Source organism: Hyperoodon ampullatus (assembly GCF_949752795.1).
Source record: "Hyperoodon ampullatus genome assembly, chromosome: 3".
Classification (NCBI taxonomy): Eukaryota; Metazoa; Chordata; class Mammalia; order Artiodactyla; family Ziphiidae; genus Hyperoodon; species Hyperoodon ampullatus.
Window position 1 is genome coordinate 6,535,362 of NC_136916.1, and position 144,179 is coordinate 6,679,540.

At 38.7% G+C, this 144,179-nt stretch overlaps 1 protein-coding gene across 2 annotated transcripts; it reads left to right on the top strand.

Annotated features, from left to right (window-relative positions):
* Positions 1–10,995: 10,995 nt before the first annotated feature.
* On the top strand, positions 10,996–107,080 carry MINDY3 (MINDY lysine 48 deubiquitinase 3; the record flags this gene model as incomplete). Of its 2 annotated transcripts, XM_079698901.1 has the most annotated exons (15): positions 10,996–11,089; positions 22,563–22,642; positions 26,445–26,505; positions 28,172–28,345; positions 31,595–31,646; positions 32,521–32,635; positions 35,225–35,298; positions 36,196–36,275; positions 48,503–48,573; positions 53,657–53,737; positions 82,550–82,622; positions 97,711–97,783; positions 100,411–100,498; positions 103,286–103,357; positions 106,931–107,080. In XM_079698901.1, 15 exons carry the CDS (start codon positions 10,996–10,998, stop codon positions 107,078–107,080), a joined length of 1,338 nt encoding a protein of 445 aa, XP_079555027.1. The 2 variants fall into 2 exon arrangements, with proteins under 2 accessions (XP_079555027.1, XP_079555028.1); XM_079698902.1 differs by lacking the exons at positions 22,563–22,642; positions 26,445–26,505; positions 28,172–28,345; ... (3 more) ...; positions 36,196–36,275; positions 103,286–103,357.
* Between the last annotated feature and the right edge of the window lie 37,099 nt (positions 107,081–144,179).

Sequence of the window (144,179 nt, forward strand, 5' to 3'; positions counted from 1 at the left end):
TATTTTTTAAACTTTGTGGGTCTCCTATGAATCTTATCAGAGTTTAATCTATTGGAAAATAGCCACACTATGACTCTCTTTGAGATAAGCCTTTTTCTAATTGGACTTCCCAGTGAGGCTACTGAAGCATAACATACTTTAGATTCTTTGAAGCCCTTCTGTTTAAAGTAGAAGATCCATGAGACACGCACCCTTAAAATCTTTAGAGGGTCTTTTGCTTGCTTGATTTTTCTAAGGTTTTTACAGTCACATTCTTCTTTTCATCTTTAGAACATGGTTTTTTACATTTCCCTGTATTTAATCTTCACCTGGAAACCATTTCTTAACTTTTGCATCATTTGTCATATGGAAAGTCTAGGGATTCTCCAAATCAGCAAGGCCTAGCTCTTTTATGCTTAACCGTTATTTCCGGAGCATATTGCTCCCCTCTTGTATTTTACTACAGGTGACAAGAAGAAGCCAGCTGGCACATTCAACACTGTGCCTGGAAATCTTCTAAGCTAGATCACCTGGTTCACTAAGGAAATTTTCTACTTTCCGCGTTACTGCACGAGATAGCATGTTACACAGGGATCCCTTTCTCTGTAGTTTCCAATATTTTTCTCACTTTCCTCACTGTTGGTCTCCTTGGAACCACCAGGCTTCCACTAACAGTCTCTTTGCTACCATTTAGGCTTTCACTAACATTCCTTTTAAAGGCCTTCTATGTGGCACATATATACAATGGAATATTACTCAGCCATAAAAAGAAATGAAATTGAGTTATTTGTAGTGAGGTGGATGGACCTAGAGTCTGTCATACAGAGTGAAGTAAGTCAGAAAGAGAAAAACAAATACTGTATGCTAACACATATATATGGAATTTTAAAAAGCGGTACTGATGAACCTGGTGGCAAGGCAGGAAATAAGACGCAGACGTAGAGAACGGAATTGAGGGCATGGGGGGTGGGGAGGGGAAGCTGGGATGAAGTGAGAGTAGCATTGACATACATACACTACCAAATGTAAAATGGATAGCTAGCGGGAAGCAGCAGCATAGCACTGGGAGATCAGCTTGGTGCTTTGTGACCACCTAGAGGGGTGGGATAGGGAGGGTGGGAGGGAGATGCAAGCGGGAGGAGATATGGGGTTATATGGGAATATGTATATGTATACATAGAGCTGATACACACTGTTGTACAGCAGAAACTAACACGACGTTGCAAAGCATTTTTACTCCAATAAAGATGTGAAAAAAAAATTTAAAAGGCCTTCTGGGGCTTCCCTGGTGGCGCAGTGGTTGAGAGTCCGCCTGCTGATGCAGGGAACACGGGTTCGTGCCCCCAGTCCGGGAAGATCCCACATGCCGCGGAGTGGCTGGGCCCGTGAGCCATGGCCGCTGAGCCTGCGCATCCAGAGCCTGTGCTCCGCAACGGGAGAGGCCACAACAGTGAGAGGCCCGAGTACCGCAAAAAAAAAAAAAAAAAAAAAAAAGGCCTTCTGCTTTTCCCCACTGCCTAGACTCAAAGCAATTCCTATATTTTTTAGATTTTTAGAGTAGCACCCTACTCCCAGTATCAAAACCTGTACTAATTATCTATTGCCACATAACCAATTACCTTCAAATTTCATGATTTAGAATAAAAATAAACATGTATCACGTCCTAGCTTCTTTAGGCAGGAATTTGGGTGCAGCTTGGCTGGGCAGTTCTGGCTGAGCGGTTCTCATGAGGTTCAGTCAGATGTCAGCTGGGGCTGCAGTGATCTCAGGACACGAGTGGGACTGGGGCATCCACGTCAAGGTGACTCACTCACATGGCTGCCAAGGTGTTTGGCTGCTGGGGGAACGTTTTAGTTCTTCTCTATGTGAGCCTTTCCACTGGACTATCCACACGCTAATGACACAGCAGCTGGCTTCTCCCTGGGGGGGGGATCCTAAAGAACAAACGTGGAAACTGCAGTCCCCTTTATGACTTAGCTGCAGAAATCACACAGTGTCACAGTGTCACTTGTGCAATATCTTTTTTTAATTAGTTAATTTATTTGTTTATTTATTTATTTATTTATGGCTGTGTTGAGTCTTCATTTCTGTGCGAGGGCTTTCTCTAGTTGCGGCTAGCGGGGGCCACTCCTCATCGTGGTGCGCGGGCCTCTCACTATCGCGGCCTCTCCTGTTGCGGAGCACAGGCTCCAGACGCGCAGGCTCAGTAATTGTGGCTCACGGCGCTAGTTGCTCCGCGGCATGTGGGATCTTCCCAGACCAGGGCTCGAACCCGTGTCCCCTGCATTGGCAGGCAGACTCTCAACCACTGTGCCACCAGGGAAGCCCACTTGTGCAATATCTTATTGGTCAGTTCTTGGAAGGGACTACACAGGACATGAACAGCAAGAGATAAGGGTCACTGGAGGCCTCTTGGAGGCTGGCCACCCCAGACATACGTGACATTCATCAGACTTTTCATATCTGGGTTTCTATTCACAGAATAAGAGTAGGAAGTAGGAAAGGTCAAGTGGAAGCCCCTGAGACTTCTCCTCCAGCTGAGACAAAGTATCACGTACAATATGGCATCCTGAGGGGAATGTCAAAGATTAGTGCCACACTAGAAGACCTAAAGGATGCTGGGGTGATGGTGGCCAGCATGTTCTCCATCTAATTCACCAGTCTGGCCCCTCCTGAAACTGGATGGATAAAGGTGGATGTCAGCAGATTACTACAAACTTAGCTAAAGAGTGGCCCTGATTGCAGCTGCTGCACAGGCTGTGGTATCTTTACCACAGTTGAGTAAAACGACTTTGGGTACATGGAATATGGCTATTGACGTGATGAATGTGCCTTGTCATTACCTATCTGGAAGGAGGATCGGAGAGAGTTCACATTCACACAGGACGGACAACGGTACATATGCACTGTCTGGCCCCAAATTTGTATTTATTTTGCTGCTCTCTGTTACTGTATATACCCCAAGAGATTGGGACTATCTAGAAATTGCACAGAACAGCACATGGTTACAGTATATCGATGGTGCATTATCTATTGCTGCATAACAAAGGGCCCCAAAGCTTAGTGACTTAAAATGACAATAAATATTTATTATCTCACGTGGTTTCTGCTGGTCAGGAATTTGGGAGCACCTTAGCTCAGAGGTTGTGGCTCAGGGTCTCTGATGAGTTTACATTCAAGGTGTTGGTCAGGACGGCAGTCATCTGATGTCTTGCCTGGTGGTAGAGGTCCCACTTTCACCTGGGCTCACACACATGACTGGTGAGTGGGTGCTAGCTATAGACAGAAAACCTCAGTTCCTCATCACATGGATCTCTCCTAAGGGCTACTTGAGCGTCTTTGTAACACAGCAGCTTGCATCCCCTAAGAAAGTAAGGAAGAAACTTTCATGACCTTGACTTGGGAATGATAGCTCTATTCACTGTGAAGAGGGAATACACAAATGTAGGAGTAGCGGAAAGAGAGAACCACTGGGGACATCCTTGGAGGCTGGCTACTGCACAGGACATCCTGTTAACTGGACCTGTTAACTAAGAAGTGGGATGCCTGAAGAGGTTAAGAGAGAAACTCTACAAAGATTCGAGGGCCTACAAGTCGGTGAAATCTTAATGGGTTCCACTGTCTGGGCATTTCAAGACATCCCTCCAAAATAAAGGACACGTTATTGTACCTTGCACCTCCTGCCACTGAGAAAGAACAATGCTGAGTAGCTTGCTTTATGCTTCAGAAGCAATACATTCCATACTTGAGTATAATGTTCTGTCTCATTCATCACGTGAAACACAAGTTTTGAGTGGAGCCGAGAGCAAGAAGATACCTTGCTGCAAGGTCAGGCTACAGGTAAAGCAGCTCCGCCCCTTCCTGCATATAATCTTACAGCCCTTGTGGTTCCCAAGGTAACATACCTGTGGGGAAGAAAAAAGCTGGGTGGACCCGCAATGCACCCCAGTAGGAAATTTGCAGCACGGAACAAAGGCCAGTTCCTCGCCTGTCCTCAACTTCAGGATTCTCCTTGCAGCTTTGCCAACTGTCCTGCAAACTCTCGATTTCTCTTTGCACTTGCTATTTCCTCTGCCTGAAATACTCCTTCATCACACACCTTAGCTCCTGCTTACACGTCTCTGCTTACACACCACTTTACTGTGAGTCAGGAACGGGCTCTATTTAATGTTGCAGTCCCCTACTCCTCACCCACCACTCTATTCTTCTTTCTCTGCTTTATTTTTTTCCCAGAGAATGTAATGTAACACACTATATACTTCATTTATCTGTTTTTCTCTATGTCATTCACATTAGAGTGTAAATTCAATGAGGGCAAGGATATTTGTCCATTTTTTTAAACTGCTTGATCCCATATATATATATATATATATATATATATATATATATATATATATATATATATATATATATATATGGTTATTGGGTGAATGACCCCAGATTTTAATTGCCTAATGAATATCTTCATCTCATTGCTTCCAAGACACTGATCAGTCATTACCTCCCATGCCCTGCAACAAGCAGAGGGGTGCACCCCTCCAAAGTTGCTCATGTCCTAATCCCTGCAATTTGGGGATATAACCTATGTAACTGGGGAATCAGGCTTCAGATAAAAATTAAGATTGCTGATTAGCTGACCTTAAAATAAGGAGATGATCCCAGAGTAGCTGGATGGGCTCAACGTAATCATGAGTCCTTAAAGGTGGAAGACGAACAAGAGGAGGAACTCCGAGTCACATGATGGGATATCAGAAGGACTCAACCACTGGGTTCCGGCAGCTTTCAAGATGGAGGAAGGAGTGACAAGGCATGGAATGCAGGCAGCCCCCACAAGCTGGAAGAGGCCAGGAGATGAGCCCTTCCCCAGACCTACAGAAAGGAGAACAACCCTGCTAATGCTTTGACTTTAGGCTGGTGAGACCCATTTCAGACTTCTGACCTGCAGAGCTAAGGGAATACATTTGTGTTGTTTAAGCTACTAAATTTTGAGGTAGATTGTTAGACTGCACAGAACACGGACACACTTCCTCCCCATTCTCCTCAGATCTGCCTGTTCTCCTCTACCCTCTTTATTACCAGGGACACACTTTCAGTCAGAGGTCATAGCTTCCTTTAATGGGCAAGGTGTCCCCTCCCTCGACTCCAGTTTTCATGTACTGGCTTCAGTCAACTTCAGCCTTCAGAAGTCAACCTCCTGCTCATCTAGTCCTATTCCCACACCTGGAACCTACAGCTTTAATCCCCATTCATGTTTCTGGTCAACAGAAATGCTAATTTTATATTGATGACACATAGTTGTGTTTTATTAACTTTTTAATAGCACCGTCTTTTCTTAGTCAATCACCATGTTTTATCTGTTGTGCTTCTAAAATGTCCACGGAATTTGCCCCTCATTGAAATCTCCATGGACTGCTCTAGTTCAAGTGCTAAGCATCTCTTCATGATTGCATTTATTCCAATAACTTCCTTCCTAACTGGTTTAGATGTTTCCAGGCTTTCTCATCTCACTGCATTCTTCCAGGTCTCATTATAAAATTGAAAGATGATGTTATCACTCCCCTATTAAAAAATCTTAACTAGCTCCTGCTATATTTAGAATAAAGTTTGTTTATTAAGAACCAAGGCCATAGACCCTGGAATCAAATCGCCTGTGTTCTGAACCTTGTTTCAGCACAGATTCTAGGTCAGAAAAACCTAGGTTTGCATCCTGGTTTTTCCATTTACTGCATGATTCAGGGCAAAGTCCTTATCCTTCTAGGAGATCATTGTAGTACTTCACTGAGTTTTGAGGGTTTTGTACTGTAATACATGTAAGGAGCTTACTACAGTAACTGGCAATTTGTGCTCCATCAATATTTGCTTCTATAATTGTGTAAGATAGTATTCAATATTCTTAAGATTCTGGCTCTCGATATTATTCTATTCCGACTGCCCTAACAAAATGCCAGAAACTGAGTGGTCTAAACAATAGAAATTAATGTTCTCACAGTTCTGGAAGCTGCAGGTACAAGACCAAGGTGCTGTCAGCAGTGATTAATGGTAAAGCTTCTCTTCCTGGCTTAGAGAATGCTGCCTTTTTACTGTGCCCTCACATGGCCTTTTGTCTGTGTACATATGGAGCCGGGGTGGGGGGGTGAGAGAGAGAGAGAGAGAGAGAGAGAAGTAGAGAGAGGGAGAGACCTGGTGTCTCTTCCTCCTCTTATTAGGACACCAGTTCTATTGGATCAGGGCCCCATTTTTATGACCTCATTTAACCTTAATTAACTCTTTAAAGGCACTATCTCCAAATTCAGTCACATTGAGGTGAGGACTTGAACATATGAATTCAGAAGAGACACAGTTCAGTCTATGGCACCCTCCCTCCTTAACCTGATATTCTTCACTCATCTCTCTCTAGTGACACAAATACCAGGCTCCTGCCACAATGGGTTATTTAATGCCTAAATGTACATCCTCCCTTTCTTCTCTAGTCAAAATTCTATCCAGTTCAAACTTCTCTGATACCTTCTTCAGCTCAAATGCAGGAATAATTCATCTTCCACCTTTCCTCCTATGCTTCCTTGTTCAAACCATTAATATAGCTAATATAAGAATAGGATTTTTCCTTGTGCATATATCTTTTACATACAACATACTCTGTTAAATCCCATAATCACTGTATGATGTAATTCTTATTAATAAGCTTATTTTATATATGTGGCAACTGAGGCTCAAAGAAGTTATTTATTGGTGCCATTAAAAAATGTGCTTTTGCTGCATCGCACGGGGAGATCAGCTCGGTGCTTTGTGACCACTTAGAGGGGTGGGATAGGGAGGGTGGGAAAGAGGGAGGGGATATGGGGATATATGTATATGTATAGCTGATTCACTTTGTTATCAAGCAGAAACTAACACAACATGGCAAAACAACTATACTCCAATAAAGATGTTTTTTAAAATGTGCTTTTTTATGGATAATGGCACCATTCACTGATTATGAAACGTTGAAAGGGGAGCAGGTTTTATGGGGAAAGATGTTTGATTTGGCACGTACTGAGTTTGAAGCACCTATGACACATCCAAGTGTGCATATATTATGTACTCATCTAATATAGCTAGTTCTGGATTAATATGCAAGTTTGGATTGGATCTTAGTTAAAATGTTAGCACAAGTAAGTGATCAGTGGCAAATGACTAACTTCTTTTATTCTGTTAGTGAAGAATAATGTTAAATTATTTGTTTACTCTTTATGCTTGTTCAACATTCTTTTCCTTCTTACTCCTTCCATATATTTAAACTTCTAAGCAGCCAATTTTTTACATCATAGAAGTTGAGCAGGATCTAAAGTAAATGGGATATTGAGATGATCAAAGTTAGTCCTCTCTATAGATGAAGAAAGCACAGTATGGCGAGTTAAGTGACTCATCCAAGGTCACAGTAGCCAAATAAAAACTAACATTCAGTTTTCTAATTCCTATCAAAAGTCTATTCCATTATATCAGTGATTCCCAAACAGTATCCGGCGGAACATAAACTGTGAGAAGCTCAGTGAACAAAATGATTCAAATGTGTCTTTTAACCCTGAATATAATCCTATCTCTTGTTTAACTTTATTTAACCCCTCATTTAATGATAGAACCCCTTTTCCACCAGGTATTAATGTTCGTAGGAAATGCTTTGGAAAATGATACACTGTGTTATACTTGAGTGTGACAATGGTGGGTTTAAAAGGAACTTGGTATGCTTGATAGGAAAATTATCCTGCTGAGATGAGGTTAGGGTCATGCAAAGGAAAGCGTTTCATTTGCTTGATAGATTTACACTGTTATTGGAAGACATAGGGCATATAAATTAAATAGTTTTATTAATAAATGAGTAGGGGATTGTCTTAGCAACCTGCCTAGAACTTATTAATCTTATTGAAGGGCAGGGTTTTTTTTTGGGGGGGGGGGTTGTTTTTTTTTTTTTTTTTGCGGTACGCGGGCCTCTCACTGTTGTGGCCTCTCCCGTTGCGGAGCACAGGCTCCGGACACACAGGCTCAGCGGCCATGGCTCACGGGCCCAGCCGCTCCGCGGCATGTGGGATCCTCCCGGACCGGGGCACGAACCCGTGTCCCCTGCATCGGCAGGGGGCCTCTCAACCACTGCGCCACCAGGGAAGCCCATAGGGCAGGTTTTTTGAAAGATTGATTTCTCCTAAATAAGTGGTAGTGCAAATACACTAAATTAGGAGTCGAGGGCTTCTAGTTAGAGAATTGTTCTTTTCATGATACTTGCTAAGAACCTGGTAATGAAGCTGTTTTGCTTTTAGTTGACAGGGAAATTTGGGGAAAGACAAAAAGATAATTAAGCACGGAGTTAGTGTTTGATAATGAGTAATTAATACTGCTTCTGTGAAGTAGTGAAGATGGCTAAAGAGAATTAGTTATTATGGAAATCTAAGCCCAGTTTTATGGAAGTGCCCTGACTTGAATTTGAAAGAAAGAGAAATACCACAAATAAAACTTAATGTGTGAGCAGGAAGCTTCTGATATTTTTAAACTCTCTTTTAGGATTAAAGATCTTTTATGCAACCTATGTGCATCTTAATGAGACACATCAATTTAATCAAAACCATAGATGGTCCTAAGGAAAAAAAATAATAGTATGCTAAAATATGGAGTAAGATAAATACTCCGAAGGAAATTTACATAATTTTCAAGTCATTATAAAAAAGAAAAAGGCTTTATTGTCCTGTACCAGAAATATATGCAACAAACTTGTCTGTTTGCAATTTTTATTTTTCTAGGTAATTACTGAATAAGAACATTTTAAATGACGATTAATTTGCATTTTTACTCTAAGCAAGTTCACGATTTAAATGCAGTAAGTAATGAATAATTAAGGGACATAAATAATTTAACATTAATCAAAGATTCCTACTTAAAAATATGTCCTAATTAAAAAATGTAGAATACTGCAAATAAAGACTATAATCTAAAGGTGGAAAGAACATACATATCAATGTCTACCCAAGATTTTGCCAGCTTCCCCATAGCCCGAAACTAAGAAAAATCACAGATCAAGAAATAATTCATTTTCAAGAATACATTTTTGAAAGTATAGCTTTTTCTTTCTATCTATCTGTGGACAGTTAATCAAATCTATAACTACTATATGTATACTAATGGAAGGAAACCAAATGTGGCAAACACCTCTGAACTTAAGAGTTCTGCCACTTACAGGATCTATGAACATTGACCCTTCTCTGTCTCTCAGGAAGTGAAATAATTATGCAAATTGTAAATCACCCATGCAAATATTAGATATTTAATTGGACCAGTCAATGGTACTTCCCCTGGTTCCCTCACTTACTGAAAGATAGTGAATTCTTAAGTTCCAATAAAGACAAGTTTCATTCTGTCATCTAACAGGTACTGAGACCCAGGTAATATTCAAGGCTGTGTATTAGGTACTATGAATAAGACAGGTCCTTGGCTTCCATAAACATATACCGCATGAGAAGAGTAAATAATTCTTTGCAAATATAAGCAAGTTATAGATAAGGTAGTATGAAATTTCAGAAGCTGCAATTTTTCCTTTACGTTGTAATAACTGGAGAAAGCTTTACTACAAAGTGCCACTTACACTACGTCCTGAAGAATGGGTAAGATTTGGTTTGAAAAAATAGTAAGATAAAGAATATTCCGGGGCCTCCCTGGTGGCGCAGTGGTTGAGAGTCCGCCTGCCGATGCAGGGGACACGGGTTCGTGCCCCGGTCTGGGAGGATCCCACATGCCGCGGAGTGGCTGGGCCCGTGAGCCATGGCCGCTGAGCCTGCGCGTCCGGAGCCTGTGCTCCACAATGGGAGAGGCCACAACAGTGAGAGGCCCGCGTACCGCAAAAAAAAAAAAAAAAAAAAAAAAAAAAAAGAATATTCCGAAGGGAATAACAATTAGGAGGAAGGCTATGGATATGGTTCAGGCACTTTGAATAGTTCCTTTTAACTACAGCAAAGGTTGCCTAAGTCGGAAATAAAGTGTAAGTTAGCAAACCCTCTTACTTGCTACCTGAAAGAAACCCATCAGAGTTTGCCTTTTCGTTGTAAATTCAAAGCTCAACCAGAATAAATTTCCTTCTTTTGAAGCAGTACAGATAGAAGTTTTCACCCAAACTAAATTTAACTGAATGCTTGTCAATGATTTATAACCTGGTCTTTAGCCCACACACCCTACAGTCTAGAAAACTGTAGATGAAATTGCTCTACCATTTACAAACAGGCCGCTTTGAATCTGTTTTCCTCTAAGTAGCTTTGTAACTCTGCGTTAGACACCTGGGAGAGACATTTCCAGTGCCCATTACGCGACATTTTTCGGTCCTGTTAATAGTTGGTTTGACTTTATATGACTGATCAAGAGGCTGACAGCCTTCAATTTATCGGCGGCCCCTCGACACAGACACGGATGTTTCCTCATGGAGATTCAACCATCGTCTCAAAGCTCTGGTTTGGCAAAATTAATATTACACATTTTAAGGTATAGGCCATGTTTCTGGGCCCTAGGGCTTGGGCCTCAGACACCCCAGCTAAGGCCAAAGCAGTGCGGACAGGAAGGGGGTATGCCAGGGGTAGAAATGTGCCAACGCCCACGGGACGCGATGCTCCTCCCAGCACAAAAGACGCCACCGCACCACCGGGCCCTGGGACTGAGCTCCGAAACCGCCAGGTGCTCGCCAAGCCGCCCTCGGCTCTTCCCAACCCCCCCACTTCCGCTTCCGGGGAGGCGCCGCCTGGCCCTCCGGCCTTGGGGGCGGTAGTGAAAGAGAAGCCGGAAGTGGCCGCAGTACTTCCGGTGCGGGAAACTCCTCGCTGCGGCTCCGAGCGGGCTTGACAGGCGCGGTCCCTGCAAGTAGGTCTCTCTCCAGTTGCCTTCCTCCCGTCTAACCTTCCAGCTCGTTTGCCGCTGCCGTCCCGCCACGCCGGTCTCCGAAGCCGCCCCTTCCCCATGTGCCGGGGCAAGAGTCCGGAAAGCCAAGACCCGCTCGCCGGTACCCCATCATGTCCGAACTGACTAAAGAGCTGATGGAGCTGGTGTGGGGCGCCAACAGCAGCCCCGGTCTCTCTGACACCATCTTCTGCCGCTGGACGCAAGGTACCCTGGCTGGACTCTGGCTTCCTGCCGCCGCTCCCTTTAGCCCCGCGAGAGTCGAGCCGTGACGCCTCTCGCGCCACCCCGCACTCCGTCCCGGTTCCCCTGCTCAGCTCAGAAACGGGACTTTCTAGAAAAGCCCTCCCTGCCTTGAGGGTTAGAGGCTGAGTAGGGGAACGGTGCCAGTGGGCCGCCAAAGACCCGAGGCGCCCCTGCCACTCCCTGGGCTGCCTTTGGGTTGGAGAGGAGGAGGGGGCGGCTGCCGGGCTGCAGCGGGTGACACTGAAGGTGTGCCCTGTGCCCCGGCGTCCGTTCCTCCAGCAGGGCTCCGGCCGCCTGGATCTTTACCCCCTAACCAGTCTGGTCGTCTGGTCTCATTTTGGAGAGAGGGAAGTCCACGTGAAAGTCGCAGTGGTTAATTCCAGAAAGCGATTGTGTTGCTCGTATTTCAGTTAGGCGGGGTTAGGCGTGGTACTCGGTGCAGAAATGTAATGTTGCGGCTGCAGAGTGTTTGTTCCCTTGACCCGAAGCGTCCCTGGTTTTGAGGTGGTGTGGGATCTGTTCCAGTTCAAAGGAATATGGCCCATAGGACTTCCTGGGCCGATCTAATTACGCAGACAGGCTTTTGAGTTATATAAGAAGTTTTGTTAATACTACGAGTAATTGTGAAGTGAAAAAACACCATCTGTTTGTATTTATTAGTCATCATCCCTAACTCGTAAGTTTCAGTATTAAAACACAACGGGCACATTACTTCAGGTGACTTAAAAGGGACAATGGTGAGGTTGAGGTTAAGAGCATAGTGTTTGGAGTTAGGAGAATGAGTAATGGACGTATGTAAAACATCCCAAGCACGCAAATAATAGCTAGTTAGTACTATTACTAAAACATTTTATTAAAATATTTATTTAGAAAATACCGATTCTCAGCGGGTTTGGGGGAAGTTTAGCATAGTAAATCTAAGTCCTTGCTTCGTAATGTGTATTTAGTAACAAAAATTCAGGGTTTAAGTAATCCCTTCCTTCCTCCCAGATACTGGTAAAGAGCTGGTAAAATTAGAATCGTAATATATTACAGCCAGGTAGGTTATTTAGTCCTTTACCCTTGTTCTGAAGATGAGAAAAATGAGTTGTGAAGGGTTAAATGACCAGGCCAAAGTTGCACAAATTGATAGAACTGGGAACGAATTCCACCTCTCCCATCTCCTAATTCAGCTGTGTCTTTGTTGTTTTCCTTTGTGTGGCTCAACCAGGCATGTAATTAGTTTGGCTTCTTTTTTTTTTTTTTTTACAGATTTAATTATGTCGCTTAACGAATATTTTCTGAAATGTTGGACATCCACATTTGCAGATTTTAAAATTTATTTTCCAGTTTGTCTTATTTATCCTATTACTGAACAGCCCTAAAGTATGCAAGACTGTGAAGGACTGAGAAAAGTTTTCCTTCCTGTTAATTAATTAGTCATACAACACAGAATAAGGTGATATTCAGCCTCATTTATTGTAGTACTGTGATGCAGAGGCAAGGAGATTTCAGAGGCAGTTCTAATAATGGTTAAGAACGGGCTTTGGAACAGGCGTACTTGGGTTCTAGGTTCAAGGTTTTTAGCTTATTTAAGCCTCAGTTTCCTTCTCTGTAGAGTGCAGATAATAGTAGTGCCAATCTTACAGGGTTGTTGTGAGGATTAAAGGCAGGTGAATTCGTTTAGGCACTTAGCACAATATCTGACATGGCGTAAACGCTCAGAAAACGGTAGCTTGATTTAAAACGTGTTTAATTGTAAACCAAGCCGAAGATCGCTCTCTGGCCATGCCCTGACAGTTGCAAGAAGTTATTGTTAATTTGATGGATAATCACTAAAAGAGAACTTGGTAATGACATATGAGAATGCTCTGCCACCTTGTAGTCATACAGAAGTTCCTTTACAAGATTTGTTCAATCAATACCATTTCAAAATAAAGGCTTATTTATTTATTGCTCTACAGGGAGTGCAGTTATATTGTGGCTATGTAATTCTTCAGAGTCTTAAACTGATCATGATTTTTAAGGCAACCAAATATGTACTTTTAACTTGTCACCTCTGACTCAGAGGGATGTTGTCATCGGTCTTGCTGTGTTAACTTTGTATTCATTTATCCATTCTTAGAGGAGGCAGAGACCATTGCTGACGATTGCTGTGGCAGTGCCTTGGGATTGTGGGAACGGGCACAGGACACTGCTTTGCTGCGCTTGCCTTACTGCATTCATACTGTGACATCAGCTTTGGCTTTATTTCATCATCTACATCTGTGCTTTGAATTGGCAGCTGTAATCTCATTAGTCTTTTGGAAACAAGTTACAGGTGTGAGGTGTTTGGGGTAAAGAAACATAGAACTATGTCCAGGGATGTTCCGTTTATGAAACTGTATTGATTGGTCATGTTAAATTCCTTTGATATGTTAAACAGCTGCAGCAGTTGGGGGTTTTTTTGTTTGTTTTTCTCTCTCTTAATTGATAGGGCAGTTTTAGATAATATGTTAAAGCAGTACGTGCAGGAGTGGCACATAATATTTTTTTGTTCGTTTAAAATTCATTTGGCAGTTGTAGATAATTCTCTTCTGCAAAGACTTTTTCTTAAGAGAAGAAAACAAAATAGGGTTTTGGTTTGGTTTGTTTTTTTTTTTAACAGTTTTTATTTTAAAGGCAATAAGTCACATTATTTAAAGCTTTGAAATTGTTTTGTTTTTTAACTTGGGAATTTACTCCCTACTCCTGCCTGCTTCCCTCCTGCTCAGTTGCCTATAATACTTTTTAAAGAAAAGCGTATATTTTCTACCTCCTTATTGGTAAGCACATTTATCCTTCTTTGCCTTCTCCCTCAAACTGACCAGTGTTCCAGACCTAGACTTGATAGGGTGGGAGGGAAGACAAATGATAAACATAATATAGCATAAGTTAAGCATATATACTAGAAGGTAGAGAAATAAGGAATTACAGGGTGAAGTAGCCTGGACAGGCCTCATTTTAAGGTGAGATTTGAGCAGACTATTGAAGTAACTGAGTTAGTCATGCAGGTATCTGAAGAGTGTTGCAGGCAGTGAGGATGGCCATCGTAAAAGACTTAATGACGTATGCAGAATACGTCTGTTTTTTTGTTCAAGGAACAGGAAGCAGGTTAGTTTGGCTGGAGAGGGAATGAGGGAACGGGACAGTGAGAGAGATGGTGTAAGAAATAATATGGCCCAAATCACTAAGATTTTATAGGCCATTGTAAGGACTTTGGTTTTTATTCTAAATGAGATGAGAGGTCATTGGAAGGTTTGGAGCAGCGGAGAGACAGGAGAGGACAGGTTTTTAAAGGGCTGATCTGACTGCTAAGTTTGAGGATAGACAGTAGTGTATTGAGTGCGACAGCAAGACCAAATGAGAGACAGTTGCAGTAATCCGAGGGTAGGAGACCATGGCTTAGACCAGGATAGTGGGAAGTGGTCACATTGACCTCATCCCAGCAGAAGCAAAATAAGAGTCATCTAGATCTAACAAAAGTAAGTGTTAATCCTATTATAAAGGCAAACATTTTGACTTATTGAGAATTTGTTTTCTTTTCAGTACTGATTGTCTAGCCAGTGTTTGGCAAATGTTTTCTTTAAAGGGCCAGTGCCTCTATTGTCTCTGTCTCATCTCTGCCATTGCAGCAAAAGCAGCCCTGGATAATAAGGGCATGGCTGTGTTCCAAAACTGCATTTAAAAAACAGGCCAACCCTGGTCTAAATTATAAACTCTGAGAACCCATTTTTTCCTTTTCTTGGCCCCCTTGCTTCAAGTTTTAAGTTACTTCGTTGTTTCACCTAAAGATTAGCTAGAAGAGAAACCCAATTTGTCAGTTTATAGCAGTTCAGTGGTGTTTTGGGGTGGAGATGGGGAGGGAGCTGTAGTGGATTGAAATTAGAGTTTTGGACTTTCCGGTATAGGACAATTTTTGTTATGTAATATGAAATAAAAAGATTCTAAGTAACTTTGGAAAACTGAGGGATCAGTTAAAATGTAAGCATAAATTGTATGCAGGAGTTAAAGCGTTTGGATTAAAGTCCAAAAGAATGATGTCTATTATAATGTGATTTAACATTTTACCAAAGTACTAAAATGATACACCAGTATCGTTAATTTGTCTTCCAAAGTGAAGGTAAATTAATATTGTGGATCATATCATTTCAGAGATTTTTGTTGTTGATGGAAGCCTTTTATTTCAAATATAGGTTTTACTTTCTCCCACCTACCTACATCATACGTCACCTAAAAACCAATTTTTTTAAACTCACAATTTGGAAGCTTATGTGACAAAGTTAATTTCTTGGTACTTTTGGGTACATAATGTGTTTTTCAGCTCAACGTATCTATTATAATACCTTACATCTGTATTAGGCTTTACAGGTTTTGAAAATCTTACTTAATCCTTACAGCAACCCCAAGAGATAGCAAAGGATAAATGTATCAATAGTTATCCTCCTTTTTGTAGATGAGGAAACTAAGGCTCAGTTCAGATTCCACTCAACCCGTATTATCTGACTTATAATGACAAATGAAGTCTTTCTGTGGCCTTTTGTTAACATGGAAGGCTAGAACTATAGAGGCAGTAGTCGTCAAACTGGTTTGAATAACGTAAGTCAGTCATATGAAAATAAAAGACTGGGAAATTGCAAAGAGGTTCGTGGCTCAGGTTTAAATTAGTTATGAGCTGTAGAACTGAGAAAGACTTCTATGTCTGTAGTGCTGTGGAATGTGATACAAACTCGTATATTTAGGATCAGATGCTTTAGATGGCCTATTTCAAATCTAATTAGGAAAACAGCCATTTTGTGATAAGTTAATTCCTCTTAAAACTAGGAAATAAGATGAATATGAGAACACTTGACAAGAAAAATAACTCTATATCCTAAACAATTCAAACTCAAGTGAAACCTTATTATAAAAGGGGGTGCCTACTTAGCATAATCCTGTTTTAGGATAGAATAATTTCCATTTGTCTAACTTTATTTCACTTTTAAGCTCTAAGAGGCTTTGTTCATTATCAAATAACACACTCACACATATATACTGTAATTAACGGAATTGGGCATAAAGCAGATCTGCCTAGAACTCTCTCCCTGGGGCTTTTATCTCTGAAGTACAAAAGCAATTTACCAGAATGCATTTCCATCTAAAAGCCCCACCCATGGATCTTGAAAATTGAGTTACGTTATTAGTCATTTTAAGGAAGGCAAGAATCCATTACTGAGACCTGTTTATCATATACGCTGGAAGTTTGACAGAGCCTAGTTCACCTCCGCACTTCGGCCCAACACCAGTGACCCTCCCTTCCCAGTAGGAGAAGTGGTAGACGAAGCGCAGAGGCCCCTTGGCTTCACCTCCTGTTTCTAGACTGGCTCTCAGCTTTGGTGGTCCTGATGTGATAACCAGCACCCTCAGTTCTCATTTGTCTCTATTAAATTTGCCCCATCCACCATACCTGTTTCTTATCCTGCATTTTTCTTATCCTCTATTCTGTTTCTCCCAAGGCGGTGGTGTGTGTTGCTGGGGAAAATTGTGGTCAGCATCAGTACACATGTAGGAATTAAACCTTAGCTGAGCCCTCAGTATTTCTCTTAGTTCTTTATCCTGTCTGCTTTTCTTATGTGTTTTGGAATTAACATTCTCCTCAATTTTCTGTGCCCTCATGCCCCCCACTCGCAATCAACAGCATCTCTTCCCTTCCTCTTTGCCTGCATGTCTAACTTGGAAGCCTGCTAAGATTTCCTTTTTCTCAAGTTTGTTAAACTCAGGGCCCTGTTACACTCTTAAAAACTATTACAGGCTTCAATATGAAAAATTAAAAAAAATAATGAGGCCTGTGGCACTATTTTACATTAAAAAAAATCTCTTCAGTGTCTAGCTCATAGGAAGACAGGTGGATTCTCCCACTTGCTTCTCCATTCTGTCTTACAATATGTTACAATATGTTGTTTCAATATGTTACAATATGTTGTTTCAGTTGAAGTATCTGCGGAAAATCCAGCATCACACAGATATGCAGTCGGTAATATAGGAGTCTTGTAATAGCCTTTTCAGATAATTGTGGATATTCTTCTTTGATACTACACCAAAACTCAACAAGTGGTAGTTTCTTAGCGGTTACTTGAAATACAGACTCTGAAGCCACATCAATGAACTTTTCGTCCTCTGTTAAATTGAAATCCATTGGTTTGTCTTGTACTTTGACTGGATCTTTTACCCATGCATTAATTTGTAACAGCATGCATTGGTCATTTGGAAGTTATCGGTCTGCTGGTTTATGCAGATCTTCTAAATGTTAACTACATATTGTTATACAGTATCAAAAGTCACATTTATTATTTCTGATCTAGTCAGAAAAATCTCTGAGTATTGAGAAGCTGTCAAGCTACAGTGCTGGACTTGAGTTTTCCAGAAGTTTAGTTGTTACTTGAAAGCTTGAGATTTTATCACTGGCAGAAATACTGTCAAGTTATTTTCCTTGAAGTATCAGGCTCACTTCATTCACTTCTGAGAAAAAGTCTAAATAATCATAATTTGTTAGTAGCTCTTCAAAGTAAAAACAGCATTCCACAGAAAAGCTGTTAGTTCAGCTCACAGTTCAAAAAATTACACACGTGCTTTGAGAATCTGTCAATCATCGCTCAAGGTATGTAGCTTTATGGGTAGTTCCCATTTTGTCACACAGACTATTTTTTTAAAGTACATTGTTTTCAAAGTCAAGATTTAATACGATTAGCATTAGTAAGGGCTTTTTTAAGTTAAATTGGCTTTTTTTTGTGTTTGAGAGCATATTGTGGTGTTTCCTAGTACAGTGACTGCTGGTATAGCTTAATGTCACTTAATGTGTGCTAAGGCACCAGTAATGTAACCTGCTATTCATTTTGTACCATCGCTGTGAATATCAACACAGTGAAAAGGGAAAATATGTTAGTATTATAATAAAAATGATTTTCACCTCTAGCAGGTCCCCTAAAGGGTCTGTGGAACTTCCCGGGGTCTGTAGGCCACACCTTGAGAACCTATCTGTATTCAGTCCACCACCACCACCACCACACCGCACTGTCTCAGTTCTTTCAGGACTTGGAGTCCTTAAACTCTCTCTTTCCCATTTAATTACTCTTTTCCTTCTTTTAAACTCATGCCCTTCCCTCTGTAAAATAATAATTCTTTATCCAACTACCCTTCAAGCCATCACCCTTTTCCCCTTCACTTGTTTAACAAATAGTTTGCATTTTCTCCTTCTCCTTGTATTCTGAATCATGCCTCAACCCTTCAAAATTTGGCTGCTCTTCCCAGCATTCTACATTTCTTTTTTTAGTATTCCCAGTGACATGCTTAATCCAGTATTTTCATTTATGTTTTTATTCCACTCAGCATTTGTAACAGGTGACTGCTGCTTTTTCCTTTCTAGGACCTCAGTGTGTTTCTTCTCTTACCTTTCAAGTCTTTGTCAATCTCCTTTGATGACTCAGCGTCTGCTCACTTTTTTTTTTTTTTTTTTTTTTAATGTTAACCGGCTTCATTATCTTTGTTCTACACGTTCTCATTCACTTTAACTGCCATGTTTAGGGTGATTCAACTTGCTATCTCTAATCCTAAACCCTGCCCTGGGCTCCAGACCCATGTTTCCCCAACCAAATTGTTGTTTCACATTTTAGAGACTGAATTTAGAAACAAACATCCCCATTATCTTCACTCCCAAAACTTCAGCAAGCATTTATTGAGTATTAACTGTATAACCTACTAGGAAAACAGTAGTTAATAGAGCAGGCAAGATACCTGTAAGGCAAGACAAACAATAAACAAGTGAACAATCATATAATTACAGATGATGATAAGTACTGGTTGTGCTGAAGGATGGTAGGAAAGATCTACTTAGATAGGCCTATCAGGGAATATCTCTCAGAGGAATTAATACCTAAACTGGGTCTTTAAGGATGAGAAGGATTCAGCTATATGACAAGAGAAGGAAAAAGAGCTTTTCTTGCAGAGGGAACAGCAAGCATCAGGGCCCCAGGTAAAGACCTTGGGATGTTCTGAGGGCCTAAGATCACTGTAGATGATGAAGGTAAGAGTGAACTGAGGGAAGGTGGGGTTGATAGATCGTACAGTGTCTCTTAGGCCATGAAAAGGAGTTTTCTTGTAATTGCAATGAGAAGCCATTGCAGGCTGTGACAAAACCTGACGTCCATTTCTAAAATATTTCTCTGGTAACTGTGGTGAATAGATAAGGGGTGGGGTGGGAGTGGGAATGTGGGCAGAATGGGGGGACCTGGTTGGAAACTCTTAACAGTGTTCTAAGTGAAAGATGATGGTGGTTTGAACCTGAAGGTGGACTAGAAATGGGGTAGAGATATGTTTTGGGTCCTTGAACCAAGAGGACCTTACCTTAAGGTGAAGCCTTAAAGATAAGTCCGATTTTTTCAGAGAAAGTGTTAGCAGGTGTTTCATGCGGAGGGAACGTGTTCAAAGTTTAAGAAACCAGATAGAAAATGGATGTTTGGGGGCCTGAAAGGAGTTCAGCCTGCCTAGAGCCTAAAGGAGGAGAGTGGCGAAGAGCGAGGGAGGAGATACAGGCAGAAGCCAGACCATGCAAGACCATGTGGAGGAATTTGGATTCTGTCTGTGTCTGGAGTTCTCATCTGAGCTCTGTTAGGGATTTACCTGATTATCACCCATAATGGAAACCTTGGGCGTAGGTGAGTTACACAGAGAGAACGTGGAGAATGCAAAGAAAAAAGATTCTAAAGCCAAGACCTGAGGAACATTAGCATTTAGAAGGAGTCGGTCACCGCTCATACTGAGAAGAAACAGAAAAGGAAAATTTGGAACAAGATGTACCACTAGAGCCAAGGGCCAAAAGATTTTCAGAAGTCAGTGGTCAGCGTTTCAGATGGTTCTCTGGGAGATTCATCTGAAATAAGAAAGACTTGAGAAATAGCCTGTCTGGTCATTGATGAATTTGGTGAGAATGAGTTTGGTGCAGTCACAGGTTGAAAACCAAATTATTGTGGGTTGGGTAACTTAAGACAGTGCATGTAGACAATAAGGTGGGCTTTGAGAGAGTGGTGTTTGGAGTTTTGGGTGGAAGGTTGTTGTTGTTGTTTTTATGGTCAAATGATTTTTTAAATTAAGACTTTACTTTTTAGAACCATCTTAGGTTCACAGCAAAACTGTGGGCAAGATACAGAGATTTCCCACATACCTCCTGCTCCCTCAACATGCACAGCCCCCCACCCCACTGTCAGTGTCCCCCACCAGAGTAGTACGTTGGTTACAGTTTTGAACCTGCGTGGACTCATCGTTATCACCCAAAGTCCACAGTTTTCATTCTTGGTGTGGCACATCCTATGGGTCGAGACAAATGTGTAATGGAATGTGTCCATCATTACAAGATCATAGAGTATTTTCACTGCCATAAAAATCCTCTGTGCCTTGTCTGTTCAACCCTTCACCCACTCCCCTCCTCTTGGCAGCCACCGATCTTTTTACTGTCTGCATAGTTTTGCCTTCTTCAGACTGTCATATGGTTGGAATCATATGGTATGTAGCCTTTTCAGATTGGTTTCTTTCACTTAGTAATATGTAATTAAGTTTCCTCCATGTCTTTTCACAACTTGCAAGCTAATATTTTTTAAATGCTGAATAATATGTACTATTTATCCATTCACCTACTGAAGGACATCTTGGCTGCTTGCAAGTTTTGGCAATTAGGAATAAAGGTGCAGTGAACAATGTGTGCAGGTTTTTGTGTGTGGACCTAAGTTTTCAACTCCTTTGGGTAAATACCAAGGACCTTTTGGTAGAATCTTGAAGAGAATTTTTGTTTGTTTTTAAATATGTGAGATACGTTTAAATACTGTTTGAAAGAGAGATTGAAGGGTAAAGAGAGAGGAGGTGGGATGGAATGGGAAGCTCCATACTGTTTCTTCTCTGTCCTGCTATCTAGTGTCTCAAGCTAGAAACTTCAGTCAGTTCTAATTTCTTATGTCCCAAGCCTTTCCCCACTTGCACATATTCATCAAATATTAATTTTTACCTTAGAAATACTGTTTGGACATAGTGTCTTCCCTCCACACTTAAGTTTCTTTTATTAGTTTGGCACTGTATAGGTCTGTTGAAATGGCCTCTTCCCCATTCTGGTCCTTTAAAAAAGAAAAAAATACCAGTATGATTGTATTACTGCTTTAATTAGTACTTGTCATGGTGTGGCCCTTCCCAGTATTAACATGCTGTCAGCTCTCCGTCCTCCCCTTTCCCGTCTCTCCCGTCTGCCTCCAGACTGCCCTTTGGCTGCATTAACGTTCCCTCTGATCCATAAACTTGTCCTGCTCTTACGAAACCTCTTTCCTTTAATAAAGGTATTTTCTTTACCTGAAAGTCATTCTGCCACCCTTGCCTCTCTGATAAATTTCTGTTCAAGGTCAGCCTTAAAGTTAGCTGGTATGACTTGACTCAGACCAAGTCACTACTTTCTGTATCCTCAACACTTCACACTTCTGTTATAACATTCGTTTATCCCTTCATCTTAGTAATTATTTGTTCATATGTCTGTCTTCACCTGGACTGTTGGCTTCTCCAGACTAGGGACTTTGTCGTTCACGTCATTTATATATCGTAGATGTTTGGTATAGTATCTCAGGGTCATCAACTGTTTGTTAAATAAATGACAGAATTATGACCATTAGTGAAATTTCACACATTCCTAGCATGTTGGAATTGGAAGTGATCATTTTAAAGCTAAGTACACTGAGGCCCAGGGAGGTGAAATGATTTCCTGAAGCTTATACAGATGGTAACGCACTTCTCCTGACTTCCGGCCCCAAGCTCTGTGCAGTATGCCAGTGCTCTCTGCGGGAACTTGTACTAGGTACTCTCAGTCAGTGCTAGTTGGGTAGTGTTTAAATTAAGATAGAACCAATATGGCCACATTCACTGTGTATGATGTTCTTTAATTTTTAGCTTAGAGAATGTGACTCAAAGATTGAAACTAAAAAAGATACTCTCTGAAAAGGGTCCTAAAATATCTGTTTAAATTCAGTATGTAGACTGTCTAGTCTTCCTTTCAGTAAATTATTTAAAAATCAGATTTAGTGTCCTTTTACTGAAGGCCACACTTTATCTCTCTGGTCCACTTAGTGGGGTCCCTGGACGCAAAATTGTGTGTGTGTGTGTGTGTGTGTGTGTGTGTGTGTGTGTGTGTGTGTGTGTGTGTGTGTGTGTGTGTGTGTGTGTTTATGCGCATTTGGCAGGGAGCCTAGGTTCCATATCTTTTTTCAAAGAGCTCCTTTATCCTCCAAAAAGTTAAGAACCACTGCACTTGACTGACTTGAGGATATTTTGCTGTTGTGATAAGTGATCTTTCTCAAAGCAAAGTACATTAAAAATTCTTTTAGCTACTACTTGAATTACATTTTTAATCTTTGCTACTTGCTTTCATTTTTAGGGTTTGTGTTTAGTGAATCAGAGGGATCTGCATTAGAACAGTTTGAAGGTGGCCCCTGTGCTGTTATTGCACCTGTTCAGGTAACATAGACTGCTACTTTACCAACTCCTTAGAGGGACGCGTTCAAACGTTTCATGCTTTACTTTCTGTTTTCTAATACCTGTACTCTGTAATCATGAGGCATGATCAGTTACCTCTTAGCTTTTGTTCTTGTAAATTGCTTTAAATATCCAAAATAAAAAGGATTTCAGAACATGAGTAGGTTACACAGCAGTAGCCATTTGGCTGTCTTTATTTTCAAGAAAACATAGTAGGTGTTCTCTGACTTTCAGAAAATTTGGAGTTAATGATCATGACATCTTTCTTATACAGTGATCTGTTGAGTAATAACATTTTATGCCAAAGATAGTGACACCATAGCAGTGGTACTATTTACATTTGTTCTATCTTTAAAAACGTTTTTTCTAAAAAGTTGAAGATGCATTAATATTTTCATGGCCTAAAACTTTATCAAATTTTAAAATAAGTTGACAGTATATACTGTTTTAGGCTCTAGCTTTGGTCTTTAAAATAAAATTAGTAGCAACCAATTTCAAACAGAATCCCCAAAATAAAAGATTTTTTCTTTGGGCAAAAGGTAGAGTGACTCTCAATGTATGTATTTGATTTTGAATCTTTATGTGTTGCATTGTTTGAAATTCAGAGGCTGATTTGGTATAAACCATTACATTATTAAAACGGAGAATTGAATTTTCAGTTTGCTATAATATTTACAATGTCTAAACAGAAGTATAACTTCAGAACCATCAGAAAAGAAGCTTGAATTTATTGTTTGTTTTAATCAGCACATTTTGAAAATACATATTTAATGTGGTATTTATTATTCATTGGGCATAAAGAATGCATTCCTGAACTGTTAGCTGCAAAGTAAATGTCTCTCAAACCTTATACTCCATACACTTACAGTATTAAATTTAAAATGTATTTTCTGAAGGAGAAAAAATTTTTCCTTTATGGTTCATTCTAAAACATAGCCTTTGTAGGTCATTATTTTATTTTTTTGAAGAGTAAAGTTGATACATTTTTTTTCATTAGTAGATTTACCAAAATTAAGAAAAACTTGAATGTTTGAGCTTTGCCTGGGGATTACAGAGTATAAAGAATAAAATTTAACTATAAATTAGTTATGAGACTTATGTTGAGTAATTGAGACAGATTTTGGTTGCTAGTAGGAATCTTACCTGAATTTGAAGATGACTTGTCCTGTTCATATGCATGTTAGATTATATTAACATAGACCCTCTTGGACCATAATAATAATACCCCTAGGGTCTTTATTGCAAGTCTTTGAATATAGTTAAATCAAAGTAAACCACAGCAGTTTCATGTTTATAAAATTTAGTATATTTCAAAAATGGTAGTTATTTTTACAAGTGGGGTTGCTATGTAACAAGGGTTAATTGTAATGTTCAAAACTGTGAGGTATCTTTGAGGTAGTAATTTAGCTTCATAGTCATATAAATGTTTTCAATCATAGAAGAATTTTGTTTATATTAATATTTCAATGTAAAAGTCAAAACTAAATTACTAAGAGTAATGAAGGTAAATGTGCGAGTCCAGATATTAAAACTTTTTTAAACTATATAAACTAGAACATGACACTTTTGCTAGAAGAATAGGCATATTATGGAACCCGATAGATAATACAGTAGTAGACCACATTACATACAATAATTTACCAAGAATTAATCACATACCATGATAAGAAGGAATATAAATCAGTGGTGAAATAAAATGTTTACTAAGTGTCACTGATAGGACTATTTGATAATTTGAGGGGGAAAAACTGAATTTAGGTCATCTCATAGCATATACCAAGTTTATTCTTGATATAATACTTAAGCACAGAAAGCTGAAAATAATGCATTACCAACTAAGATGAAAGATGAGTTCCAAGCTCAGAAAAAAATGTGAGGTAATATTAGCAATAAATCAGTGTCTTTCTTATACAGAGAACTCCTACAAATTGGTTAGAAAAACACTAAAACCTCAGAGGTGAAACGGGCAAGTGTATCCAATCATGACAGGTGGTGTGATTCTGGACAACCAAAGAATCGAGGTGTCCAACTTCACTAGGAATCCAAGAAAGTACAAATAAAACTTTAACTAGATTCTATTGCGTACTCTTTCTAATCTTTAGATATAAAATAACTGCCAGTGCATATAAGGGTAGGGTGATGCTGGCATACTCAGATATCTCTATGTAGTACAAATTGGTACTTTGACCTAGGGAAGGAATTTTACGTTATAATTGGAACCATGATAATGCAGATTCTTTGATGAGAATAATTGTACTTCTGTGGATCTTTCCTAAAGAAATAATCCTAAATATGGAAAAGGTTGTATTCAAGAAGAAGCTTTTTTTAGAGCAAGTCCAGATATATTTTATATATATTTATATATATATAAAACATATATTTATATATATATATTATATATTTTATAGTATAAAAAATTGCAAACAATGTAATGCACAGTAATGTAGTTTAAACATGGACTAATGTTTAAATAAATTTTAATAGCTTGAATAGCCATTTAGAGATTGAGTTAAAGTTACGAATTGTGTGGGAAAACAGAAAAGTGGAAAACAATCACATACCCATTATGCTTTTCACTTAAAATAAAATTTAAAACAGGTATGAAAGGAAGACTGGAAGGAAGTATAATCAAAATGCTAATGGTGGTTCTATTAGTGTTGAAATAATGGTTGTCCCACTTCACCATTCCAAAGTTTTGAGGTGTAGTTATATTAGTTTTATGGTTTTTGTTATTGGGAGGGGGATCAGAAGCACTTGGTTGTAGTATTTGTAGATTTTATTTCAATGTGAATATACAGAACGTTACTTATTTTTTTGTTAAAATACTTTGAATTGATTGCTTATTAGGTACCAGGTACTGTGCTAAGTGTATTAATAGTTTATCTCATATAATCCTCACTACAACCTCTTAAAGTTTGTGCTATTATTATTTTTAATTAGTAAAGTAATGAAACCAGGATTCAAATCTAGGTCTGTCTGACTATAAGCAGTCCTCTTATCTGAATACTACTGTTTTCAAACACCTGTGAGTAAGAATCACCATAGTAACCTCTTTTTTTCTTGAATCTGCCCCCTAGAGATAAAATAGGTGGAGTGTCAGAATCTGCCTTTTAAATAAACAAGTCAGGTGACTAGGGTGCAAATAGCTGTTGAGCTACACTTTGAGAAGGAAACACTGTTTATACACTGAACTGTTATCTATCAAATCACCAATGTAACATAGTTGGCTCACTTAAGGCAAGGTTAGAAATGAGTTTGTTTTTTCTTTGGAATCTTAAAGCTGTATGAGTTAAACCAGGAAGTTAGGAGCTCCTTATGATAAAGTGATGACCCACACCTTGGTCATCTTGTGTCATAAATCAGAGTTAGTAGAGCAGAACCACTTTTGTATTTAGATTTCTTTTCCCCAAAGGAATCAAAGAGAAATACAGATTTTTCCTGGTCTAAAAGGACTTCACTCTGTGAATGGAGCCGTAAATTTCTCTAATTTTCCAGTTATGTGGTTATTATTTTGAGTCAGTTTTTCTCTTTGACAGAAAATATGTATTATAAAGGAGGAAGAATTGTATGGATCTAGAATCAAGCTTATAGTAGTATATTCTGAGGAAGTAATTATGCTCAGTTACTGTTGAAGGTGAAGGGAAGTCATTTGAAATTTTTATAGCACTATTCAAAGGATCAGAAAGGAGGTGCAAATTAGTTTTTTTTTCCATTTTAAAATATAAGAATTATATAAGATATGTTTATAATGCATTCTAATAATTATTGCTTTAATTGTATAAAGGCATTTCTTTTGAAGAAGCTCCTGTTTTCTTCTGAGAAGTCTTCTTGGAGGGACTGCCAAGGTATGATAGCTGTCTTTTATCAACTTTTACTCCATCTTCTATTTTATAGATGATCCATGCAGTATTCATTGGCAGTAATTTCGTTGAAATTATCTGTCTTAAAAAGTAAATTATCAATGGGTTACTTTTTCCTGAGATGTACTTTTTAAATGTTTCAGAAAGTTTCATGGATGACTCCAAATTTTAAAATGTATATTTCCAAATTTGTCTTTCCAAGAGGTATAAGACAGGATATTACACTAAGGGAAAAATCCTCTGGGGCATTTCCCTGAACTGTTAAATGATAGCATACTATAAGGATAGCCATTTATGTTTGTTTTGTCTTATTTAGCTTTAAGCAAAAAGTCAGAATTATCTTTGTATTCCTGCATCTTTTAGTATAACGCCTTACACAATTCAGATAATACCTCAAGTAATTCTGAATTAAATCGCAAATGAAGCTTTCATGGCTTCTGCAATATGATTAAGTCAGAGAACTGTATGTGCTACCTGATAATAACAGACATTTGCATCCTGCTTGACAGTTTACAAAGATATTTCCTTCACTTGCACAGTTTTATGTGAACTCACAGTAACTGCTGAAAGAAGGTAGGATATATTATAATTGCAGTTTTGTATATAAGGGCAAAACAGCTTCCATTCCAAACCATGCATGTGGACTCTACCAGTGGTTGTGAACTTGAGTTAAAAGTGTCACTGTCATGTATTTTTAATTAATTAATAGCCGAAATGCAAAATAAATTTGAGGAGAGAAGAAACTATTCAAAAAATACTATTATTAACATGAACATTTTTTTAATAAAATTTATAATATTCCTTGCACAGAAATATATTCATATGGCTAAAAAAATTTATGTAGCATTGTCATAAATGTTGTAAACGCTGTGGTGGCTAGAGGGTGAATGGCACAGTTCCTGTCTTTAAAGAACTTTTAATTAGGAGAGAGAGAAAGCTTGTTCCGGCATAAAATTTTACATAGGATGTGTATACATCTTATCCCCTTTGTTTGAAAGTTTCAGAAAATGGTACTGCTTGAAACGGGGAGGGTGACTAAGGTTCAGGAAGAAATTGCGCATTTGTGCTATTTTCTGTAAATGTCTAATGCTCAAATCACTGCAATTCAGTATCGGTGGTTTCTGTATTATGCAGCATAACCGCTGTGGCCTCTGCTAATGTAATGGATGGTGGTATTGTATGTGCTGACGGTGTGTTATCTTATTATCCTTTTACCCCTGTGGGACTGGGAGATTAAAGACGTTAGACTAATTCAGAAATGGGGAAAAACAGAGGTCTCAGCAGGCCCATATGCTGGCCTGGTTCTACAATAAAGGAATCCTCATGGCTGGAAGGCTCCGTTTGCAGCCTAAGAAAGGGGCGATCGGTATCAGGTTATTCCACGTAGCATATTCTTTCTTCTGATGTTTAATTCTGCATTTTCCAGTATTCTTTTTTTCATTAATGGAAATATTTAACAGAGGTGACATTTTAACCCTCAAGCACATTGTTTTTCTGAACTGTAGTTTAAGATCAGTGGTTTATGGATTTTTCCCCCACTAAAAATGCTTGATTTTCATCATTAAATTAATGCATTCTTAATATTGTTATTTATGACAGGATTTTTTTCCCTACAGACAACCATTATAACGTACCCTTTGGTTATTTTTAGAGGGAGAGCAGAAGGAACTCCTTTGTCACACCTTATGTGCTATTTTAGAAAGTGCTTGTTGTAGCGACTCTGGACCATACTGCTTGGCTTCATGGTTAAGAGGAAAGACGGCTGAGGAGACTGCTGGTCTTCCTGGGAGTCCTGCACAGTCTAGCTGCCAAGTGGACCATTCTTGTAAGATACACTTTGATTTCCTGAAGTAATTTCTTGTATGTTTGTTTAAATAAAACTGTTGAAAATTTTAAAGGAAAAAAGCTTTAAACATTTTATAAGGTCTCTTTTTTAGCCTAAGCTTAATTCATGAGCTTTGTTAGTATTTTTCATTTCCCTTTTGATTATTTTAATTAACTAGAGGATGTTACATTGTTTATTTTTCTTTCATTTTTGAAAAAACAGGAAATGCATCTAAAAATAAACTTAGGTAAAAGTTCTAGTTAACTTCTGCTTGATGACAATCTCTTTTGAGCTTTGGAACTCTCATTTAGAAAGCTTAAATAACATGTTTCCATATTCTTTCATTTCAAATACCTTAATGTTTTCTCTGGTATTGGGGAAAAAGGAGATTTTTTTTTTTTAACATTAGAAAATGTCTTAAATATCTTTAGTTATTTCCTAAAGTGAAGAAGGGGACGTTTTTCTTCACTACGTGTTGTTTCTTCTCCTCCTGAACTTTTTGGACATGGTTACTATGGATGAATTATTTTAAGATAGTTTTAATTTTGCATTCATTTAAGTTTTTCATACTTTGAAGATTTCTCTTTAAGATAAATTAAATAACAGCTGTTCTCATTCACAAGAATTCTATGGTCTTTAGTATTTGAAACTTCTTACATAGTTGACCTAAAAACTGCCAAAATGAGCTAGTAAAATGGAGACTTCTGATGGTACAGAAACTAGATAAAAACAGTTGCTTTTCTGGTTTTCTTTGCAGGAATTAACTTGCCAGTAGGTTGCTTTTGATAATTGGTAGTTCCAGGTGCTTATATTGAATAAGTGACTTAATCTACCTGTGGTGCAATCCATTAACTATCATCTCTGTGGAACTTGTTTTTAGAGAAACTAGACACCCAGTTTCTAGAAAGTAGATTTCAGTTGCTTGAGATGCACACCTGGCTTTCCTGGTGGGATTGTCTGTGAGGCACATTGCCTCCTTGAGCTGAACCATCTCTGTGATGTCAGCGCCTTCTCTCTCTCACCTTTGCAGTTACAGTGGCAGATTCTACTAATAGTGCATTTGCAAGGAATAATTTTTAAAATTTAAACAGTTGAATGGCATTTCCTTTTCAGGCCTTTCAAACATAGCCTTTCAAAGAGAATTTAACATATTTTTAGAGTTGATAATGACAGTTGAAGAAAACAAGTGGAAAGTATTCACAAGGTTGATAGTCAAAAAATGTGTCATCGACACTGGTTTTAAAACACTTTCCACGTTTCACTGGCTTGCCTGTAAGCATGGTTAAAAGTGTTGTTTAAGATACTAAAATTTTAATAGGAATAATTGAACTAGTTAGAAGTGGTTTTAAAGAATATGCGCTTAAAACTGGTCTACGTATTAATATATAAGAAAATAGTGAGATCTTTTCTTGTAACATTTTTCATTAGTATCTTAGTATACTGTGTGCTCCCTGGGATGTGCTGTACATTTCTGTGTTGATAGGCTAAATCGCTTTAGGTTAAATGGCCTCATGACTCATTAATTTTGGCACTTCAGTAATTAATTTAGGTGGGCATATTATATTGAATTCCCCTCCAAAAGACATAGTTTAGTAATTTTCCAATTTACTTTGTCTCATTTTAAAAATGGACATGAAATGAAACTATATTTTATATTCGTTTTTAATGTGGTATAAATTTGAAAAGTTTTGGTAACTGAAAATTTGAAAATTCACCTTATATGTTGACAATGAAATGAACTTATATTAAAATTTTTATTCCATATAACAATCTGTTTTACCTGTTCCTTCCTTTATTCCCAGCTATGTTCTTTTTCTTGTGTTATATTTTTCCACCATCCTGCCTGCTAAGCTTTTTATTTTGCTTGCCTCTTTTCTCTAAATTACTATCTTGATGTCAGCTTTCATAGTATATACCCAGTAAAATGATTTAGATAATCAGGCACTGCAGAACAATTACAGTTTGGAAAAGATTAGGTAGAATTTTTATTTTATCCTGAAACTTTAAACATGAACTGTTTTCCTCCTTGTCAGTATTACATTCTGTACAAACGTTAGTTTCATTGGCTTGTGTGGTGTGTAGTTTTGGCTTTTGGTAATGCACACTTGTTTGCAGTAGTGAATATTCAGGTTCAGTTTCAGTTTGTTTCCCACACACAAATCAAAAGATTATTTAAATTAATCCTTTTGGCCTTCTAAAGATTTAAAAAAGTAATTTGAAACATTTGAAAATTAAAACTGGATTTTGGAAGGCTAGAATAATGTGACATTTTACATTGTAAATCAAAATTTTAATTTTGATTTCATAAGAAATCAATTAAGTTCTCTAGTGAGAATTAATATTTGAAAGTACTAAGATTTACTGTATAAAATATATATGAAATTGTCCACTGTGATAAATGAGAGTAGGCATTTTGATCCGTGTAGGATATCTTTAAAGACTTCATCTTTGGGCAGCCGAGACTATCTGGGTTCGGATCTCAGCTCAGCTGTTTATTGCTTTGTGCTCTTGGGAGGATTCTTCTCTGGGCTTCAGGTTCCTCCTCTGTAAAATGGGGTAATAGGGTTGTTTGAGGATTAAATGAGGTTGAGGCCCGTAGAGCATTTAGAAAGGGGCCTGGCCCTTAGAAAAGTGTTAAGTAAGCTTTACCTTTGATTTCTTAAAAATTTATAATTGTCCTGTATTAATAAACGTAATCTATATAAGTTACTGAAAACTTCCCAACAGTTATACCAATAAACGCGGAAACAAACTTAAAGTTGTCGTTGAACCTGTGTACTTTCAAAGCGCTCTGCCTTTGTATATATATCTGTTTAATAATTAAGCATCAAACCTAAAGATTTTATGTTATGTAGGAGGAAGGTTAGCTATGAGGATTTTACTTGGCGCTATGAACTGAAAGATTATTTGAAGTGCAGGACACATTACAACTATGTGTGAAGCACTATGATTGTCAATAATTTCTCATATTTTAACGATTTCAGCACAACTGAATTAAAAAAGAAATGTTTATTATTTAATCACCCTTCTCCATTCTCAGGATTAAATCCATTTTAGTTAATAATCATGGTAACTAAGATGTTGAAATACAAATTTATGTTACAGTAAAGTTGAAAATAAGCTGAGAATTTTAAGGGAGTAAGGAAAGAGGGAAACTTTTAATTGCTTGAAAGTATTTACAGCCTGCTGTGTGTATCTTGTGTCATTTATTTGCCATGTGTAGTGCTGAAAAGTGTCTTTTATGTATAGCTGCCTTGGCTGTCGAAGAGCTTGGCTTTGAGCGATTTCATGCATTAATTCAGTAAGTAACGTTGGAACATTTAAAATACTTACCTTGTGGACACGTTGCCATTTTAAGTCTGTTCATACTGTGGAAAGGTAGTTAGATTTGTATGCTTGAGGATTAATTTGTTTTCAGATTTCAGAAAAAAAACTAATTCGTAAATGTGTACTTAAAATATTCTGATTCCCAAATTAACTATGGAAATATACCCTTTCATAACATTAAAAGCTTTTTCATCATTATAATGAAAAAATCATTTTAGCTTCTGTCTGAGTGAATATAAAGATTTCTAGTGTGATAAATATTTGCATTATTATTTATTGTTTGCCAAAATATGCTTTCTATAATTTTCATTAAAAGTGCCATATTTTCATCAGAGTATTTAAAATTTTTGTTATAAAATAAAAGGTAAGGATAGCTATGTTGATAGAATTACGGGTGGCATTTGATTTGAAATATAACGTGTTAAAAGAAGCCACAAATGTACACCTTATCTTTGGTGTTCAGATATTTGTTAAATAATTTTCAGGCTTTAAAAAGTCAAGTTTTCTTTGTTCTTAACCATATCCTAGAAGAGGGCCACCTCATTCCTTAAATAACCGTATGATCATTGAAGAAGTTGTTATTGCCAGACAGTTTACCTAAGAGATGAAGAGGTCCCTACTACGTAGGCATTCTATTTTAATGGTATCTATTATAGATAGTGACAGTTGTCAGCAGTAGCTTTTGCCTTTAATGGCTAAATTTGTATTTGAAAATTTGATACACTTACAAAAATCTCCTGTTTGTATGTATGCATTTTAATGTAGAAGACAGTTAAAATTTTTTCCTATTTATGAATGTAGTCAGTCTCATCATGGTGTTAATACTTAATTCTTTTCCCCCTCCCCAGAAAAAGATCATTCAGAAGTTTATCAGAATTAAAAGATGCTGTCTTGGACCAGTATTCAGTGTGGGGAAACAAATTTGGAGTATTGCTTTTTCTGTATTCTGTGTTACTGACAAAGGTTTGTTGAAGAAGATACTTCTTCTCTTTTTTATTAGTTTGAGTTTAGTATTTTTCCTGAGGTGAAGAGAAATTTTATTCTTCATGTTGTTTCTAAATCTCAGAATTAAAATCTCTTATGCTGATAATGAAGAATTGACTTCTCTTTCTTCACTCATCTGTTACTTAACCACTTTCCAGCTTTCACCCATGATCTTCTTCTGGACTGCAGAGATTATCAGTAATGTTCTAATGATGAAGAACAGTCAGTTCTTTGGAATTTAATTTTCTTTGATATTAGCAGTTTCTGGCACTTGACCCCTTTACCCCTTCTGGAAGCTCTTTCTAAACCCCACTCCCTTCTTAACTTACCTGATACATCACCAGTTCTCTTTCTGTTAATGCCTCATAATTACATTTTTGCTTATAGCTTCATTTCCATCTTTTCCTGTTGTTTACCTTTTATTCTCTCAGCTTACCTTTATGTGGTTAATTCCAACATGTACACTTCCAGTCCTACCCTTTTCCCCAAATGCCAACCTCACATCTCTAGCAGGCTGTTAAGTCTCAGTTATCCTGCTAGATTTGCTGTATCTGAAATCAGACGTCATTCATTTGACGAATGTTTATTGGGCATTGACTCTGTGCTAGGAACTAAACTTATAATATGGGATACAGTTTTTTAAAATCATTCCTCTTCAGTGTTGTAAACAAACAGAAAAAGTGGACACATTAATAGTTACTTCCATCATGGCAGTGTGTTTTGGTGTTTATTTGTTTGTTGCATACACAAAGCATGGTGGGAAATAGGTGAAGGGATGCCAAAGTTCATTTGGTGAAGTCCAGGACAGACCTTGTATTGTAGGGATCATTTGATGGATGAGGAGAAGTTTTCTGGACGGAACAGCTGTGGGAAGATATTCCAAGCTGTGGGAACTGCAAGTATAAAGGCTTACGATTATGCCTTTGTAATTGGGGATATAACACACATTTGGGAAACTCTAAGTAGTTCAGTATTAGTGTAGCATAATATACCAGAAAGGCAATTGTGGAAGATGAGACTGGGCATTTACATAGAAAAGACTCAGAATATGAAGATCCTTGTACACTATGCAGAAATACTTAGGATTTCCTTTCATGTGGCCAAACTTAGAACAAAACAAAAGTTGTGAACAATGGGGTAATGAGATCTTTTTGTTGATAAAAGATTCTTAAAATTGGTATGAGAGTTGTACTGGAGGGGGTTGGTGTGTGGAGTACAAGACTAGAGTCAGGAAAAAGTGGAAAAGTAGTTACTGCAATAGGTGAACCTAAGCCAGAGCCGTGACCATGGAAAAGAAAAGGAACCTGTTTAGAAGCATGTTTTAAACTTAGAAACTTTAACACATTTAGGAGAATATTTAAGAGAAAGAACTTAAAGTACTTGGTAGTTCGTTAGCAGTGGGGAATGGCAGTCGTGGAGGTATCTAAGATGACTGGTTTCTTACGAGTTCGCCGTGACCGTTCAGTATTCTACTAGTTTTTTATGCTCAAAAATGTTGATGCCTCCTCTGTCTCTTGTCCTTTACAGCCAATAAAACCATCATGTCTGGTTGTTCTTCCTTGAGCTGGTCTTTAAAACGATGAGCCCTCTCTCCCCAGTAATTATGTCATTTGCTCATATTATTCATCATGGCTGTATCATAGTCTGTTTTGTATAGTTGTTTACGAAGAAGGCCAGTGCAAGATCTCACACTTGTTTGTATCCTTCTATAATATTTACACAATCATTACTATTTTGATTATTGATTATCATCTCTTTAATTCTTAGAAATGGCCTGTTGTCAGAACCAATGGTTACAGTTAGGTGAATAGCACAATGAATGGCAGTTTATGTTTGTCATTTTGGAATTGATGGAGTTAAAACGCCTAGCTCTTCTTGTACTTATCCAGTATCTAGACTTCAGGGATTTGGATGCTCTTTTGGGGGATTAAAAATATCTGAAAATTGGCTTTCAGGAAAATAGGAAGCTTCCTGCCCCCCTAGTATACATTTTATTTTGTCAGTGCATGTTTGAATTACCAATATGTAAGAACACACAATCAGAAGCAAACCTTCCATTTTCTTATGTACCAGATATACCTGTTGTGTATTTAAATTCATATCTTTATCAGCATTCATGTGTGTATGTATTTAGTGCCAATAAGTTTTTTTAATGATCTAAGAAAATACATCAGACGCCTTAGCAGGTATATTAGGTTTGAATACAGTTTCACCTGAAGTTAAGTGAGTATTAACTTTCGGACACAATAATTTTCTCCTCCCTCCTCTTGAAGCTTAAACATTCTTTTTCTCTCTCTACCCCTTTAACCCACATACCAACATTGGATCTGTTACCTGTGTTCTTATGTAGAGCCCATGGAAGAAAAGAAAAGATTCTTAGACTGACTACTACTCACCATTATCATCTCAAATGCACCTCCCATTTCAAATCTGGGTAATTCTTTGGGAGAAAAGTTAATTAAATAATTGTGTTTTATTAATTTATAGTATAAATTGATCAGTTTTTAAACTACCATAATTTTCATTTTTAGTTTTTAAAATAAGCCAATGAATTCTTGGTTTCTTTAGGGCATTGAAAACATAAAAAATGAAATTGAAGATTCAAGTGAACCTTTGATAGATCCTGTGTATGGACATGGCAGGTAATTAACTAAAATCTATTATTTCCTCATAGGGACTTTTGTTTTTAGGGACTTGACCTAAGATAAAACACTACTGGGTCAGATAATTTTGTCTTTCAGTGCTAGCAGCATAGCGTCTATGAATTTGAGCAGTCTTATGCTTTATGCAGTGTTTGCTTTAGGTATGAAGTGTTAATTTCCACTTTAGGTTTATGTGTGCATTGGATTTATTACAGGAAATATTTTGTTTTAAGATGACACTGGGGATATTTTAACAAATTCTGCTTGATATTCTGTTCATGAAATTTTCTAATAGATGAAATTTACTCATTTCGACTTAGAAATAAGTATACCCTTATTTGTAAATGCTTTCCTGCTTGGGTGAAAAAATTTTTTTATTTATTTTTCTCTGAGAATACCCTCCCTCGCAAGCTGTTTATAGCTATTTGTACTAAAATTAATAGCACAGTGATCGATTGTTAACTCACTCTAAAACATAAGTCCTTTTCTTTAGATCTTTCTGCCTCAGAGGTTAAAATTTACGTATCTTCCATCAAACACAAATTTTACAATTACATATATATTTTTTAAGATGATTATAAATATTAAGTAAAGTGTTAGTCTAAGTATCGTTTTTTTTCATCCATTTAAATACGATGTCTTGGAAAAAGTTGTTAAGTTTATATGCACATGTAGAACAATAGATACCATTGCGGTGATACAGCAAGTGACACATTTAGCAAGGTGGTTGTTCAGCAAAGTACATAAAATGAGAACTATAAAGTTTCTCTCTAACTTGGTTTTCTAAACAATATAATTTAATGCAAAAAGTCATTATTTTATGCCTTACCTTAGGAATCATTTGTTTTGAAAATTAGTGTATTCGTATTTTAATTACTTTTTAATTTTTGTTAATAGCCAAAGTTTAATTAACCTCCTTCTAACGGGACACGCAGTTTCTAACGTATGGGACGGTGATAGAGAATGCTCAGGAATGAGTAAGTATGTTCTTCATTGTGTTTATCTCGTTTATGATTAATATTTCACTAGAATACAGTTGATGGTTAATTAATCTGTTTAGTGGCTCTGCGTTACTTAGAGGTTAAGATAAATGCTTTATTATAGGAGAATCCCTTACAGTTTTCAAGGTGCTGTAACGTGAAGAGCGTAGACTTTGGAGGCAGACAAACTTGGGTTCAAATCCCAAGCGTATGACTTGAGTCAAGTTACTTCTCAAGCCTTTAGTTTTCTCTAGTATAAAACTAGGATTGTAGGACTAACTTCTTTAGAAAAAGTAATAAATAGTCCTCTTAATATACGTAAAGTTAGTACATATTTATCCAGTGGTATCTTTGAGTCTGGAACGCTATTGCATTTTTTTTGAAATTGAGAATTACAAGTATTGTGATTTGAAATATTTGCTTTAAGAGGCTAGTGGGTTTTTTCCTGTATTACATTTAATGTTCGTAATTTCCTTTAAAATGTGGGGCACATTTAAGTTTATCTGAGCATTTTAAACCACCATCGCCTGCATTTCTGGCCTTCATCATTTCTTGCCTATAGCTTCATGTTGTTGCCAGGGATGTTGGCATGAAACCCCTTTGGCCAGGCCATCCAGTAGGCAGGGCTGACACACAGCCCTGAAGAGATTCCCTTTGGTTTGTTCTTACTCAGTCAGCCTGCTTTCATTTCTACTGAATAACTGCCGTGTACCTCCTCTTGAAGTATGTGGTACAGAACAGAAAGCATCATGGCTCCTATGGCTCACAGGGAAGTTTATTTTTTCTTCTATAATTAGATAAAACTGTCACCAAATGACAGAAGCAAAGATTATGATTGAGAAAATAATAGTTACTGCTTTTTGCTCCCATTTAAATGAGTGAATCTTGATCTTAAATTTGAAGTTCTCTCAAATTTTAGAAAGACACATAGTTAACAGAAACATGAAAGAATACAATATTAAGGGAAAAAATCAGTAAAAATTAATGAATTTCAAAATTAAAAAGCACCTTAACACAATCCAACCCTTCATTTTACTGTTTAAGAGATTTAAGAGCTACCCTTCCTTCTTACGTTAGATAATATATGCAAAATTATCTGAGTGATGAGGTTAGAATGAGAACCTAATTTAGGTGACTTCTGGTAAAGGTCAAAACTTAAACAGTAAAATTCACTGACAAAAAAGTAGCCAGGTTACCTTCTCTCTTTTTTTGGGTTTTTTTTTTTTTTTTTTTGGTAATTGAGCCCATCGCCCATCCTATTCTTTTTTTTTTTTTTTTTGCGGTACGCGGGCCTCTCACTGTTGTGGCCTCTCCCGTTGCGGAGCACAGGCTCTGGACGTGCAGGCCCAGCGGCCATGGCTCATGGGCCCAGCCGCTCCACGGCATGTGGGATCCTCCCGGACTGGGGCATGAACCCATGTCCCCTGCATCGGCAGGCAGACTCTCAACCACTGAGCCACCAGGGAAGCCCCCCATCCTATTCTTGAGCCCTCATTCTGATTGATAGCTGAAAGTATTTAATCCTGCTGGTTAAAGGCATGTCAGTCTCTCAAGTCTCCCATAGGCTCTTCTTCATGCTGTGTACTTCCTTTATAGGATATTGGTCAATTATTCCAGTTTAGGTTCTTGATGTATACTAATTCATCCTTTTCTGTTTCTTGAAATATTAGCTTTCAAAGCTGTTGTCTTGCTGTGGATTTTTTTTAAAGTATAGTTTAAATGTCAAAACTAAGCAATGACTTTGAAATAATTATCTTGGAAAAGAAAATAGGCAGGGTATATTTCTTGCATTTTCCCTTAATCGTTAGGAATGTTGACTTAAGGTTGAATCTGTTTTCAGTCATCAAACTTACAATAAAAATCCATACATTCATTCAGCATTTATTGGATATTTTTCTGTCTGACAACATGGGAGGAGGTTGTGATATATGTAATATACAAAGAAAAATTATAATTAAAGAGTTACTAGTTTTATAAATCTTTAGGCAAGCTGCTTTACTTCTGTTGGCTAATAGGGAGGTAATATCATCCTCAAAGGGTTGTTAGATTGTAAAGACTAAGGTTAAATTTCTAAAATGCCTCAACTGGCCCATGGGAAGAACTTGGCTTTCCCTCAAAAGAGGAAAACAAGAACATGCACACAAATAACTATAATGCGAGGTAAAATGAAGCATGTTGAAATAAAGTGTTATAGAATTCAGGGGAAGGAGAAAACCTTTGTGATAGGTAGAGAGCTGTAAAGTAAGAGTTACCCTTTTAATGGGACCATGTGGAATGAGAGAGAGGGAAAAATATAGGTTGTGTCTCTAGGGACAGGGAGACAGATGAGTCTGATTAGAGCAGTGTATCTTAATCCCGACTATGTGTTATCACTTAGGGTGCCTAAGAGTAAGTCAGGCCCCAGCTGAGAATAAATAAACAAATTAGAATTTCTAGGTAGTGGGGTCTGGACATGGATCATTTTTAAATTACCCCTAGATGAGTTTAATGTGCAGCCAGGTTTGAGGAGACAAGAGCATTGACTTCTGTGAAGGAGACAGTGGGAGGGAAGATCATAAACGTAGGGCTGGGTAAGAACCCAGAGGATCTTGATTCGAAGAAGTTCAAACATTAGCTGGCAAACGTTAGGAAGAGAGTCATTGAAGGCATTTAAACAGAGCAATAACGTAAGACACAAGATAAGAACACTAATCTGTCAGCTTGTAGAATGCATTGGAAGGGAATGGGATGACAAGTCGAAAGCTATAACACATAGTCAAGACAGCTGGGAGGTAACAAGATGAAATAGGCATGGCAGAGGAAGAGAAACAGAGGCACTAGGGTTTAGGTACTTTGTGCTAAGCAGTATGTTTTGGATATGTATCTTCTCAATCTCAATATATACAGGTAAGAAAACTGAGGCTCAGATAATTTAGTGATTTTCCCAGTGTCCAACGGCAGGCATACACAGCTTTTGACCATAGCCAAGGCCTGCGCTCAGTCCCCCGTAGCACATTTTCCTCCTGGACCACTCTTCCTCTGTGAAAGAGCCTACAGGAAAGTAGAATTTGTAGAATTCAGCTATGAATTAGACAGATGAGGGTAAGGTACAAATAACCAATAGGTTTTCAAATAAAGTTTATGAATAAATGAACATGTGAAAGAAGCATCATGGGAAGCCAGCTTTAAGTCACTGTTTATGTTTTGGTGACAGAAAACAATCCTTTTCCTCAAGTATTTCATTTTCTTTAAAGAGCAGTTACAACTGTTGACGATTGTTAAGAATGCCCATTATGCAGCAGTGACAAACATTATCTTAACAATGCCAAGCTCTGTTCTTAGTATTTAATGACTGTCTTTTTTTTTTTTTTTCCATTTTCTCACTTCGTTCTTATAACTACTCTATGAAGGTCATAGAATAAAGGAAAGTTAAGGCACTGAATTAAGTATCTTGCTTCATCCATACAGTTTAATAAACAGCAGAGCTGGGATTTCAACCACAGTAGTCTGGTTTCCTGCAACCAGCATACTTAATCATCATGATATACAGCCACTTAAACTATACTTAACAGAGTCTTCAGTGTGAAAATAAATATGTAGGATGATGTGGAAGAAATTTATTTTATTAAGTTTCACAGTAGCCCTGAGAGGTAGTTATTTGCCTCATTTATAGAGGGAAGCTGAGATTGAGAAATCCAAAGATTTTTGTCCCTGATACAGAGTTAGTGAATGAGCTGTGCTGTATCCCTCAATCAAGGCGAATGAGGACTAGAAGTAGGCTATGAATTTAGCAATTAAAAGAGCAATTTAGCTCTTTCCTTTAAAAGAGCAATTGAGATAGAAGCCATATCCTAGGGAGTAAATATTTTAGCAGTGTAAGCAAGGAAATTTTGCTGGTGAAAGGATGGAAACAGGAGTTCATTGCCTGGTCAAAATAAGGCCAAGAGATGGTATACACAGGTATTGTTTTAAGGGATGGAAGTCACCTAAATTGTTCGTAAGAAAGGGAACTGCTTTTAATAGAAGAGAGAGTAAATGGAGTCAAGAGTAACAGTGACCTTGGAAGGACGCACAGTTCTTCTGAAACAGGAAGAAAGAGTGTGCTGAGAAAAGAAAAAGGCATTTTGAAATATGCAAGATTTGAAGTGGGAGAACTCTAGAGAGTTTGAAGTTGCTGAGAATGAGTGGACAGAGAAAGTTAGAGGCATATAAAGGAGAGAAAGAGTTTGAATCAATTGCTGTAAGAAGGAATATAAAGATGGATTATGAAAAGTTTTTCAATGTGCAATCAGAATTAAGAGTTGAGATGAGGTTACGTAGAATTATTCAGAGTGGATCTAACCAGTAAAGCTTATCATTAGGCTTTTTCCTAGCAATAATCATCAATCTGGCAGTGGGAAAGAAAATGGACATTACGTGTTTATCCAGGAAAGGCCAAGAAGTTTCAATGCAAGATAAATGGACAGTTTTCTCACCTTTATTTATAAAGGATATCAATGCTTGATCTGTCATATATATAGTAAACATTTTTTCCCCAGTTTATCTTTTGCCCCTAGTTTATTTTTTATGAACGTTTAGATGGGTCTACCATTTTTGGCTGTTACAAACAATTCTGCAGTGAACATTTGTGTATATATCTCTCTGTTCATATTCAAGTATTCCTGTAGGATAGATTCCTAAAAGCAGAACACATGTTAAAAAAATTTAGGCTTCTGGGTTTTTTCTTTTTTTTTTTTTTTAACTAAATGGATTTATTGAGATGTAATTCACATACCTTACACATCTCCCGTTTAAAATGTACAAGCCACTGGTTTTAGTATGTTAAGAGTTGCGCAGCCATCACCACATCAATTTTAGAACGTTTGTATCATCTCCGCAATAACCCTTGAACCCATTAGCAGTCACTTCCCCAAAACCCTTAGCAGCCATTAATCTACTTCCTGTCTCTGTAGGTTTGCCTGTTCTGGACATTTCTGGTAATAGAATCATGTCCTTAATATCTGGTCTTCTGTACCAGCTTCTTTCACTTAGCATAATGTTTTCAAGGTTCATCCATGTTTTAGCATGTACCAGCACTTCACTCCATTTTACTGAACAATATTTCATTGTATGCTTTATACCACATTTTCTTTTTTCGTTCATCAGTTGATGGACATTGGGCTTCTTTCCACTTGGTTGTGATGAGTAATGTGGTTAGGAACATTTATGTACAAATGTTTGTGAGAACATGTTTTTATTTTTCTTTAGCATCTTCCCAGGAGTGAAAATCCTGGGTCATATGATAATTCTGTGTTTATTTAACCATTTAAGGAACACCTGTTAAACTTTGATAGATAATGCCAAATTACCTTCTAAGATTTGCTTTACCAACTAAAGAAGTATAAACTGATGCTTCCAGCACGTAGGAGAGTTCCTGTTTTTCTGCATACTGGCCGACACTCAGAGCTCTCCGTCTTTAATGTTTTGTCCATCAGTTTATTGACACCTGGTAGCCTGTTTTTTTTTTTTTTTTTTTTTTTTTTTTTTTTTTTTTGTGGTACGCGGGCCTCTCACTGTTGTGGCCTCTCCCGTTGCGGAGCACAGGCTCCGGATGCGCAGGCTCAGCAGCCATGGCTCACGGGCCCAGCCGCTCCGCGGCATATGGGATCCTCCCAGACCGGGGCACGAACCCGTATCCCCTGCATCGGCAGGCGGACTCTCAACCACTGCGCCACCAGGGAGGCCCTGGTAGCCTGTTTTGATTCATGTTTCTCTGATTCCTAGTGAGGCTGCACTTGATCATCTTTTCATATGTTTCTCAACTTTCAGTGTTTCTTCTTCTGGGAATTGTCTTTTTCTATTTTTTGGCATTTTCGGGGGAGAGGTTATTTATTTTCTTTTATTTACAATTTCTAGGGATGCTTTATAAATTCTTTGTTCTTTGTGTGTTAAATCTGTGTTGCAAATATTTTCTCTCAGCCTTTTCTGTCTCCTTTAACTTTGCCACTGGTATCTTTTATACCAAAGCTTTTCATTTTTATGAGATTAAATCATTTGATCTCTTCTGTTATGGCTTTTGTCTTTAAATTTTTTCCTTGTATCTGTTTTATGTTTCTCCTACCCAAGATTAAAACTAATACTCTCTAGTATTTTCTTCAATTGCTTTTGTAGATGTTATTTTTTTAATGTTTAGCTCGTGAATCCATCTGATTATTTATTTATGAGTGGTATGAAGTAGGGATCTATCTTTTTACTTTTTCCCAAAGAATTTCCTAATATCCTAATTCCAGTCAATTCTCCACAGATATGAAGCACCTGCTTTATCAAATAACAGATTTTCTCATAGGTATGAGTCATTTTTTGGAGTCTTCTATTCCACTAATCTATTTGTGAGTTCTTATGACAAAAGTACACTGGTGCATAGTTATATAACACACTTTGATATTTATTAGCACGTTCCCTAATACTGTACTTTTTCAAATTTATCATAGTCCTTTCCATACTATCTATTCCAATTAAATGCTTTTCCAGCTTTTTAATTTCTAGTTTTAAGAAATCTCTAAACATTTTGCTTGAGGTTACAGTAAATTTGTGTATTATTTTAGAGAAGTGACATCTTTACAATATTAGGTCTTCCCATCTAGATAGTTTTTTATATCTTTAAATGAAAGTATATATTGTTGATCATATAGTTCTTGAATTCATGTACATTATTCTACCTCAGTTGTTAAAACTAGCTTTTGCTTCTGCCATAGAGTACAGATAAAACTGCAATAGAACTAATCACTGAATTCATTCTTGCCCACGCCTCAGTCCTTCACAGTAACTAGCCTGGTATTTTAAACACTAAATCAGATCATGATATTCTCTCACTTAAAATCATTCAATAGCTGGCTTCCCCATGCCCTTAAAATAAAGTCCAAACTTCTTAGCAAGGTCTTAAAATCCTTTTGTGGTCTGGCCCCTATTAACCTGCCAGATATCTTCATTTTTACTGTTGCCTGTATTTTGAGCTGAGGTTTTCTTTGATTTTATTTTCCCGTAGATCAGTCTTCCCATGGCCTCCTTTCTTTCGTAAACGAATCCCTCAGCATTTGCGTACCCTCTCTTTTTGTATGTATTGTACATTTATTGCTTTCGTATGTTTATTTGATGATTATTTTTATTTTAATGTTTTCTTCATTTTATGGGATTGAAATAGAGTCAGGTCTTATAAATCAGAAACCCACATTCTTCGTTTCTTTTTTCTTTTGATAGAAATCACTATGGCAGTCCTTCCAGGCATAGTTAATTGAAAGCTGATTTAGACTCATGATACATAGACAGTATGAGAATCTAAACTCTGAAGATTAAGATCATTTTGAAATTTTCATATTTTTAAGTAATTAATGTGAATTGCAGTTAGTGGCCAGGTGCTATACAAATTTGAAACGTATTTGGTTTATCAGAATTTATGTGAGGAAAGTCAGAAGTGCTCCTTTTCTCCAAATTCTATTAGTTGTAAAAATATATTAAGTTAGCTGGAACTAAGTTGCCAGACAAAATGCAGGACTCCCATTTAAATTTGAATTTCAAATAAACAATCATTTTTAGTGTAAGTATGTCCCATTCAGTATTTGGAATATACTTATACTGAAAAATTATATTTTGTATCTGAAATTTATATTTAACTGGGCATCTTTTTATTTGCTAGATCTGGCAGCCCTGGCTAGATGCCAACTCTCTAGCAACCTGACTTCTCAGGGGTATGACAGACAGCTAATAAGGGGGTTTTAAAAAGCTCCTCACTTCAAAAATAGATTTCACAAAGTTTATGGCTCAGATGGCATGTACCTTTACCTATAAGTGAGACAACCAAGCCTTTTTCTGTATTGTATTGTTTTTTATTTTAGGTATTTTAACATCCTTAAAGTCCTTTTTTTCTTTTTTCTCCATATTTTTAACTATAGATTCTTCACCTTACTTACTCAGGGACCCTACATAATCTCACCCCAGCCTAAGTTTTCGGCCATCGTTGAACCTGTGCTTGAACATAATCATGCTACTTGCTTTCACTTCTTTGTTCATGCCGCTCCCTGTGCCTGAAGACCTGTATCCCTCGCATCTGTGCTTGTCCAGTCCTTCAGCTCGCACTTCATGTGCCCTCCCTTCCCTGGGGCACTTCCTGATTCCCACAGCTGCAGGTCATCCATCCTGCCTCTGAGCACTTTGCCTTCATGGCACTTACCACATTCTACTTTGTTTTTTTTGGAGGGGGCGAAGGGGTTGAACTTTTTTAACTGTAGTAAGAACACTTAACATGAGATCTATCCTGTAACGAATTTTTAAGTATAGTATTAGCTATAGGTACAAGATTGTGTAGCAGATCTTTACGACGTACTCATCTTACATAACGGAAAGTCTCTGTCTGTGGAACAGCAGCTCCCCATCTCCTCCCCCTCCCAGCTCCTGGCAAAACCACCGTTGTACTCTCGGCTTCTATGAGTTTGACTATTTTAGAAACCTCATCTAAGTGGAATCATGCAGTATTTCTCCTTCTGTGACTGGCATATGTCACTTAGCATAAGGTCCTCGAGGTTCATACATGTGCACATATAATAAGATTTCCTTCTTTTGTAAGCCTGAGTAATATTCCATTGTATGGATATTGCACAGTTTCTTTATCCATTCATTTGTTGCTGGAGTTTTAGGTTGTTTCAGTTTCTCAGCTATTGTGAACAGCGCTGCAGTGAGCATGGGAATGCAGGTATCTCTTTGAGATCCTGATTTCATTCTTTTGGACTAAGTACACCGAAGTGGAGCTGTTGGATCATATGGTGGTTCTATTTTTAATTTTTTGAGGAACCTCCATCCTGTTTTCCATTTTAGATCCCCACCAGCAGTGTACAAGGATTCAGATTCCACACACCCTCCCCAGCATTTATCTTTCGTGTTCTTGAGAATGGTTAGCCTAACATTGTGGTTTCAGTTTGCACCTCTCTGATGATCAGTGATGTTTAGCATCTTTCCATATACCGTTGGCCATTTTATGTATTCTTTAGAGAAACGTCTAAGTCCTTTGCCCAGACTTTTTTGTTTTGGCGTCTTGTTTTGTTTTCTGGGTTATTTGGTCTTTTGCAGCTGAGTTGTAGGAGTTCCTTATCTATTGTGGATATTAACCCCTCATCAGATACATGGTTTGCAGAGAGGCTCTTTGCTTCTTCGTCTTCACATTCCCAGTGGTACCTTTGTATTCCTATACTGTGCTTAGCATTGTTCTTTTTCATACCTGGCAGCCAGAGCATGTTTGTTAAATAAATGTAGTGCAGTTATCTGCTTTCCAAGTCAGCGTCAAGTTTGAAAGGCCCAAGAAGGACTTCTGTAGACACCCTGACAGTAGTGAGAAGCGATAGTTGGGAGTGGAGGAGAAGGGTATAAAAAAGCAAACTCAGGAATATAAAGCTCTGCATTTAGGTGCAGTGTCACTGACTGAACAGAAGCGTTGATAGTCACCATGATTAGTCTTAAATGCTAGGCTAAGAAAACGAAGTTAGACAGAAAATTCTGAAATGTAATGACTTAATTATTAGAATTTTCTGCAAATGTAAGCAGACTTCTTTGAGACTTATTAAGTCTCTTATAACTAAATTCTGTAAGTTTTAATATGAGGGTAGTATATCCTCACTATAATTACAACTTTGTACAATAATAAATATTCTTAATGATGCACTTTAGCTATCAAAAGAAGATAAAAATTATAAGTACATGTCCTGTTTAAGGAAATAGGAGTTGACACATTTTTAAAATGCTACCATTCAAACAACATACCTAAACATGTGATTACTGACCTAATCTGAACAATTCATTATTCAAGAATTATGAACAGCTAATTTGCTATATTTAGTAGCATGATATAAATATACTATTCTAGACATTTGTTTAAAATTCTAAGGAAATAGATGATGTAGTATCAAGTTGTAACACTAGGTGGTGGTAACTGATTTTAGAAATTAAAGTGTGAAAATGTTTCTTAACATGTATTCTTTGAACTTGAAAACATTTAGTGCTGCTTACATTTTGGAAGGAAGAGGAGGAAAAACTTTGAAAGACTGTGGAGTACCATCTCTGCCTATGTGGGCTGCTCACCCTCACTTCCTCTTTTTCCTTTGACGGCTATAATTCAACGATTCTCAGTTGTTGGTCTCATGACCTTTACACTATTAAATATAGTGAGGATCCCAAAAAGCTTTTGCTTATTTGGTTTATAAGAAAATAATAATCACTGGTTTTTTTGTTAAAAATTAAGACTGAGAAATTTTAAAAGATGTATTCATTTTAAAATTACTTTAAATATAAATATTTTTAATTAAACTGTCTTCCCAAATAAGAAAAAAATTTCGTAAGAAGAGTGACATTGTTTTAAAATTTTGCAAATCCCTTTAATGTCTAGTTTATTAGCAGACAGCTGGATTCTCATATCTGTTTATAGATTCAATCTGTTGGGAAGTAACGTATCAGTTAGCCTCTGGAAAACCCCACTCTACACTCATGAGAGAGTAAGAGTGAAAAAGACACTTAACGTCTTTTCATGTAAATCATTTCAGTTTCATGTAGTCTCTAAAAGGGCCTTAGGCATCCCTAAGGATCGTAACCAAAATTTGGGAACTATCGCTATGTCTTCTCTGCCTGTAAGAAGTTTGTGAAAAAATACAAACTATATGTATACGTGCCTTCTATTAATTTTGAATTTACAAATCTTGAAGCTTAAACAAGTTCTTGGTTTACACCATCCAGATGTTGTACTTCAGGATACACAATAAAATATTTACAACAAAAGCAAATAAGTTGATATTATTACATTAATTGATAAGAAAAACATAATATCCTAATAGGAAAATGGATGATATATAACCAGATGGTAAAAAGGATGTAGAGTTATATATACATTGTGTTTACAGTGGACATAATTTTTAACTGGAAAAAAACATGCTTTTTAGAAATATGTGTGGACCCAAATTACTATTATAGTGGTACTTGATGTACTTTAGCTGAAAGCTGTAGTCTGAAAAGACTTTATTACCATCACAGTTACATCTCTGATGTGGAATAATCTGTCTTTTCATTTTCTTTGCTTTTTCTGTTCTTTCTTACCCATTTCCATGATGTCAGCTCTCATCTCTATGCGGGTGATTCCCCAAACTTTACACCTAACCCTGATTTCTCTTCCGTGTTCCTGAGCCTTACTTCTAGTTGTGTATCCATCTCTAGCTAGAAGTCCTAATGGCGCCTCAATCCTAGCTTGTCTAAAACCAAACCCATATTCTCTCTTCACGCCACTTTAGAACCTACTTTCTCTTAATTTTTTCTCTTAGTTAATCACCATTTATCAGGTTCCCCGGGCTAGAAACCTTTAAGGAAGCTTTGACAACTTCTTCACGCCTTAGATACATTGATTTATCATACTTCTTTGCCATTTCCTCTGCTTTGAATTTTCTTCTTATCCTCTTCTTGGCCTGGAAAATTCCTACATATGCTACAAGATTCAACTCAGATGTTACCACTTGTGTACACCTTCCCTAACACAGTAAGCAGGTGCTTTAATACTACTATAAGATGTGTGTGTTCATGTAAACAGAGCACAGGTTTTTTCATCTGCCTCCTTTGATAAGCTCTTAGCCTTTGTAAAGCAGTTACTGTGTTCTGTTCATCCTTACTTCCCCACTTTTAAGCATGCTGCTTGTGTTTGTTCATAGGAGAGGGGAATGGTATCAAATGTCCATCAAAAGTTAACATTGAATATAAAGTTTTTTTTTTTTTTTTTTTTTTTTTTGTGGTACGCGGGCCTCTCACTGTTGTGGCCTCTCCCGTTGCGGAGCACAGGCTCCGGATGCGCAGGCTCAGCAGCCATGGCTCACGGGCCCAGCCGCTCCGCGGCATATGGGATCCTCCCAGACCGGGGCACGAACCCGTATCCCCTGCATCGGCAGGCGGACTCTCAACCACTGCGCCACCAGGGAGGCCCAAATATAAAGTTTTATAAATACATTTAATGTACATCTGAAGGACCACATTACCCACTACCTAATTTAATGGTATTTTATAATGAGTAGTACTGTCATGATGACTTGATGTGAACTCCTAACAATAAATATATGCTGGGCTTTAAAGTATAGTTTTGGGTAAAAGTAAAAGTTTTGGTGTAGAACATATATATGTGTACATATATATTTACATTGAAGTGCCTTTCAGATTTATACGCTAATGCAGTGCTAACTTTTTTGTTGCAGAACTTCTTGGTATCCATGAACAAGCAGCTGTAGGATTCTTAACACTCATGGAAGCGTTAAGATACTGTAAGGTAAGTTGATTTTTAAGGTACTTTGAATGGTTTGTATTCACACGTCCACTGTTGCAGAGAGCATTTTGCTCGTAGGACACCGTATTTTAGCTTACTACCGACAGTGTGTCCTCTCAGTTCTCTTCTGACCTCCCTTCCTGACCTGACAGGCTTCTCAAGGATGGAGCTAAGCTGGCTGATCATGCTGAGTCTCCTTATTTTTTGAGGCTTGTTCCTTTTTGAGGGTCGGGGTCAGAACCCAGCATGAAATAATTTGTAAAAACAAATATCCATTATCGAATATAAATACAGTTTTGGGTAAACTGAGGGGAAAGAACGCCTAACAGCATGCTTCGCTGAAACAACTGATAATACTTTATCAGGCAAAGAAAAAGAATCTGCTAAATGCCTGAAATTCTAACTTGTGTTTTTCATCTGAAAACTGATTTCACACTAAAAAGCAAAATCTAAGCACTTCACAGCATTAAACTCTTTAACATGTGCTAGAATTAGGAACTGCCCTGAAACTCTCGTTTTTTGATATATATTTCATAGCTTTCCTGCACAATCTGAAATAACTGTTGGATATTCCAAATAGTTTTAAATGGAGTTTAAATCGTTAATGATTTGTGCTTAATAAGATGTTCTGATTTGGGGGAAAGAAAGAAGTAGATCTCATATTCTTTTCCATTTTAGAATGGTGGTTCCATAGCAGTGGTTCTGGTGGTGATTATTTTTAGTAACAATAACGGTGCCTTTCTTTCTTTTTTCCTTTCTTCCTTCCTTCCCTTCCTCCCCTCCCTTTCTTTTTTACCAGACAGCATTCCTCTTTCATGACAACACTTGGACAGGGGTGACACGGATATGATAATCAAATAGGTGTCATCCTGCCCTTATTCATTAGTAGTAATTGTACTGTCAAACAGTAGCAACTCTTATATTTTCAGTGACTTTGACTACACAAGGTAAAGCTATTCTGAGGCAGCTTAGCGACCGGAGAATCAAACTGCGTCTCCTCCTCCCCAGCACACCCACAGACGTTCATATTCCTAAAAGTCTGTGTGCACATAAAAAATGGTAACCACATAGAGCCGATGGATATGTTACTTCGCTTGATTGTGGTGACCTTTTTACGGTGTATACATATATCCAAGTATCAAGTTGTACACCTTAAATACATACAAAGATACGTCAGTGAAGCTCTTTTCTGAAAAGTGTGTGGTGTGTGTTTTGCAGGCAGATAGGATGTGAAGATGATATATTTTGAAATCTTCACCCTGTGGCCTTAAGGCCCTGATGGTCTGGATTCTGTCTGTCCTTCCAGAGTTGCGTTGCACTCTCTCCATTGCTGTGCTCCAGCCACGCTGGTCTCCTGTCAGTTTTTCATACATGCCAGGCCCTTTCCTGCCTGATGAGCCTTCATACTTCCTTCATTTCTGCCTGGAATACTCCAGCTCTTAAATGGATGGCTCACTCTCTCCTTCAGACTCTACTTCAGACTGTGCCTCAAAGACCCTTTCCTGGACCATTCCCTCGGTGACTCTTTTTTCACATTATTTCATAAGAATAATCACCTTGCAGTGATCTTTTTTATTGATTTAGTTATCTTTTTTTTTAATCTTGAATTTGTTTTTCTGTTGTTCCTAATGGAATATAAACTCTTTGAAGGCAGGCACATTGTCTTTCTGGGTACATATTAGATGCTCAGTCAATATTTGTTGAATGAATGAGCAGACAATTTCACCAGAATTGTAATTTTCTAAATATGTGCATTTGCTTTTCTTTAACTGTTAGATAGAACAGAGGAATGTCTGTTTTATCCCCAAAATCTTAGTGGGACATCATTAGCTGCTGTATGTTCTCCTGTTACTCCAGTATTATTGCTCTGGTGCCAACCTAGTGTTACTGCTCTAGTGTTCTAGCAGTAAGTATGGTGTTTTCTAGGTTTAAAGATATTTTTAATGCTGGGATAAGCACACTGATACTCAGATAGATGAAAGGCAGAACTCTGTGACCTACAGCTCCAAACAAGAGAATGCTACCAGGCAGGGCCAAGAAGAGAGTTATAGCTGGGGACAAGGCAACAGCAGGCTGCAGCCCTAGGGAGCAGCTTACGTGTGGAAATTGGGATGGAGTTAGCTGGGTTGCCTGGGCTCCCTGTGACCTGGCTGATTTGAATAGTTTGGGTGAGCTCTGGGCTTGGGAGTTGTCCCTTGTTGTCTGGGGCCTGGCTCCAGAGCGATTAGGGCCATGCAGAGTGGCCTGGGGTGGGGAGACATGTCAGGTGGCTGGGGTTTGGACTTATGAGCTGTCTTTTTTAAGGAAATTGACCAGCCCCCAGTCAGGGCCTCAAAGCTGAGTTAAGACAGCATTAAAGAAACAAAAAAAACACTCACTCTTACACTCTGGTACTCATCTGTATATAACTGTAGATATCCTTCTGAAAAAATATATACATTCACTTATCAAACATTTAGAGAAATGGCGTTAAGGGAATAATTGTGTTTGTATTAGTTTTGTGAATCTGAACATCTCCCTGTTCTTTGATAGTGCAGCAAATTGCCCTTTAGAATTGAAATTAACATTTTCATATCATTTTGCTCATATGTGTTCATTAAGACAAATGAAACAGTCTCTCTCACGGGCTCTCTAGGTCTCTCTCTCTCTCTTTCCCTCTCTTTCCCTCTCCTGCCCCTGTATGCGTGCACACGCGAGATAAAAGGTGACTCTGAGTGCTTTTGGCTGTGCCCCTTTTAAAAAACTCATATATAACTCATGCATAAAATTCGCCATTTTAAAGTGTGTTATTGAGTGGTTTTTCGTATATTCACAGGGCTGTGCCATCATGACCACTGTCTAATTTCAGTATGTTTTCCTCGCTCCAAAAAGATCCTCTAAACCAGGGGTCCCCAAACCCCAGGCCGCACAGCAGGAAGTAAGCGGCGGGCGAGCGAGCCAGCGAAGCTTCATCGGCCGCTCCCCACTGCTCCCCATCGCTCGCGTTACCGCCTGAGCCATCCCCGCCCCTGCAACCCCGGTCCATGGAAAAATTGTCTTCCACGTCACCGGCCAAAAAGGTCGGGGACTGCTGCTCTAAACCCTTCAGCTGTCACCTCCTCATTCCTCCTCAGCCCCTGGCAACTTTCTGTCTCTGCAGTTCTGCCTGTTTTGGATACTTCATTTAACTGGAATCCTACAGTATATGGCCTTTAGTGTCTGGCTTCTTTCACTTAGCATAATGTTCTCAGTGTTCATTCATGTTTTCACATGTATTAGTACTTCATTCCTTTGTATGACCAAATAATATTCTATTGTATGATATATCTGTTTATATCAGTTTCATTTTTCTGTTTATCAGTTGATGGACACTTAGCTTGTTTCTGATTTTTGGCTATTGTGCATAATACTGCTATGAACATTAATATATAAGTCTTTTGTGAGCATGTTTTTATTTGTCTTGAGTGTACACCCAGGAATGAAATTACTTGGTCATACGGTAATTATATACGTAGCTTTTGGAGGAACTGTCAAACTGTTTTCCAAAGTGCTTGCTCCATGTATGCCTTCTTTTATTTATTTTTCTTATTACAGACACTTCGTGAGCTCAGCACTCATTTACCCTTTGATCCCAGTGTTTGTCATTTTATCCTCATGTTTTACTTCTACCTTAAACGCACACGCATATATATACACACACACTTTTTCTAAAAGAGAAGTTAAACAGCACCTAAACTTTTCACCACAAGAGGCAGCATGATGTAATAGAAAGCTGCCACATGAGGAATTATAAAACCTGAGCTTTAACCCCAGCTCTGTACTAGTTAGCTGTCTGAATTCAGGCCAAGCACAGGTCCTGTGGAGTTTGCAGCTTCCTTATGTAAAGTGGAAGGCCTTGCACTGAACACCTCTAAAATCCCTTCACTCTGAACTGTGACCAGAGCTTTTCCTGTTTCTTTGTCCTTTTGCTGTTAACACTTTTCTGTTGTCCTCAAACCATCCTTCCTCCTCTGCTGGTTCACCACTGCCGTTAGCACATCCCTCTCATCCCTCCCATCATAGGTCAGAGATACTAGCTTTACGATCCCCGAATACAAAGGAGCACCTGCCTCTTTCCCACTTCCCTCCTAACGATAGCAATCAGTTCCAAAGGGTGGTTGAAAGCCGGGCACCAGAGCAGGGCTTCTGGCTGCTTAGGGGCAAATAGTTGGCCCTGGCTGCTGCGAGCAACCACTTGGAATTTTCCAGTTCTAGGGAGTCTGTGTGAGAAAAGAAAATTCAGCAAATGTGATTGGTAAGGTTAGTTGTTTTTCAGTCAGAGTCTTTGTCCATCTAAGAGTGTAGGTGATTAATGTGAACATGATCAGATTTCACAAGTCTGTTGAATTTTAAGCTTTTTTTTCCCTCTGTCACGCACAAAAAAATGCTACTCTCAAATTTTGGGTAATGTCATTCTTATATTAAATATATAACCTCAAAGGCAGGCTATAAAGTATAACTTCTTACATATTTTAAAGAGACTTAATACTGTAAAACTTTGAATTTACTTCCTACCATGAAGAATCAAATGACAGGATTCTTTTATATTCTTAAATGTTTGGGAGTGTGTGTTTTGCTTTAGAGAGATTACTGTGTTGCCCCAGGTTCTTTGAAGACAGAATGTTCTTAAGGTTTTTCCCCTTGTTTATTCATATATCCACTCACTTGTTAATTTATAATTATTTTCCTGATAAAGTAATTGTTGTCAAGTTCATAGTTTTAGGGTTTGAGGTACCAAGCTGAAATTCTAGAAGTGGTCATTTTATCTAGGATCTTTAGTGAAACCTGAGAATGATTCTTAGAGCTAAACTAATTCTTTTTAGCTTTGTTAAATCTGTATTATTCTTCTAGTGGAAAGGTGTAGTAAAACTTAGCCCTGACAGTCTTTATAACATTCATTTTTATACTTAGCATTTGACCATTACGGGTAAGGCATTCTGGCACAATCCATTATTCCCTTGAAATATGAATTAGACACTTCAGTTATGCTTCAAATATTCGTTGGCAGATATTTAACAGGCAGTATGAAATTTTCATTTGTTTATTTATTTTGCTACATTTGTTCTAGGTTGGTTCTTACTTGAAATCTCCAAAATTCCCTATTTGGATTGTTGGCAGTGAAACTCACCTCACCGTATTTTTTGCCAAGGTATGCTTATAGCAGGATTTTTTTTTTTTCTAAGTATGACATCAGGCAAACAAGTAATATAAGTCCATGTTTAGTTTGGATCTTTGTACAGACTTCAGTGTATTCCCACTGTGAAGTGGATTGTTTCAAAATCTAAAAAATTAATACTAAAGGACATACAGTTGTACTGCTTTGGTTTTGGAATCATTTCAGTAAAATCAGTCATGATTTACTTATAATTTCTTTATCTTTTCCAACTTTAGAACTTTGGCTCTTGATTTTTTTCAGAAATCATTTGTGTTATGATGAAAATAATTGAAATTAAATGTTTTGGGTTACTCTTATAGAGAGGATAAAAATCTAACGTTATATAAAATAGTTTTAGTTATAACATCTAGGAAAAAGCATTTTAAAATCTATTAATAGTTCAGTGGTATAGAAGTCAGTTGCTCTTTCAGGATGGAATATTTCCTACAGTTTTAGTAGATACAGTATTACAATATTGAAATAGATTAAATACATTTGAATATGTTTGCTATAAAATTCTTGCAACAAAACTATTGCTAAATCCCAGCCTTTATAATATTTCTTTTTCCACAGTCGAGTGGTTAAGAGCCTTGAAGTCAGACAGCCTTTGTTAGAATCCCAACCATGCCACTTCCTAACATGGCTCAGCCTCTTCTCCCATGTCTTCAGAATAGGGTTTAATAATAGTGCCTTGCTCTTAGGATTGTTGTCAGGCTTAAATATTAAACAATTAGCAGTACCTAGTACAAGTTAAATGCCCAGTAACTCTTAGCTGTTGTCATCATCATCATTGCCGTTTTCATTATTCTACATTTTTTAAACATTTCTGGTATGCCTACAAAGAGTTGCTAGATGTTGGACTAAAGGAAGAAAATATATAATTATGTTTTTGACGTTTCTTAATTCTGTTGCACTTTCCTGATTACTCAGCATGCCTTTTCAGCTTGTACTTGTTAAAGTACTTTATTTGTGTCTGTAAGAAGTATGAATTGTATAAATTGTACCAAAGACTGAACCGACAGTGCTAAGTTTTGTGGATCTATTTCCTTATTTATTACTGTATTCACTTTTATTGTGCTGGCAGACGTCCAGCTAGTGGATTTAGTGAGAGATGCATACTTACCTGTCCTTAAACAGGGAAAGCTATAAAATACAACCGTCAGAGTGCAGACCATACTGATTTGTTACATTTCGTCTGACAGCTTTTGCTATATATTTTCCTCCTGAAGTAGAGAGGAAGAAGTTAAAAGCAAATGTAAACTACAGAACCTAAACAACTAATTCCTGCCTGAGGATTTCATCATTTGACTCATTTCAGTGTCAAGTGTTATAAATTTCCAGAAAAGGAAATCAATTCCAATTCACATACAGAAATGTATTTTCAAGCCAATTATTATTTTTATCACCAACCCTATTCTTTAACATTAGGAAAACTAATAAATTCTATCAAACTATATGTATCAAATATAAAAGATATAGTAAGATAAAAATATGTTAAACCTTAAATTTTATGATTGGTAATTAAGAAATGATTTTGTTGTCAAAACAGCAGAAGCGGTTTCACGGGAGGTTAATAGAAGGAACAGTGTCACTTGCGCTATGTAAATATGCAGACATTTTGTTTTCAAACATTGAAATGTTAGGTATATTGAGAGAGTCATGGGAGTGAATGATACCCGCCTTTCTATGGAGTAGACACTCCTTACCTACCTGTCCTGGTATTCTTTGTTGTTCCCATAGCAGTGCGTCCATTGTGCTGTTGAATTTGTCACGTGATGCACCGTTGCTACTTCCCACACCTTTCTTTGCATGGCCCGTGGTCGGCAGTGAGCCTTGTGTGGGGCAGGGACTCTCTCATTCATCTTCTTATCCGTAGGCCTCAGCCACTTCATTGAAAAGTGGAATTGAGCCATGAACTACATAGACAAACTTTAAAAACCCTGCCACACCAGTTGTGGACCTGACAAAACACACTCAGCGTACACCGTGGACGTCAGTTAAGGTTTTAAAATCTGTCTTCATGTATTTGCATCCTTGAAGCTACTAATAATCCTTATAGGAAAGTGCACACACACATAAAGTGATTATAGAAAAGCTTACGTTAAGATTTCAGGTTCTTCTACTGTTATAAACCATAAAAACCAGGTATTCCAAATACCTTATCTCTCTTTTAGAACTCTTAAATTTTGTACTGATTGTTTTGATACTTACCTTTGTGTTTTCCCCATCTGGTACATAGACTGGCACATAGTGTAGAGAATTCATTAGTTTAATGAATAAAGCCTTTGCACGAATTTTCTACAGTTGGGTTCCAGTGACATTTATATCTTCTAAAAATATTTCCTCATGACTCACTCTGAAGCTTCTTAAAAGCACGGGTACTTCCTTTTCCATGAATTTTAGCACAGTTGAATTTGGATTGTTTGAACATGTTATCGTTATAGAGTTACAGGTAAAAAACTTTTCCCTTTGAAATGAAGTATTCTAAAGCTGGAAGAACACGTAAATGGTAAATAACATTGATGATACTTGATAGCATTTACTAGGTCCAATTTTATTTTATTTTATTTTTTTATTTTTATTTTTTTTGTGGTACACGGGCCTCTCACTGCTGTGGTCTCTCCCGTTGCGGAGCACAGGCTCCGGACGCGCAGGCTCAGCGGCCATGGCTCACGGGCCCAGACGCTCCGCGGCATGTGGGATCTTCCCAGACCGGGGCACGAACCCGTGTCCCCTGCATCGGCAGGTGGACTCTCAACCACTGCGCCACCAGGGAAGCCCTTAAATTATTTTAAATGAAGCAATATTTATATAGTCTTTATCGTATAGAAAATACTGTAAATTTTGCTTTTCTTTATGTTACAAGAAGATCCATTATTTGGTCATTCTTTTTTGGATATTTATGTATTTGCACAAGTAATTTTGGCTATGGCTTTGTTTTTGTTTTTCTTTTTTTTTTTTTTTTTTTTTTTTTTTAGGATAATCACTTCTTAAATTTATTTATTTATTTATTTATTTAGGGCTGTGTTGGGTCTTCGTTTCTGTGCAAGGGCTTTCTCTAGTTGCGGCGAGCGGGGGCCACTCTTCATCGCGGTGCACGGGCCTCTCACTATCGCGGCCTCCCTTGTTGTGGAGCACAGGCTCCAGACGCGCAGGCTCAGTAACTGTGGCTCACAGGCCCAGTTGCTCCACGGTATGTGGGATCTTCCCAGACCAGGGCTCGAACCCGTGTCCCCTGCATTGGCAGGCAGATTCTCAACCACTGAGCCACCAGGGAAGCCCCTGTTTTTGTTATTCTGTTTGATTTTTGGTTTCTTTGTTTCTGGTAGGTAGGTTCACTTTATGTTCTTGGCCTGAAATGAACAACAGAGTTTTGTTCCCCACCCCCACCTGCCCTAGACCTTAATGTGAATGTTTATATCTTTTTCTGTAAAACTGGTGTGTTTGTCTGGAAATGTATTTTGTGTGCTGATTTCTTTGTACTGATTATGATGAAGTAAAAAAGCATGTTTTAAGGTCACAGTTTTCAAGGCAGTCTGTAATTTGGCATTGTAAAATGCCTTTGAAAAGCAATTGCCTTCTTCATGTGACTTACACACTGGAGGTGGTAATAGTTGCAGTTCTCTGCCTTCACGTATATACACACTTGTCAGATACTTACAGGGCATATAATACGCGCCTGGTATTATGCAGGGTGCTGTGAATACATGGTAAGGGAAAGGATTAGGCACCTGTTTTTATGGAAGTGTGCATTTTAATGGGGGAGGCATTAATCAAAGAGTCACACTTATAAAATTACAGCTGTGATGGATGCTAACAAAACACAGGTCTGTAAAGCTTTAAGGAAGATTAGGAACGTCTCCTTGAGGAATTGATGTTGAAAATGAGCCCTGAGGCATCAGTAAGATGAAACTCTAGGGAGAGGGAAAAAAGAGCATTCCCTACTTAAAGAAACAGTTGGAGCAAGCAAACAGCCGTAGAAGAAAGGACTGTGGTGTGAACGACTGAGAGAAGAGCAGGAGCGCTGAGAACTGGGGGCAGGGCCGGGGGTGGGGGGGAGGCTGCAAAGGTAGGCAGCCCGTGCTACTCTCTTCTAAGAGTAAGGACCGCCACTAGACTTTAAAAATCGGTGGGAGTAGTTTGGTGGGGGGAGATATGAAGGAAGGGAACAGGACTGAAAATGCATTTTGTAAAGATCACTCTGGCCAATTGTGGAAGACAGACACTGAAGGATATCCTAGGGGTAGGTGAACAAGACACTGGTAGTCTTCCTGGTGAGCAAAGAGTGTAGTTTGGTCCAGGGGAATGATGATAGAGATGGATTAGAAGTACAGCTGACCCTTGAACAACACCAGGTTTGAACTGAGCATGTCCACTTACACATGGATTATTTTTCCATAGTAAGTCCTACACAAATTCCCAGTTGGTTGGATCCCCAGGTGATTGAATCCGTGGATGCGGAACCACAGATAACAGAGGAACCATGGATACATAGGACCGATTATAAGTTAAATGTGAGTTTTCGATGGTGCTGAGGGTCAGCGCCCCCAACCCCTGCATTGTTCAAGGATCAACTGTATATAAATTTGAGAGATTTATACCTGAGTTAAGCTGACAGGACTTGGTGATAGATTGGCTTGGATAGATGAGGGGTGAGAAGCCTCATGAGATGTGTGGGGTTTTTTTTGTTTTTTTGCGGCACGCGGGCCTCTCACTGCTGTGGCCTCTCCCGCCGTGGAGCACAGGCTCCGGATGCGCAGGCTCAGCCGCCATGACTCACGGGCCCAGTCGCTCCACGGCATGTGGGATCCTCCCGGACCAGGACCCGTGTCCCCTGCATCGGCAGGCGGACTCTCAACCACTGCGCCACCAGGGAAGCCCTGAGATGTGTGTTTTTAATGATTAGATCTCAGCAGCTTTGCACTTGTTGAATGTACCCACTCATGATTAAAGCAATTTATTTTTCTTTGGCCAAATTGACCAGGCCAAGATACTGCAATGAAACGGCCCAACCAAATAATCTCACAGTGAGGTTTCCAAGTCCTGCCCACACAGACAGTGCTTTTTAGTTTTTCCACATATTAGCAGACCACCAAGGATCATCAGACATTTGAGGCATGCTAACATGAAAAACAGAAATCAGGGACTTCCCTGGCAGTCCAGTCAGTGCTTAGAACCCCACGCTCTCACTGCAGGGGGCACGGGTTTAGTCCCTGGCTGGGGAACTAAGGGCCTGCAAGCCAAGTGGCTTGGCCAAAAAAAAAAGAAAAAGAAAAACAGAAATAAGAGCAAATAAGGAAAAAGGAACTGAAAAGATTAGAGACAGTGAAGGCATCAACACAAAACTTCAAAAAACCAAAAACCATAAGAGAAGTTATTATATCCATGAAACTGTGGAGGCCATGAGGACAGAACATTTGAAGGACGAAAGAGAAACTGAAAACTTACTGAAAGGATTGAAAGACAGATTGGAGAATTCTCTTTCCTCCATCATTGCCGTGGCTCCTAACTGATGACTAGACCATGCTGTTGCCCTTCATGGGTCTGCAGTAGCTTCTCAATGCAGGACTAAAATGAGCCCGTTAAAATGTAAATCACTTCACGTCACTGGCTCCCTTTTCACGAGTCCTTAGAATGAGCCCCTAGGCCCTTCCTCTGCTCATCAGATTCCCCGTTGCCCTCTAATCTCATTTCCTACTACTCTCCCCTCCTGTCTTGCTTGGCCACGGTGGCCTTTCCTCTGCCTCAGAAGTGAGGCAAGCCCTCTGCCCCGGCTCCTCCCTTTGGGATCTTGCATCAGATGTCTGTATAAAGGATTCCTTCCTAGCTTCAGGTCAGCATTCAAGTGTCACCTCCTTAGTGAGGCCCTCTCTAGCCACCTTTTCTAAAAGCTCAGCCCCATCCTTTCCCCCTTCTCATTAAGATTCTCTTTCCCACTCATTCTCGAAAATAGATTTTTTTGGGGGGGGGGGCCGTGCCGCACCACGCAGCTTGTGGGATTTTGGTTCCCTGTCCAGGGATTGAGCTCACACCATTGGCAGTGGAAGTGCAGAGTCCCAACCACCGTACCACCAGGGAATTCCCTGAAAAATAGATTTAAAAAAATTTTTACTTATTTATTTATTTTGGCCTGGCTGGGTGTTGTTTGCGGCCTGCAGGCTCTTAGTTGCAGCATGTAGACTTCTTAGTTGCAGCATGTGGACTCTTAGTTGCAGCTAAGTGGTCACTGTGGTTTGATTTACATTCTCCTCATGACTGATGGTGTTGATCATCTTTTTATGTGCATTTTGGCCATTTCTATATCTTCTTTGGAGAATTGTCTATTCAGGTCCCTTGTCTATTTTTGAATTAGGTTGTTTGTCTTTTTATTGAAATGTAAGGTTTTAATAAATCCTGGTTACTAGGCACATACTATATATCTTACTTATTTGTTTTATGTATTACCTGTCTCACTAGTAAGCTTTATGACAGCAGGATTTTGGTCTGTTTTGTTTCATTTCCTAACACCAAGAACAGTGTCAGGCACAGTGTTCATGCTCTATAGATTGCTGTTAAAGAAATTAGCAGAAAACACCGAAGATTTATTTCACATTGTAATACAAGCATGTTGGTACTTGATAAAGGGGGAAAAGGGGACTTAAGTGTGCCAAGTTGTCTTCTATCACAAGAATTCAGTAGATCCCGGTGGTCTGACACGGGCCCTACCCTGGAGGCTGCTGTGGGAGGATGGTCCCCCCATGGCACCTGGGTGCCCCTGAAGGCCCCCACGGTCCATGGAGCTGATCCCTGCCATGTGGCTGACAGGGTCTTCATGCTCCGGCCGGGTGTCAGGCCTGTGGCTCTGAGGTGGGAGAGCTGAGTACAGGACATTGGTCCACCAGATACCTCCCAGCCCCATGTAATATCAAACGGTGAAAGTTCTCCAATAGATCTCCATCTCAACGCTAAGACCCAGCTCCACTCAACGACCAGCAGGCTACAGTGCTGGGCACCCTATGCCAAACAACTAGCAAGACAGGAACACAACCCCACCCACTAGCAGAGAGGCTGCCTAAAATCATAATAAGGACACAGACACCTCAGAACACACCACTGGATGCAGTCCTGCCCACCAGAAAGACAAGATCCATCCTCATCCACCAGAACACGGGCACCAGTCCCCTCCACCAGGAAGCCTATGCAACCCACTGAACCAACCTTACCCACTGGGGGCAGACACAAAAAACAATGGGAACTACAAACCTGTAAAAAGGAGACCCCAAACACAGTAAGTTAAGCAAAATGAGAAGGCAGAGAAACAGCAGATGAAGGAGCAAGGTAAAAACCCACCAGAACAAACAAATGAAGAGGAAATAAGCAGTCTACCTGAAAAAGAATTCAGAGTAATGATAGTAAAGATGATCCAAAATCTTGGAAATAGAATGGAGAAAATACAAGAAACGTTTAACAAGGACCTAGAAGAACTAAAGAGCAAACAAACAATGATGAACAACACAATAAATGAAATTAAAAATACTCTAGAAGGAATCAATAGCAGAATAACTGAGGCAGAAGAACAGATAAGTGACCTGGAAGATACAATAGTGGAAATAATACCACAGAGAAGAATAAAGAAAAAAGAATTGAGGACAGTCTCAGAGACCTCTGGGACAACATTAAATGCACCAACATTCAAATTATAGGGATCTCAGAAGAAGAAGAGAAAAAGAAAGGGACTGAGAAAATATTTGAAGAAATTATAGTTGAAAACTTCCCTAATATGGGAAAGGAAATAGTCAATCAAGGCTAGGAAGAGCAGAGATTCCCACACAGGATAAATCCAAGGACAAATACACCAAGACACATATTAATCACAAAAATTAAATACAAAGAAAAAATATTAAAAGCAGCAAGGGAAGAACAACAAATAACATACAAGGGAATCCATATAAAGTTAACAGCTAATCTTTCAGCAGAAACTCTGCAAGCCAGAAGGGAGTAGCAGGACATATTTAAAGTGATGAAAGGGAAAAACCTACAACCAAGATTACTGTAGGCAGCAAGGATCCCATTCAGATTCGAAGGAGAAATTAAAACCTTTACAAAGAAGCAAAAGCTAAGAGAAGTCAGCACCAGCAAACCAGCTTTACAGCAAACTCTAAAGGAACTTCTCTAGGCAGGAAACCACAAGAGAAGGAAAAGACCTACAATAACAAACCCAAAACAATTAAGGAAATGGTAATAGGAACATATATATCAATAACTACCTTAAATGTAAATGGATTAAATGCTCCAACCAAAAGACATAGACTGGCTGAATGGATACAAAAATAAGACCCATATAACTGCTGTCTACAAGAGACCCACTTCAGACCTAGGGACACATACAGACTGAAAGTGAGGGGATGGAAAAAGATATTCCGTGCAAATGGAAATCAAAAGAAAGCTGGAGTAGCAGTTCTCTTATCAGACAAAATAGACTTTAAAGACTATTACAAGAGACAGAGAAGGATATTACATAATGATCAAGGGATCAATCCAAGAAGAATATATAACAATTGTAAATATTTATGCACCCGACATAGGAGCACCTCAATACATAAGGCAAATGCTAACGGCCATAAAAGGGGAAACCGACAGTAACACAGTCATAGTAGGGGACTTTAACACTGCACTTTCACCCATGGACAGATCATCCAAAATGAAAATAAATAAGGAAACACAAGCTTTAAATGATACATTAAACAAGATGGACTTAATTGATATTTATAGGACATTCCATCCAAAAACAACACAATACACTTTCTTCTCAAGTGCTCATGGAACATTCTCCAGAATAGATCATATTTGGGTCGCAAATCAAGCCTTGGTAAATTTAAGAATATTGAAATCGTATCAAGTATCTTTTCTGACCACAATGCTATGAGACTAAATATCAGTTACAAGAAAAAAACTAAGAAATACAAACACATGGAGGCTAAACAATACGGTACTAAATAACCAAGAGATCACTGAAGAAATCAAAGAGGAAATCAAAAAATACCTAGAGACAAATGACAATGAAAACACAGCCATCCAAAACCTATGGGATGCAGCAAATGCAGTTCTAAGAGGGAAGATTATAGCAATACAATCCTACGTCAAGAAACAAGAAAATCTCAAATAAACAACCTAACCTTTCACCTAAAGCATTTAGAGAAAGAAAACCAAAAAACCCAAAATTAGCAGAAGGAAAGAAATCATAAAGATCAGATCAGAGGGCTTCCCGGTGGCGCAGTGGTTGAGAGTCCGCCTGCTGATGCAGGGGACACGGGTTCGTGCCCCGGTCTGGGAAGATCCCACATGCCGCAGAGCGGCTAGGCCCGTGAGCCATGGCCACTGAGCCTGTGCTCCGGAGCCTGTGCTCCGCAAGGGGAGAGGCCACAACAGTGAGAGGCCCGCCTACCTCAAAAAAAAAAAAAAAAGATCAGATCAGAAATAAATGAAAAACAAATGAAGGAAACAATAGCAAAGATCAATAAAACTGACAGCTGTTTCATTGAGAAGATAAAAAAAATTGATAAACCATTAGCCAGAATCATCAGGAAAAAAAGGAAGACTCAAATCAACAGAATTAGAAATGAAAAAGGAGAAGTAACAACTGACAATGCAGAAATACAAAGGATCATGAAAGATTACTACAGGCAACTATATGCCAATAAAATGTACAACCTGAAAGAAATGGACAATTTCTTAGAAAAGCACAACCTTCTGAGACTGAACCAGGAAGAAATAGAAAATATAAACAGACCAATCACAAGCACTGAAATTGAGACTGTAATTAAAAATCTTCCAACAAACAAAAGCCGAGGACCAGAGGGCTTCACAGGCGAATTCTATCAAACATTTAGAGAAGAGCTAACACCTATCCTCCTCAAACTCTTCCAAAATAAAGCAGAGGGAGGAACACTCCCAAACTCACTCTATGAGGCCACCGTCACCCTGATACCAAAACCAGACAAAGATGTCACAAAGAAAGAAAACTACAGGCCAATATCAGTGATGAACATACATGCACTAATCTTCCTCAAAATACTAGCAAACAGAATCCAACAGCACATGAATCCAAACAATCATACACCATGATCAAGCGGGGTTTAGCCCAGGAATGCAAGGATTCTTCAATATACACAAATCAATCAATGTGATACACCATATTAACAAATTGAAGGAAAAAACCATATGATCATCTCAATAAATGCAGAAAAAGCTTTCAACAAAATTCAGCAGCCATTTATGATTTAAAAAACTCTCCAGAAAGTAGGCATAGAGGGAATCTACCTCGACATAATAAAGGACATATGTGACAAACCCACAGCCAACATCGTTCTCAATGGTGAAACACTGAAACGATTTCCTCTAAGATCAGGAACAAGACAGGGTTGCCAACCCTCACCACTATTATTCAACAAAGTTTTGGAAATTTTAGCCATGGCAATAAGGAAGAAAAAGGAATCCAAATCGGAAAAGAAGAAGTATAACTGTCACTGTTTGCAGATGACATGATACTATACATAGAGAATCCTAAAGATGCTACCAGAAAACTACCAGAGCTAATCAGTGAATTTGGTAGAAGTAGCAGGATACAAAATTAATGCACAAAAGTCTCTTGCATTCCTATACAGTAATGATGAAAAATGTGAAAGAGAAATTAAGGAAACACTCCCATTTACCACTGCAACAAAAAGAATAAAATACCTCGGGATAAACCTACCTACGGAGACAAAAGACCTGTATGCAGAAAACTAAAAGACACTGATGAAAGAAATTAAAGATGATACTAACAGATGGAGAGATGTACCATGTTCTTGGATTGGAAGAATCAACATTGTGAAAATGACTATACTACCCAAAGCAATCTACAGATTCAGTGCAATCCCTATCAAACTACCAATGGCATTTTTCACAGAACTAGAACAAAAAATTTCACAATTTGTATGGAAACACAAAAGACCCCGAATAGCCAAAGCAATCTTGAGAAAGAAAAATGGAGCTGGAGGAATCAGGCTCCCAGACTTCAGACTGTACTACAAAGCTACAGTAATCAAGATAGTATGGTGCTGGCACAAAAACAGAAATATATGTCAATGGATAGAAAGCCCAGAGATAAACCCATGCACATATGGTCACCTTATTTTTGATAAAGGAGGCAAGAATATACAGTGGAGAAAAGATATCCTCTTCAATCAGTGGTGCTGGGAAAACTGGACAGCTACATGTAAAAGAATGAAATTAGGACACTCCCTAACACCAGACACAAAAATAAACTCAAAAGAGATTAAAGAGCTAAATGTAAGGCCAGACACTATCAAACTCTTAGAGGAAAACATAGGCAGAACACTCTGTGACATAAATCACAGCAAGATCCTTTTTGACCCACCTCCTAAAAATAAACAAATGGGACCTAATGAAACTTCAAAGCTTTTGCATAGCAAAGGAAACCATAAACAAGACGAAAAGACAGCCCTCAGAATGGGAGAAAATATTTGCAAATGAAGCAACTGACAAAGGATTAATCTCCAAAATTTACAAGCAGTTCATGCAGCTGAATATCAAAAAAACAAACGACCCAATGCAAAAATAGGCAGAAGACCTAAACAGACATTTCTCCAAAGAAGATATACAGATTGCCAACAAAGACATGAAAGGATGCTCAACATCACTAATCATTAGAGAAATGCAAATCAAAACTACAAGGTATCACCTCACACATCACACCGGTCAGAATGGCCATCATCAATAAATCTACAGACAATAAATGCTGGAGAGGGTGTGGAGAAAAGGGAACCCTTTGCACTGTTGGTGGGAATGTAAAGTGATACAGCCACTATGGAGAACAGTATGGAGGTTCCTTAAAAAACTAAAAATAGAACTACCATATGACCCAGCAGTCCCAGTACTGGGCATATACACTTAGAAAACCATAATTCAAAAAGAGTTATGTACCACAGTGTTCATTGCAGCTCTGTTTACAATAGCCAGGACATGGAAGCAACCTAAATTTCCATCGACAGATGAATGGATAAAGAAGATGTGGCACATATATACAATGGAATATTACTCAGCCATAAAAAGAAACGCAGTTGAGTTATTTGTAGAGACGTGGGTGGCCCTAAGAGTCTGTTATACAGAGTGAAGTAAGTCAGAAAGAGAAAAACAAATACCGTGTGCTAACACATATGTATGGAATCTAAAAAAAAAATATGGTTCTGATGAACCTAGGGCCAGGACAGGAATAAAGACGCAGACATAGAGAATGGACTTGAGGACACAGGGAGGGGGAAGGGTAAGCTGTGACAAAGTGAGAGAGTGGCATTGACATATATACACTACCAAATGTAAAATAGATAGCCAGTGTGAAGCAGCCGCATAGCACAGGGAGATCAACTGGGTGCTTTGTGACCACCTAGAGGGGTGGGATGGGGGGGTGGGATAGGGAGGGTGGGAGGGAGAAGCAAGAGGGAGGAGATATGGGGATATATGTATATGTATAGCTGATTCACTTTGTTATAAAGCAGAAATTAACATACCATTGTAAAGCAGTTATACTCCCATAAAGTTAAAAAAAATTATTCAGTAGATCCCTAAGCTTATAAATCAAGAAATAACAGTTAATGCATGCAGTATCCTATATGGAGACAAAAACAGAATAACTTGCTTTTATTCTTCTGCCTGATCAACTTAAATACACATAACATACACAGGTTCTTTCTCCAGATTAGTGAATAAAAACAATTTTGATGAGTATTTGTAAGTAAACATTGTCACATTATATATGCTATCATATTTAAAATTTGCCTTCATGGTTTGAGGATGGGTAAGAAAATTGTTTCTATTTGTGAAATAACTGTTTTGGTTTTTCTTTTTGAGATGAACAGTTTATCTTTAGGAGTCTAAGTAATTACAATTTTTTAAAAAGAGTTGTAAGTTTGTCATTTTAAATTTCAGTGCCAATCTGTTTACTTAATAAAATCACTTGATATTTGAGATGTCCAATGGCCCAGAACTTATTTTTATAGCATTGGAGCCGTCTTCTTGACCCATAGACAATCACTGAACACATTTTGTAGGACTGGGAGAGATTTTTCACAATTGAGTTTTATTTGAATGTCAGTGTTGAAAATAAATTTTAATAATCTTTATGAGCAGGTTGTAAAACTTCAGATAATTTATGAACATCTTCTGTATGTAATCTTTAAATTTTTAAATTGAACTCTGCCATGTTTTATAAATCATCTTTTCTATCCAATGTAGACATGGTCATCTTTTTAATCTTAACATCTGTGTGAAGCAACAGACATGATACTGTACTCTGATGTATTTTCGAGAATGTGGTTGAAAAAAATGTAGCTTGCTATCCTACGTAAATAGGAGTTTTCTACTTAATACTGGGGGAGCAAAGCACAGAATCTAACTGCAGGGACCTTTTAGGAACTCACAGTCATCAAGCAGCAGGGGTTTCCCAGAACCCGCCAATAGAAGGTTTCCTGGTGAAGAGAGGACAGTCCCATGACACAGTTGAGACGTTCTGCATCTTCAGATTTCTGGGAAGGACTTTTTCTGACACCAGCTCTGTAGGCTGGCAAGCGTCTTCTCCTTCAGTTTGCTCCTTTCTCTCCTGCACTTTCGAGAAACAGCAGAGAAAAACTCTGCAAGGCGTCTTTTCCACTGTGAAACAGACCCTCTGCCTTTAGGGATCCCCTAGGCTTGCACCTGGACTTGGACTAGACTCCTTGGAAAGTGGGCACCTGAAGAGCTGTCAGGGATGCGGCATGCACTCTTGGGGGCACAGGTTCACAAGAAAGGTTTGGAATGAACCTGGGATGCAGATGGAGAAGGGAGGTCCCGTGAGCCATGGCCCGGAAGGGGCCCGTACTTGGGTGTTGCCGGACGGTGGATGTGCTTGCAGAGACGGGAAGCGGAGGCACCCAAAGCACGGCCAGTCTCCTGCCCACTGAGCCGGCCAGGTTCATGGCTCTGCCCTTGCCTTGGGCACAGCGACAGTGCCTCTGTCCCTGGGACGTACCTGAGGGAAGGCCTCTAGAAAGGCTGCTGGTTTAGATGAAACCAGGAGGCTAAGTAAGGCTCAGGCTGTCCGCTGGAGACGGTGGCTGGGGGCTCCTGTCTCGGCCCCGCCAGCCCCGCCTCGGCCCCTGTATCCAGCCGGGCAGTGGGAGAACTGGGAAGGGGCCTGACCCCTCTCCACGGTGGCTCATGTTTGCTAGGCCAGTTATGGTGCACCAGTGAGGCAGTGTTTTCCCTCTTCTGTTTCCCTCCCAGTTTCCCCTTTTCAGGGTTTGCTGGAGGATTTTGTTGTTGTTGTTGTTGTTTTCTTCCTCTCTCATTTGCGTTTGAGGCTCGTGGTCAGTGGAGCCCCGCCACCCCCTGGAGGGACCCTGTGGTTTCTGTGCGAAGAGGCACCTGCTCCCGCTTTGATGAGGGTGAAGGTCAGCGGGTTGCCGTTTGTTGTATTCATGTCCCTCCACCACCACGGGCGACGCTTTACAGGTTCACCTCCTGTACAGAGAAGGATTTGCTAAGTTTGCAGTTGGGTGTCAGCATCAGGACCCATGGGTGTCTTCCCCACCCATGCGTCCCACCGGGCACCTTGACTCTTCGAACCAAAGTTCCTTAAAGGGGCACAGCCCGGCCTGGTCTGCAGCCTCAGCAGTCTGGGATCCCTGTGGCGCTTCCTGGAGTCCAGGTTGGCAAGAGACCGTGGGGTCTGAGGCCAGCCGGAATGGGGGCTCCTCCAGCAACCCAGGTGGCAGCCGGTCCCTACCTGGGACCCTTCCCTCCCACCCAGCCGGGGGGCCGGGTTCCAAAGCGGTGAGCGAGCTCGTGGACTGGCACGGGGCTGGAGGCTCCCAGCCCCACCGGGCAGTGCGTCCAGGGCCATTCAGATGCCAAGCATCAGGAAGTCATTTTGTGCAACCACCTGAAGCAGAGATATTTTTTAAAAAGCATAAATTATTCTCAGTTGTTCTGTGATGATCCTGCCTTTTTCTTGTCCCCGTGACTTCGCATCAGTGGTTCTTTCGCATCAGGTAAATCTTGAGAAAGCCTTGGCGCCCCTTCCTCCCGGGCCCCACTCAGTACCCATGCGTGTGCACCCCCAGCCTTTCTCAGTAGTTAAGACGCCCTAGGCAATGCCATAGGCACAGCTGACTGTGTCTCTCTCTCTGAGTGCAAGAAACTCAAGTCATCTTTAAAAAATACCCAAAAAAAATTTACAAGAAAAGAAACACACCAAAAAATATCTTTTTAGGCCAGAGTTTTCTACAGGTACTAATGAATATTTTTCTTAATCCTTATAAGTTTTATGTGTTTAATATTTCTTAATACCAGGAGCATTAATTTATACTTTTGTAGCAACACAACATTTTTATAAACAGCCAGTGCTTTGGCTCAAGTCTCCACAAGGGGCTTATGCAGGGTTTTCTTGGGACCTGTGTACAATGTACTGTATTTAAAAAAACAAGTTAGCTAGTGTCACCCTTGCTGTGTTAATTAACAAAAGACGTTGTTTCTGGTCTCCTGTGTCATTTGTGTGGACCCAGCAGTTCTCCAAGGAGTCACGTTGTACGGGGGTTGAGTTGACGGTTCTTGTGATATGTAAACCCCCAAGACCAAACTTGAGGGTTTATTTAGGCTTTTTTTCTGTTTGTCCTTTGGATTTTTGGTTTCATTTCGTTTTGGTACCGTTTGCCATTTACAGCCAAATCAGTTTTGTGGTGTTTAAAACTTTTACTGATGTCAAATGGAGGAAAGGAACAGAAAAAAAAAGATTTTTAGAGTAATAAAATTTAAAACTGAGCTGTTTAAATGTTGCTGTTTTTACCTGTCCTTGTCCAAAAGTGGGACCTTCCCAGGGAGAAGAGGAAAGTTCCACTTGGTTCCTTAAGTCGCCAAAAGCCCCTGCCCGAAATTCAGCACCCCCTACCCCCCCGAATTCTTGCAGCATTATTTCCCAGTTGGTTGATGGCAAGGCAAAAAGACATCCTTTTAATGGTTAGGGAGGATCAGTTGCTTAAATGATTTCATCTCAATGTTGTATTTATGGTTTGACAATAAAACGACCTTGTTGGGGGGAAGGATGTGGGTGAGGTGAATTGTAGTACAGTGTACGTACATGGACCTCTTCAAAGAAGGAGACAATTTCTATTCAGTAAGGTAGAGAATGCTCCAAGCAGGCCTTCTGAACGATGATGGCAGAGTAAATCCTTTGGATCCATACCTTGGGAGGGAGCGAGCCCTGTGTGCATGGGCAGGGTATTCAGATATACCATGGTAACCATGGTACTCTTCATGAGTTAGATCTCCTGCACAGGTAAAAGAAATGATCTTGAACAGTAGATGCTTAAGGAATTTAGAACTTTATTGTTAAAACAAGATGGTGTAACGTGTTTTATAATATATTAAATCTTTTCTTCTTTTAGAAGCCAGGCCTTTTCATACTGAGACATGTTAATATACTTTAAATGCCCAAGTATTACCTGATAGAACATTTGGACATTTGTCTTGTTTTTCTTCTCTCTAATCATCATTTTTCCCTTTGCCTCATTGACTTCCTTTTTTATATTTGGGGCCTAAGATTAAATTACTTGGGTCACTTTCATATTTCCCCCTTGAATTGGAACTAATTATGGAATTAATTTTCAATGCAAATTCAAGACGAGGGCTTTAAATTTGAAAATATGATACTTTAATATTATTAGAATTATATATATAAAATGTTAGACAAATAAATTTGTCTTTTTTGGTTTTGTGCATTTGAATCTCTGGGATGACAGCTGCTGATACAACATAAAAATAGTTGGAACCTACCTGTAACATCTAATTTCATCTTCAGAAGATCAGTGACTAATTTCCTTGGTAATCCATTTCAGACTTCCTTTTGAAGTTGGGAAGATGAGTTTTACATTCCTTTTTGTTCTCTTTTATGGTTATAAAAGGACTCTTTGTATGTGTATACAGAGTGCCACCTTTGACCTTTCCTATGATAAAGCAGTTTTCCTTTTAGATAAGAACACATGAAAACACACTTCTCTTTAAAGGCACAGTATATAGAGAAACTGAATTTAATGCAAAGGAGAAACAAAACATTTAACTGTTCCTGCATGAGCAGACTGTTCTTACAGTGGTATCTGTTCCTGGGAATCTAGATAGAATTCTTTCTACAGAGCAAGCTCCTTTGTGTATCACTCTTCAGTGTAACATTAACAAGACTACTGCAGTTACATGATAGAGCCCTTTTTGAGGGTGTTCAAAAGTTGGACAGTTCTACTTTACCATTAATACATTCCTCTACATGTATCCACACAGTTTTAAGGAAATGAAGTAAAATGATGCTTTATAGATCTTATTTGTTATAAAGAAAATTCACTTCTGTGTATCTTTAATTACTGGGTAAAAGTCTTGGGAGTTGGATTCCCAATAATTAGATTCACAGTTGGGCATTTTGTAAAATAATAGGGTTTTCCTATGTATTAATGCGGTTTAGTCATCCCATCCGTTTATCCTAAGTAAATTTTAGAGTTTGTGCATTTGTTTAAATTTCATGCCTTATCTGCTACAGAAAGGAAATGGATTTAAGAGCTAAAGTATTAATTTTTATAGTTTAAATCATAACTTGTCATGTTTCTCTATTGGTTTTTATGAATTTTTTTCTCTTAATCAATCATGTCAGTGATGTCACCCAGCTTACTGAAATCAGTTCCTCTTTCCACTTGAATTTGTTTCTTAAAACTTTTTATTACAGTAGAACCCAAATAATTGTCCAAGCCAGATAAAGTATTGCTGATATAAAGGCCTAAAGACGTTCTGTTATGAGTGAAGTCCATGAGTTTTCATTAGAATCAGCACTGATGAGTCCACATCTCTACCTGTCTGTCTAGAATTGATGAAAATAATTGTAGCAAATGGAGTGGGTAGCAGAAAAGGCCTTATAGCATATATTTAATGTATGATAGTAAGTATGAACAAGTTTATGATTTTGTTTATTTTCCTGTGCTTTTGTTTGTGTTATCATCTGCCCAGATGGTGATCAAAATCCTGCTCAGCATTCACGGTCCAGCCTTGCTTGACATCTTTTGTGATGTGATTGCTGATTCTCTTACTCCCTTATGCTCCTGTAATTCCTTTAAACTTTCTACCTTCTTGTGATCAGGGGTACTACCTGATTTATCTGCTTTCCCCCAGTACCTAGTAGAGCAAACACTGGGCATGGTGCTAAGTATTGTTGAAATGCAAGGATTCATAATAACATTATAGGGACTTGCCTGGCGGTCCAGTGGTTAAGACTCCACGCTTCCACTGCAGGGGGTACGGGTTCAGTCCCTGGCCAGGGAACTAAGATCCCGAATGCCACGCCGTGCGGCCAAAAATAATAATAATAATACATTACAATAGTTTACTAGGTAATTCTACTGAGTGTTTGCTCCGTGTTAGGCACTGTGATAAGCACCTTGCGTGCATTTGTCATTCAATCCTCAATGCAACCCTGTAAAATACGTTCCGTTTTCATCTACATTTTATACTCTGGGGCCAGAGGAAAATAACACCTACTGGCTAAAGCAAGGATTCTGTCTCCGGAGCTTTTAGCTACTTAGGAAAGTAGTGTTGTCCCTTAGGAAAACAAGCAAATTATTATTCTAGTGTGAAACAGAGACTGAAAGAGGGGAGGGGGTGCTGAGGGATGATACTTGAATTAAAGGACATGATGTGTATTGGACGGAGGTGACATGAAGAATGTATTCTAGGCTTGGGAAAAGCGTTAGCAAAAAGGCAAGAGATGTGGGGTGGGAAATTTCGGGCTATATTTGGAGAATAGTAACTGGTTCAGTATGGCTGGACCATACTCGTTGTGCTAGGAGATTAAGATGGAAGCAAAAATTGGGATCAGGTACCGTACCAGCTGAAATAATCATTTCTCCCCAGACCATCTTCACTGTACTATGTTTGCATGCTTGTCTTGATATGAAAGGCTAAACATGAACTTCCAGGTCATGAATGTAAAGCCTATTCATGGAAGTAGAACAGTTACTTAAGGAACAGTAAGAACTTCTCTGTGAAGCTTGATAAAACTTAAGAGTATTAACAATTGAGTATTTTCACTATTTTTCACAGTCAAACCCTGTTTAAAATAATAGAAAAGGAGGTAGGATTTGGGGGAATGTAGGGTCAGGGAGGTCCCTCACTTTGCATTTATACTAATCCAAGCCTACCAAGCTTAGGTGACCAGTGTTGTGTGGACTACAATGTCAGTCATCTTTCTAGGCATCCATTTTCATAGGAAACACAGGAAGTGTGTTTATGTGGAGATTCTCTATATGCAGCTTGTATTGTTAAAATCAGTGTCAGTGGGTAGCATGGAGGAATAGAAGAGGAAAAAATAGGTCAAGTTTGAATGGGACGAGCAGATATTATACATGTGACATAAGCAAGCTGGAACCCCAGCCAGAATATTAGGGTTTAATTCTTTTTGCCAGCTTCCTGCAGTCACAAACAATCCTAAAATTTGAGTGATTTACGCAGTAGTAGCCAAGAAGTGGGGAGGGGAGGCAGTGAGAGCAGTCCACCCCAGGTAGGAGGGATGTTTGACCACTGAAATTGTCTAGAACTGCCTGCATGTGATGCTGATAAAGACGAATTCGACCAAGTCAGTTTTATTATGTGTAAACTGCAAACAGGGCACCCTCTTTTGGCCTGTGCTGGGGCACCCTGTTCCCACCATAGCCCTCTCCCCCCCCACACACACCGAAGCGTCTTGCTCTCAATTTGTACGCTGGCTGCACGTGTCCTCCAGGTGCCTCTCCCCTGCTGTGATCTGAACGGAGGAGCAGCCTGTCAGGACGGGGCAGTTCTCCTGGCAGAGGGAGAAGAGGAAGACGCCTGGCCCAGCCACTGACGGCACTTAAAGCTTCTGCCAGGAGCTGGCAGAATGTCACTTCTGCTTGTATTTCTCTGGCCAAAAACCGACCTGGCTAATCCCTGATTAGCCAGTCCGTGCGGCTAAGAAGTAGACACCCACAAAGAGGTACTGCGGGTCCCATAGCAACAAGCAGTGATTGTACTCTCACAGGGAAGTGCGAGGAATTGAGAACAACAGGACCAAATCTACCGCCATGGGTAACTGTGGGTCCAGGTGATTTAACAGAGTTTAATGTAAAGGATATAAAGAGTCTTTGCCTAGAAATAAGGAGGAATTTTTGACTGTCAGATTGATTTTCACCCAGGTGATTATATAGTATTAACTTCTACCGTTTAAAAAAGTCAGATAATCATTTTTCTTGAATTTTGTAGGTGTCATGTGCCTAGAGAGTAATGGCTATGTTAGCTGTTTCTTTAATGACATACAGTGGTTAAATGGCAAAGAGCTTCTCTTGGTCCATCCAGTTCTCCATAGTAAACGAGACAACACAGAAGGTGATTCTAGATGCATAAGAGAGTGGACGCCTTGGGCCTGAGGGATGAATCCCCTGGCAGAAACCAGTGGAGAAAGGCTAGAGGGGCCCCTACTGTGAGTTGTACGGTCATGGCAATAGGGAGAAAAAGAAGTCCAGTGGTTAATATTAATAATGGTAATGACCATGGCAGATCATATCTGTCGGAGGCTTTCCTCCTCCTACCTTATTCCACTTACACATTTAGAGTGTATATTTCTGTGTAGAAAGAATCCCAAAGGGCTTTGCTTTATGTTTCCTACCCTGACTTCTCTGCTGACACAACACAAGTCAGCACACAGCAGCGGGCTGTTTTGGAGTAGCCAGGCCTTTTGCGCATTGTTTGGGAGATCATGGAAGAGTAAGAAAAAAGACCACTGTCCTACCTACTTTCAATTAATGGCATTAACTGAATTCTGTTTCTAACACTGGCACTGAAGCACATTATATACTTGAGAGCACTTGACAACTGATTTACAATATGTTTCACAGTGGTTCCCAAATTATTTTCCTAGGTAGTTAGTGAAGAGTCAATATGGAACATATAATAAAGTGATTTTTTTTTTTTTTTTTTTTTTTTTTTACTGTACGTGGTCCTCTCACTGTTGTGGGCTCTCCTGTTGCGGAGCATAGGCTCTGGACGCACAGGCTCAGCGGCCATGGCTCACAGGCCCAGCCGCTCCGCGGCATGTGGGATCTTCCTGGACCGGGGCACAAACCCGTGTCCCCTGCATTGGCAGGCGGACTCTCAACCACTGCACCACCAGGGAAGCCCAATAAAGTGATTTTTAAAGCAAAATTTTACTTAAAGCCTAAAGGGAAATTATATACCAGTTAACTTTATTATTTTTTTGGAAGGACTCTTAATAGCACTATAAAATGTTGTCTGCAAGCTAGAATGTCATTTATGTGTGCGTGATCATTGCTGAAGATAAAGTTCTCAGAGGTTCCTTGATTACTCATGACAGCAGATTGCTCTTGATAATGATGAAAGGTATAATAAATAAGCTTTAAAGACCTTTCCAGTAATGAGCTACGTACTTAGACCTAGCTAACGAACTGAACACGGGCCTTCCTTATATTTCTGTAGGTGTTTAGAAGGGTAGCTAATGTTACAACATTTTAAAAGGTTTATGGTGAACAGACAGAGCTACATGAAAAAGAGACATTTGTTTCATGACTCTAGGATATTAGATAGCCCCGTTACACCTTGGTGGGTTTTTTGTTTGTTTGTTTGTTTGGGGTTTTTTTTTTTCCCCTCTTCTCTTCTGTAGCACTTTGCCAGTTAAGGAAAGTTGGGTGAGGCTAGATAATTTTAAACGCTATATTGTTTAGCAATCCCTGTTGACCAGTAAATTGGCCGAGAAGGAGTTGTTTGCCCTAACATTCCTGTGATAAAAGCATCTGATTATATTTGACTAATGTAGAGAACTACTTTTAAAGTAAAAATAATGTTGATGGTAAATCAGAGTTTAAAAGCATAGTGCATTAAAATATTATTTAAATATTAGACTCATGTTTAGAATCCCTTGCTAGTGGGAGTACCTTAAGGAGTTTCAGGTGCAGTACACAGTGAAATCTTAAGTGCTACAACTGGGGATAAAAAAAAGAAAATGCTTACAAGTATCCTTGCTGACTTAGATAATTTGGAATTACATCATTGGAATCTCTGCTTCTTTATAACTCAACAGTTTTTTGAGGGTGGGGTCTTAATGTATGTTTGAATGTTATTTGAGAAGGTAATTTTAAGATAATAATATTCATGGAAACATAGGAACATATTTTTCTCTCTTCCATTAGATTGTCACATTAAATGTATAGACTAGGTCTTTATCTCATCTAATAGGCTTGACAGTATCAAAACATTATGGCCGTGTGGATAGTTATATGGGAAAAATATATTAAATATGTAATCTAAAAGCCATTGCCATATTAAGTCTTGGAAATGGAAAATCTGAGGGTAGAATCCTCTTCTTTGTATTATTCTTCACACCTACACAGTCTTTACATAAGAGTTCTATTTTACTTTATCCTTTCTAATTAAATCATTTCCTTTATGTGCAATGAGAAAAATTTGGCAGTTATATCTCACACAAGTTGTATATCTTAAGGTTGTAAAGGACTCTTTCTCAATTAATGGAATTCTTGCTGTTCAAACTTGCTATGCAAATATGAAATATATGTAATATTAATATATTACCAAAATTACTACATGGATCATTCTGCTCCAGGTCTTAAACCGGAAGCCTTGTTCAGAAGTGTTTAAGTTAAATAAATTGGTAAAAGTGAGTGTTGGAATTTGTTATTTTAAATCGAATTAGAAAGGTAAAAGGAGTTCAGGATGAAGCACTTTAATGGGAATAGAAGGTGGTTTTGTAACTTGTCCTGATTTCATCTATAAACATTTAAACGTTATATAAATTTAAACAAGCTTTAACTAAGAGATCTTTTTCTACAGTAATCTAAAAAGCATTGTAAACATTCAAAATAAGCAAGCAATAATCAATTTTGAAGACTGTACTGGTTTTGATTTGTGGATGAAAACTTCTGGAATGTTTTCATTAGAATTTACTGTAATCTTTTTTTGTTTTTGTTTTGGCCTTTCTTTTTTTTCACCCCTCTTATATAAACACATCTTAAAATACGTGATATGATTAAGAATGGTTAATTCCTAAGGAGTTTAGCACATTAGCTATTAGTATATCACTGAGACCAAAGGAGCAAGCAAGATTTTTTTTTTCTTAATCGTTCAAGACACAATTTGCTTTATTAGTCATGACAGTTAGAGTTGATGGTTTTATTATGTGGAACCTGACCACTACCACTGGGTTGTATTTTGAGAAGAAAAAAGGATTTTCTGTTTTGGTAGTTTACATCTGGAGGTTTTTTGTTGTTTCCTCACAGCGTTTTGAGATACTTGTTTCACACTTATAAGCTTCAAGCAAGAAATTCTCTAAATTCCTTTTTGGAAGTACTCTATTCTGACGCCTTTGAAGTAATCTGCGTTCACCTGTTTCCATATCTTACCTGGCAGGCTCTCCAGCCTTGACCTCCCCTAGGGCCCATGGCCTCTTTCTCCTGGCGCATGAGAAGCCTACGATGGGCAACTGGGTGATCGTAGTGTGCCGAGCGTTAAGACAGCCATGCGCATCACCTCCAAACTCTGCACGTTCGGAGTCAGTTCATTCTCCCATCAAAGCTGATCTCCCTGCCTAACTACTCCTTGCCTCTCACAGTTCTCAGTCCTCTTCAGCTCTTTCGGTTCCCCTTGTGCTACGCTAATTCACACCTTTCTGCCTCTCATGATTCCGTTCCTGCCAGCTAGAACTTCCTACCCTCTTTTCTCTCTCTCAGATGAGACCCAAAATATCATCTTGGTAAAACCTAGTAAGATGATTAAGATACCATTATATCTGCAGATGTGTCAAAAGAAGGCATGTGTACTAAGTGTTAGAGCATTGGGGGAAAAAATATAATATATTCTCTAAATCATGAGTCAGCAAACCATGGCCCACAGGCCAAATCAAGCCCTACCACCTATTTTGTAATTTATTGGAACATAGCCATGTGCATTTGTTTATATTATCGAACCATCTTGCTGCCTATGCACTGTATTATCATGCTACCTTATGGCCTGCAAAGCCCAAAATATTTACTTTTTGGCCCATTACAGAAAACATGTGGCAGCTCTTACTCTAAATGAACACTTGTTAAACCAGAGTATGCCAGGAGTTTTCCCTAGGCTTCAACTCATCTTTCTATATCGGGCCAGGCCTGTTCAAACAAGAGCTAAGAACACATTTTCTGAAGCCTAATTTTCTTATATGTTCATAACCAGAGGCAGATGATAAACAGTGAACATTTTATTAAGTTTAATTTTTTTCTACATAAGCACAGTATATTTTTTATTTGTAGCACTTGGAACTTAGAGATGAGGCATCAGGTAGTTCACGTTAATTTTTTTTTTTTTTTTTTTTTGCACTCCTGCATTTTCTGAAATCTTTAATGCCGGAGAATTTGATGCAGACCTTTTTCTCTGGCTAAAAATGGAATCTTCCTTGTTCCCCCAACTTTATAAATGGTAGTAATTTCCCAAAACTTCACTTTGTAGGAAGATTAAAATGATGCTTCCTTTATATTCTCTGCCACCTCTTCCCCCAAACGAGTGTTTATTTTATTTGACCAAGAAAAACAATATTCCCTTTCCTTCTATTTAGATCATACTTTTAATTAATATTTAGCAATTCTGAAGTTGGTGTTTTAAAACTCATTTCAAACTTTGCCTCATCACTTACTAGTAATAAAGGTTGAAATGCAACAGATTATGAATAGGAAGAATGACTGTATCTTCATCTTGTGTCTCCAAATGTTCCCCCTTGGGTAAAATCTCATCTACAGCTGTATACCTCCTCCTCCATGAGAATTTCAGTGGCAGAACTCATCCACAAATTCCAACAGCCATTCTAAAGGGAAGAATTGAAGAAAGAAAGGAGAGTTGGAAATAGTTCAGGGGGCTAAAGCTTATTCTGGAATACATGTAGAAATGTTTGCAATGAAGGTTTGGGAGTGGTAAAAGAAGCTAAGGAGTAATAATAATGATAGCCCTGTGCTAGTAATTGCTCCCTAAATCTGAGAGCTGACGCTGCAATCCTAGCCTTGGTATAAAGGTAATTATAGAGCTAAGACTGTCCTGGTGATGTATTGGACACAGAAAAGCACTTTAAGAAATATTGTTAAAAATAGGTTAAATGAACAAAGTTAACCCAAGAACCTGGCAGTATTCTACCAGAATTTTAAATGCCTTCTTTCTTTGGCCCAGCAATCCTACTCTGGAACTCTGTCCTGCAGATACAACTGTTCATGTATGAAATTACATGTTCAAGTTTATTTGGTGCAGCATTGGTTATGGCAGAAGATTAGACACAATCCAAGTGTCCAGCAATAAAGGACTGGATCATAAAATCAGAAAGGCATTGAAGGTTGAACCAGATGAAAGCATGTCCCCTGACATGTGTATTATCTACAAAATAACATTGAAAATGCACGCAAGGGAGACCCTAAAAGTTGCTAACACAGGATGGTAAAAGGGAAATAATTGTACATTACCAAATTTTACTATGTTATAAAATAACAGATTTTAAAAAGTATTTTATCATTTATTTTAACACATTAAAACTGTGTAGGAGCTTGTATATATTCTGTTGTTTTTTTTGTTTTTTTTGTTTTGTTTTGTTTTTTTGTGTGTGTGGTACGCGGGCCTCTCACTGCCGTGGCCTCTCCCGTTGTGGAGCACAGGCTCCAGACGCACAGGCTCAGCGGCCATGGCTCACGGGCCCAGCCGCTCCGCGGCATGTGGGATCCTCCCGGACCGGGACACGCACCCATGTCCCCTGCATCGGCAGGCGGACTCTCAACCACTGCGCCACCAGGGAAGCCCTATTCTGTTGTTTTGATTCCCATACCCATTTGATTTCTACTCCTATATGAACCGAACATACTATTGAGGTGTTCAGGCATGGCCCAGTAAGAACTACTCTAGGGGCTTCCCTGGTGGCACAGTGGTTAAGAATCCACCTGCCAATGCAGGTGACACGGGTTCAAGCCCTGGTCCGGGAAGATCCCACATGCCGCAGAGCAACTAAGCCCATGTGCCACAACTACTGAGCCTGTGCTCTAGAGCCCGCGAGCCACAACTACTGAGCCCAAGTACCACAGCTGCCGAGCCCGCGTGCCACAACTACTGAAGCCCACGCACCTAGAGCCCGTGCTCTGCAACAAGAGAAGCCACCAACAAGAGAAGCCCGCGCACCACAGTGAAGAGTAGCCCCAGCTCACCACAACTAGAGAAAGCCCACATGGAGCAACGAAGACCCAACGCAGCCAGAAATAAATAAATAAATTAATTAATTAATTAAGTTTTAAAAAAGAACTACTCTAATTGACTCTTAGAGTTTATTCCTTCATCTTTGAGGTAAGGGTGGGATGATTAGGACAAAAGGTAATTAGTGCATTTCTTACAAAAATGTATTTCCACAGAGAAATAGCAATTTAAATTCTTTTTGACTTTTATACCCCACAACTTCTTTTTTTTTTTTTTATTGAAGTATGGTTGATTTACAATGTTGAGTTAGTTTCTGGTGTACAGCAAAGTGATTCAGTTATACAAATATATATACTCTTTTTCATATTCTTTTCCATTATGGTTTATTACAGGATATTGAATATAGTTCTCCATGCTGTACAGAAGACCATGTTGTTTATCTATTTTATATATAGTTGTTTGTATCAGCTAATCCGAAACTCCGAATTTATCCCTCCCACACCCCCTTTCCACTTTGGTGACCATAGGTTTGTTTTCTGTGTCTGTGAGTCTGTTTCTGTTTTGTAAATAAGTTCATTTGTATCATATTTTAGATTGCACATATAAGTGATATCATACAGTATTTGACTTTCTCTTTCTGGCTTAATTTAGTATGATAATCTCTAGGTGCATCCATGTTACTGTGAACGGCATTATTGCATTCTTTTTTACGGCTAAGTAGTATGCCAGTGTGTGTGTGTGTGTGTGTGTGTGTGTACCACATCTTTTTATCCATTCATCTGTGAATGGGCATTTAGGTTTCTTCCATGTCTTGACTATTGTAAACAGTGCTGCTATGAACGTTGGGATGCATGTATCCTTTCAAACCATGGGTTTCCCCGGATATGTGCCCAGGAGTGGGATTGCTGGGTCGTATGATAGTTCTGTTTTTAATTTTTTAAGGAACCTCCACACTGTTCTCCATAGCGGCTGCACCAATTTACATTCCCACCAACAGTGCAGGAGGGTTCCCTTTTCTCCACACCCTCTCCAGCACTTATTATTTGTAGACATTTTAATGATGTGGCCATTCTGACTTGTGTGAGGTTGTACCTCATTGTAGTTCTGAATCCATTTCTCTGATAATTAGCAATGAGCATGTTTCCATGTGGCTATTGGCCATCTGTATATCTTCTTTGGAGAAATGTCTATTTAGGGCTTCTGCCCTTTTTTTTTTTTTTTTTTTTTGCGGTACGCGGCCCTCTCACTGTTGTGGCCTCTCCCCTTGCGGAGAACAGGCCCCGGACGCGCAGGCTCAGCGGCCATGGCTCACAGGCCCAGCCGCTCCGCGGCATGTGGGATCTTCCCGGACCGGGGCACGAACCCGTGTCCCCTGCACTGGCAGGCGGACTCTCAACCACTGCGCCACCAGGGAAGCCCCTTCTGCCCGTTTTTTGAGTGGGTTGTTTGTTTTTTTGTTATTGAGTTGTATGAGCTGTTTATATATTTTGGAAATTGAGCTCTTGTCAGTTGCACATTTGCAAATATTTTCTCCCATTCTGTAGGTTGTCTTTTTTTTTTTCTTTATGGTTTCCTTTGCTGTGCAAAAGCTTATAAGTTTGATTAGGTCCCATTTGTTTATTTTTGCTTTTATTTCTACTGCCTTGGGAGACTGACCTAAGAAAACATTGCTGTGGTTTATGTCAGAATGTTTTGCCTATGTTCTCTTCTAGGAGTTTTATAGTGTCATTTCTTATATTAAAGTCTTTAAGCCATTTTGAGTTTATTTTTGTGTATGGTGTTGAGGGAGTGTTCTCAGTTCATTAATTTATATGTGGGAAGGCTTTTCGCTTTTCACCATTGAGTATTATGTTGGCTGTGGATTTGTCATAAATAGCTTTTATCATGTTGAGATATGTTCCCTTTATACCCACTTCTTAAAAAGGATTCAAGATGGTAAAAAGGGATGTTTGGAAACTTGTTCTCTGATGAGGTGTGTCTGAGTGAACACAATTACAGGCAGATGCTTGGACCAGATTTATGAATAGAGGAAAACAATTAGAACCTAGATTCTAGTTTCATGTCAGTCAAGTGTAGAGTTTCATAATGGTTGATATATGTGGAGTAAAGGTTTGTGAAGAGTCCAAGATAACTGAATTCTGTGCTTATTTTTGGTAAATTGTAATATTGCTTACTTTGTAAAGAAACTAGTCATGATAGAGAGTTTTATGGGAAAAAGAAATCTGCCTTTTTGATAATTCCTTTAATAAAAGTTAAAATTCTGAACATGCAGAACTTGATTATTGATCTATGCCTAGGTATTGATTGATGTAACCTACTTCCTAAAGTAGTAAATTTCAAATGCATTCCTATGTAATTGTTTGCTGTCATATCTCTGGATTTAATTTTTAAATATTTGAAAACTAGAGTATGCGTCCAGTTAGATTTTTTACTTGGACAATAATATAAAGCAAAACTATCAGTCATTATTTTCAATGCCATTGTATTGTAGCTCGTTGATAGCATGCTTTTTTATGTTTTCAGGATATGGCTTTAGTTGCCCCTGAGGCTCCTTCAGAACAAGCCAGAAGAGTTTTTCAAACTTACGATCCAGAAGGTAAAAGATTTTATTTTTTATTAACATTGACTCTGTGTTTTATATTTTCATATGTTTAAAATATATTGATACTTTCCTGAGTTTTATTTTTAAAGAGTTATGAGATTATTGAAAGACATGTAGCTTGCATTTCTTGAAAATTTTAAATAGGAAATAGTGAAAATGGGAACCAAAAAAACAGCAAACTTCAGTGATCATCATATTCTCACATGGTATAAGGGTTTTGTGTTTCTTGTGGTACTAAAGTTACGATTACTTGAATCTTGACCTCTGATGGTGTTAAACAGGGAAAAATACCACCTCTTGAATAACTTTTCAAAGAGCTTAAGTCATTTATTTATTTATTTATTCAAATGAATAAATGTTTCAGAATATTTCTTTTTTTAATAATTGAGATATAACTGACATAACATTCTGTAAGTTTAAGGTATACAACATGTTGCTTTGATATATTTATATATTGCAAAATGATTACTATTTTAGCATTAGGTATAACACCTCTATCACATCACATAATTACTTCTTTTTTGTGGTGAAAACAGTTAAGATCTGGTCTGTTAACAATTTTGAAGTTTATAATACAGTATTATTGACTATAATCACCATTGCTGTTCATTAGTTCTCCAGAACTTATTTATCTACTAGTTGCAAGTTTCTACCTTTAAACAACATCTCCCCAATTAACCTACCTCAAGCCCCTGGTAACCACCACTCTACGCTGTTTTTACAAATTCAGCTTTTCTAGATTCCACATATAAGTGATATCATACAGTATTTGTCTGTCTACGTCTGATTTACTTCACTTAGCATAATGTCCTCAAGGTTTATCCATGTTGTCACAAAAGGTAGGATTTCCCTCTTTGTCATGGCTAAATAATACCCCATTGTGTGTGTGTACACACGCATACACACTGTAATCTTTATCCATTTGACAAACACTTAGGCTGTTTCCATAGCTTGGCTGTTGTGAATAATATTGCAGTGATTGTGGTTGTGCAGATATCTCTTTGAACTACTGATTTCACTACCTTCAGATATATACCCAGGAGTGGAATTGCTGAATCATATGGTAGTTCTGTTTTTAATTGTTTGAAGAATCTCTGTACTGTTTTCTTTAATAGAGATACCATTTTATATTTTCACCAACAGTGCATAAGTTTTCCCCTTTCTCCATAAACTCACCAACATTTAATCTTGTCTTTTTTTTGGCCATGCCATGCGGCATGTGGATCTTCCCTGACCTGGGATCAAACCCGTGCCGCCTGCATTGGGAGTGCGTAGTCCTAACCAGTGGACCACCAGGGAAGTCCAGTCTTTGTCTTTTTGATAAAGTTCATCCTAACAGGTGTGAGGTGATACCTCATTATGATTTTGATTTGCATTTTCCTGATGATTAGTGATATTGAACATTTTTTCATATACCTATTGGCCATTTGTATGCCTTCTTTAGAAAAATGTCTATTCAGGTCCATTGCTAACTTTTTTTTTTTTTTTTTTTGCAGTACGCAGGCCTCTCACTGTTGTGGCCTCTCCTGTTGCGGAGCACAGGCTCAGCGGCCATGGCTCACGGGCCCAGCCGCTCCGCGGCATGTGGGATCCTCCCGGATCGGGGCACAAACCCGTGTCCCCTGCATCGGCAGGCGGACTCTCAACCACTGCGCCACCAGGGAGGCCCCCATTGCTAACTTTTTAATGGAATTATTTGTGTTTTTGCTCTTGAGGTCTTTATATATTTTGCTTTATATATTTTGTGTATTAACCTTTTATCAGATATATGGCTTGCAAATATTTTCTTCCACTCCACAGGTTGCAATTTTATTATTTCCTTTGCTGTGCAGAAGCTCTTTAGTTTAATGCAGTCCCACTTGTTTATTTTAGTTTTGCTGCCTGTTCTTTTGCTGTCTTATCCAAGAAATCACTGCCAAGACCAATGGCAAGGACCTTTTTCCCTACATTTTCTTTTAGTAGCTTTACAGTTTGAAGTCTTACACTTAAGTCTTTAATCCATTTCAAATTGTTTTTTGTGAATACTGTAAGATAGGGGTCCAGTTTCGTTCTTTTGCATGTGGATACCCATTTTTCCCAACACCATTTATTGAAGAGACTATCCTTTCCCAATTGTATGTTTGTGGCACTCTGATCAAAAATTAGCTGACCAGGGCTTCCCTGGTGGCGCAGTGGTTGAGAGTCTGCCTGCTGAGGCAGGGGACATGGGTTCGTGCCCCGGTCCGGGAAGATCCCACATGCTGTGGAGCGGCTAGGCCCGTGAGCCATGGCCACTGAGCCTGCGCGTCCGGAGCCTGTGCTCCACAATGAGAGAGAGGCCACAACAGTGAGAGGCCCGCGTACCACAAAAAAAAAAAAAAATTATCTGACCATATATTAATGAATTTATGTCAGGACTCACTATTCTGTTACACTGGGCTATGTGCTTGTTTTATGCTAGTAGCATATTCTTTTGATTATTAGAGCTTTGCAGTATAGCTTGAAATCAGGTAACATGATGCCTCTGGCTTTGTTCTTCTTTCTCAAGATGGCTTTGACGGTGCAGTGTCTTTTGAGGTTCCAAATAAATTTTAGATTCTATTTCTGTGAAAAATGTCACTGGAATATTGGTAAGGATTGCAGTGACTGTGTAGATCACTTTGGGTAGTGTGGACATTTTAACACTATTAATTCTTGATATAATCCATGAGCACAGTGTATCCTTCCATTTATTTGTGTTTTCTTCGATCTCTTTCATCGGTGTCTTACAGTTTTCAGTGTCTTATACCTCTTTGGTTAAACGTGTGCCTGAGCGTTTCATTGTTTTTGATGCTATTGTAAATGCAATTGCTTTTTAAATTTCACTTTCAGATAGTTCTTGTTGGTGTATAGAAATGCAACTGATAACACTATGTTGATTTTGTATCTTCCAAATTTACTGAAATCATTTTTCTAACAGTTTTTTAGTGGAGTCTTCAGGGTTTATATATAAGACCAAGTTATCCACAGAGATCATTTTACTTTTACCTTTCCAATATGAATGCCTTTTATTTCTTTTTTGTGCCGAATTGCTATGGCTAGGACTTCCAATAATATGCTGAATAGAAATGGCAAAAGTGGGCAATCCTGTCTTTTTCCTGTTCTCATAAGAAAGGATTTTAACTTTTCACCATTGAGTATGATATTAGGTGTAGGTTTGTTGTATATGGCCTTTATTACACTGAGGAACCTTCCTTCTGTACCATATTTTTTAGTGTTTTTATTATGAAAGGATTTTGTATTATATCAAGTGCCTTTTCTGCATACTGACATGATCATACAATTTTTTTCTTTTATAAATGTGGTATATCAGATCTGTTGATTTGCATATGTTGAACCATCCTTGCATCTCTGGAATAAATCCCACTTGATCATAGTGTATGGTCCTTTTAATCTGCTGTTGAATTCAGTTTGCTAATGTTTTGTACCTGTATTCATCAGGGATTATGATCTGTTTTCTTGTAGTGTCCGTATTTGGCTTTGGTATCAGAGTAATGCTGGTCTCAAAGTAAATTTGGAAGTATCCCCTCATCTTTAATTTTTTGGATGATTTTTAGAAGGATTGGCATTAATTCCTCTTTAGTTGTTTCATAGATTCACCAGTGAAACCATCTGTTCCTGGACTTTTCTTTGTTGGAAGGTTTTGGATTACATTGTCAGTCTCCTTTTTGTTACTGCTCTATGAAGATTTTCTTTGTCCTCATGAGTCAGTTTTAGTAGGTTTTATGTTTTTAGGAATTAATCAATTTATTCTCAGTTGTCCAATTTGTTGGTGTGTTATTGTTCATAGCAGTCTCTTCTGACTCTTTGTGTTTCTGTGGTAACAGTTACAATGTCTCCTCTTTAATTCTGTTTTGTTTATCTTGTCAGAAAATCAGCTGTTAGTTTTATTGCTTTTTTCTATATTTCTGTTCTCTATTTCATATATCTCTGTTGTAGTTTTTCTTTTTTTAGTTCCTTAAGGTGTAACGTGAGGTTGTTTATTTGAGGTCTTTTTTGTTTCTTAATGTAGGCATTTATCAGTATAAACTTCCTTCTTAAAACTGCTTTTGCAGCATCCCTAAGTTTTGATACATTGTGCTTCCGTTTTCATTTGTTTCAAGATATTTCTTGATTTCCCTTTTGATTTCCTCTTTGACCCATTGGTTGTTCAGGAGCATGTTGTTTAATCTGCATATATTTTGCATTTTCTTCATGTGGTTTTTTTATAGTTTCCTGTCATTATGGTAGGAAAAAATACTTGGTGTGATTTCAGTCCTTTTAAATTTGCTAAGACATGTTTTATGCCCTATCATGTGCTCTCTCCTGGAGAATCTTTTATGTACACTTGAGAAGAAATGTGTATTATTTCCTTACTGATTTTCTGTCTGCATGATCAAACTGTTGTTGAAAGTGGGGTATTGAAGTCCCCTACTTTATTTCATTGCTCTCTCTTCTCCCTCCAGATTTGTTAATAATCATTTAATACATTTAGGAGCTACAATATATGGTACATATATGTTTATAGTTGTTATATCCTCCTGATATATTCATCCCTTTATCATTTCATAATGACCTTCTTTGTCTCGTTAGTTTTTGATTAGAAGGTATTTCGTCTGACATAAGGATGGCTACCCCAGTTCTCTTTTGTTTTCCATTTGTATGCAGTATCTTTTTCGTCTCATCACTTTCAGCCTGTCCATGTCCTTGAAGCTTAAGTGAGTCTTTATAGACTCACATAGAGTTGGGTTTTGTTCTTCTATCTATTCAGCTACTCTGTGTCTTTTGATTGGAGAAATAAAACCATTTACATTTAGAGTAAATGTTGATAGGTAAGGACTTACTATTGCCACTTTGTTAATTAATTAATTAATTGTTTTGTAGTTCTGTAGTTTCTTTCTTCTGTTGGTTTCTTTGTGACTTGATTTTTTTATAGTAGTATGCTTTGATTCCCTTCTCTTTATAGTTTGTCTGTTATAGGTTTTTGCTCTTTGGTTATCATGAGGCTTTTGTAACACATCTTAGTCTTAAAACTATTTTAAGCTAACAACAACTTAACTTCAATTACATAAGAAAGTTCAATGCATTTATGTGACCTCCATAATTTATTTTGATGTCCCAGTATACATCTCTTTATATTGTGTATCCATTAACATAATATTGTAGATGTAGTTATTTTTAACCCTTGTCTCTTAGCCTGTATGATAGAGTTCAAAGTGATTTACACACCACCACTACAGGATTTTTATTTTTTTAAGGTGTAACTGATGTTTAATATTATATTACTTTCATGTGCACAACATAATGTTTGATATTTTTATGTATTACAAACTGATCACCTCAGTAGACATATTAACATTGATCACCATACATAATTACAAATTTTTTATGTGTGTGATGAGAACTTTTAAGATTTGTTCTCTTAGAGACTTTCAAATAAGCAGTACAGTATTACTAACTATAGTCACCATGCTGTACCTTACATCCCCATGACTCACTTATTTTATAACTGAAAGCTTGTACTCTGACACCTTTCACTCATTTCACCTACTCCCCCACTTTTGGTGTTAAATCCAAAAAATCATTGCCAAGAGTGATGTCATGGAGCTTACCACCTATGTTTGCTACATGATAAGAATTTTAATGTTTCTGGTCTTACATTCAAGTCGTAACTCAAAATAGATCAAATTTTGTGTGTGGTGTAAGATAGTGGTCCAGTTTGCCCAGTACCACTTATTGAAGAGACTGGCCTTTCTCCATTGTATATCATGGCTCTTGTGTTGTAAATTAATTGACCATTTAAGTGTACGTTTATCTCTGGGCTCTCTGTTTTGTTCCTTTGATCTGTGTGACTGTTCTTAGGTCAATACCATACTGTTTTGATTACTATAGTTTGCTAATATAGTTTGAAATCAGGAGGTGTGCTACCTCCAGCTTTGTTCTTTTTTTCTCAAGATCATTTTGGCTATTCGTTCGGGGTCCTTTGTGGAGCCGTACAGTATCAGAGCCAGTGTCCTAGGATCTGGTGCATACAGAACTACCACAGTAGTCCTGAGGTGCAGGTGTGGCACTGATGTCTGTGGTATACATACGTACAGCTCTTCCACGGACCTGGGACCTGAGTTTCAGGGGCTCCCCATAGTGGCTCACGGGTGTGGGGGTGTGTGACAGTGGCACAGGCCCTGGGATGGCAAGCTGTGGTGGTGGCTTGGGCCCAGGCTGTAGTAGCAGCATAGACTGGGGATGGTGGGTCAGAGTCTCACTTTTGGCCCCACACGGCAGTCATTAGGCGGTAGCAGCAGCACATCTGCAGTGCTGATCTGTTAAAGCTGAGCATCAGGAGCGGGGCTCAGGGCATTGCAGCCTGGTCTTAGCACTGATGTGTCAGAGCCTCAACCTGGGAGGCAGGAGGCAGGGCTCAGTGATGGTAGCATCCTTGAGGATGATGGGTCAGAGCTATAACCTGGTATCCAGTAGGCGGGGCCCAGGGCAGCAGACACTGTGCTGGTAATGGTGGGACAAAGCCACTACCCTGAAACCATGGCTGAGGCCCAGAGCTCCAGTCCTGTGTATGGTGAGGTGCTGAGGCGCACCTCATTCCAGAGAGCAGGGTACAGCAGAGACTGGGGTCCCTGAGGGCAGGTCTCCTGCAGCCACAGCTCTAGCCTCTGGGAGTAGATGCAGGGGCTGGGGAGCATTGTGGGCAGCTCCGTCAGCTGGGAGCGATGTTGGTAGGAGACCACTGCAGCAAAGGCTGCACATGTCCCCAGTGGAGAGGCCTGCAGGGGTTCTCCTTTTCCCCCTGTGGTGAACTTCCTCTGAGGCTGTCCCTCCTGGTGCCAGGCTGCTCTTGACTGAGTAATGGCTTGACTCGGGTAGTACACTTCCTGTACCGTCCTGTGCAGCTATCCTTGATTTATTTTGGAGCTCCGCAGGGTTTTTTGCTGCTTCTTTGTAGCCCAGTACTTTCCCTGGGCTGTTTTCTTCAGTTTGTGCTGTTTGTTTATTGTTTTTGTTGGCTTCTTGTGTGGGAGGCATGAGTTGGGGTCTCCTAGCCCTCCATCTTGCTGACGTCACTCCCCAGAACATTTCTGTGTAATTGACTGTGCCAGAAGAAAATACAGAAGAAGGATAAGAAAAATCATCTTTAGGATTCTCTTTTGAGCCTGAGCTTAGCTTCTCTACCACACTAACAAAGGTTGTCTTAAAAGTTCACATATATGTCACTGTAATGTCAACTCTGTCATTGTTAGCTAGGTTATTTTAATCGTCTTTGCATTTATGTACTTCGATAATTGTTATGACTAAATGCACTGGCTTTTCTGGTATAACTTTAAAACCAAGCCATGCCTTATGTTCCATTGTAAATTACCAGGAAGGAACCTACGTTGCTGGGTTAATCCTTATCAACTCCTGAATGGACTCAGTTGTCTTTATAAATACACTTTCTTCTGTCTTGAAATTTTTAACTCTTGGAGACCTACTCTTTCCGTCTCTGAAAATTTCAGTCATACAAATTCTAGGAATCTTAGTAACCATATAACTTTAGTTACTTTTCAGTCTATAAATCTGTTTTCTTATATATCAGATGATAATATAACCACCTGTTTCTTGAGAGTCCTTATGAAGATTAAATGAATAGCACTGTAGAAAGCACCTGCCCAGTCCTTAACACATAGTAGGTACTTTATAAATGTGAGTTCCTCTCTCTCTACACCTCAAGTTAATTGGTGCTGGTATTGGTGAGTTGACATTCAGTTAGCTTCTTCCACTATGCCTTTTCCCTAACTTAAGAAAAATAAATGTTGCTTTCTTCTTGGAATTAATAATCTTTTAAACTTCCAGTAACATTTCATTCCAGTAACATTTCATTCCAGTAACATTTCATTCTAAGTCTTTAGAAGTAAAAGTAATTTACTTCTTTATATTTTCCCACCACTGAATGAAATTCGTCTTATAGTAAGCTAACAACTTCAGCTGGAATCATTGGGATATGTAGCACATTGAACTATGTCATGGAGGGTGACAAATACAGTCATTCTCTTACCAATATGAACCCTCTGATGGAAGAGATAGGGAATAAATCATTTCTATTCCTAAATGCTTTTAATATATTTTGAGTTAGGATCAAACTTAATCGAGTGCAGTTTTTGGAAACTGTAGCAAGTTAAAATGAAAATAAGATTGATATAAATAATATAAGATTAAAAGAAATGTGATCACAGTGAACTGAGATTAGCTAGAGAGCTATCATGAAGACCTGAGGAGGTACGATCACATTGGCAAATGGAAGCACAAAGAACAGAAAATGATACCTATGAACACGAGGTAGGAGATAGAAATTTATATACAAGGAATAGCCAGCAAAGTGTTTGACTTGAATGGAAAGACAGGACACAAGAAAAATAATTATGTAGCATTTACTAAAGAGAAGTGATGCTTAGAGGCAAGTGGTTATTGGAATGATCAAGGAAATTAACGGTCAAGGCTTGGATTTATATTTTAAAGAAATATATTTCAGAGAATGAGTCAGGCGATTTCCTGTGGCATACCCTCCTCTTAAGGATTTATGTAAAGTATTTGGTTTTTTTCCCCTGCCGTCTCTCACCCTGCTTCTAGATGTTTGCCTTTTCTATACCTCATATCCCAGGGGGGAGTGGTCGTGAAGTGGTATACGCATACATATGTAAATGCCTGCTCTGTTTCAAGATATGTTAGGTGACATGTTTCTACCCATATTGATCGTAATTACTGTATGAGAGGAGGATTCCTTCTAGAGTGGAATACATTATAGGATGAGGTATGTAAGATGGCATGGATAAACTGGGTATCTTTCCGGAGTTTCCAGTCAGGTCTTTATAGTGCTGCTTAATTTTGATTTGAAATGATTGTCCAAGGTATCAAGCATACTCTTACCCCAGTGTAACCACTACAGACCATTCTCAAACCAAACGTATGGCTTTTCTGTAATCTGCCTTTTTGGATCCCTCTGCATTAGTTTCCTTAGTGAGAGTTTTAGAACTGAAATTGAAATTGGAAGTGAATGAGTTTCTTGAGAAAGGAAATGTACAAGGAGAGTATCAGAATATCTTAGGAGATAATAACTGTGAAGGAACAAAGGCATAGAGAAACGCCTTCAGAGCAAGAAGGAGTGTTCACAGCCATAGGAGACGGACTTGAAGAGCCTGATGTTATCTAGAAGGCCAGTTTGAAACAATTCCGTCAGGAATACAAAGGTACTAAAACTAAGCTTTAGTATCTTATAGTCACAATTAGTAGATTTGTTTGCTTTTTGCAATTTCAGTTTTTTAAAATCATTAATGAGGTAGTAGGCTCCATTTTGTCTACTAAATTACAAGGAAAATTAGACTATCTTATTGGCGATGTTAAAACATAATTTGTGATCAGTGGCAGTTTTTCAGAATTGAGTCCTGAGCAATACATATGAAAATAAATTTGCTGTGTTTTTACTAGAGAGAGAAAATTATTGATTAAATAAATTAGTTTTCATCTATATAGTTTTATGTGTGACAACTTAGCAGGACTATAATCTGAATTGTTAAGAAGCAAACAAAACTTGTTCGGTCATCTCAGAAAAGCTATCTCTTTCTGTCTATGACTTACGGAGAAAATAAACTCCACTTTCTCATTTGAATATCAGTTTATGGTTTAGCTATAGACAGTCCACTCTAGGAAGCTGAAAGATTAAAAATAGAAAATTCTTCATTTTTAGTCACAAACTAATCGGCTAATTTACTGATTTGATTCACCCTTCCCCCAACATAGCACACTTTTATTTCAAGATCTGAACAGATCTGGCTTTCTCAGAAACTATATTAACAGTACTTACAAGTTTCTGGGTAGTTCCAGTTTCCGTTTAGCAGAGGCTGGTGTGGTGACAGTTGCCCTCTGTCCCCCTCTTTAGAATATTTGTAGAAAACCTGACCTAGAGGGAAGCTAAAGAAAAGAGGATTCAGGCTCTGGTACCCGTGGGTACTTCGGTGTCTGTCTCACTCTCCCACCTCACCCTCGCTCCCACCCCTGGTGTCTGCACGTGCCTGTCAGGTAGGTGGACCTGTAATCAGCACTGTTAGCGCCTGCTTTAGGCATATTATGAATTAAATGCACTTGCAGGCTAATCACCACTTACAGCATTGCCTCCGTGAGACTGTATTTTCAGTGTTCTAAACAGGTGACTTATAAATCAGGTTTAGGTTTCAAAAGACCATTAGTAACTGAGGACCTGTCTAAGAATAGTAATAATCATGATGGCTGGCCTTTGCATGAAACATCACAGTTTATAAAGCAGTTTACCTGCATGGTCTCATTAAAACCTTACCATAAACCTAGGAGATAAGCAGGGATGACCAGCACCATTTTGTCCTTAAGAAGAACCAACCTTGTGAGGGTTTAGGTCACTTCTTCAGAGCTGCATGCCTAGTTGTGAGAACTGAGGCCAGATTCGAGGTGTTCTTCCAGAAGGTCGAGCAGTCTTTCCCCCTCTCCACTACCAGTACCTTTTTAAAAGGCTGAGGTCATAAAGAGCTGTGTTTTAACCTCTTTGTCTACTTTTAACTATTTTTAATTTATTGGAATAAGGATATGATATTGACTGTCATTCCCACTGAGTAGTTAGTCTCTACTTCAGAGTCTTTAGGATCTAAGGAGCTCAATAATTATTTTGACGCCAAGCATACATATAAAATAAGTTCAAAAATATATTTTTAGCTGTTAGTTTCTCCTTTGTTAATACTTCCAGAATTTTAATTTCAAGCAGGACCTTGACATACTATCTCTAATTACGTGGTCCCTTTACTGAAGAATCCCAAATTCAGAAATGGAAATGAACACTAGTGTGTGTGCTCAGATCCTAAAGAGAATCAGGTACTGGCCCTATATACAGTGTTACATGTGGGCTTTAGAGAAAGTCCATAGTTTTGTTTCCTGGGGATTTGGGTTGGGGGGTGGCGTTTGTTCTTATGTTTTGTTTTGTTTCGTTTTGTTTTTTACATCTCCTTTGTGGGGGAAAGTTTGGATGTTTGGTTTGTATTCAGATACATGTTTTATAGTCATTTTTAAAAACAACAATAAAAGAGTAGGGACAGAGGTGATTGAGCAATGTGATCAAAGATACTGGTCAAGAGAGGGATTTTGGAGTGCCTCCAGGTTCCAGAAAACGGCTTTCTAAAATGCTAAAAGCACTCCAGTGGGTATCAGACAACCTGGATTTAAATCCCACCTCTGTAAACTCAGCTATGTGATGTTGGGCAAGTTCCTTAACCTCAGTTTCCTCAGCTGTAAGGCCTTTGTATCTACTTTACATCATTATTCAGGTACTCAATAAGTTGACCATACTGTTATTTAAAAAAGAAAAAAATCCAAAACTGTGTAGCATAGAGCTTATTCAGTGATCTCCAAAGAACTGAATTCTACACAGATGATATTTGAAATTTTTAGCATCACCCGTAATGGGGTTTGTTTTGTTTTCTTCTCTCTCTCTCTCCCTCTTATTCTCTTTCTTCACCCCGCCCTGTTGTAGACTTCACCAACCCTGTTTGGACAAGGGATATATATTTTGATTTTAAAGAGCCCTTGTATTCTTTTTAGGTTGCTAAAATATATTGATAGCATCTTTTGTCTGAATGATTTCAATGTGGTACATTTTTTGAATCTTTAAGAATAATTTTACTTGTTGTAGATAGTTTAGTATACACCCACCCTTAGACATTATCTAGAAGTTGCCTTTTGTTTAATTCTGTCTTTTCTCTTCCTTTTAAATCACGTTGTCTTCTCTCTACCTTTGCGTCCCTTCCGTCGCTGCCATTCACCTTGCTGTACCGTTCTCATCACTGTTTCCTGCTGCCCCAGCCATAGTTTGTTTGTATCCTGTGCACCGTGTGTGGTTTGGTTTGCAACTTTCCATCACATAATTGAAGTGGTTCTGCAGGACAGGCCATAAAGCAGCTACTCATTTCTTTGTAAACTTCCTAGGTACAATTCACAGAGCTGTTTTTGGTTGAACCATGGTGCCTGAAATCTGAAGTTAGGATTCGCTTGAATAATTGAATGTAACAAATGTTATTGAGCAGCTACTTGTGTCAAGCTCGGTGCTCGGCCCCCAGGTCATGGCCTCCCTGCTGTCCGTGGCCTCCGTTTACGGGGCCAGAGGCGCGAAGCAGCAGGGAGACCAGGGCAAGCGCGACTACGAAAATGCCCTAACCTTGCCTCTGGGCAAAAGCCACATACTTTTTTTCACTAAGAGTTCTATTAAATTGTAGGGATATGTTATTAAATCGTCAATAATAATAGCTAGGTAAAGTATGATACAACATTGAGTAAAAATAAACTAATTTGTTAATTTTTTACTAAAACCCACAGCATTTAAATTCTCCTCAACTTGATCTTGATTGTCTCCTCTGTTCCTAAGAAACTGTACTCTTTCTCACCTACAGGGGTTTGAAAACGTTACGGTCCCCAGTGCTGGGCCCCCACCTCCTCTCACGCTGTTTCTCGCCCCGCTGTGGCCTCCTGACCCCGGCTCTCTCCCGCAGCTCTCCCTTCAGCTGGTGCCTCTGCTAGGAGGCCTGCCGAGCTCCCCCCCACAACCCGTCTTTCCAAACGGGAATCACGATGGGTCCTTCCTTCTCCTTCGAGGCCAGCTGACTCCTTCACCATTCTGAACGGGTCCCCCTACCCAGCAAATTGCTAACTCACGTCACCGTGGCGCCCCTACCCAGCGCTGCTCTGCGCAGAGTTCCTCTTCCCGAGCTCTAGGAGCTGGGCGCTTCTTGCCATCTGTTTACTGGGTTTTAAAGAAACAAAAAAAACCCTCTTTTTAAAATTTATAAACGAACAGCTTTTTTCCTCCTTTTCAAATGTCTTAAACACAGTTTAACTGTATGTGAATATTGACACCGTAGTCGCGTACCGTCACAGCCTTGGGCATTGCCCCCTTGTCCTCCCCGCCCATCCTCCCCATTCTTCTGAGCTTGAAAGCCTGTACCAGTCCATTTTATATTCATGTGGTTAAATTACCGATGCATTCAAGTTCTACTTTTTCCTTTGGTGCTTCTTAGGTTGGCTTGAGCAATCAACAAATTGTATGCTCAGATTTCCTCTGCTGTTGGTATTGAGGTCTTCTTATCATTGTGTCTCTGTTTCCATATTCTCTGAGGAACCAGCTGACTAAATACTAGGTGGCGTGAGTTTCGATCTGCTTAGACTTAAGGCTGCTTTTTCTAAAGAATTTGTCTTGACAGGTATGATTATTAAAGAATAAAGTAATTTCAAAATCAGTGTTTTAAAAAGGTAACTAATTCCAAATCTCCTCTTCTAATCTTGGGTGTATTAAAAGTCTTTGAGGTATTGAAAAAAACGATTCTGCAGTCTCCAGTTATAAAATACTGTATGTACAAAAACTAGAGTCACTGGCTTGGTGTAGTCATTGCTGTACTCCAGAATGTCCGTGTTTACAAGTTGTAAATCTCTTAGGCCCCTTAAAAATGTGTCAGAATGTTTAAGCTTGAGGTTAATCATGTTTGAGTTAGGAGGTCATTGTGTTGTTTCCCTAGTTGCTGTCTGTGTCTGTGTACAGCCCATTAGCCCTTTCTGGGGATGGGAGCCGAGTCTCGGGTTACATACAGTAAGAAGAGATAAGGCTGCCTACCATTCAGAGCTTCAGAGGAATATTGTAATACACACTGCTTCTGTCAAGTGGATACCCATGATAGCCCATAAACATAGCAACCTATCCAGATAACTGTTCCTGACTGCCAGTAGCCAGATAACGCCTGTTTTACATTTGGAAACGCTAAGCTTTCAGCTGTGACCTAACTAAGCAAAACGAGTGATTTTCTACCTTTCAGACTCATCAAACTTAGGCTTTTACAAAGCTTGAATATTTTTCACAGGTGCCTTCAAGTTGTTTTATTCTCTATACCTTCAGTTATTGGTAACTTGACAAACTGGAATTATTCTAAATGTTCACTTTCTAAAATTATATTTAGGATAATTTTTAATTATCCTACATGATTCTTAGCCTCTTAGTCAAAGCCAATCTGTCTTCACATGGGTAAGCATGTGCTTATGAGGTTTAAGAAAAGACTTTAAAAAAAATCTTAACTTTATTTCCTTGCTGATGGTACACACGATGTGTGCAGAAAGAGCCACTCCACTTTGTTCTGTAGTTTGATTTATAGAAGCGGGGCTTTCGGGCATCTTGTCCTGCAGGACAAGGTTTTTTTTTTTTTCCCCCTTAATTATCCTAATCCCTGAAACGGTTATTGTGTTGGAAGTTGATTTATAGCTGAGACAGTCTTCAGGAAAGAATAAAGGGGTGGAGGAAGTCGGGCCATTGTACATTTAAGGGAATCAACAAGTCGCTTGTTTATAAGTACTGTGATTTCAAACTGCCCTACAAGCTTTTTGTGTGTGTCACGTCCTATTGCATCATCTGAGTTCGGGCCATTTACCAATGCTATTTCCTCATCGAGCCCAAGGAAAGGAATATTTTCCATAAACTACTCGGCATCAACATTTGATTCTACTCTGCGTTCCAACTTTGAATTTTTTTCGCTATTAAATCTATGGCTTTTATTTAAATCAGGTCTGTTGATGTAAGTCAAGAGATATCTTTTCTTGATCGTATATTGTCAGAGATCTAAATAACAGTGGATCATGAACATTCTTGCAAGAAGCTAAAATAACATTGCGACAAAAGAATTTACTGATAAAGGTTTATTTTAATTGGATAACTTAAAAACTTAAGTAGAAAAAAACTTGTATCATTTAAATTTGTAAGCCTGTTTAAGAAGTAATTTGGCTTTCAGGTTTCCTTGGAGTTCTCAGGGAGAAGTCATGTGGTTCATTTTTGTATTAGGAAACTAACCTTGAAAATAAATCTTTGCCTATGTGCCCAAGAAAACTAAGAGAGTACCTAATAATGTGCCCAAAGTAAACTTAATATGCTGTTTCTTAATTCTTTGTATCCCTCTTATGTGCTTCTTTGCTGGAGTCTGTCTGAGCAGCAATAATAGCATTTCTTGAAGTAAACTTAATCCAAATTGCTTCTGTAATTCTTTTCCAGATAATGGATTCATACCTGATTCACTTCTAGAAGATGTGATGAAAGCATTGGACCTTGTTTCAGATCCTGAATAGTAAGCTACATACGAAGTATTATTTAACCAACTCTGATTCTGTTAAATGTAAAACATTATACACACATTATTGCCTCTTTTTTAAAAATCTAAGCGTTTATGCATATATAAAGCATAGCACTTTATATTAAGCAACGATTTAGGAAGCAGTCAGACCAATCAGTATTATAGCAGAGACTTGACTTACTTAAAATGAGCTTCCTTTTCCACTCTGCACTTATGGTCTAGTTTTTTTAAAAGGGTCCTAAAAATATAAATGCCTTCTTCCATATTAAATATGTTTTTTCTCACTGTGAAACTTCTTCCATATTTTGAAATTTTGTGCATGTCTTTAGTACCTTCAGTGAAAGTAGCGACAGTTACGTAGAATGTCTATATTGCTAGTCATCCTGCTTAAATAACCAGCAGGCCTCTGACATTCAGTCTTAAAGACCCTGAACATTCTAAATGATCTGAAACCTTTGTAAGTGGCCCCAGTATGTTACAGAGTATAATTTTCAGTATTGCCTAACATTAATATCAGTCATTGTCTTTGTTAATAATGTACATTACTACATCTATAACTTCTTCCATAAATTTGGGATCTTTATTATCCATGGGAAAATATTTCTCTGGTTAAGTGGATAGATCTTTTGATCAAATATGGTAATCAAATATATAATATATTGATCAAATATAGGTGATTTAAAAATCACATTTGATCTACACTGTTTTCCTTTTTCTGCACAGTTGTTGTTTTGTTTCTTCCCCCTTCTGAAAATGCATCTGACAATGAACAAACTTTAGCTTACACACATTTAAGGAAAGGATTCAGCAAAAGCAGCATAAAACATATTGGTACACAGTTTTTAGAACTTGATCCTGTTCTGTTTTAAAATAGTTAGGGTGTATTTTCTTCGAAAGTATGAAATACATATAAACATTTGCAAACTAATCACATCTGAATTAATATGTCTCAATGTCAGTACCTAGCACTGTGATGTTACCCTTACTTAGTAGACATAATTGTTGATTCCAACTTAAAGAGGAGAAATTCAGAGACAGTTGAACTAGTCCAATAAATGATATAATAGTAACTACCATATTTCTTAACTGATTTCCAAGTGGAGACCTTGTTTACATTGCTCTAATATGCAAAAGGGAATTGAACTGAGGTAATTTTGGTTACTAACAATTCTTAAGATGGAAAGGAGGAAAAAGGCAAAGTTGGTTTTTTGTTTCAGATTCTTAATGTAGATGCCTATACGTCATCTACTTAATTTTCCTTGTTTCATCAGAATACATAACACACCCTGAATTTTAAAGTTAGCACAGTAGAGTCAAATTGTTTTTCTAGAAGTAGCTGAAAGATTGCACTGAGTTATTTATTCGGTCCTTTGGTCTAGTCACATTTATAATATGTGATGGCCCATAAACAGGGCCTTATTATCAAGGACTAATAAATTATATTAAATATAATATGACCTTGCCTTTCTCTGTTTCATGTCATAACCTCCTGGCATTACTCAGACCCATTAAAGTGTCATATCCTTTGCATGTTGTACAGTTGACCCTTGAACAACACAGGGGTTAGGGGCACTGACCCCCGCGCAGATGAAAATGCATGTGTAACTTTTGACTCCCCCAAAACTTAACTACTAATAGCCTACTGTTGACTGGAAACCTTACCAGTAACATAAACAGTCTATTAACATATATTTTGTATGTTATATATATTATATTACTGTATTCTTAAAGTAAGCTAAAGAAAAGAAAATGTTATTAGGAAAATCATTAAGGAAGAGAATTTATTTATGGTACATGTATTTATTGAAAAAAAATCCACATATACATGGACCTGTGCAGTTCAAACCCATGTTATTCAAGGGTCAACTGTATAAGAAGTTGTATTTAACCTGACACTTATAGTTTGAAAGATAACATGGAGAATGAAAATTTTCTGAAAAGACCATTTTCATTTTTAAAACTCTCTTCAAACTGCAGTCCACTTTTCCCTGCCTTCTTTCTAGTCACGCATAATACCTTTCAGCAGCCTCGGCTACACCTGATCGTTACACCTACACTTTACTCTTTGAGAATGATCTTACCTTTTTTAACCTTCAGTTTACACTGTCTAAGAATTTTAAGCCTCCACCTCATTTGGTTCTTGAAAGTAAGCTTTTTCGGAGATGTTTTTGATTATCTGATGTACCACTGCTTTTCATGCTGTTTCTTTTTCTCTTTGGGCTTAAAAAAAAAAAAGTTTATTTTAAGTTAAATGCCTCTTTTGATAGTTAAATTCAGGCATAGCTATGAAGCAAAGAGACTGTGCCTTTGGGAGGTTAAAAGCCTGTTTTTACAAGCCTGGGTTTTTAAGTTACTTTACCTAATAAGGAACAATATTCCAAAGTCATCATCATAATTTAAATTCTAAATAGTAACAGATTACTCTGGTTTAAAAATAACCGAGTTTTGGCAAATTAGATGTCATCCTGTGTATTTGTCAGTAAGGGTCTAAAAAGAACAGCTGTCAGGATTTTTGGCAGTCAAATGTGTTACAGTACTAGTAATTTAATCATGAAAGAAGAAAAATAAGCTTTTTTTTTTCCCATTGGTATCCACTGTTTTTCTTTTTTCTCTCCCCGTAGTATAAATCTCATGAAGAATAAATTAGATCCAGAAGGATTAGGAATCATATTATTGGGTCCATTTCTTCAAGAATTTTTTCCTGATCAGGTAACATAGCTGAAGAAATATATTTATTGTTTTGTTCTATTGGGAGGATCATATTATGATTGTTTCAGCATTTTTTTCTACTAGTTAAAAATGTTCTAACATGCAGATATTAGACTAATAAAGCACTATTATCATGTAAATACTTTCCCAACAGAGAGGATAGAAGAGTTGTGTGTTCCCATACAGCAACGCAAAACTTTGATTGGGGGACGGGTGGTGGAAGAGAGTATATACACCAATATAGACACATTGATATTGTTTTTCTAAAGGAAGATTCAAATTCAGAAGTTTGTGGAGTAAAGAGAGAAAGATTCTCTTAAACCACTCCCACCCCCATTTTCCTTCTCTCGGGTAACTGCTGTTAATTGATTGGTATGTATCTTTTTAGAACTTTCTAAATACTAGCAAAGAAGGTAAAGGAGCCTGTATGTAGTGCGAACTGCTACCAGTGCTAAGTTTGAGAAGAATTTTAGTTGAGTAAAAGGAAAGCCTTGGGCTTCCCTGGTGGCACAGTGGTTGAGAATCCGCCTGCCGATGCAGGGGACACGGGTTCGTGCCCCGGTCTGGGAAGATCCCACGTGCCGCGGAGCAGCTGGGCCAGTGAGCCATGGCCGCTGAGCCTGCGCGTCTGGAGCCTGTGCTCCGCAACGGGAGAGGCCACAACAGTGAGAGGCCTGCGTAATGCAAAAAAAAAAAAAAAAAAAAAGGAAAGCCTTTTACTGGAGTGGAGCTGTGCTGCTTCATGCTGGGACATGCCTTCCACTGGCTGTGACAGGAGCTGAGTTAAAAGGTTCTATCTTTACCCGTCTCAGTATGCTCAAGTTATGTCTGTGTCATTGGCTAATTCTACAGCCTGCACCTGGCTTGTCTTCCTATCTGAGTGCAGGGTTTTACCACTCACCCAAATTATTTAGACAGGTGTATTGTGATCATTTCATCAGATACCAGCATGGTTTATGGTAAGACTAGCAGGCGCAGCTACCATTTATTGAGCATGTACTATGCACCCAGGCACGATGTGCCGTACAAATTAGGTATTATTTTTCCCCCATTTTGTCAATGAGGAAACGGAGGATTAGAGAACTTAGGAAAATGGTTTAACGTCATACTGCTAGCACGAGGCCAATTCAGGATCCAGTGTAGGTTATCTAAGCAAAGAGACAAAGTACTTTAACCACTGTTTTACACTACCTTTCGTTGCTATTTATTTTGTATCAGTTGTTAGTTTCTAGAACTGGAGATATAAATTGTATTCAATTGTAGTAAAATATTTATGTTGTAAGTTAAAGTATATTAACTAACTCTGCAAATCAACAGCCAGATTATCTAAGTGACTAATTGCACTGACTCATGTATACAATTAAGATGATTGAATAAATTCTAGATTTTTCTGTTTTGTAAAGCATTTGAAGGGGATACAGAAAATTGAGAGCTTAGATTTTAGACATGAAAAGTTGAAAACAGTTAAAAATGTAAACAGTCTTTCAGAATAACAACTGAAGAGATAATGCAGAATAGTATATGATTCACAAATTAATTGAGACAATTGTTAGAAAGACCCCAAAGTAATAAGGAACCCAAATAGTGTATTTAAGGCAAACTTTACAAAGTAAGATTTGAACCGGATCTTGAAAAATGAGAAAAGAGTTTAAAAAATCACAAATGTGCAAAGAGCCAACAACCAAAGGTCTCTTCATGGGAAGATGAGGAATATGCTTGTCTCCAACAGAATTCAGGAAGGTGAGTGGTTGGAGATAAGACTGGAAGGGTAGGTTAGGTCCTGTAGTTTAGGATTCTTGGTTGCAAATCCCAGCCTGAACTGCCTGACGTGGGCCGGAAAGATAGGAAATGGGAGGAGTAGCTCAGAGCCACGGGAGGACAGAGGAAGCAGCGCCTGGAAGGAGCCTCATCCCCACCTCATCCCTTCTCGTTGGAAAGGAGCTTCTTCTCTTGGTTCCAACTAGAAAAATTCCAAGGAGGGACACTGGCCCAACTTTTGTCACAATCAGATATGACCAGGAAGATCCTTAAGGGGGATGGGCACGGGGACACTCAGCCCTAGGCACTAAAGGGAATCACTGGGAGTCAGGCACCTGACCGTTAACGGCCTTCAAGGCTACGTTTAGAGAGGTGCACTTGAGCTTTAGCGAACTGAGAACCAAAGTTAGAACAGTGGGAATGACATGATCACTTTCTCTGGAAGTTAGGATAATGATTGATTCAGTTTCCTTTCTCTATTGAATGTTGTTTAAGTCTCTAAGCACTATGTTTCCTTTTCACAGTTAAAGTTCACAATATTCAGAAGATATTTATGGGGATGGAAACCCCCAATTTGATACTATGGATGGAATTGGAAGGATTGGTGCATATGTTTGTAATCTGAGTGAAAGTGGTATCACTGCTTTTCTGTATTTATTGAGAGGAACAAATTATTTATAAGCAGAAAAAAAGCAGAGATACATTTTAGGAAGTTTTTTTGCATTTTAGAACTGTGTCCTTTTTTAAAAAAAATTACAGTAATGCATGCACGTATTTAAAAATATAAACTGTAGAAGAGCTTATAATAAAAATCAGCACTGCCCCAATTTCCACTCTCTTCCCCAGAAGCAAATTTCAGCCTTTAGGTTTTATGGTAGTTAACTGCATAAGTCTAAGTATCTTGCTTTGTCAGATGATTCTGTAATCAAAGGATGTGGAATTAAGAAACTTCCATTTTACTTTCAATTGCTTATTAGAAATTGCCTGATATAAAGATTTAAAGTTTTAATTGTTCTTTGTTTTTAACAGGGTTCCAGTGGTCCAGAGTCTTTTACTGTCTACCACTACAACGGACTGAAGCAATCAAATTACAATGAAAAGGTATGATAACTCACGTTGTAATTTGTCTTCACCTGGCTTGATAAAATATAGGAGTATATAACAATGTTTGATTCCCATAAACTTGCCACCTAAGGAAGGAGATTGCTAGGAGTCTCTTTACTATCAGAGCATATTTTAGACCTGGACTCAGTGAGATCTTCATTGGAATTTTGGAGCAGTAGTGTCACTGGGACAAGGTAACTCCATCTACATACATGTTGTTACCCTTGGGTGTTGTAGATATTACTAAATCAAGTTTAGTGTGCTGAAAGTTACTGATCCGTTTAAATGGAGAAAGAAGGGGTAAGAGTGAGATTTTTGATTTAGAAAAATATTTTAAAGGATTTAAATTAATATTCATAACACCACCTAGCATTTATTGAGCATTTCCCTGGAATTGTCTTAAGCACTTCGTTTTATGTGAAGTTTAACACCATCCCATGAAGTAAGTAGTGCCTGTATATCCCCCTTTTACAGTGGAGGAAACTGACGCATGGGAGAGGTAAGCAGCTTGCTGCGGTCAGGCAGCCGGGAAACGGCGGTGCTGGGACGGGAGCCGAGGGCGTCCCCCTCAGAGCCCACGCGCGGCTCACCCACTGTGCTTTGCTCCATGGACAAAGGCACATCAGTGCTTCACATCCAGATATACTCACTGGCTTTAAATCAAAACTTTGGTCTCGCCAATTCACCCTCTTTGATTAATGAGCTTTGTCTACACGTAAGATATAACTCCTATGTCTGCATTTATGCCAGTAACGGTCACAGTAGATATAGCTAATATTAGAAGGAATAAAGCCTAACATGCCTTTTGTGTATGTGGGGGGAAATACGGAAGTTTAAGTTATTCCTTTATTTTACTATAACTTTTAAATCTCAGAAAGCAGAAACCAAACAAAAAAAAACAAGTATTTATACAAATAAAATAATAAACTATAAAACTGTACTAAGGGAGTAAAGGAAGACTTGAACAAATGATGACAGAAAGTGTGATAATTGAGCACGCTGTGTCCCAGATAGCGGGGCGACTCCCGGCAGCGTCAACAGACTCACCCCTCACAGCTGGGAGCTCCCACTGGCTTTTGAGTTGGAAGGTGCCATAGAGACAGTTGGTGCTGAACCCCTATTTTACTTCCCTCATGAATGGCCTCCAGTCTCTTGAAATACTGTGGTAGGGGTGTCTTCTTCCAGTGCCAGCAACTGGCCCCATTGTCCTGAAGCAAGTGGTTCCGTTTTAAATGATTAACATCTGTATTAGAGTATAATTGCTTTACAGTGTTAGTTGCTGCTGTATAACAAAGTGAATTAGCTCTACGTATACATATATCCCCATATCCCCTCCCTCTTGCGTCTCCCTCCCACCCTCCCTATCCCACCCCCTAGGTGGTCACAGAGCACCTGAGCTGATCTCCCTGTGCTATGCTGCTGCTTCCCACTAGCCATCTATTTTACATTTGGTGGCTAACATGCCTCTTTAATTTGAAATACCCATACTGGTTTCAGATGTATCTAAATTGAGGATGGCTAGAGAAAATAGATCATAATGTATATTAGATGCATAATTTCAGTTAGAGCAAATCTAAACCTGTGACTAAAATTTACTTTTCATAATATAAATTAGAACTTTTATTACATTAGGTTTGAAGATCTTTTTCATAGTAAAATGATTTACTGATATCTATAGCAAAATATAAATTGTCAATAAGCAAACTTGTATGCTCTGTTCTCATATGTGTAAATGAGTGTTTCCTCTAGATTTTGAAGTTTTATGTAGCCTTGTAATAGAAGGTACTTTATAGTCACTACTTAGTTACTTGCCTACACAATCCCTGCAAGGTAGGTCAGTCAAATATTATCCGTATTTTACAGATGAGGCCTCTGAGACAGGCGGATTAAGTGACTCACTCAGGGTCACAGAGCAAGTCATTGTCAGAGCAGGGATTGGAACTGAGTTCCTGATTCCCAATCGTGTCCTTGGTCTGCTTGACCACGCTACCTGTATATAGTAAGTTTTCAAGTCGTGCTCATGACAAGCGTCTGACATACTAACAAAGAGGTCAGAAATCAAAGATGAACTATTAACATGACAGTAGTACGTAAGCAATCTTAACACGAAGCATGTATGCCATTAAGTTGCAGAGGTATACCATAAAGTTACTCAGGAGCTAGAAATCTGGTAGATCACAGAGTAAGGTACTATTAAAAATATCTGAGGAAACAGACAACAGAAGGCTGGCCAAGCGGAAGGGAATGTGACCCACCAGGGGGCACAGGCCAGGGAGGCCACACCGGCAGGTCGGGGTACTCCATCCAAGCAGGTCTGCTCTAACACCATGAGCAAGGGATGTTCTTCGTGGACAATTTTTCAGAAAAAAGTTTTGCTTTGGAGAGCTGAAAAGCATGACTTACAGTTTTAATAGTAAATTTATTCCACCAAAACTGGAAAGTAGTACAGTAACCAAAGTAAAGATGCAAAAAAGTAAAAGTATTTGTTAAAGTATGTCTTCAGAGCCTCCTAAGAAAGGAGATTTATGAAACCATTCTATTACTGGCCTAGTAATAGAAAATATTCCCATATTTAATGTTTTTTAAGGAGACTCCAACTTAAGCTAATCAGGTTGTTTCTCTTGGCTCCTTGGTCAAATAGTTTATAGCTTTTATCTTGGAAGAATGCAATTACAATCATGTGTATCAGCCACTGAGTGTAAAAATCATTACACATACTTTGGAAGAGGGCACTCGTCTGTATCTGTTCCTTTTAAATTATCAGTTAGAATTTCTCTTGTTACAAAACGAAATTCATGACTGAATGCTTTAATGTATACAGTGGGTGCTTATAATGAGTTAGGGCTTTAGCTAGTATGTTACTTCACAGATGACTTCTAAAAGTTGTTCAAAGAAATCAGAATAAAACTTTTCTGATATCCACCTGCCAGTGTATCTTTTTAATAGTCATTGCCATTATTACATATAGAGATTTTTGTTTCTGACCTGACGTTCTTTAATTTTTTTTTCTCCATGATTTTTCATGCAGAACAAAGTACATTCATGAACAGCATTTCAGAAGTATTTAGTACAGTAATAGAAAATTTCATTGACAAACATCCAGTTTGCTTGCAGCTCTGGAAATTCAACATTTAAATTGAAAGTAGAAAATAAAGTCCTTCTCAGAATATATAGCTGAGTGCCTCCATATTAAAGCAATAGGAGCTATGTAAATGTTGTTATATAAAGAAAATTGTAAATTTATTCAAGGGGTATATATTATTGGAAGAATGATTTTTCTTTAATCAGAAATAGTATGTTCTTGGGATTTGCATATGCTTCTTATAAATCATGATCTTATAATCTAAATTCAGCTTGTTTCACCATCTCGTTTCCAGATTTATTTTCACATTAATCAGGAAGCAGATATTCTAGCTTATAATTTCTATCAAAATAAAATTAGATATGAAGTTCCATATGAAACGGTACACAGTGCCCTGTTTGCTAGCCTATGAAAAGTGCTGTATCCCTCACAAGACTTTGCTAAGAATATTGATTGCTTGACCTTGGTGGCTTTATTTTGTTCAACAGGTAATGTATGTGGAAGGAACCGCAGTTGTTATGGGTTTTGAAGATCCCATGCTACAGACAGATGACACCCCTATTAAACGCTGTCTCCAAACCAAATGGCCATACATTGAATTACTCTGGACCACAGATCGGTCTCCTTCACTAAACTGATTTGCCGAAGTATTTATAAGGAAGATTGTAATAGCAGGTGTTGAAAGAGGGATGAAAGACTGGCGATTGGCTCAATTAAGCTATACACTGGTATCATTGATTAACTGTAGATAACAATTGAAAACACATTTTCAGTGTTTAAGATATGTTTAAATTATTTGTTTTAAAGCTTTAAGTTAAAGGTTACCCTGTTTAAACTCTTTATGTGAAATTTACTAGCAAAACTAAGCTGTAATCAAAGTTTATCACTGTTGCAGTCAGATAATTTGGTCATTTATCAAACATCATATTATAACGTTTTTATATTGAGTATCAAAGTTACTATTTATAAACTTCTACTTTGGGGTTTTATTTCATTCAGGCACAGTTTATTGTTTAAATGATTCTGGCATGCAATATATCAGCCTCCAAGCTGAAATGCAAAAGAGTTTATCTTTGTTATTTTCTAAAATCTGGTTTCCATTAGAAACATTGATTGATAAATAACAAATTGTCAACCTGGACCTTTGACAATTGGCTTAGCTCTGGCATGTTTATAAAAAGTAGAAGCTATAAGGGAACATTACCATTTATTCACAGACATATAGAGGAAAGAGAATCTGATAGTCTTAAGACTGTCAGCTTTCACTGTATTGCCAAATACACTTTTCCAAATTTGTCCCAACAGCCCTGTAAGCCAGCTTTCTTGTATATTTTAAATGTGATAAATGCATGAGAACATCTGTTATTACATTAGTATATTGCATTATTTATTACAATCCTAGTGGATGGCCTAAATAAACACTTTTTTTCTTCAACCATATCCTTGATTTTTCACATTCATGGCTCAAAATAAATACTTTTAAATGATCCTGCCCAGTAACCCTGAGAGCACAGCATAGAACAGACGCCTACCGGATGCACACGACCCCTTGACAGGGACACCAAACCTTATGCTTACCTAGGACTTCTGTAAGTCAGACAGCCAGGAGCACCAGAACCTGACGGGCAGCTGTCTGCATCAGTGGACAAAGTTGCAGAAGCCCCATCCTGTTCATCTCTGAGAGAGATTTACTATATGTTGATAGGTTTGTTGCCCAGCAATTTGAAATGTGAATAGCCAGAAAATACTTTCTTTCCTTCACTTGAGAAGCCAACAAGATATCCTCTTATGAATTTCAGAACTGAACTTTACCTTCAGCAGTATAGTTGAATATGTATTTCCTCTATAAGTCTCTTGGGGGTTTTATTTATATTTTTATAGACATTAACAATTACAATGATTAGATTTTAGCATAAGAAAACACAAAATTCTATATATAACAAACAACTTTTGGTAGCACTGTGTTCAGGAGTGTGATACTAGCTACTACAGTTACAGCTGTAAAATGTATTTTTGGTACATCATCTTACCTATTACCAAATGGCTGTAAAACACATACTAGAATTAATTTCTAACTCTGGTCCTATATTCCATAAGGATTATGAAAAAGCATAGATTCTTCTCAAACGCTGCACCTACAATATAGTCATTTCTCCTTACAGTTGCTTCATGACAAACCATCCCAAAATTCCACAACATAATCATTTTACAAAGCCTGTGGCTCACGAGTTTGAACAGAATACAGTGGGCATGGCTTATCTGCCTCTCAATCTGGAGGCCCAGCTGGGAAACTGTAGGTTTCTTAACTCACACGACTGGCATGACTGGGACCTTAGCTTGATCTAACTGACAACTGTCAAACACGACATCAAACAAACAACTGCAGATACGTTTTCTTTTCATGTCCAAGTGGGACACTTACCAAAACAAACTATATGCTGGGCCATAAAACAAACTTAGAAAATCCCCAAAAGTCTGGAAATTAAGCAGCACACTTCTGAATAACCCAAGGGTCAAAGTGGAATTGGCAGTGGGAATTAGAACATATTTTTTACTGAATGATAATGAAAATAGTACATAGTAAAAATTGTGGAATGTAAATAAAGCAGTGCTTAACTGCTTAACTTTAAATAAATACAGTAGAAAAATAGAAAGTTTAGAAATTAGAAAAATAAGCTTTCATCTCAAAAACAAGAAACTGAAAGTAAAGTAAATGAGATAAAGAGATACTGACATGCAAAACAAATTTGGACTTTACACACCATGTGTAAAAGTTAACTTAAAATTATCAGAGATCTAATTGTAAGAGCTAAAACTATAAAAGAAAAAACAATCCTTATCACAATGGGTTAGACGGTGGTTTCTTAGAGTACCAAAAACACAACAGCAGCAGCAAAGATAAATTGAACTTCATCAAGATTAAAACCTTTGTGTATCAAAGGACACCATCAAGAAGGTGAGATGACAACCCACAGAATGGGAGAAAATACTTGAAAACCATACCTCATAAGGAATTTGTATCCAGAATATATAAAGAAATCTTATATAACACATAAATTAAAAATATTTTTAAATGGGCAAATAATTTGAAGAGATATATCTCCAAACATGATATACAAATGGCCAGTAAACACACAAAAACATGCTTAACAAAATTAGTCATTAGGGAAATTAAAATAAAAACCATGAGAAACCACTTCACCTACCCTAGGATGTCTAAAATCAGAAAGCTAGATAGTAACAAGTGTTGGCAAAGATGTGGAGGAAATGGAAATCTTAAATTGTTGGTGGGGATATAAAATAGTGAAGTCACTTTAGAAAAACAGTAGTGCAGTTCTTCAGAAAGTTAAATCAAGGGTGAGCATATGACCCAGCATTTCCACTCCTAGGTATACACTCAAGAGAAGCAAAACATATATACACACAAAATTTTTTCTTTAAATATTTATAGTGCTGTTATTCATCCTAGCCAAAAATGGAAATGACCTAAATGTCCATTAACCAATGGGTGGATAAATAAATGTAGTATATACATACAATGAAAAATTATTTGAAAATTAAGAAGAATTACTGATATGTGCAACCACACAGATGAACTTGGAACACACACTAAGAGAAAGAAGCCCGTTGCAAAAGACCACACATTATGATTCCATTTATGTGAAATGTCCAGAATAGGCAAACCATAGAGACAGAAAAGGGATTAGCAGTCACAAGAGCCTAGGATGGGGACAGAGAGGAGGAACACAATTGGGAAATAACTGCCAATGTATAGGGGTTTCTTTTGGAGTGATAGGAATGTTCTAGAATAGATAGTGATAATGGTTACACAACAGAATATATTAAAAACCACTGAATTGTAAGAATAAAGGATAAAACGTGAAACCCACGAAATAGCAGATATGTAATATGAAAAACGTCAGTAACACCAGAAGTTAGTTCTCAGGGGGAGGAGGGAAACTAATAAAAAAGAATAAAAACACCTAACAAAACTGATCAAGAACAAAATGAGAAAAATTACTAACACCAAAAAAGAAAAGGGAAACATTGCTTTAAATTCTCCAGGTATTAAAAAGACTGGAGTTAAGAGTACATTCAAACTTAAGTTGTTATTATCTTAAGAGACTTATAAATTTAAACCTCATGGTAACAACAAAGCAAAAACCTGTAATAGATAGATACACAAAAGATAAAGAGAAAGGAATCTAGGCATATCACTACAGAAGATCATCAAAACACAAATGAAGAGATCAAGAGAAGAAGAAAAAAAATGAATTACAAAACAGCCAGAGAACAATTAACAAAATGGCAGTAAGTACATACCTATCAATAATTACCTAAAAACTAAATGGACTAAGTTCTCCAGAATACATATCATGGCTGAATAGGTTTAAAAACAAACAGAAAACAAGACCCACCTATACGCTGCCTGCAACAGACTCACTTCAGTTGTAAGGACACACTCAAAAGTGAAGGGATGTAAAATGATATTCTGCACAAATGGAAAACAAAAAAAAGCCTGGGATAACTAAACATTAATCAGGTAAAACTGGCTTCCAGACAAAGACTGTAATAAGAGACAAAAGGTAATTATAAAATGATAAGTCAATCCAACAAGAGGATATAACGTGTAAATTACACACAGCATAGGAGCACCTAAATATATAAAGCAAAATATTAACAGCCCTAAAGGGAGAAGTAGACATCAGTATAACAATAGTAGGGGACTTTAATAATCCACTTTCATAAACGGATACAACATCCAGACATAAAGTCAAAAAGGAAACACTGGACTTAAACTGCATGTTAGACCAGATGGACTTAACATATACAGAACATTCCATCCAAAAGCAACAGGATACACATTTTTCTCAAGCTAACATGAAACATTTTCCAGGGTATATGATGTTAGGCCACAAAACAAGTCAACAAATTTAAGAAGACTGAAATCATCTCGAACATTGTTTCTGACCACAGTGGTATGAAACTAGAAATTACAAGAAGAAAACTGGAAAATTCACAAATATGTGGATATTAAACAGCATGCTACTGAACAACCAATGGGTCAAAGAAGAAAACAAAAGAGAAATCAAAAATTAAGACAAGTGAAAATGGAAATACAACATACAAAAACTTACGGGACACCAAAAGCAGTTCTAAGAGGGAAGTTCATACTGATAAATGCCTATGTAAAGAAACAAGAAAGATCTCAAATAAACAACCTAACTTTACACCTCGAAGACACAAAAAACAAATGAATCCCAAGTTTGTGGAAGGAAGGAAATAACAGATCAAGCAGAAATAAAATAGACTAAAAAGACAATTAAAAGATCATTGAGGGCTTCTCTGGTGGCGCAGTGGTTGAGAGTCCACCTGCCGATGCAGGGGACGCGGGTTCGTGCCCCGGTCTGGGAAGATCCCACATGCTGTGGAGAGGCTAGGCCCATGAGCCATGGCCGCTGAGCCTGTGCGTCCGGAGCCTGTGCTCTGCAATGGGAGAGGCCACAACAGGAGAGGCCCGTGTACCACACAAAAAAAAAAAAAGACCACTGAAACTGAGCTAGATTTTGAAGATACACAAAATTGACATTTGGCTAGACTCACCAAGAAAAAGAACTCAAACATCAGAAATGAGAGCAGAAGCAAGAAGACCTACAGTCCTGCAGCCTGTGGAACAAAAACCACATTCACAGAAAGATAGACAAGATGAAAAGGCAGAGGGCTACGTACCAGATGAAGGAAAAAGATAAAACCCCAGAAAAACAACTAAATGAAGTGGAGATAGGCAACCTTCCAGAAAAAGAATTCAGAATAATGATAGTGATGATGAGCCAGGACCTCGGAAAAAGAATGAAGGCAAAGATCAAGAAGATGCAAGAAATGTTTAACAAAGACCTAGAAGGGCTTCCCTGCTGGTGCAGTGGTTGAGAGTCCGCCTGCCAATGCAGGGGACATGGGTTCGTGCCCCGGTCCGGGAGGATCCCACATGCTGTGGGGCAGAGGGGCCCGTGAGCAATGGCCGCTGAGCCTGCGCATCCAGAGCCTGTGCTCCACAACGGGAGAGGCTACAGCAGTGAGAGGCCCGCATACCGCAAAAAAAAAAAAAAGATAAAATATAAATATATATGCACCCAACATAGGAGCATCTCAATATATAAGGCAACTGCTAACAGCTGTAAAAGAGGAAATCGACAGTAACACAATATATATAATAGTGGGAGATTTTAACACCTCACTTACACCAATGGACAGATCATCCAAAATGAAAATAAATAAGGAAACAGAAGCTTTAAATGACACAATAGACCAGATAGATTTAATTGATATTTATAGGACGTTCCATCCAACAACAGCAGATTACACTTTCTTCTCAAGTGCGCATGGAACATTCTCCAGGATAGATCACATCTTGGGTCACAAATCAAGCCTCACTAAATTTAAAGAAAATTGAAATCGTATCAAGCACCTTTTCTGACCACAACACTATGAGATTAGAAATGAATTACGGGGAAAAAATGTAAAAAACACAAACACGTGGAGGCTAAACACTACGTTACTAAATAACCAAGAGATCACTGAAGAATCAAAGAGGAAATCAAAAAACACCTAGAGAAAAAAGACAATGACAACACTACAATCCAAAACCTATGGGATGCAGCAAAAGCAGTTCTAAGAGGGAAGTTTATAGCTATACAAGCCTACCTCAAGAAACAAGAAAAGTCTCAAATAAATAATCTAAGCTTCCACCTAAAGGAACTAGAGAAAGAAGAACAAAACCCAAAGTTAGCAGAAGGAAAGAAATCATAAAGATCAGAGAGGAAATAAATAGAAACAAAGAAAACAATAGCAAAGATCAATAAAACTAAAAGCTGGTTTTTTGAGAAGATAAACAAAATTGATAAACCATTAGCCAGACTTATCAAGAAAAAAGAGGGAGAGGACTCAAATCAATAAAATTAGAAATGAAAAAGTAGACAACAGACACCACAGAAATACAAGGCATCCTAAGAGACTACTACAAGCAACTCTATGCCAATAAAATGGACAGCCTGGAAGAAACGGACAAATTCTTAGAAAGGTATAACCTTCCAAGACTGAACCAGGAAGAAATAGAAAATACGAATAGACCAATCACAAGTAATGAAATTGAAACTGTGATTAAGACTCTTCCAACAGGGCTTCCCTGGTGGCGCAGTGGTTGAGAGTCCGCCTGCCGATGCAGGGGACACGGGTTCGTGCCCCGGTCCGGGAAGATCCCACATGCCGCGGAGCGGCCGGGCCCATGAGCCATGGCCGCTGAGCCTGCGCGTCCGGAGCCTGTGCTCCGCAACGGGAGAGGCCACAACAGTGAGAGGCCCGCGTACCACAAAAAAAAAAAAAAAAAAAAAAAGACTCTTCCAACAAACAAAAGTTCAGGACCAGATGGCTTCACAGGTCAATTCTATCAAACATTTAGAGAAGAGCTAACACCCATCCTTCTCAAATTCTTCCAAAAAATTGCAGAGGAAGGAACACTCCCAAACTCATTGTATGAGGTCACCATCACCCTGATAACAAAACCAGACAAAGATACTACAAAAAAAATTATAGACCAATATCACTGATGAATATAGATGCAAAAATCCTCAACAAAATACTAGCAAACAGAATCCAACACATTAAAAAGCTCATACACCATGATCAAGTGGGATTTATCCCAGGATGTAAGGATTCTTCAATATACACAAATCAATCAATGTGATACACCATATTAACAAATTGAAGAATAAAAACCATATGATCATCTCAATAGATGCAGAAAAAGCTTTTGACAAAATTCAACACCCATTTATGATAAAAACTCTCCAGAAAGTGGGCATAGAGGGAACCTACCTCAACATAATAAAGGCCATATACGACAAACCCACAGCAAACATCATTCTCAATAGTGAAAAACTGAAAGCATTTCCTCTAAATTCAGGAACAAGACAAGGATGTCCACTCTCACCGCTATTATTCAACATAGTTTTGGAAGTCCTAGCCACGGCAATCAGAGAAGAAAAATAAATAAAAGGAATACAAATTGGAAAAGAAGAAGTAAAACTGTCACTGTTTGCAGATGACATGATACTATACATAGAGAATCCTAAAAATGCCACCAGAAAACTACTAGAGCTAATCAATGAATTTACTAAAGTTGCAGGATACAAAATTAACACACAGAAATCTCTTGCATTCCTATACACTAATGATGAAAAATGTGAAAGAGAAATTAAGGAAACACTCCCATTTACCACTGCAACTAAAAGAATAAAATACCTAGGAAAAAACCTACCTAGGGAGACAAGAGACCTGTATGTAGAAAACTATAAGACACTGATGAAAGAAATTAAAGATGATACCAACAGATGGAGAGATATACCATGTTCTTGGATTGGAAGAATCAATATTGTGAAAATGACTATACTACCCACAGCAATCTACAGATTCAATGCAATCCCTGTCAAATTACCAATGGCATTTTTAACAGAACTAGAACAAAAAATCTTAAAATTTGTATGGAGACACAAAAGACCCCAAATAGCCAAAGCAGTCTTGATGGAAAAAAATGGAGCTGGAGGAATCAGACTCCCTGACTTCAGACTATACTATAAAGCTACAGTAATCAAGACAGTATGGTACTGGCAGAAAAACAGAAATACAGATCAATGGAACAAGACAGAAAGCTCAGAGGTAAACCCACGCACCTATGGTCAATTAATCTATGACAAAGGAGGCAAGGATATACAATGGTGAAAAGACAGTCTCTTCAATAAGTGGTGCTGGGAAAACTGGACAGCTACATGTAAAAGAATGAAATTAGAACACTCCCTAACACCATACACAAAAATAAATTCAAAATGGAATAGAGACCTAAATGTAAGACCAGACTTTATAAAACTCTTAGAGGAAAACATAGGAAGAACACTCTTTGAGATAAATCACAGCAAGATCTTTTTTGATCCACCTCCTAGAGTAATGGAAATAAAAACAAAAATAAACAAATGAGACCTAATGAAACTTAAAAGCCTTTGAAAAGCAAAGGAAACCACAAACAAGACAAAAAGAGAACCCTCAGAATGGCAGAAAATATTTGCAAATGAATCAACAGACAAAGGATTAATCTCCAAAATATATAAACAGCTCATGCAGCTCAATATTAAAAAAAACAAACAACCCAATCCAAAAATGGGCAGAAGACCTAAATAGACATTTCTCCAAAGAAGACATACAGATGGCCAAGAAGCACATGAAAAGCTGCTCAACATCACTAATTATTAGAGAAATGCAAATCAAAACTACAATGAGGTATCACCTCACACCAGTCAGAATGGGCTTCATCAAAAAATCTACAAAGAACAAATGCTGGAGAGGGTGTGGAGAAAAGGGAAGCCTCCTGCACTGTTGGTGGGAATGTAAACTGATACAGCCACTATGGAGAACAGTATGGAGGTTCCTTAAAAAACTAAAAATAGAATTACCATATGATCCAGCAATCCCAGTACTAGGTATATACCCAGAGAAAACCACAATTAAAAAAGACACATGCACCCCAATGTTCATTGCAGCACTATTTACAATAGCCAGGTCATGGAAGCAACCTAAATGCCCATAGACATATGAATGGATAAGGAAGATGTGGTATATATATACAACGGAATATTACTCAGCTATAAAAAGGAATGAAATTGGGTCATTTGTTGAGACGTGGATGGATCTAGAGACTGTCATACAGCATGAAGTAAGTCAGAAAGAGAAAAACAAATATCGTATATTAACGCATATATGTGGAACTTAGAAAAAGGTACAGACGAACCAGTTTTCAGGGTAGAAGTTGAGTCACAGATGTAGAAAACATACGTATGGACACCAGCGGGGGAAAGCAGCAGGGGGTGGGGGTGGAGGTGTGATGAATTGGGAGATTGGGATTGACGTGTATACACTGATGTGTATAAAATTGATGACTAAAAAAAAAAAATCAGAAATGAAAGCGGAGACACAACTGTACCAAGAAATACAAAGAATCATAAGAGGCTGCTAGGAACAATTGTATACCAACAAATTGGACAACCTAGAAGAAGTGGAAATTCCTAGAAAGATAAAACCTGTCAAGACCGAATCATGAAGAAAGAGAAAATCTGAACAGGCTCATTACTAGCAGGGAGATTGAAACAGTAATCAAAGATCAATAGAGGCAGAAAAAGCAAATGACAAAATTAAACATACATTTATGGTAAAAACTCTCAACAAACTGGGTATAGAGGGAACAACATGCCTCAATATAATAAAGGCCATACATGACAAGCCCACAGCTAATATCATACTCATTGGTAAAAAAACTAATAGCTTTTCCTCTAAGATCAGGAAAAAGACAAGAATACCCACTCTTGCCACTTTTAATCAACATGGTAATGGAATTCCTAGCCAGAGCAATTAGACAATAAATAAATAAATAAATGGCATCCAAACTGTAAAGGAAGTAGTAAAACTGTCCCTGTTTGCAGATGACATATATAGAAAACCCTACAGACTCCACCAAAAAATGGATAGAACTAATAAATTCAGTAGAGTGCAGGATACAAAATTGATATGCAAAAAGCTGTTGCATTTTTATACACTAATAAACTACAGAAAGGGAAATTAAGAAAACAATCCCATTTACAATCACATCAGAAATAATAAAATACCCAGGAACAAATTTAACCAAGGAGGTGAAAGACTTGTACACTGAAAACTTTAAGACATTGATGACAGACTTGGAAGACACAAATGAATGGAAAGATGTTCTAGGCTCACAAATTGTAACAGTTAATCACATTAAACATTTCATACTACACAAAGCAATCTACACTTCATGTAATTCCTATCAAAATTCCAATGGAAGTTTTCACAGAAATAGAAGAAACAATCCTCAAATGTATATGGAACCATAAAAGACCCCAAATAGCCAAAGCAATCTTAAGAACAAAGCTGGAGGCTTCATGCTTCCTAGTTTCTGATTATATTACAAAGCTATAGTAATCAAAACAATATGGTATTTGCTTACAAACAGATACACAGATCAATGGAACAGAATAGAGAGCTCAGAAACAAGTCTACACATATCTATGGTCAATTAATTACAAAAAAGAGGCCAAGAATATACAATGGGGAAAGGAAAGTCTTGTCAGTAAAATGTGCTGGGAACACTGGACAGCTCACATGCAAAAGAATGAAACCGGACCACTACATTACACCAGACACAAAAATTAACTCAAAAATGGATTAAAGACTTGTATGTAAGACCTGAAACCGTAAAACTCCTAGAAGAAAATAGGTGGTAAGCTCCTTGACATCAGTCTTGGTGATGATATTTTGGATTTGACAGCAAAAGCAAGGGCAACAAAACCTAAAATAAACAAGGTGGGACTACATCAAACTAAAAAGCTTCTGTACAGAAAAGGAAACCATCAACAAAACGAAAAGGCAATGAGAGAAAATATTTGCAAATTGCATATCTGATAAGGGTTCAACCTATATATATATAACGATCTCATGCACCTAATAAAAAGTCTGATTAAAATATGGGCAGAGGATCTGAATCAACATTTTTCCAAGAGACATACAAATACCGTCAGGTACATGAAAAGGTGGTCAACCTCACTAATCATCAGGGAAATGTAAGTCAAAAGCACAGTGAGGTATCATCTCACACCTGTTAGAGTGGCTATTAGCAAAAGACAACGAACAGCAAATGTTGCAGATGATACAGACAAAAGGAAACCCTTGGGCACTGTTAGTGGGAATGTAAATTGATACAGCCACTATGGAAAACAGTATGGAGGTTCCACAAAACACTAAAAGTAGAACTACCTTATGATCCAGTAATTCTTCTTCTGGGTATGTATTCCAAGGAAATTTCATCTCTCTCTCTCAAAAAGGTATCTGCATTCCCATGTTATTGCACCATTACTTACAAAAGCCAAGACAGGGAAACAACCTAAGTGTCCACTGACAGATAAATGAATTGTTTAAATGTGGTATATACATAAAAGGATATTATTCCGCCATAAAAAGGAAATATTGCCATCTGCAATAACTTGCATGAACTTAGAGGACATTATGCTAAGTGAAATAAGTAACACTGAGAAAGACAAATACTGTATGATCTTACTTATAAGCGGAATCTGGAGGGGAATAAAAACCTCATAGATACAGAGAACAGATTTGTGGTTGCCAGAGGTAGGGAGTGGGTGAAACGGGTGAATGGGGTCAAAAGGTACAAACTTCTCATTAATACATAAGTCCTGATGAGGTAACATACCGGATGATGACTATAGTTAATAATACTGTATTGTATATTGGAAAGTTGCTAAGAGGTAAAATTTATCACAAGAACAACAAAGTTTATAACTATGCATGGTGATTAATGTTAACTTATTGTGGTAATCACTTTGCAATATACACATATATGGAATCATTATTTTGTATAACTAAAACTAATCCAATGTTATGTGTCAGTTATATCTAAAAATAATTTGAAGGATAGGGAAATAATTTTAAGGATAGCCTATAAGTTATAGGCTAAGCAAAAGGTACACACGTCCTTTATCTATCATTAAATAAAGGCTAATGAAACCAACATAATTCTCTTCTTTCAAAATCAAGCATTAATTGTTGAATAAATAGCACAGGATACCATTGATGGCTTAGGTTCACCCAATCCTTTGCAGGAAGACAAACAATAAAGCAGAAAGAACACTGGACTTAAGCTTATAAAATCTGGTTTTAAATCCTGGCTCTGTCACTTACTTTACTTATTTATTCATTGAGCAAAAGCATTTATCGACTCTCCCCAGTCCACTTAATGTTTTGAATCCTAATTCCTCTGTTATAAAATGGGAATAATTATACCTACCTCACAAAGTGAGGTACACTCAATAATAGTTGACTGAAAACATTTTCACTTGCTTAAGTCCCCAGAATAAAGATTATTGATAATACTTAGGAAAAAAACAAAAAGAGGGCAATTAGAAAAAAAATAGTCACACTGTGGGTAAAGTTTTCATTAGTTCTTCCCATGTGTCCAGTATCATTTTCTCAGTGTCTTTAAATTATAATTACAGGAACCATTTTTTAGTGTCTCTGAATCAGCTGTGACCTTTCAACAACCCTATGGTATAAGTTTCCCCGTTGTATAGGTGCAGTTCCTGAGGTTTAGAGACGAACTTACTGCCCATAATCACACAATCAGAACATGGCAGGGCTGAGACACAAGGCAGGCTTAACCATCTCTGGTGACACTGCTGTTCAATGCCAGGAAACCACAGTGGCACTAAGCCCAGAGAACAGTCAAGGTCACCTACACCTGCAAATAGGGATGATTTTGCACACTCAGTACAGTGAGACACAAGAGGAACCCGGTCTCACTTTGAATATTTGCTCCCAGCGTGGATTTGGGCAATTTACTTAAATATTTTATATGCATTTTATATGTAAAATGGAGATGAAAATGATACTCATTATCATTCACAAGACCTTAGGAAGCATTACTGTACATACTAAATAAGATCTTAAATATAAAGCCTTCTAGCTTTGTGTCTGGCTTTGGATCATACTAGATGATCAAATGAACATTTGTTCTTTTCTTCCCACCACTTCCTTATGAAGATGACGGAATTGCTTTATGTACCTGGGAGACACTTGCACCACACGGCCAAATCTATACCAGCCCAGAATTTGTAACTATAAGAAGAAAATACATTACATGACTCACTGTAATGTAATACAGTATTTATCATATCAAGCTATGTGACTTAATTTTCTAAGCATGAATTAAAAAAACATGTTATGCTACAAAGGTTTTTTTTATCTGAGTATAAGATTGACAGTACAATTTTTTTCACTATATTCCACATCAGAGTTAACACGAAATGTCTCTACTGAAGAACACTAACTCATTCTATCAACACAATGGTCACATTAAACAATAATATTTTCTTCCCTGTTGACAGCACTTTTTTTCTTGTTCACACTGATGTTACATATTAAATCAATTGACTAATTCTAAACAAATATTTTGAGCAAAAAAGCAAATGTGAGCAATTTCCAGCTGTCATGTAGAGTTAAATTAAAACATTTTGTCTATAAACACATATATAATCTTGTTAAAATTTAATAGGGGAAATACACCATGTCAAAATCACATTGCTCTGGAAAAAAAAAGTTTCTCTTTATTTACTACGTTTCTTATGTAGTCTTGTTTGTTTTCTGTCACACTTCTTATCTACTTACTTTTACAAATACTAGAAAGTGAGTACCATTTTTTTCCCATGGCAAAATTCCAAAATTCTAACTGAAATACAGATTATTTCCTTGCAAGAAGCTGGAGACAGAAGATGACATAATGGATGTTTCTGAAGGCAGGGTAGACCTCTGACACACGTCCTACCACTGACTACGAATCCTTGAATCAGTTCCTTGGTTTCTATATTGTTTTCTTCACCCGAGAAGTGGGTTGTAAGAATACTAAATATTATGCATAAATTTTCTGGTGCAAAGGAAATAAATAGTGGGTATTCTTTTTTTTTTTTTTTTTTTCCCTGGCCATGCCCAGCGACTTACAGTATCTTAGCTCCCTCACCAGGGATTCAACCTGGGACCTACCAGTGAGAGTGCCGAGTCCTAACCACTGGACCGCCAGGGAATTCCCAGTGGTGGGTATTCTAATCATTATTATTGATTATCAGCTTCCTCACTTGCCAACAAATGAGTCAGGATCCTGATCAACCAAAAATACTAACTTTATAAAGGAGACGGTACAGAAATCAATTGGGAATAGACAGAAAAATATAACTACATTTAGGGCTTCCCTGGTGGCGCAGTGGTTAAGAGTCCACCTGCCGATGCAGGGGACAAGGGTTCGTGCCCCGGTCTGGGAAGATCCCACATGCTGCAGAGCGGCTAGGCCCGTGAGCCATGGCGCTGAGCCTGCGCATTTGGAGCCTGTGCTCCGCAAGGGGAGAGGCCACAACAGTGAGAGGCCCGCCTACCGCAAAAAAAAAAAAAAAAAAAAAAAAAAAAAATAACTACATTTAAAATGTTCAAGCTTTCAAACAATTCAACGTTTTGTGGGATGGGGCAACAGTTTTCAGCAGAAGTGGGCTTGAGAGCCCACTTACAATGTTAATAATCACTGCAATAAGTTTTCAGAGGCAGCAACCAGATCTTATTCGTATCTGTAATTCTAGTAACAGTTAATGGAACACAGTTGAGACTTCAGAGTGGTATGTTGAATTGTTATTCAATATAATACCTGTTTGCAATCCATTATAATCTTCACTCATCTGAGAAAGTGAAATTTCATGATTTGATTTTTCTCTTAAACTGCTGGTGTTCTAAAACTTTCCTCCACTTGTCCTCAGTAAATGTAATACCTAGTACAACTAGGATAAGAGATGCATATGGACTAAAGTAACACATTATCTGCAGATCCCATACTCCAATAAATGAGGATACTGGGCAACCCAAGTGAATCTTGATTGATGAAATTTGAAATAGAGTCGGTTACAAGATTAGATAAACACCTCAGGCACTGGGCTAAGAAAGAAGGCTTTAGGTGGAAAGGGCTCTCTCTCCTAATACAGAGCCAAACCTTGAGCAAATAGTAGCTTTGGTTTGGCCATAGAGGAGGTAGATACTAATTCTGGAGCAGAAGCACCAGGGACGTGGGTTAGATTCTTGTACTGAGGAGCAGAGGTCTGGTGCCTGGATGTCGAGGTGCAGGCTGTGGAAAGTGGGTGACAGTTGGCAGAAAGGGAGGTGGGAGAAGGCCAAACGCAAACATCCCAGGCCAATATTCTTAAAAGGTAAAGGTGTCGTAACCGGGATGGGGTATTTAGGAGCCAAAACCAGACAGCCCCATCCAAGGTGGGGAAACTTTCCAACAGGAGGCAGGAGGGGCTGTCCCAAAAGGTAGACAGTACTTGGTAGATGTCATGTTCTATCCCCACTGCACAGATGGGAAAGCAAAGCCCAGAGGTTCAGGCTCAAGGTCCTACAGCAGTAGGTGGCAGAGCAGGGGCTCACAGGACTTTGCGTCCCGTCTATTCTGACTTCGTTGGTGGGAAATTCACATTCCCACCAACAGTGCAAGAGGGTTCCCTTTTCTCCACACTCTCCAGCATTTATTGTTTGTAGATGTTTTGATGATGGCCATTCTGACCGGTGTGAGGTGATACCTCATTGTAGTTTTGATTTGCATTTCTCTAATGATTAGTGATGTTGAGCATCCTTTCATGTGTTTGTTGGCCATCTGTATATCTTCTGTGGAGAAATGTCTATTTAGGTCTTCTGCCCATTTTTGGATTGGGTTGTTTGTTTGCCCAATATTGAGCTCCATGAGCTACTTGTATATTTTGGAGATTAATCCTTTGTCAGTTGCTTCACTTGCAAATATTTTCTCCCATTCTGAGGGTTGTCTTTTCTTCTTGTTTATGGTTTCCTTTGCTCTGCAAAAGCTTTTAAGTTTCATTAGGTCCCATTTGTGTATTTTTGTCTTTATTTCCATTTCTCTAGGAGGTCGGTCAAAAAGGATCTTGCTGTGATTTATGTCACAGAGTGTTCTGCCTATGTTTTCCTCTAAGAGTTTGATAGTGTCTGGCCTTACATTTAGGTCTGCAATCCATTTTGAGTTTATTTTTGTGTATGGTGTTAGGGAGTGTTCTAATTTCATTCTTTTACATGTAGCTGTCCAGTTTTCCCAGCATCACTTATTGAAGAGGCTGTCTTTTCTCCATTGTATATTCTTACCTCCTTTATCAATGATAAGGTGACCATATGTGCGTGAGTTTATCTCTGGGCTTTCTATCCTATAACAGGGACTCTTATACGAGACAAAGAAGGGCATTCCATAATGATAAAGGGGTCAAACAGCAAGAAGATATAACACTTGTAAGTATGTATGCACCAACCTAGGAGCACCTAACTATATACAGCAATTAACAGACCTAAAGGGAGAAATAAACAGCAATACAATAATAGTAGGGGACTTTATAAGCCACTTACATCAAGAGATCGATCATCCAGACATAAAATCAATAAGGAATCATCGGCCTTACATGACTCATTATGCCAGATGGACTTAACATTCCATCCAAAAACAACAGAGTAAACATTCTTCTCAAGGGCACATGAAACATAAAGCAGGATAGATCATATATTAAGGCACAAAACAAGTTGATAAATATAAGTAGATTGAAATCATATCAAGCATTGTTTCCTACCACAGTGGTATGAAACGAGAAATCAATTACAAGAAGAAAACCAGAAAATTCACAAATATGTGAGTATTAAACAACAGGCTACTGAAAAACAAATGGGTCAAAGAAAAATCAAAAGGGTAACTAGAAAATGCCTTGAGATCATGAAAACAGAATTACCACATACCAAAACCTATGAGGTGCACCAAAAGCAGTTCTCAAAGGGAAGTTCATAGCAATAAAAGCATGTATCAAGAAAGAAGGAAAATCTCCAATAAATAACCTAACTTTACACCTCAAGGAACTAGAAAAAGAAGAACAAACAAAGCCAAAAATTAGTAGAAGGAAGGAAATAAAGATCAGAGTGGAAATAAATGAAATAAAGACTAAAAAGACAATAAAATATATCAGTGAAACTAAGATCTGGTTCTTTGAAAAAATACATAAATATGACAAACCTTCAGCTAGGCTTACCAAGTAAGACAGGAGAAGACAACTCAAAATCAGATATGAAAGAGGAGATGTTACAACTCATACCACAGAAATAAAAAAGATCATAAGAGACTACTGTGATCAATTTTATGCCAACAAATTGCACAACCTAGAAGAAATGGATACATTCCTAGAAACCTACAAGACTGAATCTAGAAGAAATAGAAAATCTGAACAGATTGATTACTAGTAAGGAGATTAAATCAGTAATAAAAACCTCCCCAAAAGCAAAAGTCCAAGATCAGATGGCTTCACTGTTGAATTTTACCAAATATTCAAAGAAGAATTGATATAAATCCTTCTCACACTCTTCCAAGAAATAGTAGAGGAGGGAACACTCCAAATTCATTTTAAGAAGCCAGCATTACTCTGATACCAAAACCAGATAAGGACATCACAAAAAAAGAAAATGACAGGCCAGTATCTTTGATGAACACAGATGCTGAAATGCTCAACAAAATAGAAGCAAACAGAATTCAATAATAATTAAAGGGATCACACACCATAATCAAGTGGGATTTATTCCAGGGATGCAAAATGGGTCAACATCCTCGAAATCAATATGATATAAAACATTAACAAAATGAAGCGTAAAAATTGTATGATCATTTCACTAGATGCAAGAAAAGCATCTGACAAAATTCAACATCTTTTTATGATGGAAAATCTCAACAAAATAAGTATAGAGGAAATCTATCTCAACATAATAAAGGCCATATATGACAAGCCCTCAACTAACATCATACTCAACAAGTGAGAACTACACGTTTTTCCTCTAAGATCAGTAACAAGACAAGGATGTCTACTGTCACCACTTTCCTTTAACATAGTGTTGGAAGTTCTAGTTAGAGCAATTATGCAAGAAAAAGAAATAAAATGCATCCAAATTATAAAGGAAGTAGTAAAACTGTCACTGTTTGCAGATAATATTATACAGGGAAAGCCCAAAGACTCCACCAAAATCCAGATAGAACTAATAAACAGTTCAGTTGCAGGATACAAAAATCAATATACAAAAATATGTTGCATTTCTATACACTAATAACAAACTATAGAAAGAGAAATTAAGAAAACATTCCCATTTACAATCACATCAGAAATAAGAGAATACCCAGGAACAAATTTAACCAAGCAGGTGAAAGGCCCGTACACTGAAAACTTAAAGATACTGATGAAAGAAATTCAAAGGGACTTCCTGGTGGTGCAGTGGTTAAGAACCGCCTGCCAATGTAGGGGACATGGGTTCGAGCTCTGGTCTGGGAAGATCCCACATGCCATGGAGCAGCTAAGCCCATGCACCACAACTACTAATCCTGCACTCTAGAGCCCACGAGCCACAACTACTGAGCCTGCATGCCTAGAGTCCGTGTTCTACAACAGAAGAGGCCACCGTGGTGAGAGGCCCATGCACTGCAACGGAGAGTAGCCCCTGCTCACTCCAACTAGACAAAGCCCGAGTGCAGCAATGAAAACCCAACACGGCCAAAAATAAATAAATAAACAATTTTTTTAAAAAAAAAGAAAGAAATTCAAGACACAAATAAATGGAAAGATGTTCTGGGCTCACAAATTATAAGAATTAATAGCATTAAACACTTCATACTACCCAACGCACTCTACACTTCATGCAATTCCTATCAAAATTCCAATGGAAGTTTTCACAGAAATAGAAGAAACAATCCTCAAATGTATATGGAACCACAAAAGACCCCAAATAGCCAAAGCAATCTTGAGAAAAAACAAAGCTGGAGACTTCATGCTTCTTGATTTCCAATTATATTACAAAGCTATAGTAATCAAAACAGTATGGAATTTGCATAAAAACAGACACATAGATCAATGGAACAGAATTGAGAGCCCAGATATAAATCCACATGTATATGATCAACTAATTATGGCAAAGAGGCCAAGAATATATAATGGGGAAAGAACAGTCCCTTCAATAAATGGTGTTGGGAAATCTGGACAGCCACATGCAAAAGAATGAAACTGGACTACTATGCTACACCATAAACAAACATTAACTCAAAATGGATTAAAGAGACTTCCCCGGTGGCGCAGTGGTTAAGAATCCACCTGTCAATGCAGGGGACACCAGTTCAAGCCTTGGTCCGGGAAGATCCCACATGCCACAGAGCAGCTAAGCCCGTGAGCCACAACTACTGAGCCTGTGCTATAGAGCCCGTGAGCCACAAGTACTGAGCCCGTGTGCCACAACTACTGAAGCCCGTGTGCCTAGAGCCCATGCTCCACAACAAGAGAAGCCACTGCAATGAGAAGCCCGCACACTGCAACGAAGAGTAGCCCCTGCTCACTGCAACTAGAGGAAGTCTGCACGCAGCAATGAAGACCCAACACAGCCAAAAATAAATAAATAAATAAATTTATTTTAAAAACATGGATTAAAGACTTGCACATAAAACCTGAAACCATAATACTCCTAGAAGAAAACATAGGCAGTAAGCTCCTTGACATCAGTTCTGGCAATGACTTTTTTGGGTTTGACATCAAAAGCAAAGGCAACAACAACAACAAAAAAGTGGGACTACATCAAACTAAAAGCTTCTGTACAGATAAGGAAACCATCAACACGATGAAAAAGCAACCTACTGAACAGGAGAAAATATTTGTAAATCATATATCTGGTAAGGAGTTAATATCCAAATATATTAATATAAAGAACTCATATAACACAACAGCAAAAAAAAATCTGTTTTTTTTTAAAAAGGGGCAGAAGATCTGAATAGACATTTTTACAAAGAGGACATACAGGTGGCCAACAGGTCCATGAAAAAGTGCTCAAGATCACTGATCATTACCTCACACCTGTTAAAACGCTTATTATCAAAAAGACAAGTAATAACAAGTGTAGGTGAGGACGTAGAGAAAAGGCATCATCACGATGCCCAGTGATGATGATACTCATCATCACTAATTATTTGAGAAAGGCAAATGAAAACTAAAATGAGATATCACCTCGCACCAGTCAGAATGGCCACCATCAAAAAGTCTACAAATAATAAATGTGGAGAAAAGGGAACCCCCTTACACTGTTGGTGGGAACGTAAACAGGTGCAGTCACTATGGAGAACAGCATGGAGGTTCCTCAGAAAACTAAATATATAATTCCCATATGATCCAGCAGTCCCACTCCTGGGCATATACCTAGACAAAACTGCAATTCAAAAAGATACATGCACCTCTATGTTCATAGCAGCACTATTCACAGTAGCCAAGATATGGAAACAACTTAAATGTCCATTGACAGATGAACAGATAAAGAAGATGTGGTACATATATACAACGGAATACTACTCAGCCATAAAAAAGAACAAAATAATGCATTTGCAGAAACAGGGATGCAATTAGAGATTATCACACTAAGTGAAGTAAGTCAGAAAGAGAAAGCCTAATACCATATGATATCACTTATATGTGGAATCTAAAATATGACACAAATGAACCTATCTACAAAACAGAAACAGAATCAAGGATATAGAGCATAGACTGGTGGTTGCCAAGGGGGAGGGGGAAGGGGGAGGGGTGGAGTGGGAGGTTGGGGTCAGCAGATGTGAGCTTTTATATAGAGAATGGATAAACAACCAGGTCCTACTGTAGAGCACAGAGAACTATATTAAATATCCTATGATAAACCATAATGGGAAAGAATATATAAAAAATAATGCATATATATATAAATAACTGAATCACTTTGCTGTACAGCAGAAATTAACGCAACATTGTAAATCAACTATTCTTCAATTTAAAAAAATTTTTAAAGGTACAAACTTCCAGTTATAAAATACATAAGTCTTGGGGATGTATTTACAGCATGGTGACTATAGTTAGTAATATTATATTGCATATTTGAAAGTATTAACAGAGTAGACCTTGAAAGTTCTCATCACAAGAAAAAATATGTTATCTATGTATGGTAACTGACGTTAACTAGACTTATTGGGATGATCATTTTACAATATGTATAAATACCAAATCATTATGTGTATACCTGAAACCAATATAATGTCACATGTCATTTATGCCTCGGCACTTCCCTGGTGGCACAGTGGTTAAGAATCCTCCTGCCAATGCAGGGGACACAGGTTTGAGCCCTGGTCCGGGACAATCCCACATGCCGCGGAACAACTAAGCCTGTGCACCACAACTACTGAGCCTGCATGCCACAACTAGTGAAGCCCGTGTGCCTAGAGCCCGTGCTCCGCAACAAGAGAAGCCACCGCAGTGAGAAGCCCATGCACTGCAAAGAAGAGTAGCCCGCACTCACCGCAACTAGAGAAAGCCCGCGCACAGCAACGAAGACCCAACACAGCCAAACAATAATAAATAACTTTATATTTTTGAATTATACCTCAATTTAAAAAAAAAAAGAAAATGAGAAGGGAAAGAAGAGGTGCAGAGAGGTTTCTCTCTGGTTGTCCATCCCTGTGGGAGTGGAACATTCATGGTGAAAGAGCATCCTCTCCTCACACCAAGTTTGGGCATAGATGGGAAAGGGTCTCCCCTCCCTGAAACCAAATGAGTGAGGCCCCAAGAGAAACACTTCTGAGATGGTGGGTGCTGGCAAAATGAGGCACCTCCTCAGACAGAAGCTATGGGGATATCAAGGAGGAGGACGCTTGGCCCAGCGGTGACAAGGTGGTGGGGCAGGCATCATGTCCACTTGCTGGAGGCACCAGGGGATGTAGTTGTGCTGGAGCTGTCTCCAGGTGGCCCAGCTAGAGCAGCACCACCAGGGACTAGTACTTCACACACCAGGTAACTGCACCGAAGGGAGCTCCGCAGTACAGTCTAAAGGACTCACCCATGTACGCCCTTGGGAGAGCATCATGTGGGAACCCAGTGAAATGAGCATATCAGTGGGTCAGTGTAGCCAGGAAAGGAGTGACCATCAGCCAAGAGGGGACTGCACAACTTTCCAACTCCATGCCTTTCTCTCTCCTCCATCCTTGCTCCGCACATTGGAGCATCATTCCAAATACTTTCCCTAACCCCCAATCTGAGAAGTCCGAGTCTCACTTCAAATCGGTACTAGCCTAGTGAGGGTGCGGAAGAGAGGGAGGTGATATTATCATTGAATTTGAAATTGAAGCTTCAGGCTGGATTGATTTAATAACTAAGTGAGCTGAAAGTTAAGGACTCTTAAAAGTTACCCTTAATTCCCTTTCTTTCTCTCTACACCCCAATCAAACCATCAAAGGAGGCTGTTAGTTTTACCTTTAAAATATGTCCTTAATTCAACCACTTCTCACCACCACCTCAGTACACCACACATTCTGGAACAAGCTACCATTCTTGTTTGCCTGGATTATTGCAAAAAGCCTCCCCACTTGTAGCCTGGCTTCCAATCTTGCCCCACTACAGCCTGTCTCTAATGCGGCAGACAGAAAGATCCTACTGAAATGCAATTCAGTTCACGTCACTCCTGTTCAAAACCCCCCAGTGGTTGCCCTTCTCATTCAGAATCAGAACTGAAGTCTTTACACTTGCTGATACAGTCATACATGATCTGTACCCACCCCATCCCCATTTTCTCTCTGATCTTTTTTTTTTTTTTTTTTTGCGGTACGCGGGCCTCTCACCGCTGTGGCCTCTCCCGCTGCGGAGCACAGGCTCCGGACGCGCAGGCTCAGCGGCCATGGCTCACGGGCCCAGCCGCTCTGCGGCATACGGGATCCTCCCAGACCGGGGCACGAACCCGCATCCCCTGCATCGGCAGGCGGACTCTCAACCACTGCGCCACCAGGGAGGCCCCTCTCTCTGATCTTATTTCCTGTAATTTTCCTACAAAGACACAACTGGCCTGTTTTCTGTTCTTCAAGTTACCACACATGCTCCTGCCTCAGGGCCTTTCCACTTGCTTTCCTTTTTCTCAAAGCTCTCTTTACCCAGATAGTCCAAACCTCACCCACTTACCCCCTTCAAATCTTTGCTCAAATGTCACCTTCTGAACAAGTTCACCCTTGACCATGCTATTAAAATGTATTTCCTTTTCCGGGTCCCCAGCACTCTCCTCCTCATTTTTTATTCTTTATTTTTCAACTCAGCCCTTGTGTATATCTAAAATATTTTGCTAGTTGTGGAAGACTATGTTCCCAATTATTTGCCGTCAGGATTGTTCACGTGGTGATAAAACGTGAGAGGCACTGATGCATGGTACTGCTGAGCAGAAGCTTTAAGAGGCAGCTCTCTTTTCCCTCTGCCACAGACTAGCATGTCCCAGGAAGGGATGTCTCCTTGACCTTGAAGGAGACATGGAGCAGAGAAGCAGCCAACCTACAGAGGCCATACAATACAACCTTGTTTAAAATTGTTTGCATTATATGTAAACCACCTAACTAATCTGATACTTATTTTGTTTATTACCTACACTTTCCACTATAAGGTAGGCTCCGTGAGAACAAGGATTTTTGCTTGTTTTGTTCACTGCTATATCACCAGTGTTTAACACACAGTGGGAACTCAGTAAGCATTTGTTGAATGAACTACTCTAGCCAAGAATTTGTCACAGGATAGGAAAAGGAGATTTGACAAATTATGGTTTAAACCAGTGATTGGGGGAAAAAATACCACAGCACTGAGACCACACAACAGTAAACCAGTCATCTGTATGCTTGGTGCATAACAAATGCTGCATAAATGTTTGCTATGATGTCTACTATTGTTATTTGTAGGTCAAGGAGTATATGCAACTTAAATTAGGGTATAAATGCCAAAGGTATTTTGAGATGGGAAAATTCTGTGTTGGGTCCAGGACACTGGGATGGTGGGAAGTTCCAAATGGCCTTGCTTACTGAGCTGAGATTGTTGCCAGCTGATGATGGCTGGGAGTTCAGCTGGGGTTACATCCAGGGTTCTCAGTTCTTTGCGACGTGGACCTCTCCCTATAGCTGCTTGGCCTTCTGAACACAGTAGAAGCTGGATTCTAAAAAGTAATGTCCCGAGAGGGCAAGTTTCAAATTGTAAGCACCAAGCAAGCCTCGACTCGTGTTTCATTTGTTGATGTTCCATTGGTCAATGTTAGACACATGGCCAAGATCAGAGGCAGTGAGGGAGGCAACTACACCAGGATGTGAGCACTGGGGTGTCTGGGTCATTGTGGGCAGCCAAAGGAACATCTCAGGGAGTATCTGGACCAAATACAGATTGAACATCCAACATCTCAAATTCATCACTGTATCCAAGTGATAAAGTATGAACTAATTTGGGAGTTCACTTCACACAAACCAACTTTGTGAGACTGTGATTTATAAGTGATAACGCCAATTTATTTTTCTTGGGAAATCTGTATCAAAACTTGGAACCATACACATAGGGGCAGCAGGTCCTCGTGGTGGGAAGGGTCAATAGGAGACCAAACGGCAGTTCACGTGGTGCACAAAGAGTCAGTAAAAAGGAAATTCTGCACTGTCAAAAGGACATTTTCAGCAAACTGAAAATACCTAGTGTGTTATCATTCTCCAAATCTAAGAATATTTCATCTCAATCAGTGGAACTGGCCATTAGAATCCAAGTAATGAGCCCTCTGGACACTGCTAGACCAAGAAACCAGATTTCATTCTCTAAATTTCTTCTTTAAAGACTTGGTATGGATGTATGCAATTCTTATGTCAAATATAAATACCACCAGATTACCAAGGACAAAGCTTCTGCTATTTTAAATTTAAATTGATGGTTTCTGGATGAAATTCAAGGATACCGGTATCAACGGCAAAACACATACATGATACCTCACACATACCTTACTCCAAGAGCCAATCACATTCACTTCTCGATGCTTCTACTTAGCCTCAGTTATACAGAGCAGCAGTTTTGTACTGGCCTCCAATTCCAGAAACGAATGTACCCGATTTGGGCATAAAATTTGAAAACAAGTGTTTAGCAACATCAGTCTGGCATCCCCCTCCAGAACGTTAGGAAAATATAGAAAGACTAAAGAAGGAAAAATAGATCCATGATGTGGGCCATGACTAGGGAAGGGAAGAAGGAATCTGAAAAATCACAGGAAGGAAAGACCAAGAGGACTTGCTTTGAGGGCTGTACTGGATACAGGGTACACAAAGAGGGAGGAAATAAAGATGACTCCAAAATATTGATTTAGGGAATTGAAAAAATTGGAATGTGAGAAACAAAATCGTTTGGAGTTGGATGGAAAAAATAGGATGATGACTTATTGGCATGGGTGGGGGGTTGAGTTTCAAATACATTCATTCATTCTACAGATATATTTTGAGCTCTCACTATGCAGACACTGTTCTAAGCTCTAGGCTCCAGTGGGGAATAAGACAAGGACCCTGTCCTCAGGGAGCTTACATTCTACTGGAGAGCAACGGATTGCAAACATGTAAGCAAATAATTTCGGATAACAATTTATAAATGACACGAAGAAAATAAAACTAGGAAATGGGAGAGAGAGTGAATGGGACTCATAGGGGAGGGTGGTAACCATATTACTTCGAGAGGTCAGGGGAAGTCAGGGGAAATCCGAGACGTGAATGGTGGAAATGAGCTAGGGAAGGGAGCATTTGGGGAAGGCGTTCCAGGCAGAGGGAACAGCAAGTGCAAAGGCCCTGAGGTGGGAACCAGTTTTGCATATTTGAAAGCTGGAAATGAGAGAAGCAAGGTAAGACATTGGTTTGGGGAAGGGAGGCAGAGGTCAGATAATATACAGGCTTTAAGTAATGGTGAGAAGGTTGGATTTTATTCTGATAGCAATGGGGCATCACCAAAGAATATTAAACAAGAAAGTAATAGGATCTGATTTTTAAAATCACTTGTGTTGCAGTACATAAGTGTACCAAATCAATATGCTGCACACATTTACTTAATGATGTTTCATGTCAATTACATCTAAATAAAACTGGCGAATAAAGATTTCTCTGGCTGCTCTATGGTGGATATATTATTAAGGAGTAAAAGTGGAGGTGAGAGACCAGTTTGGAAGCTACTGAAGGGCTCCAGGGAAGAGATTTTGGTCTAGATTAGGGCTAGCAAGAGAGGAGTTGAGACATATTGATAACCTGTCGGTGGATACATTTTGATGGAAGACCTGCTGATGGATTCAAGGTAGGGTGTGAGGAACAGAGAGTCATCCTGCAAGACTCACACCTGCAGATCCCAGAGAGAGATGCCGTGAGAGACACTGAGAGGGAAGTAGAGACAGACACACACGGATAATTTGAGAGACAGCAAAAGAAAGAATTGTAAGATATTCAGGATGGGGGCATTCTCTAGGTACCTAGAAATACAGGGCTAGAATTTAGGTGAAAAGTTAGGACTGGAGATGTAAATTTGAGACTTCTTAGCCTAAGTATGATGGTTGCAGTGTTCACACATTCTATTAGACTAAGCATAGAGTGGGAACAGCAAGTCATGCCATAAGGAATATTCTTATTTAGAAACAAGCAGCATGGCTTTGGGGCGAGGATGGTGGGATAGAAGGATCTGAGCTCACCTCCTCCCACAAAAACACCAAAATCACAACTAACTGCTGAACAACGATCAACAAACAAGTACTGGAACCTACCAAACAAGATATGCTACTTCCAAGAAACTAGCAGGATGAAGGAGAGTCAGAGGGCTATTCCCAGAGACAAATGACCAGAAGGGAGAGCACCAAGTGGACTGAAGTGGCGTAAACACGGTGTCTGGGTGACCTTGTCTACCAGCAATGGCCTTGTTTGTTGGTGTGTCTAATCTGAGATGAAGCTCCAAAGGCCTTAGTGATGCAGGAGGATGAGGTCTCGGAAAGGGCCAATCTATTTTTAAAAAGGAATTCTTAGCAGCCATTAAAAATAGAATCCGTTGAAACAATGAAATGCCACTACACATCTACTAGAATGGCCAAAATCCAAAACACTGACAGCACTGAATGCTGGTTAGGGATAGAGCAACAGGAACTCTCATGTATTGTGAGTGGGAATGCAAAATGGTGCAGCTACTTTGGAAGACAGTTTGGCAGTTTCTTACAAAGCTAAGCATACTCTTACCATACTATCCAGCAATTGCACTCCTTGGTATTATATGAAGAAGTCAAGAATGTATGTCCAGGGCTTCCCTGGTGGCGCAGTGGTTGAGAGTCTGCCTACCGATGCAGGGGACACGGGTTTGTGCCCTGGTCTGGGAGGATCCCACATGCCGCAGAGCGGCTGGGCCCATGAGCCATGGCCGCTGAGCCTGCGCATCCGGAGCCTGTGCTCATCAACGGGAGAGGCCACAACGGTGAGAGGTCCGTGTACCACAAAAAAAAAAAAAAAAAAAAAAAAATGTCCACACACAAACCTGCACGTGGATGTTTACAGCAGCTTTATTCATAATTGCCAAAATTTGGAAGCAAATGGATAACTAAATTGTGGGACATCCAGATAATAGAACATTATTCAGCACTAAAAAGAAAGGAGCTGTCAAGCTGTGAAAAGGCATGGACAATCCTTAAATGCATATTGCTAAGTGTAAAAAACCAATCTGAAAGAGCTACATACTGTATGATTCAAACTATATGACATTCTGGAAAAGGTATAACTATGGAGACAATATACAGATCAGTGGTTGCCAGGCATTAGGAGTGGGGAAGGGATGAACAGGCAGAGCACAGAGGACTTTTAGGGCAGTGAAACGATTCTGTAGGATACTACAAGGGGGGATACGTGTCTTCATACGTTTATCAAGACCCACAGAATGTACAACACCAGGGAACCCTAACATAAGCTACAGACTTTGGGTGATGATGACGTGTCAACGTGGTATAAAGGAAATCTCTATACTTTCTGCTCAATTTTCCTGTGAACCTCAGACTATTCTTTTTAGTTTATTAATTTTAAAAAAAGGAATCAGTAGAGTGGTGTGGCCTGAAGTAAATGCAAAGAGACCCAGAACCACAGCCATAGCCATCAGTGAGATAAGCATGGCCATTGCTTTTTGTTAGCTCCACTCCATTCTTCCAGTTGCGCAGGTGAAAAACCACCATGCTGTCTTCATTCCTCTCCTTCCCTCACATCCCTCACCTGGTCTATGAGCATAACCATTGGCTGTACCTTCAAAATACATCCAGGAGCTAATCACTTCTCTCCATCTACATGATCTTCTTCTTGGATCATTGAACTAGCCTCCTAACTAGACCTCTGTGTCCCCCACCTTGACTCCTTAAGATGTGTTCTCAGTAAAGGAGCTGAGGAATCCTTTTCAAGCCAGAGCCCAAAGTCCTGTCTCCACTCAAAATCCCCCAAAGGCTTTCCAGCTCACTGAGAGCAAACCAACATCCTTGCATGGCCTAAAAGACCCCACATTTTGTAGCCCCGTCTCACCTCCTCCCCATCAGTCTCACCTCGCCACCTGGTCCTCTCCCCCTGAACTCCATCTCAGGTAGGAGGTAGATGGGCCCCTGGGCTGGACAGCTGGTGCTTGTCAAGCAGAGTAACACTGAAGCTTTGCTTTTTCTGGACACTCCAAGGACAAAGTTAGTGGCAGGAGCTCAGCTCTGCTGGAGTCAAGAGATAAGATGACCACTCCTGGGGTCAAGGAAACCTCCCCAGCTGCACATGCACAGGAAGGCTCCTTGAGGGTCACAAAGGGAGGGGCACCACCCCATAATCATGTGGACACACCCCCACAGGCTTCTGCGATGGGATCCATCTTAGCAAAAAGTTGCGCACGCATGTTGGGGAGGGCCCTAGGGCAGGTCAGGTGTGGAAAAAGAAACCAGATAATTGGCCAAAGGCAAACAAAGACCCGGAAGGACTGTCCTACGGAAGTGACTCAAGTCACCTCGTTACTGAGCTCCTCCTCTTAGGGAGGACGCCCACACCCTTTCTCTCTGGGTGTGTACTTCTGCCTTGCTTCTGACTTAAATAAAGAAACTGCTTCTCTGTGTGCTCTCCCACTTGTGCTGTGTCTCGAATAATAAACTTTGTATCTGTTTTTTTACAGTTTTTGCCTCCTTGAAATATTCTTGGTGGACTAGTGGCTAGGATTCCTGGTTTTCATCCAGGATACCCAGGTCCAATTCCTTAGAGGGAACTAAGATCTCTCTTCAGGACTGCTCACTGCTGTCTCTCCAAGATCACATCCACACCACCTCCCTGTGCTGCAGAATCCACTGGGCGTGACCTGTGTGCTTCTCACACTTTCTGCCTGGAATCCTTTTCTCCAGGACACCCCCATGGCTCACTCCCTCATTTCGCCCAGATGTTCACACCATGCTGTCTTATTGGCGAGGTCCTCCCTGTCCTTTCTAAAGAAAATAGTCCCCCTGCCAACCATCGGCCAGGCCTTGGCTATCGCCCTTAACTTGTGTTATCTTTCTTCTATATGATATTCTACTATCTGGTTTATTATGTCCTTACGGGTTTATTATTTTATTGTCTTTCCTCTCTAGAGTGAAAGCCTCATGAGGGCAAGGACTTTTATCTGCTCCAGCTGTGTCTGTCCACCGAGTGTCTGGCACACCCCGGGCACAAAATATTTGTTGGGTGAATTAATGCAAGAGCTAAGAGAAGAAAATTCCAAATTTTTCAAGGTTCATGTGAAAAAAAATTGAAAAGAGACCAAGGCTCTTGGAATGTCTCTGTCTTTGCTCAGGCTGCTGTAGAAGAATACCATAGACTGGGGGACTCACAAACAACAGAAATTTATTTCTCACAGTTCCAGAGGCTGGAAGTCTAAGATCAAGGTGTTGGCAGATTCAGCATCTGGTGAGAACCCACTTCCAGGTTCATAGAGAGACTTTTTCCTCACATGGTAGAAAGGTCAGGGGAGATCTCTGAGGTCTCTTTAATAAAAGCACTAATCCCTTTCATGATGGCTCCACCCTCATGGCCTAATCACCCCAAAGCCCCCCACCTCCAAATGTTGGGGACTAGGTTTCAACATATGAATTTGGGGGGACCACAAATGTTCAGTCTATAGAAGTCTCCTAGTAGAGTTTTGACACATAATTTTAGAACAAATGGCATATTGCACTATTAATTACAGAAGTTCTGCTCCTTTGATTATACTGCACTGACTGACCAACCTGATATATGTTTTATACCTTTCACTTTCTGTTAACATTTAAAGCTCATTTGCTTAATGCAAACTTTATGAACTAAATTAAGTTTTTAGAATGTATGGAGTTGATTATAAACTCCAACAAAGCCTGAATTTTAGAAAACCTTTGCCTTTCAGTTGGCTATTTTTGGATGCTTTTGCTTGAACACTACAACACTGCAACTGAAAGGAAAAACAAAGAACTCTACATGTTTTCAAGGACTTGACCACAAAACAATGGTCATGTATATTAAAACCTGATAAACCTTTTCAAACTACATTTCTCATTAGTTTAGAGCCAAAGCAAACTGCAAACAGGCCAAGCATGTTTTTGGTAAGACATCAATTTGTTGCCACTGAGAAATTATAGAAAAAAGAGAAATTACTTATCTTTTTCCTCAGTGGTTTAAACAAGTGTGAAATAGCTTAAATTACACTTACTGAGCAAACAGATAAAACCAGTTCAAGGCATCTAACAGCACCACTAAGCAAGGAGAAACATTTATCACTGCAATTAAGTAGTGATACTGATATTTTTATCTTTAATTATTGTTAATATCATCACTAAGAATAAAAAGGAAAACTTGAACTACTCCACTGAGCCACTTGAGAATGGGACCACAATTCTAGATTGGGTGATACCCTTACAATTGCAGCTATTTCTTTTCTACAGTTTTGTTACTGCTGTCCTGTCCTCACCATCCTTTCAAACTTGTTCAGCCATAAAATACATGGAACCTAGTAAAATTTTTAAAAAAAAACATTAAAGTATCTCAGTACTCTCAATGTGAGAGAACACCCGAAGTTCAGACATTATGTTATGTTGGGCTGTGTAACAATAAAACAGACATGAAGCTAAAAGTTGTCTGTTAGAGCTGTTAAGAACTTTACAAGGTAAAATCTCACTGTAGCACTTCACAGCCTGTCTCTATAGGAGCTGCAAAACATCAACACATGACTTTGAAATACACAGTGTTCCTCTCACTGAACTCAATAAACCACAGTTGAGTTGGAATAAATCTTTCATGGCTAAATTGTTATCTTTAGTCCAAACTTACTATCATAGCTCCTAAATCAGGGTTAGGATTAATTCACACTTCTGCTCATCTGTCTTCATAATAGAACTACAATAACTAACACAGCTCAATACAGACTCAGGCACAGATAGAGAGATGAATAAAGCAGAAGATCCAGAAATGAGCTTGTGTGTGTGTGTGCGCATGCACACGTTTTATATGTAGTATTTCAAGCTAAAGGGAAAAGGATGGTTGATTTAATTGTGTGTCAACATGTATCCATTTGAGGGAAAAAATCAGTTAGATCCCTACCTCACACCCTGCAATAAAATATATTCCAAAAGGATTTGATATCGTAAGAGTATAGTAAGGATTCCAGTACAAGATGGCAACATAGGAGCCTGAATTTACCTCCTCCCATGGATACAATGTTTCTACAGCTATATACGAAACAATTCCCTCTGAAAGAAATCCAGAAAGTAGCTGAGGGTCACCTACACAATAGGGCAAATGAGAAAAATACAACGTCAAAATAGGTAGGAGAGGATGAGACACAATTTCACCATAAAACCACCCCCTGGCATAGCAACACACAATTGGGAGGGAATTCACAGCTCCCTGGTTCTCCATGAGTAGTGAAGGGGTTGTACCCAACATCTAGTGCCCCAACTTTTAAGACTTTCACCTGAGGGATGGGTCCCCAAAACACCAAGCTCTGAAAGCCAGTGGAGCTTGAGTCAACAAGACCCACAAGGGTATATAGCAAACAAACGGGCTCATGAGGGCTCATCGTGGCTCTCACCCCAGGGCTCAGCACAAAAGCTGCAGAATGAAACACCCATCTCCCAGTCTTGTTATGAAAGAGGCCTATTTGCTTATCCTAAAAGCTTCAGCCTGAGGGTTAGACTCCTAATTTAACACAAATCTAGGGGCTGACAGCAATCTTCTTCAGAGAATGAAGAGGCCAGTGGGCACCAGCTACATGCTCCCTCTCTCTGTCCTGCTCTAGGTTGCCAATATCTCTGTGAAAGGAACTTGTGCAGTGGCCACCCAGGAGACCCAGCCCTTGATCCCCTGGCTTAGGTGGTCAACAGAGGTTACTTTACCAGTCCCATAGGATTACAACAAAGAAACAGTTCTTAACTGACTATTCCCCAGAGCTCCAAGGGAGCAGATGGAAATGCCCATCTCCCAGTCTTTCCCTGAAAGAAGTCTATTTGCATACTTTATTTTAATTTTTTTAAAGAATTTTTTAAATTTTATTTATTTTTGGCTGCGATGGGTCCTCGTTGCTGCACACAGGCCTTCTCCAGCTGCAGCGAGTGGTCCTCCCATTGCAGTGGCCTCTCTTGTTGCAGAGCACAGGCTCTAGGCGTGTGGGCTTCAGCAGTTGTGGCACGTGGGCTCAGCAGCTGTGGCTCACAGGCTCCAGAGCGCAGGCTCAGCAGCCATGGTGGATGGAGCTTAGTTGCTCCGTGGCATGTGGGATCCTTCTGGACCAGGGCTTGAACCCATGTCCCCTGCACCAGCAGGCAGATTCCCAACCACTGCGCCACTAGGGAAGCCCCTATTTGCATACTTTAAAAGCTGCTGCCTAGGGTCCAGCTTCCAATCAACCTGCATCTAGGTGCTAAGATCCTCCCTCTTTGGGATACTAAAAGGTCTTGGCACACCCTCAACTACTAGGAGCCACTAAGAACAAAGAAGGCACTTGGACAATCACAAAGGTTAGAGGAACAACCCAGAGCTAGGGCAGTTCTGAATGATAGGTTAATCTCCTACAGGAGACCATGCCCTTAAGACTGGGAGTGGTGACTGTTTTATCTAATGCATGGAAACCACACAGAGAGTCAAGGAAAATGAAGAAACAGAAGAATATTTTCCAAACAAAAGCAAAAGGACTCAATCAACACACCTTAATGAAATGGAGATAAGTGACTTACCTGATAAAGAGTTCAAAATAATGGTCATAAAGATGCTCACTGAACTCAGGAGAATAATTTACGAACAGAGTAAAAATTTCAGCAAAGAGAGAGAAAATAGAAGAAAGTATCAAACAGAAATCATGATGCTGAAAAATATAAAAACTGAACGGAAAATTTTAATTGAGGGGTTCAACAGCAGAAAAAATGAAGTAGAAGAAAGATCAGCAAACTCAAAGACAGGGCAGTGGAAATCACTCGACTGGAGGAGGAAAAGAAAAAAGAATTAAAAGATTGGGACTTCCTTGGTGGTCCAGTAGTTAAGACTCAGTGCTCCCAATGCAGGAGGCCTGGGTTCAATCCCTAGTCAGGGAACTACATCCCAAATGCATGCTGAAACTAAGAGCCCACATGCCACAACTAAAGATCCTGCATGCTACAATGAAGATCCCATGTGCCACAACGAGGATCCAATGTGCCACAACGAAGATCCAGTGCAGCCAAATTAATTAATTTTTTAAAAAGTGTGAAGATAGATTAAGGGACTTATGGAACAACAAGTGGGCGAACATTCACTACAGGAGTCACAGAATGAGAAGGGAAGGCAGAAAGCTTATTTGAAGAAATAATGGCTGAAAACTTCCCTAACTTGGGGAAAGAAACAGACATACAGATCTAAGAAGCCCAAAACATTCCAAAAAGGATGAATTCAACAAGACACACATGAAGACACATTATAATTAAAATGTCAAAAGTTAAAGACAAGGAGAGAATTTTTAAAGCAGCAAGAGAAAAACAACATTATGCACAAGAGAACCCCTATAAGACCATCAGCAAATTTTTCAGAAGAAATTTTGCAAGCCAAAGGGAATAGCACTATACATTCTAAGTGCTGAAAGAAGAAAAAACTGCCAACCAAGAATATTCTACCTGGAAAAGTTGTTCTTCAGAATTTAAGGAGAGATAGTGAGTTTTCCAGACCAGAAAAACTGAAGAAGTTCATGACCACTAGACTGGCCATACCCCCCCCAAAAAAAAAGTTAAAGGGGCTTCTTTAAGCTAAAACAAAAGGGTACTAATTAGTAACAGGAAAACATATGAAAGAATAAATTGCAGTGGTAAAGGTAAATATAAATTCAGAATACTCTAATGTCATTATGGTGGGTAAATCACATATAAATCTAGCACGAAAGTTAAAAGACAGAAGTATTAAAAATAACTATAACTACATAATTTGCTAAAGTATAAACAAGATAAAAAATGTAAATTGTGACATCAAAACAACAAGGGGGAGCATTTCAAAATGTCGAGCTTTAATATGCATTCTAAGTTAAGTTGTTATCAGCTTAAACTAGACTGTTGTAAATATAAGATGTTGTATATGAGCTTCATGGTAACACAAAGCAAAAACCTATAATAAATACACAAAAGATAAAGAGGAAGGAATCTAAGCATACCACTATAGAAAATCATTAAATCACAAAGGAAGAGAATAAGAAAAGGAACAAAGAACTTACAAAACAGTGAGAGAACAATTACAAAATGGCAATATTAAGTCCATACCTATCAATCATTAAATTTACATTTAAATGTAAATGGACTAAGTTCTCCAATCAAAAGAGATGGGGTGGGGGGTGCTGAATCAATGAAAAACAAAACCCAACTATATGTGGCCTACAAGAGATGCACTTCAGCTTTAAAGACACACACAGACTGAAATTGAAGGGATGGAAAAACATACTCCACGCAAACGGAAATCAAAAGCAAGCTGGAATACCTGTACTTCTACTTCAACACAAACTATAATAAGAAACAAAGGTCATTATATAGTGATAGAAGGGTCAATTTGAAACTGAACAGGACTCTGTGGGGCCTTTCTAGGTACAAACCCTTTCCATGTCCCCCATTTCTTGTTTGTAGGAAAGAGGCTTCATTCAGCCTCCTTGGCAGATTCAAACAGTGGCTAATCAGGGAAGGGAGAGAATGCAGAAACAAAGGAGGAGCAACCAAGAAACAATAGTGCAGGGTTGTGGCTCCTCCTCAAGGAATATATATGTACTCAATATGTACTCAATATCTTGAGTTTCTGCTGCAGGAACTAAGGCCCCCACCCAGAGGGAGGATGGTAACTTCAGGCTGAGTACAAGATTCCTGGAACACCACCCTGTTACCTCACTACCAACCAATCAGAAGAAAATCTGCACACAGTAGAAGATAATGAAGGCTCTGACCCCCTTCCCAAATGACCAACTGTGATTAACTTCCCCTTTCTCCCTTTAAAAACTTTCACGGTAAAGCAGAATCTTTAGAGTAGGTTCTTGGACACGAGTCTGCCTTCTATCCAGGTTGTTGGTCTCCTGAATAAAGCAGCCTTTCTTTTCCACCTAACAGTTGCCTCTCGAGTACTGGCTTTCAAGTGGCAAGCAGCTAAACCTGAGCTTGGTAACAAATTCAACAAATGGATATAACATTTGTAAATATTTATGCAACCAACATAGGAACACCAAAATATCTAAGGCAAATATTAACAAACCTGAAGGGAGAAATAGACAGTGATACAATAATAGTTGTGGACTGCAATACTCCCACTTTCAACAATGGTTAGATCATCCAGACAAAAAAAATTCAATAAGGAAACACTGGACTGAAACTACATGCTAGACTGGATGGAATTACAAGACATTTAATAGAACATTCCAACCAAAAGCAACAGAACACATTATTCTCAAGCACACATGGAACATAATCCAGAATAAATCATATGTCAGACCATAAAAACAGATAAATAAATTTAAGAAGACTGAAATCATATCAAGCATCTTTTCTGACCACAATGGTATGAAACTAGAAATCAATTACCAGAAGAGAGACAAATGAAAATGTAAATACAACATACCAACACTTATGGGATACAACAAAAGAAGTTCTAAGTGGAATTAAATAATGATAAATGGCCACATTAAGAAACAAGAAAAATCTCAAACAACCTAACTTTACACCTCAAGGAACTAGAAAAAGAAGAAACTAAGTCTAAATTTAGTAGTAGGAAGGAAATAATGAGATCAGAGCAGAAATACATGAAACAGACACTAAAAAGGCAACAGAAGAGATGAAATTAAGAGTTGGTTTTTTGAAAAGATGAATAAAATTGACAAACCTTTAGCTAAACTCACCAAGAAAAAAAGAGGGGACTCAAAATCAGTATTGAAGGAGGAAACATTAAAACTGATACCTTAGAACTACAAAAAAGAATAAGAGATTGGGGCTTCCTTGGTGGCGCAGTGGTTAAGAATCCGCCTGCCAATGCAGGAGACACAGGTTCGAGTCCTGGTCCTGGAAGATCCCACATGCCGCAGAGCAACTAAGCCTGTGCACCACAACTACTGAGCCTGTGCCCTAGAGCCCATGAGCCACAACTACTGAGCCCACGTGCCACAACTACTGAAGCCCACGCACCTAGAGCCCATGCTCCACAACAAGAGAAGCCACTGAAATGAGAACTCCACGCACCGCAACAAAGAGTCGCCCCTGCTCGCCACAACTAGAGAAAGCTTGCGCACAGCGACAAAGACCCAACGCAGCCAAATAAATACATTAATTAAATTAAATTTAAAAAAAGAATATGAGACTATGAACAATTATACCAACATACTGGACAACCTAGAAGAAATGGAAAAATTCCTGGAAATATACAAGCTACCAAGACTCAATCATAAAGAAACAGAAAATTTCAAGAGAATGATTATTAGTAACAAGATTGAATCAGTAAACAACACTCTCCCAACAAACAGAAGTCCATGATCACCAGCTTCATTGATGAATTTTATCAAACATTTAGAGAACAATTAACCAATCCTTCTCACTCTTCCAAAAAACAGAAGAGGAGGGAACGCTTCCAAAATGATTTTATAAGGCCAGTGTTAGCCTGCTATCAAAACCAGACAAGGACACTACAAGATAAAGAAAATTACAGGCAAATATCCCTGATGAACATAGATGTAAATAAAA